Source organism: Somniosus microcephalus, chromosome 7 (assembly GCF_052327205.1).
Source record: "Somniosus microcephalus isolate GS21.2 chromosome 7, FLI_Smic_1.0, whole genome shotgun sequence".
NCBI classification, from domain to species: domain Eukaryota; kingdom Metazoa; phylum Chordata; class Chondrichthyes; order Squaliformes; family Somniosidae; genus Somniosus; species Somniosus microcephalus.
This window is the reverse complement of record NC_140993.1, coordinates 268,438,552-268,571,550: the sequence shown is the minus strand read 5'-3', so window position 1 is coordinate 268,571,550 and position 132,999 is coordinate 268,438,552. Positions and strand designations below refer to the sequence as shown.

The following is a 132,999-nucleotide window of genomic DNA, read 5'->3' as shown; positions in this document are numbered from 1 at the left end:
CTACAAGTTGTGGAAACGTGTATATCCAATGTAACATTAATTGACCAATATCTGCACAAAGGGAACTGAAAATGGATACAAGGTCCATAATAGTTGTTCATAAGCAGCATTTTTATTTTAAGTACAGTGACTTCAAACAATAGCAATAATGTGACTTGTTCCATTTCATCAGCTGCTGACTTCTACTTTCCACCAGGTCTGGTGCATTCGGATGGCCGCAGTAGGAGCGGTATTTAAAGGGATCAACATCCACTTTCATTTCAGTCGCCAATCAATGCTGCCTGCTCAGTTTCACATAGCGAAACAACCGTTTTCAGTGAGTTGAACGTTTGTAACTTTCAGGAGTGTTCTGACCGCTAAAAAATTGTCAGTTTGATTCTGCTAACATTTGGAAGTCCTACACTTGGTTACGTTAACGGGGGCTGTACTGGCACTCGACCTCGCCCTCCAGCATCAACGTCGGAGGCAGAGACAAACATTGGAAAATGTGGCCAGAGGGAGGAGGCCCAACAGGGCTGTCAACAGGAGGCCTTAACCTCCCAGGGTATTCCGGCAGCACATCTCCGACATAAATTTAACTGAGGAGCAGTGTCTTAGAAGGCTCCGCTTCAGCAAGGAGGTGGTCACAGAGCTCTGCCACCTCCTGCAGCCAGACCTCGAGCCTCAGATCAGGACCACCACGGCTCTCTCAGTGGCAGTCAAGGTCACCGTCGCCCTCAATTTCTAAGCCAGCGGATCCTTCCAGTCTGCAACAGGAGTCATATCTAACATCTTGCAGTTCGCTGTTCATTGCTGCATCCGGGAAGTCACAGAAGCTCTCTACAGAAGGAGAAGGGACTATATCTCCTTCCCCATCACCAGAGAGAAGCAGGACGAGCTTGCATGTGGCTTTGCCAAGATAGTGGGCTTCCCCCTGGTGCAGGGTGCCATTGACTGCACTCACGTCACTTTGCAGGCCACCCCGTAACAATCCTGAGGTCTTCTGTAACCACAAAGGCTACCACTCACTTAATGTCCAGTTGGTGTGTGATCACAGACAGCGAATCCTCAATGTGAATGCCCGCTACCCTGGCAGCAGCCATGATGCCTTCATCCTGTGCCAGACCGGTGTGCCAGCATTCTTCCAGCCACCACATCAAGCTCGCGGCTGGCTGGTCAGGGACAAGGGCTATCCGCTTTCCACCTGGCTCATGACTGCCCTCCACAACCCTAACACTCCTGCCCAGCACTCATATAATGAGAGCTATGTTGCAACCAGGAACATCATCGAGAAGACCATCGAAGTGCTCAAGCAACAGTTCAGCTGCCTTGACCGCTCGGGAGGAGCCCTCCAGTACTCGCAGGTGTCCCTTTTCATCATGGTGTGCTGCATGCTGCCATCATGAGGGCCCAGCCATTGCCAGCAGGCATAACTCCACCACCTCAGGGGAGGAGGAGGACGAGGAGGAGGAGCAACAGGAGGAGGAACAGCAGTGAGGGAGGAGGCAGCCACTCAATCGGCCTTCTGGAAGGGCGGTCCGTGACCGCCTCATCAGACTGCAGTTCCAATAAGAACGGGGAGCACGGTGGCATAGTGGTTAGCACTGTTGCCTCACAGCGCCAGGGACCCGGGTTCGAATCCGGCCTCGGGTGACTGTCTGTGTGGAGTTTGCACATTCTCCCCGTGTTTGCGTGGGTTTTCTCCGGGTGCTCCGGTTTCCTCCCACAGTCCAAAAATGTGCAGGTTAGGTTGATTGGCTGTGATAAATTAACCCTTAGTGTTAGGGGGATTAAATACGTGGGGTTACGGGGATAGGGTGGGATATGTGTTGGTGTAGGGGTTACGGGGATCGGGTGGGATATGTGTCGGTGCAGGCTCGATGGGCCGAAATGGCCTCTATCTGCACTGTGGGGTTTCTGTGATAAGAAATAGGAGCAGGAGTCGGTCATTCGGCCCCTCGAGCCTGCCCTGCCATTCAATAAGATCATGGCTGATCTTCTACCTCATCTCCACTTTCCTGCACTATCCCCATATCCCTTGATTCCCTTAATATCCAGAAATCTATCGATCTCTGTCTTGAATATACTCAACGACTGAGCCTCCACAGCCCTCTGGGGTAGAGAATTCCAAAGATTCACCACCCTCCGAGTGAAGAAATTTCTCATCATCTCAGTCCTAAATGGCCGACCCCTTATTCTGCGACTGTGACCCCTGGTTCTAGACTCCCCAGCCAGGGGAAACATCATCACTGTATCGACCCTGTCAAGCCCTGTAAGAATTTTGTATGTTTCATTGAGATCACCTCTCATTCTTCTAAACTCCAGAGAGTATAGGCCTAGTCTACTCAATCTCTCCTCATAGGACAATCCCCCCATCCCAGGAATCAGTCTGGTGAACCTTCGTTGCACTCCCTCTATGGCAAGTATATCCTTCCTTAGGTAAGGAGACCAAAACTGTACACAATACTCCAGGTGTGGTTTAACCAGGGCCCTATATAATTGCAGTAAAACGTCTTTATTCTTACACTCAAATCCTCTTGTAATAAAGGCCAACATACCATTTGCTTTCCTAATTGCTTGCTGTACCTGCATGTTAACTTTCAATGATTCGTGTACAAGGACACCCAGGTCCCTCTGAACACCTACATTTCCCAATCTCTCACCATTTAAAAACTACTCTGCTTTTCTATTTTTCCTACAAAAGTGGATAACAGTAAATTCTACCCCACATCCCGGTTGCTCACCACATCCCCATCATTCCATCTATTTCACATGCCATATCACAGCCAAAGCTGAGATGAGAGACAGCACAAAATCTGCAAAATGACATTAATAAATTTATCAACATTCAGTAAACACATTGATGTGCCTCAATTATTCCGAGACTCGAAGTTAGCAGAACAAAAGTAAGGCTTTTATTAACTCAGAACATAACACGTAAAATAGAGAGATGTCTTCCTTCAGGAGGCTGATGCCCGACTGAACTTAGATTACAAAGGAGCCAGGTATGGGCGGAGCCCTGCACACAACCAGTTCCAGCACATTCCAATACATAATACATGAGGACTGGGGGAAGGGAAAAGACACAGAAAGCAGGCAGTTACAAGACACAGAAAACAGGCAGTGATGAATGGAATATATTTCATCACATTCACCCCTTCTATAGATTTAGTCTGTTCGGGGGTTTGATAGTCCTCTGCGACCGACGTGGCTGTTGTGGTGGCGCGGGTGTCGGCTGGGTGTCCCCGGTAGCCTCCTGGGTCTCTGCCGGGGGTGCCGCCGGGGTTGTTGAAGGGGTAGTTGGTGGGGGTGCCGTTGGTCGATGTTCTTCCGGGGGTGATGAAAGAATAGTGGGTGGGTAAGGGTTGCTGTGATCGTCGTCGCTGCTATTGCCGTGGTTGTTGTCGATGCCGGCTGGGGCGACGTCTTTTATGGACACGGTGTCCTCCCTTCCGTCGGCGTGCCGGACATATGCGTATTGGGGGTTGGCGTGGAGTAGGTGTACTGGCTCCACGAGAGGGTCCGTCTTGTGGCCCCTCACATGCCTTCGCACGAGTACCGGACCTGGGGTGGAGAGCCATGACGGCATGGATACGCCGGAGGTGGATTTCCGAGGAAAGACAAACATTCGTTCATGAGGCGTGGCATTAGTGGCCGTACACAATAGCGACCGTGTCGAATGGAGCACATCCGAGAGGACTTCCTGCCAGCGGGAGATAGGGAGGCCCTTGGTCCTTAGAGCTAGAGTGACTGCTTTCCACACTGTCCCGTTCTCTCGCTCCACCTGGCCGTTACCCCGGGGGTTGTAGCTGGTGGTACGGCTCGTGGCGATCCCCTTGGACAGCATGTACTGGCGTAGCTCTTCACTCATGAAGGACGCCCCCCTATCCGTGTGGATATAGCTCGGCATACCGAACAGGCAGAACAGGCTGTTGAGGCATTTAATGACCGTGGCGCTGGTCATGTCTGGGCAGGGGAAGGCGAATGGGAAACGGGAGTATTCGTCCACAATGTTCAGGAAGTAAACATTGCGGTCGACGGACGGGAGGGGGCCCTTGAAATCTAAGCTGAGCCGCTCGAAGGGCCGTGTAGCTTTGATTAAGTGGGCTCTATCTGGGCGGTAGAACCGAGGCTTGCACTCAGCGCAAGTGCGGCAGTTCCTGGTCAGAGACCGAACTTCCTCAATCGAGTAGGGTAAGTTACGGGACTTTATGAAGTGGAACAGCCGCGTGACCCCTGGGTGGCAGAGGTCGTTGTGGAGGGTCTGTAGCCGATCCTCGGTGGCGCTGGCACACATCCCTCGTGAGAGGGCGTCAGGGGATTCGTTAAGGGCCCCTGGCCGGTAAATGATGTCGTACTCAAAAGTGGAGAGCTCGATCCGCCACCTAAGAATCTTATCATTTTTAATCTTCCCCCTCTGTTTATTGTTGAACATAAACGCTACCGACCGCTGGTCGGTAAGTAGGGTGAAGCGTTTGCCGGCTAGGTAGTGGCGCCAGTGGCGCACTGCCTCCACGATGGCTTGGGCCTCCTTTTCCACGGAGGAGTGTCTGATCTCGGGGCCTTGGAGGATCCTCGAGAAGAAAGCTACGGGCCGCCCCGCCTGGTTGAGGGTGGCCGCCAAGGCGAAGTCGGACGCATCACTTTCCACTTGAAATGGAGTGTTCTCGTCCACTGCCTGTAGCGTGGCCCGCTCAATATCCTGCTTAATGCTTTTGAAGGCGGCGTGGGCCTCAGCAGAGAGCGGAAAAGAGGATGCTTTCAAGAGGGGGCGGGCTTTGTCGGAGTAGTTGGGGACCCATTGGGAATAGTAAGAAAATAACCCCAGGCACCTTTTCAGGGCTTTGGGAGTGTTGGGCAGGGGCAGCTCCCGTAGGGGGCGCAATCGGTCGGGGTCTGGTCCGATTTCCCCATTCTCCACCACGCTGCCCAGTATGCAGAGGCGCGTGGTGTTGAAAACGCACTTGTCCTTGTTATAGGTGAGGTTGAGTTTTTGTGCGGTTTTCAGGAACCTCTCGAGGTTCGAGTCGTGATCCTGCTGGTTGTGACCGCAGATGGTGACGTTGTCGAGGTAGGGGAAGGTTGCCTGCAAGTGGTGGTCATCGACCATGCGATCCATCTTCCTCTGAAAGACCGAGACCCCGTTCGTCACCCCAAAGGGGACTCTGAGGAATTGGTAGAGGCGTCTGTTCGCCTCGAAGGCGGTGTACGGGCGGTCCTCTGGTCTGATAGGGAGCTGGTGGTACGCTGACTTGAGGTCGATGGTGGAGAACACCCGGTATTGGGCGATTTGGTTCACCATTTCTGATATGCGGGGTAGCGGGTAGGCATCTAGTAGGGTGTACCTGTTGATCGTTTGACTATAGTCGATCACCATCCGTTTCTTCTCGCTACCCCTTACCACTACCACTTGGGCGCGCCACGGGCTGTTGCTGTGTTCAATAATGCGCTCTTTCAGGAGCCTGTCTACCTCGGTTGCGATAAACCGCCTGTCCTCCCAGCTGTACCTCCTGCTTTTGGTCGCTATTGGCCGGCAGTTAGGGGTAAGGTTCGCGAATAGCGAAGGCGGCTTTACCTTCAGGGTAGCCAGACCGCACACTGTGAGGGGCGGCTGGGACCCACCGTACTTGAGCGTGATGCTTTGGTGGTTGCACTGGAAATCCAAACCCAAGATCACGCTCGCACATAGATTCTTCATGATTAATACTTTAAAATTATCATACACAGTTCCGTTAACGCACAATTGTACCGTGCAGTAACCCAGAATGGTCGATGTCTGGGTTTTATCGGCCATAGAGATGGTACCCTGAGCAGGGACCACCTTTAGGGAGAGTTGTTGTGCCAGTTCAGGGTGGATAAAATTCTCCGTGCTTCCACTGTCAATTAAGCATTTAACCCGGCACCCGTTTACCTCGATGTCCACCATTGATTTGGATAGCGGATGCGGCCTGGTCTGGTCCACTGTGACCGATGCCACTGTAGGGCCCTGATCGAGACAAGATGGCGTCCACGCTGTCTGCTCATAAGATGGCGGACCCCACGAGGTCGGGCAAGATGGCGTCCAAGATGGCCGCTCCCACGGCGCACACGCGGCGGTGGCGGGTTTTCCGGCGGTTGGTTTTCCGGCGGGGTTCCCTCTGCACACCTTCCCGAAGTGCCCCTTCTTACCGCACTTAAAGCAGGTGGTGCCTTTCGCCGGGCACAGGTTTCTGGTGTGCTTTGGCTGCCCGCAGAAGTAGCAGTTGGGTCCTTGACGCGTCGCGGCTGTCGTAGGGCTTCTGGGGGGAGAGCTGGGCCCCGCCGGTGTCGGGCTGCCGGGCGGGGAAGATGCCTTCCAAGATGGCGGCGCCCTCGGCGCACACGTGGCAGCGTGGGCGGCGCGGGCTGAAGAGTAGGCGTCCGAATTTCTCTGGGCCATCTCCAGGGACCGCGCGGTGTCCGCAGCCTGTTTCAGGTCCAACTCCGTTTTTTCCAGCAGTCTTTGCCGGATGTGAGTGGAGCTGAGGCCTGTGATAAAGGCATCGCGAACAAGCTCGTCGGTGTACACTGCGGCTTTTACATCTCGGCACTTACAGTCCTTGCCAAGCTTTTTCAGGATGCTTAGGAACTCCTCCACCGATTCCCCAGGTCGCTGTGCGCGAGTAGCGAGTAGATGCCTAGCATACACCTCATTCGTAGGCTGCTGGTAATGCGCCTTTAAGGTGTTGCAGGCGGCCAGGTACGTATCGGCGTCTTGGATGAGGGGGTAAACCCGGTGGCTTACCCAATTCCGTAGCATTCCGAGTCTCACCTTCGCAGTGTCCGTAGCGTCTTTGACGGCTGCGGAATTGTCCAGGAAGAATTCCATACAGTCAAACCAGTGTCCGAAGCGTGCTGATGCGTCCGGAGCATGTTGATCCAAATCCAAACGTTCGGGTTTCAGGAGTTGATCCATAGTGTTGAAAATTGAGTTAATAAAATTGATGTGCCTCAATTATTCCGAGACTCGAAGTTAGCAGAACAAAAGTAAGGCTTTTATTAACTCAGAACATAACACGTAAAATAGAGAGATGTCTTCCTTCAGGAGGCTGATGCCCGACTGAACTTAGATTACAAAGGAGCCAGGTATGGGCGGAGCCCTGCACACAACCAGTTCCAGCACATTCCAATACATAATACATGAGGACTGGGGGAAGGGAAAAGACACAGAAAGCAGGCAGTTACAAGACACAGAAAACAGGCAGTGATGAATGGAATATATTTCATCACACACATATATACAGCAACAATATTAACTAATCACCCTTGTGCAAACTCTTACTTCCCCTCTTTACAATCCCTTTTCCTAATCTACTGCTCCTACGTAGTCTGTGCCCAGTGGCTGCAGCAGGGCTGGTGGAAGGCTGCGGAGTGTCGGTGCCAGAGACTACAGATGGCCTTGCAGGACGCCCTCGACCAGCCCTGAGCCTGGAGGGCCCGGCTGTAGACTGCACCACCTCAGCCTGGGCGGCGGCAGTCTGGGCTGGCTAGATGACAGGCAGCGACAAGGGCAATGGCGGAGTGGCAGTGGTGGGAGTAGGAATGCTGTCATCTTGAGAGAGGACAGCAGGTTCCTGCTCGACTGACACACTGCCACTTCCCCAGGGCAGCACCTCAGTATCCCTACCAATCTGCTGGAGCACAGATTGCTGGCCTGCTGTGACACCGTGAGATCCCCGGTGGACTGTGGTGGACCCAGCGACGATGGCAGCATCAGAGCTTGCGTGGCATCAAGCTGAGACTGCATCAGAGCAGTCTGAGACTCGATGGCAGCAACCATTGATTGCATTACAGCACTAAGACGTTGCGTGGCCTCCGTCTGTGCTGCAATGACTGCTACCATATCGCCCATCACACGCAGCATGAGGTCTGGGTCCCCACAGTCTCTCAGGGAGTCCACCATCCTTTGCAGACTGCCAAGGATGGGCTCCATGGTGTGCGCAGAGCTCTGTGCAATGTTGGAGGTGGACTCCTCCACGCTCTTTACCATTGCCGACAGGCTCTCGGGCACCCTTGCCATTGTACCTATTATCTCGGAGTGCATGGTCATCTCCCTTCTTGTGAACGCTACCCCATCGAGGTCCTCATCTGAGTCCTGTGCAGCAGAACTCGCCCTCCAGGGACCTGGCTCCCGAGTCACCCTTTCCCCCTGGCCTTGCTACAGCCCGTTCGTTCCTGGTGAATCACTCAGTGCAGACCCCTTTACTAAACCTGCCTCTAAAGATCGCGTAGTGCCAGTATCGGAGGTGGTGCCTGCGGGTGAGAGGTGCAGTGACGCGGTGCTTTGCTCCTCCTCCTCTTCTCCTTCCTCACTCTCAGTGGGAGGCTCAGGGACAGGCTGGTCAGCTGGTCGCTGATTACCTGAAAGCATAAAGGCACAAGACTCGCATTAAAGTGAGGGCAGGGGGGCAGGAAGGGAGCAAGGAATGCAGACAGTATAATGAGCTGGAAAGTGGGAAAGGCTTGTGGTGTGAGGGGGAAGTGGGATGAGAGAAGGAGAGGGGATGAACATACCGTTGTTGTCTCCAAGGGGGTCGAAGTCACCGACGGCCATGGTGCCCACCACCTGGTGCCCAATGACTCTCAGCAATCACTCCTCCAGGTCTGTAAGCTGTTGGTTGTCCGCTTCACCCCGCCTGTTCGTTCCTGCTCCCTCCTATTGTGGCCCAGCTTGGCCTGCAAGAGAAAGGAAAGTGTGTGAGTGAGTGCGCAGCTGTGTGTTTGGGAGATGTGCCTGCCATAGTTGAATAGCTGTGATTGTAGGCAAGGCGTGAGATGTGGATGTGAGTTTGAGTAGGTGGAGATGCTTGGTGGGTGAGTGGTGGGGGTGTGGTGGTTTGTGCCGTGTGTACAGACTGAGGTTCAGGTGCTGGTATGTGGGACTTGTTGAAGCATGTTCTCACCCTGACCACCCGAGTGAGGTTGTTGAATTTTTACGGCACTGTGTGAGGGTCCTGAGGACCAAACTGCTGGCCGAGACATCCTGGGCCACGTCGCTCCACACTGCCTTGAAGACCTGGGGCAATGGCCTCCTGCCAGTGGCCAGGAACAGCGCTGCCCTCCTTCTTTCGACTGTCGCGACCAATGCCTCCAATGCCTGGTCGCTGAAATGGCGAGCTCTCTCCCTGGGACTGGGATCAGCCATGAGGTTAAGAGGTGTCGCTGTTGAGTTGCTTGGAGGTCGCCGTCAGAGCCAGCAATGTTGAGAATGAGGTTGTGCAGAATGAATGAACCTCCCCTTTAAGAACTGGAAGGAGCCAGTGTGAATGATGGGTCCCGATTGGAGTGCACCTGAAATTGGTTATTGCTCTGTGTGTAACGCCCCGCTCTCTGTGTGTAGACCCCCCCCCCCCGCACTCTGTGTGTAACACCCCGCTCTCTGTGTTTAACGTCGTAAGTTAGCTGATTATCACTTGATTTAGCGCTCCAGCTCTTTCTTGGAGCGCTAACAATCAATTTAGCAGGAGGTCAGAAGGATTAGCACCTGGCGCTAACTCTGCAACTTCTTAAAATTTAGTGTCCCAATCAGGGCGATACCGAATTTCTTAACCACTGGTGATAAAGCAGTCCAAGTTCTAATAAGTCCCTTTGTGAAAACATTTCTTCTAACCTTTAGTGATAATAATCAAGCCCTTGTTATCGATCTATCAGTAAACAATCTTTCACTGTTTACTAGATCTGCTAGTGTTCATCAATATTTACTTTTGGAACTTGTCACCTCCTTAAAGTAACCAGCCCTCCCCAGCAGTGATGGTGCTCCAACACCTCCCCACTCTATCTTCATCTCTCCTTCCTGCCCCTCAGCTGTCCAAAGTTTGGTTTGAAGAACACCCTTCTGCGTATTTTATCTTTCATAATTACAACTGCTCTATCTTCCCATTCCAGCCTTTTTTTAAATTAAAAGTGCATCAGACAAAGCATCGGTACAATATCTCATCTGAAAAGATTGCACCTCTGGCAATGCAGCACTCCCCATTGAGTGTCAGCCTGGGTGAGTGCTTGTCCTGGTGTTGGGCTTGAATCCACAAAGTTCTGACCCAGAGGGAAGTGTTATCAATTGAACAAGGCATTAGTGTACAAGCTGAATAACTTCTTCATTTGTCATTATGAAGTGAAATGCTGAACACTTGCAATAAAATCCATTCAAACTTCCTGCCCATTTTGAGGAGCAGGGTTATCACGACTCACAACACCAACGATAGGGGCTTGGATTGGAAGAAGCAAGCAGCAACCTACAAAGGGCATTAGAAATATCTGTAAATCTGTCGCGCACGGGCCGAATAGCCTCCTTCTGTGCTGTAACTATTCTATGATTCTATGAGCAGAACAGTGCCAGATAAAATGCAAAGCAGGGTATATCGGTAGGAAAAGTAGAGGCCATGCGTGTCCTGTGGGTGGTGGACAATTAGCTAAAGGTGAGGTCCGGAGGGCACTGGGTCCCCCAAGGATCTATCCTTGGCCCCCTCCTATTCCTCATCTACACATTGCCCCTTGGCGACATCATCCGAAAACACTGCATCAGTTTTCACATGTACGCTGACGATACCCAGCTCTACCTCACTACCACTTCTCTCGACCCCTCCACGGTCTCTAAATTGTCAGACTGCTTGTCCAACATCCAGAACTGGCTGAGCAGAAATTTTCTCCCATTAAATATTGGGAAGACTAAAGCCATTGTTTTTGGTCCCCACCACAAACTCCGTTCCCTAGCCACTGACTCCATCCCTCTCCCTAACATCTGTCTGAGGCTGAACCACACTGTTCGCAACCTTGGTGTCATATTTGACCCTGAAATTAGCTTCCGACCACACATCCGTGGCATAACTAAGACTGCCTATTTCCACCTCTGTAACATCGCCATCTCCGCCCTTGCCTCAGTTCATCTGTTGCTGAAACCCTCATCCATGCCTTTGTTACCTCTAGACTTGACTATTCCAACGCACTCCTGGCTGGCCTCCCACATTCCACCCTACGTAAACTTGAGGTCATCCAAAACTCTGCTGCCTGTGCCGTAACTCGCACCAAGTCCTGTTCACCCATCACCCTTCTGCTCGCTGACTTACACTGGCTCCCGGTTAAGCAATGCCTCAATTTTAAAATTCTCATCCTTGTTTTCAAACCCCTCCAGGGCCTGGCCCCTCCTTATCTCTGTAATCTCCTCCAACCCCACATCACCCGAGATATCTGTGATCCTCTAATTCTGCCCTCTTATAGCACTCCTGTGAAGAGCCTAGGAACGTTTTACTATGGTAAAGGCACTGTATAAATACAAGTTGTTGTTGTTGTAGATAGTTAACATGTAAAGCAGCAGTTAAAAAGCAAATCAAATGCTTGCTTCATCATATTGCCAGATCGCTATAAGTTAGAGGATGTCTAAAACTGCCCCCGTCAGGTGACAGCTTGACTTCAGTAAGATAAACAGAAAATGCTAGAAACACTCAACGGATCAGGCAGCATCTGTGGAGAGAGAAACAGAGTTGACGTTTCACATGACTTTTCATCAGAACTGAAAAAGGTTAGTGATTTAACAGTTTTAAGCAAGTACAGAGGCAGGGAAAGGGGGGAAGGGATGAAAATAAAAGGGAAGGTCTGGGATAGAGTGGAAGGCAGGAGAGATTAAATGACAAAAGGGATGATGATGCAAGGCAAAAGAGGATGGTAATGGGACAAGAACAGAAACAAAAGATGGGTCTAGAGGAGGTGTAAATGACAACAGCAGAATAGTAGAGTGGGAGGGAAGCATGGTAAACCTGGCAAACAGAAGGCTTCCATGGAACCCAGGAATGTGGCCCCCATTTATTATCCCTTCTCCATGTATTGCCCTGCCCCATTTATTACCCCTTCCCATTAATTGCCCCTTATCATTTATTGCCCCTTCCCATTAATTGCCACTACCCCATTTATAGCCCCCCTCTATTTATTGCCCCTCCCCAGTTCCTCTATTTATTGCCCCCCATTTGCTTTCCCTCTCAGTGGGCGTGGCCTCCTGTCTGGGGGCGTGGCCGGCGCATGTGACGTGTGGTGGCCCCGCCCCCTGTGAACTCTCACCCCTGAGCAGCGAGTCCACAGCGGCGGTTCCAGCCCGGAGCGATCATCAGGTAATGGCGGGAGGTCGGGGCTCGGGGTGTTGGTGGCTGTTTCCCGGCCTCAGTTCGCGGCTCCGGGCCCGGGGGGGAGGGAGCCGGCCTCAGTCCGCGGCTCCGGGCCCGGGGGGAGGGAGTTGGATAGAGGCCCGGAGCCCAGTCACTGGATCGGGCCGCCCGGGGTGCGGGCTGTGGACTCCGGGCCGGAGCTCTGGATCATTTATAGCGGGGGCTGGGCCGGGCCGGGCAGTGTCGGGTCTGGGGGCCGCTGTGTTTCTCTGTTGCCGGTTGGCGAATTGAAATAGTGACCGGAATATAATTACCGGTTCCTCCGCCGCTTCCTGAAAGCCTCGGATCCCAATCCCGACCTTGACTGATCGCTGGGCGGCCGCAGTCTCTGCCTGTTGGTGAGAACCGGCTGTAACCTGGGCACTCACTCACTCTCTCTCTGGCACACTCACTCACTCTCTGGCACACTCACTCACACACTCTCTGGCACACACACACACACTGGCACACTCACTCACACTCTCTGGCACACTCACTCACACTCTCTGGCACACTCACTCACACTCTCTGGCACACTCACTCACTCTCTGGCACACTCACTCACACTCTCTGGCACACTCACTCACACTCTCTGGCACACTCACTCACTCTCTGGCACACTCACTCACTCACACTCTGGCACACTCACTCACTCACACTCTCTGGCACACACTCACACACTCTCTGGCACACTCACTCACTCTCTGGCACTCTCACACTGTCACACTCACTCACACTCTGGCACACTCTCACACTCACTGGCACACTCACTCACTCTCTAGCACACTCACTCTGGCACACTCACTCACTGGCACACACTCTCTGGCTCACTCACTCACTCACTGGCACACTCACTCACTCTCTGGCACACTCACTCACTCTCTGGCACACTCACTCACACTCTCTGGCACACTCACTCACACTCTCTGGGCAACTAGGGATGGGCAATATATGTTGGCCTTTCCAGCGATGCCCACCTCCCATGAACGAATAAATTTAAAAAAACCACGAAAGTGCTAAAAATGAACCCAGCACGAAAGTGCTAAAAATCACGCCGGCCATTCTGGGAACCAGCAGCCAATATTCATGCAGCTGGTATCGACCCACTATCCAGATTGACGGAATCATGGGACACATGCAACATAGAGAACCAACACCTCCTCACTGACCCAACAGCAGAGTTCCCTGGCTTTGACCTCCCTCACACAGTACACCGCGCTCAACCCAATCCGCACAGGGCATGGATGATGTGGCCACCTGCTTCACAAGTGGAAGATAAGGGATGACCCAAAGTGGGACTGCTGTAGAACCTTGATCGAGCTCTCCTTGCCAGTTCTGTGCATGTATTTTGACAAGTTGGGATAGGGCAACTTTCTGCAGGTTATCCCAAACCTTGCAATAGGTTTATAAATGGGCATCATAAACAAAATGGAAATGTGTGTTTGCCTATAATCTCTATAATCCATCTGTGTCCTGTCCTGGGGCAGGACCTAACTTGAGTCTTGCACGCGAGACTATTGATCCACTCACTAGGGAAGCGGAGCTGAGTTGGTTTCTTGTTACTGTCCTCACAGATTTTACCCTTTTACGGTGGGGGGGAGAACCCCCCCCCCCCCCCCCTTTGATGTGGTAAATGCACAACCGACCTTGCAGATGGAATGGTTTGAGATGGGGGGCTACATCTAGTGAGTGTTTTTTGGTGATTTACATCCTCCCCTTACTGAAGGTGAGTCAGGCAGCACCCATTCTTTCAGAGCTCTATTGTTTAACTCTCTACTCTTTTCACCTGAGTGGAATTTTTGATGTGGGTGATTTGATTGCCGAGGGTGAACAATATGCTGGATTAGTGCAGGATGTACTGACCTTTCTGCTCCCCTGGTTACATATCGGGAAATTTTACATTTAAAACTGTAAATATGTCGAGCAGAAGTGGTGTCTGGAGCCCAATATTTACATAATGTGTTTCTATTACTGGCAGTTTGAGGATTCGATCTTGTGACTCAGTTAAGACGTCTGTAGTTCAATTAACCAAACACGTTACCCAACAGATTAATCTGTAGCTCCAGTTGATTTGTAAGCAGTAAAAAAAATACAGGTTATATTTAAATGCTTTTCAGTGAGACTTTTCAGAATTGTGCCTTTCTTTATTGTAACATTTGGCTATTGTGGAGAACTGCTGTCCCACAGCTGGGGAACACGTGGAATTCTGCAACAGAGCACGAGAGATGACGGACACCACAAACATTCCCCAGCTTTAAATACATTAACCAGTTAAATTGAGAAGGGGGAACGCTGGACTTTATAAAATCGGTGTTATTGAGCATGTGCTTCTCTGCTGTGAGTCGATTCACTTCTGTTAGTATAGCTTTAGTTCTTTACTTCCCATCAAACTCCACCCTAACAAGGTATTGGCTGTGGCTCAGTGGGTAGCACTCTCACCTCTGAGTCAGAAGGTTGTGGGTTCAAGGCCCACTCCAGAGACTTAATCCAAGCTACAGTGCAGTATTGAGAGAGCGCTTCACTATCGGAGGGGCAGTACTGAGAGAGCACTGCACTGTCGGAGGGGCAGTACTGAGAGCACTGCACTGTCGGAGGGGCAGTACTGAGAGCACTGCACTGTCGGAGGGGCAGTACTGAGAGAGCACTGCACTGTCGGAGGGGCAGTACTGAGAGAGCACTGCACTGTCGGAGGGGCAGTACTGAGAGCACTGCACTGTCGGAGGGGCAGTACTGAGAGAGCACTGCACTGTCGGAGGGGCAGTACTGAGAGAGCACTGCACTGTCGGAGGGGCAGTACTGAGAGCACTGCACTGTCGGAGGGGCAGTACTGAGAGAGCACTGCACTGTCGGAGGGGCAGTACTGAGAGAGCACTGCACTGTCGGAGGGGCAGTACTGAGAGAGCACTGCACTGTCGGAGGGGCAGTATTGAGAGAGCACTTCACTATCGGAGGGGCAGTATTGAGAGCACTGCACTGTCGGAGGGGCAGTATAAAAGGGAGCGCTTCACCGTTGGAGGGGCAGTATTGAGAGAGCGCTTCACTGTCGGAGGGGCAGTCATAGTCATAGAGTTTTACAGCACAGAAAGAGGCCCTTCGGCCCATCGTGTCTGCGCCGCCCATCCATCCCTGTCCAGTCTAATCCCATTTTCCAGCATTTGGTCCATAGCCTTGTATGCAATGGCATTTCAAGTGCTCATCCAAATGCTTCTTGAATGTTGTGAGGGTTCCTGCCTCTACCATCCTTTCAGGCATTGAGTTCCACATTCCAACCACCCTCTGGGTGAAAAAGTTCCTCCTCAAATCCCCTCTAAATCTCCTGCCCCTTACCCTGAATCTATGCCCCCTTGTTATTGACCCCCCTACTAAGGGGAAAAGTTCCTCTTTGTCTACCCTATCTATGCCCCTCATCATTTTGTACACCTCAATCAGGTCCCCCCTCAGCCTTCTTTGCTCCAAGGAAAACAACCCCAGCCTGTCCAGCCTCTCTTCATAGCTGAGGCGCTCCATCCCAGGTAACATCCTGGTGAATCTTCTCTGCACCCTCTCCAAAGCAATCACATCCTTCCTATAGTGAGGCGACCAGAACTGCACACAGTACTCCAGCTGTGGCCTCACCAGCGTTTTGTACAGCTCCATCATAACCTCCCTGCTCTTATATTCTATGCCTCGGCTAATGAAGGCAAGTATCCCATATGCCTTTTTAACCACCTTATCTACCTGTTCCGCTGCCTTCAGGGATCTATGTACATGTACACCAAGGTCCCTCTGACCCTCTGTACTTCCTAGGGTCCTACCACTCATTGTGTATTCCCTTGCCTTATTTGTCCGTCCAAAATGCATCACCTCGCACTTTTCAGGGTTAAATTCCATTTGCCACTTTTCCGCCCATCTGACCAACCCGTTTATATCGTCCTGTAGCCTGAGGCTTTCCTCCTCACAATTTACCACCCCACCAATTTTCGTGTCATCTGCGAACTTACTGATCATACCTTTTACATTCTCATCCAAATCATTTATGTAGATCACAAACAACAAGGGACCCAGCACCGATCCCTGAGGTACCCCACTGGACACAGGCTTCCAGTCACAAAAGCAACCTTCGACCATCACCCTCTGCCTCCTGCCACTCAGCCAGTTTAGGATCCAACGCGCCAAGGCACCCTGGATCCCATGGGCTCTTACCTTCTTGACCAGTCTCCTATGCGGGACTTTGTCAAAAGCTTTACTGAAGTCCATGTAAACCACATCCACAGCATTTCCCTCATCCACCTCCTCGAAAAATTCAATCAGATTTGTCAGACATGATTTACCCTTGACAAAGCCATGCTGACTATCCCCGATTAATCCTTGCCTCTCCAAGTGGAGACTAATTTTGTCCCTCAGAATTTTTTCCAATAATTTCCCTACCACAGATGTTAGGCTCACTGGCCTGTAATTCCCTGGTTTATCCCTGCTACCCTTCTTGAATAATGGTACTACGTTAGCTGTTCTCCAGTCCTCTGGTACATCCCCTGTGGCCAGAGAGGTTCTGAAAATTTGTGTCAGAGCCCCTGCAATCTCCTCCTTTGCCTCCCACAGCAGCCTGGGATACATCTCGTCCGGGTCTGGGGATTTATCCACTTTTTGGCCTGCTAAAACCGCTAGCACCTCCTCCCTCTCGATGCTAATATGTTCAAATATGTCACAGCCCCCTTGCCCGATTTCTATGTCTGCATCGTCTTTCTCCATAGTGAACACAGATGCAAAAAATTCATTTAAAACCCCGCCTACATCATCTGGCTCTACACACAGATTGCCACTTTGGTCCCTAATGGGCCCTACACTTTCCCTGGTTATCCTCTTGCCCTTAATATACTTATAAAACATCTTAGGATTTTCCTTTATTTTGCTCGCCAGTGTTATTTCATGGCCCCTCCTCGCCCTCCTAATTTCTTTTTTAAGTATGCCCCTGCATTTTTTATACTCCTCTAGGGCTTCTTCCGTCTTTAGTCTTTTGTAACTGCCAAAAGCCCCCCTTTTATTTCTAATGCATTTTTGTATATCCCTTGTCATCCAAGGTTCCCTTTGCTTGTTGGTCCCACCCTTGACCTTTACAGGAACATGTTGGCGTTGTACTCTCTCTATTTCCCTTCTGAAAGTCTCCCACTGTTTTGATGCGGATTTTCCTATAAGTAGCTGCTCCCAGTCCAATTTGGCCAGATCCTGCCTTATCATATTAAAATCGGCCTTCCCCCAATTTAGAACCCTTATTTCCGGGCCGTCTTTGTCTTTTTCCATGACCACCTTAAATCTCACCGAATTGTGGTCACTGTCGCCAAAATGCTCTCCTACTGACACTTCCACCACTTGCCCGGCTACATTCCCCAGAATTAGGTCCAGTACCGCCCCCTCTCTTGTAGGACTTTCTGCATGTTGGCTCAAAAAGCTCTCCTGGATGCACTTTAAGAATTCTGCACCCTCTAAGCCTTTCACACTCTGACTATCCCAATTTATATTGGGGAAGTTGAAATCCCCCACTATTATTACCCTATTATTTTCGCACTTTTCTGAGATTTGCCTACATATCTGTTCCTCTATCTCCCCCTGACTGTTTGGGGGCCTATAGTACACTCCCAGCAAAGTGCTTGCCCCCTTTTTGTTTTTAAGTTCTACCCATATGGCCTCATTAGAGGAACCCGCTAATATATCATCCCTCCTTACAGCAGTAATTGACTCCTTAATTAATATTGCAACACCCCCTCCCCTTTTACACCCCCCTCTGTCTCGCCTGAAGATTCTATACCCCGGAATATTGAGCTGCCAGTCCTGACCCTCCCTCAACCATGTCTCCGTGATAGCAACAATATCGTACTCCCATGTGTTCAACAACAACTTCAGTTCATCCACCTTATTTGCAAGACTCCTTGCATTAAAATAAATGCCTTCCAGCCCTGCCATGTTCTCTTTTGCCTTCACATATTTGCTTTGCCTTCCCAGCTGACTTGTTTTTCCCTCTGTATTTGGCTGTAAATCACCCCCTACTATAGCTCCACTCTGTACCCCATCCCCCTGCCAAGTTAGTTTAAACCCCCCCAGCAGTGCTAGCAAACCTCCCCGCAAGGATATTGGTTCCCCTCTGGTTCAGGTGTAAACCGTCCGACTTGTACAAGTCCCACCTTTCCCAGAAGCAGACCCAGTGATCCAGGAAACTAAAGCCCTCCCCCCTGCACCATCCCTTTAGCCACGCATTCATCTGTTCTATCTTCCTATTCCTATACTTACTAGCACGTGGCACCGGGAGTAATCCAGAGATTACAACCCTTGAGGTCCTGCTCTTTAATCCTTCACCTAGCTCCCTAAATTCTTGCTGCAGGACCTCATCCCTCTTTTTACCTATGTCGTTGGTACCAATGTGGACCACGACCACTGGCTGTTCACCCTCCCCCTCCAGAATGCCCTGCAGCCACTCAGTGACATCCTTGACCCTGGCACCAGGGAGGCAACAAACCATCCTGGATTCACGTCTACGGCCACAGAAACGCCTATCTGTTCCCCTTACTATAGAATCCCCTACCACTATTGCTCTCCCACTCTTTTTCCCCCCTTCCTGGGCAGCAGGAGCACCGCCAGTGCCAGGAAGTTGGCTGCTGCTGCCTTCCCCTGGTGAGTCATCCCCCTCAACAGTATCCAAAGCGGTATACTTGTTTGAAAGGGGGATGTCCGCAGGGGTTCCCTGCACTACCTGCCTGCCTTTGTTGCTCCGCCTGATGGTCACCCCCTGTGCTGCCCTACCCTGAGGCGTGAACAACTCGCTAAACGTGCTATCCACGAGCCTCTCAGCATCGTGTATGCTCCAAAATTCAGAGGGCAGTATTGAGAGAGCGCTTCACTATCGGAGGGGCAGTATTGAGGGAGCACTGCACTGTCGGAGGGGCAGTATTGAGAGAGCACTTCACTATCGGAGGGGCAGTATTGAGAGCACTGCACTTTCGGAGGGGCAGTACTGAGAGAGCACTGCACTTTCGGAGGGGCAGTACTGAGAGAGCACTGCACTGTCGGAGGGGCAGTATTGAGGGAGCACTGCACTGTCGGAGGTGCTGTCTTTTGGATGAGACGTTAAACTGAGGCTCAGTCTGCCCTCTCGGGTTAATGTAAAAGATTCCACGGCCGCTATTGGAAGAAGTGCCGGAGAGTTCTCCCCAGTGCCCTGGCCAATATTTATCCCTCAACCAATATCACTAAAACCAGAAATAACAACAGAAAATGCTGGAAATACTCAGCAGATTATCTGGTCATTATCTCATCACTGGATCGGCTATTTGCTTTTTATCACATTCAGAAATTGTTCATTTTTTGTCTATTTTCTTTTCTGCACTCTGACATCTGCCTCGAAATAGCACAAGGAAAACACAACGACAGCACTGAGAACTTGTATCTGGTCAGGTCAGGATTTTAAGCAATCTTTTGCTTCGTGTAAACTGGTTTGATGCTGACAAATACAATAAAATGGCAGATGCTGGAAATCTAAAACAAAAATAGGAAATGCTTCAAACACTCGGCGAGTCAGGCAGTGTCTGTGGAGAGAGAAAGATTTAATGTTTGAATGAGGATCCTTTGTCAAAACTGTGTCCACACCTGAAACACCAACTCCCTGTCCTCTGCTGCTTGACCCGCTTGTTTGTTCCATGGTAAATGCACCTTGTCTAATGCTGACAGTGAGGCTCACATTGCTCTTTAGCACTAGAGTGTAGAGCAGAGCGCGAGCCCATAACCTTCAGCTCATCCAAAACTCTGCTGCCTGTATCCAAACTCGCACCAAGTCCCGTTCACCCATCACCTCCGGTTGCTTGCTGACCTACATTGGCTCCCAGTCCGGCAACGGCTCAATTTTAAAATTCTCATCCTTGTTCTCAAATTCCTCCATGACCTCACCCCTCCCTGTGGCACGGCACGGTGGCATAGTGGTTAGCACTGTTGCCTCACAGCGCCAGGGACCCGGGTTCAAATCCGGCCTCGGGTGACTGTCTGTGTGGAGTTTGCACATTCTCCCCGTGTTTGCGTGGGTTTTCTCCGGGTGCTCCGGTTTCCTCCCACAGTCCAAAGATGTGCGGGTTAGGTTGATTGGCCATGATAAAAAATTGGCCCTTAGTGTTAGGGGGGATTAAATACACGGGGTTACGGGGATAGGGCTTGGGTGGGATGGCTGTCGGTGTAGGGACCGGGTGCTAGGGTTTGGATGATCAGCCACGATCTCATTGAATGGCATGGAAAAGGCTCGAAGGGCCGAATGGCCTACTCATGCTCCTATCTTCTATGTTTCCCTATCAGTGTAACTTCCTCCAGTCCTACTACCCTCCAAGATCTGTGTGCTCCTCCAATTCTGGCCTCTTGACCATTCCCGATTTTCATCGCCCCACCGTTGCTGGCCGTGCCTTCAGCTGCCTTGGCCCTAAGCTCTGGAATTCCCTCCCGAAACCTCTCCGACTCTCTACCCATGTTCCCTTTAATTTTTTATTGGTACCCGGTCCCTTTAAATTTGCTGCAGCGCGGCACATGCATGTTCTGTTTTCCAGCGGCAGCAGCTGCTGAACAGCCTGCACGGGACCTCCTGATTGGTGCGCAGCCACGCACCTTAGGGGGAAACATTGCTCGCTACCTCTCCACCTCGCCCTCCTCCTTTTTAAGTCACTCCTTAAAACCTACCCCTTTGACCAAGCTTTTGGTCATCTGCCCTGATATGGCTCGGTTTCAAGTTTTGTTTGATCATCGCTCCTGTGAAGCGCCTTGTGACATTTTACTGCGTCAGAGGTGCTGTACAACATTGCCACAGCGCTAATACCTGCCATCGAGCACTGACCCCCCTGGGGGGACAATGCTGTGTTGAGTGGGGCACGTGTGGGGGAAATGGGGAGTGGAGGGTGGTGCTCCCCTAACGTCCTGCCTGTTTGCCCCATATGATGCTCTGTGCCCAGCACTTCCCACCAAACAGCTGCTGACTGTTGGCTTTGTTCAGGGGAGAGGGCGATTTATTTCAGGAAAGTGGGCCATGCCGTTACTGTTTTAGCTCTCTCCTGCTGCACTCCTGTTCTGAACTCTGATTTTTCTGTTCTTGTGCAGCTACTTGTGGTGATGCTGGAGCTGTTGCTGATTTGTGGCAGACCCGTGCAGGATGAGCAGATTGCCGACTGACCAGGAGAATGCTGGAGTCCTTCGTTTCAGTCCCAGTGCTTCCCTCAGTACCACGCATTCAATGAACACATCTCACCTAGCCACTAGGTTAGAGTCCTACAGATCCAGTGACAAAAGAACTATTTCTGATGTCAGGAGGACTTTCTGCTTATTTGTCACCTTTGACCTTTTATTTGTCGGTTTGCTGTGGATCATAGAATTAAATGTAAGTATTAAACACTCTCACTGTAGTTTGTGATCTAGTGAACGGTTTGTGTGTATCCCTGTAGATGCTGCAAATGACTTGTCAGAGAGAGGGGACAGAATCTCACCGGGAATGGTTGGAGAGGGGGCAGGGTCTCACCGGGAATGGGCGGAGAGAGGGGGCAGGGTCTCACCGGGAATGGGCGGAGAGAGGGGGCAGGGTCTCACCGGGAATGGTTGGAGAGAGGGGACAGGGTCTCACCGGGAATGGGCGGCGAGAGGGGACAGGGTCTCACCGGGAATGGTTGGGGAGAGGGTCTCACCGGGAATGGTTGGAGAGAGGGGACAGGGTCTCACCGGGAATGGTTGGAGAGAGGGGACAGGGTCTCACCGGGAATGGGCGGCGAGAGGGGACAGGGTCTCACCGGGAATGGTTGGAGAGAGGGGACAGGGTCTCACCGGGAATGGGCGGTGAGAGGGGACAGGGTCTCACCGGGAATGGTTGGAGAGAGGGGACAGGGTCTCACCGGGAATGGTTGGAGAGAGGGGACAGGGTCTCACCGGGAATGGGCGGAGAGAGGGGGCAGGGTCTCACCGGGAATGGTTGGAGAGAGGGGACAGGGTCTCACCGGGAATGGTTGGAGAGAGGGGACAGGGTCTCACCGGGAATGGTTGGAGAGAGGGGACAGGGTCTCACCGGGAATGGGCGGAGAGAGGGGGCAGGGTCTCGCCGGGAATGGTTGGAGAGAGGGGAGAGGGTCTCACTGGGAATGGTTGGAGAGGGGACAGGGTCTCACCGGGAATGGTTGGAGAGAGGGGACAGGGTCTCACCGGGAATGGGCGGAGAGAGGGGGCAGGGTCTCACCGGGAATGGTTGGAGAGAGGGGAGAGGGTCTCACTGGGAATGGTTGGAGAGAGGGGACAGGGTCTCACCGGGAATGGTTGGAGAGAGGGGACAGGGTCTCACCGGGAATGGTTGGAGAGAGGGGACAGGGTCTCACCGGGAATGGTTGGAGAGAGGGGACAGGGTCTCACCGGGAATGGTTGGAGAGAGGGGACAGGGTCTCACCGGGAATGGTTGGAGAGAGGGGACAGGGTCTCACCGGGAATGGTTGGAGAGAGGGGACAGGGTCTCACCGGGAATGGGCGGTGAGAGGGGACAGGGTCTCACCGGGAATGGTTGGAGAGAGGGGACAGGGTCTCACCGGGAATGGGCGGTGAGAGGGGACAGGGTCTCACCGGGAATGGGCGGAGAGAGGGGACAGGGTCTCACCGGGAATGGGCGGCGAGAGGGGACAGGGTCTCACCGGGAATGGTTGGCGAGCGGGGACAGGGTCTCACTGGGAATGGTTGGGGAGAGGGTCTCACCGGGAATGGTTGGAGAGAGGGGACAGGGTCTCACCGGGAATGGGCGGAGAGGGGACAGGGTCTCACCGGGAATGGGCGGAGAGAGGGGACAGGGTCTCACCGGGAATGGGCGGCGAGAGGGGACAGGGTCTCGCCGGGAATGGTTGGCGAGCGGGGACAGGGTCTCACCGGGAATGGTTGGAGAGAGGGGACAGGGTCTCACCGGGAATGGTTGGAGAGAGGGGACAGGGTCTCACCGGGAATGGTTGGAGAGAGGGGACAGGGTCTCACCGGGAATGGGCGGCGAGAGGACAGGGTCTCACCGGGAATGGTTGGAGAGAGGGGACAGGGTCCCACCGGGAATGGGCGGCGAGAGGGGACAGGGTCTCACCGGGAATGGTTGGAGAGAGGAGGCAGGGTCTCACCGGGAATGGTTGGAGAGAGGGGGACAGGGTCTCACCGGGAATGGGCAGCGAGAGGGGACGGTCTCACCGGGAATGGGCGGCGAGGGGGGACAGGGTCTCACCGGGAATGGGCGGCGAGGGGGGACAGGGTCTCACCGGGAATGGGCGGCGAGGGGGGACAGGGTCTCACCGGGAATGGTTGGAGAGGGGGGACAGGGTCTCACCGGGAATGGTTGGAGAGAGGGGACAGGGTCTCACCGGGAATGGTCGGGCAATAAAGGGAATAGGGTCTCACCAGGAATAGAGGGGTCAGGGCCTGCGGTTTCCTGATGTTTGTTTTCTGCCATGCGAGGTTTTGTGCTGGGAACGCACATTTTGTTTTTAAGGTGTCGTCCGTGGCTCAGGCAGTATTATTCTCCTCTGAAGTCAGAAGGGTGTAGGATCGAGCCCCACTCCAAAGACTTGAGCACATAATCTAGCCTGACACTCCCAGTGCAGTACTAAGGGAGTGCTGCACTGTTGGAGGTGCCGCCTTTCGGATGAGACGTTAAACCGAGGCCCATCTGCTCCCTCAGGTGGCATAAAAGATCCCACGGCACTATTCGAAAAAGAGCAGGGGCGTTCTCCCCAGTTATCCCTCAACCAACAGCGTTAAAACAGCTTAGCTGGTCATTACCACATTGCTGTTTGTGGGATCTTGCTGTGCGCATGTTGGCTGCTGCGTTTCCTACATTGCAACCGTGACTACACTTCAAAAGTACTTCATTGGCTGTAACGTGCTTTGGGACGTCCCGAGGTCGTGAAAGGCAAGTTGTTTGTTTTCTTGTAAAATCAGCCCCTGAATGGCGTGTTTAGTTGTGGAAGTGACATCACTTGATGAAGCTCAACTGAGTTTGATGGTGTTGGATTAATAATTCTTTATACTGAACCACCCATCTAATGAGACTAATTGGTACCTTTTTGGAAACCACAGGGCAAGACTTTTATTTTCTGTATTTAAAAATAGCTTTTTATTGGGATTCTGCGAACCCCCCCCCCCACCGCGCTCTCACGCTCACTCTCTCGCACACACACACTCACTCTCACACTCTCTCTCGCTCACACTCTCTCGCTCACCCTGTTAGTGGTAAATCATTAACTTTGCGAGTTTGGCTGGCACCTTTGCTCATGGCAGGGGAAGGGTTAAACGGACTAGCTGTGCCTAAAGTGTATTGCTGGTCTGTAATTTGAAATTTCTTACAGTTTTGTCTGACTTTCCTCATAACTTTCAATTCTGGTAAGCCACTATAATCTTCACCTCCATTCCCTCAAGGGCAGCAACATCCTTCCATTGGTTAGATGACCAGAACTGCACGCAGTACTCGTCACGGGATCTGACCACTAACTTGTACAATAGTCAGTAGACCCTCTAGTGTATACTTTGCCCCTCTGTTAATACAGCCCAGTATCCTATATGCCTTTTTTTAACTGCAATTACAATTGTGCTGATGGTTTAATAGATTTAAGTGCCGTACCATCTCTCCACTTCACATGCACTAAGGTACAGTAAAACTGTCCGGGTAATTAGTTATATTGACTTCTAGTCTAAATCGTCCTGCCTAACTGAGATATGGCCCATCACTGCTGCACACCCGGGTTTATCTTAAAAACAGTTCTTTAGTTGTATGTCCAACACCTTCTGAAAGGTACCATCTGGACAATCAATCACTTGCACCCAGACTCTACACAGCACCTATACCAAAGACTAGCGAGAGTCCCCTTTCCTTCCACTTCCAGCCGAGAGCTAGTTTTCAGCATGTTTGACTGACTCTTGCGTTGATCCTCACCCCTATAGCCACCGCCAGCCCATCTTTTCTTCCATGCTCCCAGCCTGCAGGCGTCACTGTTTACCCCAGAAAGAGCTGCCCATATATTGTACCCACTGCCGTTACGACTTCACGCTGTGTGCTGCACAGTGAGGCAGCATAGACTAATTGGATGAGTTCCAGGGAGACCACGTACCGAACATGCGGATGGAAATGTTGTCATGCTGGCCCTGTCCCGTGATCCCTTATTCCTGTTTAAGGCGCCAGGATTTACAGAATTGATACTGATTCATTTGACCTTAAATGAAACTGAAACAAAACAAGTTACTGACATTCACTCCAACTCAGGCTGACAGCAGCTGATTTTTGGGCGCCTTGAATCATGTTAATCTCTTTTTTTTAATTAGTATAACGTGATGTTTATCCTGGAATTTTACAGCACAGTCGGAGGCCATTCGGCCCATCGCGCCTGTACTGGCTCTCTGAAAGAGTTCTACACCCTGACCCATTTCCCTGCTCTTTCCCCATACTCCTTTAAACTTTCCTTTTTCAAAATATGAATCCGCTAAATGCAGATTGACCTGGATCCACGACAAACCTTTGCTGCAGGATGTTTATTGTGGAGTTAATAGTGCCAGAATATCTCTCTCTCTCTGTTCCAGTACTGCGAGTAGCGGCAGAAATCGAACTCCGGGTCTTGCACTTGCACTTGCTGTCAGCAATCTCGTGGCAAACCTGATTAATAGCAGCAGTGTGTTAGAATCCCACAAACCGAGCACAAAGTCATTTTATTGGGATAACTGTTAATAAATTAGGATATTTTTTAAGTGTTTCATTAAAGATTGCTCTGTGTATCTCTGATCCATATTTTGAAATCCAAAATAAATACCAGCTGATATCTGGCTGTTTGAGTATTTCACGCCTGGTTTCAGTGACCACTGCTGACAGAATGATCCCACTTGTGTCTTTTTGTTCTCTAGGTCGATGGTGGTATAATTCATAGTTTAAAAATTGAAGTGGTTCACTATGACTTCCACAAATCTTACTTTGATATATTTGTGAGTAGATTTTCTCATTTTCCTTGAAACGCTTGTTTAATGCAGCATTCTAAACTCGGCCGCCTTTATCTAATCCTCTTTGTCCTTCCCAGTTACTGGCGGTGTTCCGATTCTTGATGCTGATTTTTGCCTACGCCTTGTGTAGGCTGCACCACTGGTGGGTGATCGCGGTGAGTGATCTGATGGTAATATTCTTGCCCCTTGTGTTAAGACAGTGAACATCTACTAAATGTGGGCCAGAATCTGAGCTCTCTGTTCTCTAATCCCCACCTCAAACTAGGCGAGAATTTATTTTTAAAGTTGTGTATATTTGAATTTCTGTAATCTGGGCTATCGATGCAGGGGAAAGGAGCATTTAACCCTCTTGGTGTTGGTGCCCATGTTGAGCCCATAAGGGGAACGTGCAGAGTGAAGCTCCCCGCACTCTGCCCAACAGTGTGCTCTGACTGCATTCTCTGAAAGGTACTTCCTACTGCATCAGGTGATTGTGCACTTTGCACCCCAGAGATCTGATGGACTTTGATTTAAATAAATAACAATCTGATGTATGCAAAAAGTTTATTCAAATTTTGTTTCCCCATCCCATACACTCCTGGACGGCGTGATGCCCGTCGGCCCGGGACGGCGTGATGCCCGTCGGCCCGGGACGGCGTGATGCCCGTCGGCCCGGGACGGCGTGATGCCCGTCGGCCCGGGACGGCGTGATGCCCGTCGGCCCGGGACGGCGTGATGCCCGTCGGCCCGGGACGGCGTGATGCCCGTCGGCCCGGGACGGCGTGATGCCCGTCGGCCCGGGACGGCGTGATGCCCGTCGGCCCGGGACGGCGTGATGCCCGTCGGGACAGTGTCGTTCTGCCTTTCTCAAAACACGCTTCTGATCCAATGAATAATTTGGATAAAGTTTGATAGTTTTCACGAGTGGTCACAACCCCAACTTTAAATGTGGTTAGATTAATCCAAATATCAATGACTGAATCTTTCCTCCTGCTGTGATTATAAATGCCTCTTCTCTTCACTGCTCCAGATTACAACAGCTGTCACCAGTGCCTTTCTAATTGTAAAAGTCATTATTTCCAAGGTATGTAGTGACCCTGACCGTGCAGCTAAACTGAATGAAAGATTTATACTGAAATTGTCTTCCGTCGCTAGCTTTAAGTTGTTAAACACTTCTCGTTTTACTCTAGCTCCTGGTCGAAGGTACGGCCTTTGCCTATTTACTGCCAATCATCTCCTTCATACTGGCCTGGATCGAGACCTGGTTTCTGGATTTTAAGGTGTTGCCACAAGAGGCAAAGGATGAAAACAGTAAGTAATGTACCTTTGTGCTGTCTATCCTGCTGGTACTGCTGTCAAATTAAGTTGCAGGTGGAGCAGATAAAGGGTGATTTGTAACACTGACTTTTACACTGCCTTTTTCAATGAAGCCAATCGAACCCCTTGTTTTATCCACAATCTATTCCCTGTCCATTCTACTATTGCTGTAACATTTTATTTAAAATTAGTAACAAACTGGTTTACAAATTCGGACGGTGTGGCACATGCCGGGTCAGTAAACCAAGTTGCAGCTTCTAAATTGTTAGTTATGGGATGTAAAATGTAATAAATCACGTGTACATTTTGTTGTGCCAGTGTCCCTAATGCTAGTGCCATTCTTCCTGTTCCAGGAGTCTTTACAGTATCTGATGTATCAGAGCATGCACCTCTCATTCTTCCTGGCCCCCTCTCTGATGGCCAGTTTTATTCTCCTCCCGAATCTGTTGTGGGTGAGTATTGCAGGAGATGATGGAGATTATGGGGCAGCTTTAACGTGTGCAGTCACATAGTGCTGACATTGATCAAGTCTGTTTGTGTTGTGCATGTTTGGCCGTTAATTTCCCACAACTTTGTGTTCATCAATGTGCAAATCACATTAAGAATATTGAGGGTCTGATTTAATTCCCACCCAAATATCCCATCGATATTTCGGGCACAAATCTCCATGAATTGGCCATTCACCAATCCGCATAGGGCAGGAGAACTGTGAGATATTGGCGAGGAGCCAATAGGTGCAGCACCAACCAACACCCAAGGCAGCTACCGGGGCACCTGGTAGAGAGTGAGTGGACGCGTTCTCCTACTCTCTCGCACCCTTCCCGTTACCAGTGGTCCCTACATCTTCCCAGTGCCGAAATAAATCACTCTCCCCAGAATTTGCACTGTCGTCCTAATCACCTACCAGCCACTCACTCCTCTTCACTGCACAGGTCATTGCCACAACCTGACTCCACACACTGTAACCCGTGCTGCTGTTACTATACACATGTGAGTGCCTCTGAATGTAGTGCCTGCTACCACAGTGCATCCCCTTCCTAAGCAGCTTTGTTATGCTGTACTACCTAATCCTGTCCTTCGTCTTAGTGGGAGCCACTCACTCAACCTCGCCATCTCCTGAGACCTGCCTCCTCTTGAGATCTGCCTCTTCAATCACTGACAAGCTCAACTGTGACCGCTTCATTTTATCCCTCTGTACCCACATCCTCCTAACCTCCATCTGCTTCTGCATCTACACTGGGGGGCAGGGGTGAAGAGAAGCTTCTCCCCAGGTCACTTACAGCGGCGCTTTCAAACTCCCAACTGCCTAGCCTTTGGCCCTCCATTGATCCGCTCAACCACTCCTCCACCTCCACCTTTAAGGTCCCCAGTAAAACCTTCACTCAGCCGTGATCTAATTGACTGGTGGAGCAGGCACGAGGAGCTGACTGGCCTCCTCCTGTTCCTGTATACTCGCTTCTCCAAGTCCAAGGAACACAGACATGAGCATATCTAGCGTACAACTAGATTAGCCATACTTCACCACACTTGGCTGGACCACTGCAAGCATGATCGGGCCTCGCTCTCCTCTATCAAAATCGCCCACTACTCCAGGATCATCCAGGAGTGTGAAGATAACCCCTGGCTTCTTTCCTGCACCACCAATCATCTCCTTAAAGCCCTCTTCCCCTCGCCCCCCCTCTCCAACAAGTGCAAGGAATTCATGGATTTCTTTCTTTCCAAGATGGAGACCATCCCTTCGCCTGCCTCTGCTGCTCACCCCACTTCCCTTTTCCCACCTCCCTCCTCCTTAAAACCCAGCTCTTTCACCAAGCGTTTTAGTCACTCTCCCAATATCTCTTTCCCTGGCTCGGCCTCCATTTTGTCTGATTGACCTCTGTGTGGTAGCCAGAGATGTTTTTCTATGTTAAAGGTGCGATATAAATACAAGTTGTTGTTGTTTTAACTGTTTTAACATTTTTATATATTTATAAATTGTCATGATATTTCTAACCAGTTCTGAAATCCAAGCAGGCTGGCAATGCCTGGAATGGGGACCAGTCCTTGAGTAAGCCAGTCCTGAATGTTGAGCTTCAGTGGCGGGGCACAGAGGTGGTTTGCCTCTACTGGTTTAAGTGCCGTTGCTCAGGCTGGGACTGTGAGCCAAGAGCCACACTCTGCTTGGAAGGACACGTTATCTATCAGCACAGATAAGCGCCTCCTTGCAACATCACAGAATGAATCTGTACAGAAATATCCAGTTCTTTCATTCCAAGTACAGGAAACTCTCGATTTACCAGCACCTAAATAACCGGAAATCTGTTAACTGGCAAAATTCAGGAGTAGGTTCAGGTAAGTTTTACTTCATATTAGTGGCTGTTCCTGGATCTGTGGCCGTGTAACCGGGGTTCCTGCACCTGTTGCTATGCAACAGGGATGCTTGGTCTGTGGCCGGGGTTCCTGCACCTGTTGCTATGCAACAGGGATGCCTGGATCTGTGGCCGTGTACGGGGCTCTCGTACCTTTTACTATACCTCCTCTGTAATCCGGACTTTTTGATAAACCGGCACCACGCCGGTCCCGTCGGTGCCGGATAAAAGAGTTTCCTGTAGTTGGTTATCATGCTCACATTCTGATTTGTATCGGTATGGATATTTAAAAATAAGTTAATGCAAGGTGTTTGGTAAAGGTTTTGTCACTTTTTTATTACAACACACAATGCACTATTTCAATATGATTTATGTCATCATTCCACATACACCTTGCAGCAAAAAAGCCGCCATAACCCCTCGGTTCCTCACTTTCCTAGGTGATAAAGATTTGCCAAAGAGTTTTTGGAGGCTGTTACTCTGCTCAGAATGTACTTTATTGTGCAATAATGTCTGATTCTAAATGGGGTTTAATATTTATGCCGTAAGCAGTTACTGGACTGTGCTAACACATGGTGTGCCAGTTAAAACCTGCACTTCTGCTTTCTGGTGCGGCTTTTTAAATGTAAATTAAGTTCTGACCAGGACAAGGAAGGCCGCACTGATGCTGATTCTCCGAAGTACCTTTGCTGAATCGCAGACCAGCTGCTGAACAGTGACATGCCCTCCAGTGTAGCCTTGCCGATAATCTGTTGAGTTGCTGGTCAGGGTTGTAAGGGGCCATTTTCCAGTGACGCTGTGGAGAGTGTGCTGACGTGGTTGTCTTTTTGGAAATGGATCACTTGCCTCCCTAAGCTAAAATAAAAACCGAAAATGCTGGAGAAACTCAGCGGGTCAGGCAGCATCTGTGAAGAGAGAAACAGAGTTAACGTTTCAGGTCGATGACCCTTCGTCAGAACTGGAAAAAAGCAAGAAATGGAACCGATTTTTAAGCAAGTGAAAATGCTTAAAAATCTGTTCCATTTCCTGCTTTTTTCCGGTTCTGACGAAAGGTCATCGACCTGAAACGTTAACTCTGTTTCTCTCTCTTCACAGATGCTGCCTGACCTGCTGAGTTTCTCCAGCATTTTCTGTTTTTATTTCAGATTTCCAGCATTTGCAGTATTTTCTTTTTGCCTCCCTAAGCTAGACTGGTGGTGTTGGGGGTGTGTAGATTAATGGGGTTAGGGCTTAGTATGTGGGCTATGCCTATTCTAGCTCTCAGCTCTTTGAGCAGTGTTGCAATACGATAGGAGCCCCATCTCTCCACCACATCCTCTTCTGTTCTGTTATTTTCATATAGAGAGATGGCTTGAAACATGTCTTGGCCTCTTTGTGGGACTGATTCTCTGATACAGGAACCTGCTTCCCAGATCAGTCTGTCACTATAAAGCCGTGAACTTGAACCACAGCAAGTGTTTCCCATGTAGTGTGATTCTCAGCTGTGCTATGTGGATTGAGGTTAAGTTGCTGCAGGTGTTAGCTGTAAAGAAGTTTAACTGTTTTTAGCCACACCACAACCACTTCACCGAACTTGGGGGCAAACCTCACTCTCTGTGCTCTCTTGTTTAGAATTTGCTATAAATAACAAAACTAAAAAAAATGTTTAATTTTATGAGGAAACCCAAAGATCTGCACAGAGTGGCATTAAACAGAGTGCACTTAAACTGCTTTATTTGGGAATTTGGAGAGTGGGAATTCGGAGAAGAGGGGGAAGTAGTTGCTGCTTTTTGCCTACACTACTTGTAGTGCTTTGTGTTACCGGTAGATATTTAATTTTATTACCCATAGCTTAATCTAGATCAAATAAGCAGTCAAGAAATTAAACTGCAAACTAAGTTACAGGAAACTTTGGTTTATCCGGAGGTTAACTGTCCGGAATGCTCGAGCCACCGGCAAAAATCAGGAGCCGTTTCGTTAGGTTTTTTTTCTTTTCGTTGCTTTTTTTTCACCAGTCAGGCTCTGCAAGGTCTCGCTGAAGCTGTTGCTAAGCTAGAGACGCTTGCCAGGTACAGCCAACTGTTTAGAAGCTGGCAACAGGGTTTGTTGCCAGATACGGAGCTCAAAATCTCCGTATGTTTCAACATTAGCGCTGGTTTGTCCGGCAGTTTTGATGGGACGGCAACAGCTCGGTCCCGTCAGGGTCAGGAAGGTGTGACCGCAACTCAGGCAGGTAAGGAGACCCCAGGTAGTGCTGGAGGAGTCTTGGCATTTGTCCTTGTCCAACAGGTATGAGGTTGTTGCTGCCTGTGTGGATGAGGGAAAAGCCTGCAGGATGGATGAGCAAGCTGACCATGGCACCATGGTGCAGGAGACCATTCAAGTGGGGGGAGTGAAAGGGAATGTAGTTGTGTTAGGGGACAGTATAGTCAGGGGGATAGATACTGTTCTCTGCAGCCACGACCGGGAGTTCCGAAGGTTGTGTTGCCTGCCTGGTGCCAGGGTTAAAGACCTCTCCTCGCGGCTGCAGAAGAACTTGGAGTGGGAAGGGGAGGATCCAGTTGTCATGGTCCACGTAGGAACCAATGACATAGCTAGAACTAGGAATGAGGTTCTGCTGAAGGAGTTTGAGGAGTTGGGGTCCAAATTAAAACACAGAACCTCAAAGGTAATAATCTCTGGATTGTTACCTGAGCCACATGCCAATTGGCATAGGGATAAGCAGATTAGAAAGTTAAATGTATGGCTCAGAGTGGTGTGGGAGGCAGGGGTATTGGTTCATGGGGCACTGGCACCAGTACTGGGGAAAGAGGGAGCTGTTCTGTTGGGACGGGCTCCACTTAAACCGGGCTGGGACCAGTGTCCTGGTGAACCGAATAACTAGGGCAATAGACAGGGCTTTAAACTAATGAAGGTTGGGGGGGAGGCGGGAGGATTCAGGAAAGAGTAAATTTAAAAGCAGCAAGACCAATATCAAGGCTCTAGAGCAGAGTTTTGGGTAAAAATAAGCAGAGTGGATCAGGAAGGGACAGAGAGAGTAGCAAAGGTAACGGGGCACCAGTGACTAAGGTGACATCAGGGAAAAATAAAAAAAAGTCAAAGCTAAAGGTACTATCTGAATGTGAAGCATTCGCAACAAAATAGATGAATTAATAGCACAGATAGAAATTAATAGGTTTGATCTAATAGCCATTATGGAGACGTGGTTGCAAACTGACCAAGGTTGGGAACTAAATATTCCAGGGTACTTAACTTTTAGAAGAGATAGGCAAAGTGGAAAAGGAGGAGGGGTAGCCTTGATAATAAAGATTGGATAAAGACAGTAGCGAGAAAGGATCTTGGCTTCGAAAATCAAGAAGTAGAATCAGTTTGGATGGAGCTAAGAAACAGCAGGGGGCAGAAAACATTGGTGGGAGTTGTTTATTGGCCCCCAAACAGTAGTTGTAATGTAGGGCAGAGTATAAATCAGGAAATTAGAGGCACATGTAACAAGGGTAATATAGTAATCATGGGAGACTTTAATCTACATATAGACTGGGCAAATCAAATTTGCAGTATTAGTGTGGAGAATGAATTCATGGAATGTATACAAGATAGTTTTCTGGATCAGTATGTTGAGGAACCAACTAGGGAAAAGGCTATTTTAGATCTAATATTGTGCAATGAGAAAGGGTTAATTAATGACCTTGTAGTAAAGGGGCCTTTAGGGAAGAGTGACCATAATATGATCGAATTTTATATTGCGTTTGAATATGATTTAGTTAAATCTGAAACTAGGCTCTTAAATCTAAACAAAGCAAACTATGTAGGTATGAGGGGCGAGTTGGCTAAGGTAGATTGGGAAACTACATTAAAAGGTATGATGGTAAAGAAGCAATGGCTAGCATTTAAAGAATTAATACATAGTTTACAACAAATATACATTCCTTTTAAAGCACAAAAACCCCACAGGAAAAGTGGTCCAACTGTGGCTAACAAGAAAAGTTAAAGATAGTATCAGATCAAAGGAAGAGGCTTATAATGTTGCCAAAAAGAGTAGTAAGCCTGAGGATTGGGAGAATTTTAGAATTCAGCAAAGGAGGATCAAGAAATTGATAAAGAAAGGGAAAATAGGATATGAGAGTAAACTAGTGAGAGACATAAAACAGACTGTAAAAGCTTCTATAGGTATGTAAAAAGGAAAAGATTAGCGAAAGTAAACATGGGTCCCTTACAGGCTGAAACAGGAGAAACTATAATGGGGAATAAGGAAATGGCAGAGAAATTTAAACAAATACTTTGTGTCTGTCTTCATGAAAGAAGACGCAAAAACCTTCCCGGAAATAGTGGAGAACCAAGGGTCTAGCGAGAACGAGGAACTGAAAGAAATGAGTATTAGTAAAAAAAAAAATAGTACTGGAGAAATAAATGGGACTGAAAGCTGATAAATCCTCTGGACCTGATGGCCTACATCCTAGGGTTTTGAAAGGGGTGGCTATAGAGATAGTGGATGCATTGGTTGTTATCTTCCAAAATTCCATAGATTCTAGAACGGTTCCTGCGGATTGGAAGGTAGAAAATGTAACCCCACTGTTTAAGAAAGGAGGGTGGGAGAAAACGGGGAACTACAGACCAGCTAGCCTGACATCAGTAGTAGGGGAAATGCTAGAATCTATTATTAAGGACGTGGTAACAGGGCACTTAGAAAATAATAATAGGATTGGGCAGCTGCTCAGTGACATCCTTGACCCTGGCACCAGGGAGGCAACATACCATCCTGGAGTCACATCTGCGGCCGCAGAAACGCCTGTCTGCTCCCCTAACTATTGAATCCCCTACCACTATTGACTATTGATGTTCCAGTCTCCCCCCCTCTTCCCCCCCCCCCCCCCCCCCCCCCAGGTGCAGCTGAGCCACCTGTGGTGCTGTGGACTTGACTCTGGTTGCTCTCCCCAGCGGAACCATCACCCTTCACCAGTACTCAGAACACAATACTGGTTGGAGAGTGCAATGCACTCCGAGGATTCCTGCACTACCTGCCTGGTCGTCCTCTTCTGTCTGGCGGTCACCCATTCCCTCTCTGCCTGCACATTCTTAAGCTGCGGGGTGACCACCTTTAGAAATGTGCTATCCACGTAACTCTCAGGCTCGCGAATGCACCGCAGTGACTCCAGCCGCTGCTCAAGCTCTGAAACCTGTAGCTGGCGACACTTCCCGCACATGTGGTCATCCAGGCTACACGAAGCGTCCAGGACTTCCCACATGACACAGGATGTGCACTCCACGGGACTGAGCTGCTCTGCCATGCCTGTATTTAACTAACCCAGCAGAAATAAACTTACACTTAAAACTTAACAAAAAACACTCCCCAACTACTCACCAATCAGCTGTTTCCCTCTATTTAATAGGTTATTAACTAACTTAGCAGAAATAAACTTAAAGAAATACACTCACCAATTAGCTCCTTCCCTTGTGCCGACGTCACTTTTTTTACTCTGACCTCACTTTTTCCAAAAACTGCCTCTGTTGAGTTGCTGCTGCTCGAGTCTGCTCCGCTCTCGCTGTGCTCCCTCCAGGTCCGCTCCTTCCGGTCTCTAAATCATTGAATCACTGAAAGTTCACATGCAGGGACAGCAAGCAATTAGGAAAGCAAATGGTATGTTAGCCTTTATTACAAGAGGATTTGAGTATAAGTGTAAAGACATCTTACTGCAATTATATAGGGCCCTGGTGAGACCACACCTGGAGTATTGTGTACAGTTTTGGTCTCCTTACCTAAGGAAGGATATACTTGCCATAGAGGGAGTGCAACGAAGGTTCACCAGACTGATTCCTGGGATGGGGGGATTGTCCTATGAGGAGAGATTGAGTAGACTAGGCCTATATTCTCTAGAGCTTAGAAGAATGAGAGGGGATCCCAATGAAGCATACAAAATTCTTACAGGGCTTGACAGGGTAGATGCAGGGAGGATGTTTCCCCTGGCTGGGGAGTCTAGAACCAGGGGTCACAGTCTCAGAATAAGGGGTCAGCCATTTAGGACTGAGATGAGGAGAAATTTCTTCACTCAGAGGGTGGTGAATCTTTGGAATTCTCTACCCCAGAGGGCTGTGGATGCTCAGTCGTAGAGTATATTCAAGACAGACATTGATAGATTTTTTGAATATTAAGGGAATCAAGGGATATGGAGATGAGGAAGATCATCAGCCATGATATTGAATGGCAGAGCAGGCTCGAGAGGCCGAAGAGCCTATTCCTGCTCCTATTTATGTTCTTATCTAATGACATGCGCTAGCTCTGGTTGAAGGGATTGCCCACAGCAGCATAAAAAATCTGCTTAGTAAAATTGGAATGTTTAATTTCTGCTGTGAAATGAAAACAGTTCATCTCCAAAACTCTACTCCCCTGACAGAAACAGGTGAGAGGCTGCTGGGGGACAGTAAGACCGCAGTTAAAACATAAGAACATAAGAAGTAGGAGCAGGAGTAGGCCATACGGCCCCTCGGGCCTGCTCCGCCATTCAATAGGATCATGGCTGATCCGAACCTAGACTCGCGTCCACTTCTCTGCCCGCTCCCCGTAACCCCTAATTCCCTTATCTGCTAGGAAACTGTCTATCTCCTTTTTAAATTTATTTAATGTCGCAGCTTCCACAGCCCTCTGAGGTAGCAAATGCCATAGATTTACTACCCTCTGAGTGAAGAAGTTTCTCCTCATCTCAGTTTTGAAATGGCAGCCCCTTATTCTAAGATTATGCCCCCTAGTTCTAGTCTCACCCATCAGTGGAAACATCCTCCCCACATCCACCCGATCAAGCCCCCTCACAAGCTTATGTTTCGATAAGATCGCCTCTCATTCTTCTGAATTCCAATGAGTAGAGGCCAAACCTACTCAACCTTTCCTCATAAGTCAACCCCCTCATCTCCGGAATCAACCGAGTGAACCTTCTCTGAACTGCCTCGAGAGCAAGTATATCTTTTCTTAAATATGGAAACCAAAACTGTATGCAGTATTCCAGGTGTGGCCTCACCAGTACCCTGTATAACTGAAGCAAGACTTCCCTGCTTTTATACTCCATCCCCCTTGCAATAAAAGCCAAGATTCCATTGGCCTTCCTGATCACCTGCTGTACCTGCATACTAACCTTCTGTGTTTCATGCACCAGGACCCCCAGATCCCTTTGTACTGTAGCACTTTGCAGTTTCTTTCCATTTAGATAATAACTTGCTCTTTGATTTTTTTCTGCCAAAGTGCATAACCTCACACTTTCCAACATTATATTCCATCTGCCAAATTTCTGCCCACTCACTTAGCCTGTCTGTCTTTTTGCAGATTTTTTATGTCCTCCTCACTCATTGCTTTCCCTCCCATCTTTGTATCGTCGGCAAACTTGGATACGTTGCACTTGGTCCCTTCCTCCAAATCGTTAATATAGATTGTAAAGAGTTGGGGTCCCAGCACTGACCCCTGCGGAACACCACTAGTTACTGATTGCCAACCCGAGAATGAACCATTTATCCCCACTCTCTGTTTTCTGTTAGATAGCCAATCTTCCACCCATGCCAGTATATTGCCCCCAATCCTGTGATTTTTTTTATCTTGTGCAGTAATCTTTTGTGTGGCACCTTGTCAAATGCCTTTTGGAAGTCCAAATGCACCACATCCACTGGTTCCCCTTTATCCACCCTGTTTGTTACGTCCTCAAAGAATTCGAGCAAATTTGTCAAACATGATTTCCCCTTCATAAAACCATGCTGACTCTGTCCGATTAAATTATGCTTATCCAAATGTCCTGTTACTGCTTCCTTAATAATGGACTCCAACATTTTACCAACCACAGATGTTAGGCTAACTGGTCTATAGTTTCCAGCCTTTTGTCTACCTCCCTTTTTAAATAAGGGCGTTATATTAGCAGTTTTCCAATCTGTTGGGACCTTTCCTGAATCCAGGGAGTTTTGGAAAATTACCACCAATGCATCCGCAATCCCTACCGCTACTTCTCTCAAGACCCTAGGATGTAAGCCATCAGGTCCAGGGGATTTATCTGCCTTAAATCCCATTATCTTACCGAGTACCATCTCCTTAGTGATTTTAATCGTGTTTAGCTTCTCCCCCCCCCCCCCCCACCCCATAGCCCCCCGTTTGTCCAGTGTTGGGATATTTTTAGTGTCCTCTACTGTAAAGACTGAGACAAAATATTTGTTCAGCCTATTTGCTATCTCCATATTCCCCACAACTAATTTCCCGGTCTCGTCCTCTAAGGGACCAACATTCACTTTAGCCACCCTTTTTCTTTTTATATAACTGTAGAAACTCTTGCTATCTGTTTTTATATTTTTTGCTAGTTTACTTTCATAATCTATCTTCCCTTTCTTAATTAATCTTATAGTTATTCTTTGCTGGCTTTTAGATGCTTCCCAATTTTCTATCCTCCCACTAAATTTGGCTACTTTATATGCCCTTGTTTTCAGTCGGATACTGTCCTTTATTACTTTACTTAGCTACAGATGGCTGTCTTTTCTTTTACGCCCCTTTTTCCTCAGTGGAATATATTTTTCTTGAAAGTTGTGAAATATCTCCTTGAATGTACACCACTGCTCATGTACTGTCTTACACCTTAATCTATTTTCCCAGTCCACTCTAGTCAACTCTGCTCTCATACCTTCATAGTCTCCTTTATTTAAGCTTAGTATGCTGGTTTGAGATCCAACTCTCTCACCCTCAAACTGATTTTGGAATTCAACCATGCTATGGTCACTCATTCCAAGGGGATCCTTTACTAGGACATTTTTTATTAGTCCTGTCTCATTACACAGGACCAGATCTAAGATTGCCTGCCCCCTGGTTGGTTCAGTAACATACTGCTCAAGGAACCCATCCCTAATGCACTCTATGAACTCTTCCTCAAGGCTGCCCTGCCCAATTTGATTTGTCCAGTCAATATGAAAGTTAAAATCTCCCATGATTATAGCTGTTCCCTTATTACAAGCCCCAACTATTTCCTGATTTATACTCCGACCAATAGAGTTGGAACTGTTAGGAGGCCTATAGACTATGCCCACTAGTGACTTTTTCCCCTTATTATTCCTTATCTCCACCCAAACTGTGTCACTATCCTGATCCTTTGACCCAATATCATTTCTCACTATTGCAGTGATTCCATCCTTTATTGACATAGCCACCCCACCTCCCTTTCCTTCCTAATAGTCAAATACCCCTGGATGTTTAGTTCTCAGTCATGGTCACCTCGCAGCCATGTTTCTGTAATGACCACCAGATCATACCCATGTGTAGTTATTTGTACCGTCAACGCGTCTATTTTGTTACGAATGCTGCGTGCATTCAGATAAAGAACTTTTAAATATTTTTTGTGACATTTTATTCCTGCTTTTACCCCCTTTACTACTTTACCTTTATCTTTATATATTCTGTCCCTTCCTGACACGCTCTGGTTTTTAATTTCCCCACTGCTACTTTGCTCTATTGCTTTCTCCGCTGACATTTTTATTTTTCGCTCTCTTGAAACCTCCCCCCCCACTAATTAGCTTAAAGCCCTCTCTACAGCCCTAGTTATTCGATTCGCCAGGATTCTAGTCCCAGCACTGGCCAAGTGAAGTCCGTCCCAACGGAACAGCTCTCTCCTGTCCCAGTACTGGTGCCAGTGTCCCAAGAAGCAAAACCCATTTCTCCCACACCAGTCTTTGAGCCACGCATTTAACTCTCTTGATTTTATTTACCCTAGCCAAATTTGCTCGTGGCTCAGGTAGTAATCCAGAGATTATTACCCTTGTGGTTCTGCTTTTTAATTTGGCCCCTAGCTGCTCAAACTCCCTCAGCAGAACCTCTTTCCTTGGCCTATCTATGTCGTTGGTACCAACATGGACCACGACAACTGGATCCTCCCCCTCCCACTCCAAGTTTCTCTCCAGCCCAGAGGAGATGTCCTTAACCCTGGCACCGGGCAGGCAACACAGCCTTCGGGACTCTCGCTCTCGGCTGCAAAGAACACTATCTATCCCCCTAATGATACTATCCCCTACCACTACAACATTTCTTTTTACTCCCCCCACTTGAATGGCCCCTCGTTCCACGGTGCTGTGGCCAGGTTGCTCATCCTCCCTGCAGTCCCTGTTCCCGTCCTCACGGGGAGTAAGAGCCTCGAACCTGTTGGACAAGAGCAAGGGCTGCGGCTCCTCCAACACTACCTCCTGGATCCCCGTACCTGCCTCACTCATAGTCACACCTTCCTGTCCCTGACTGCGGAATACATCTAAATTAGTTAATCTAATTGGTGTGACTACTTCCTGGAACACAGAGTCCAGGTAACTCTCCCCCTCCCTGATGTGTCGCAGTGTTTGAAGCTCGGACTCCAGCTCTTCAACACGGAGCTGGAGTTCCTCGAGCAGCCAGCACTTACTGCAAATGTGATCACCGTGAGCATCAATGGTGTCCACCAGCTCCCACATATTGCAGCAGTAACGCATCACCTGCTCTCCCATTCTATGTAATTAATTAAATTTATTAATATTTTTAAATACCCTCTGCCCTGATTCTAGATGATGAATATCACACCTCTGGTTGGTGAGCATTTCTCTCTTTTTAAACTAATCACTTACCTGCTTTCTGGTGATGTCACACCTCGATTACTTTTTACTTCTCTCCTTCCCTCTGAGTTCCGAGACTGGTAAGCCTACCTGGGTCTCTGGAGCCTTTTATAGCCCCGCTGCTGCCGCTGAAATTCCCGCCGACGCACTGAGGCCTACCTGGGTCTCTGGAGCCTTGGAGCAGTTGGAGACTATGTGCAGTTTTGGGCTCCACACTATAGGGAGGATGTTGTGGCAATGGATAGGGTACAGCACAGATTCACTAGGTCGCTGCGTACTGTGAGGAAATACAAATATGACACAAGACATAAGTTGGGGCTGTGTTCATTAGAACAGAGGAGATTGATGGAGGTAGAATCATAGAATGATACAGCACAGAAAGAGACCATTTGGCCCATCGTGCCTGTGCCGGCTCCCTGAAAGAGCTCTCCAATTAGTCCCACGCCCCCTGCTCTTTCCCCATAGCCCTGCAACTTTCTCCTTTTCAAATGTTTATCCAATTCTCTTTTGAAAGTTACTATTGAACCTGCTTCTACCACCCTTTCAGGCAGTGTATTCCAGATCACAAGAACTCGCTGCGTAAATTGTTATTTTCTCGCCTCACCTCTGGTTCTTTTGCCAATTAGCCTTAAATCTGTGTCCTCTGGTTACCGACCCTTCTGCCACTGGAAACAGTTTCTCCTTATTTACTCTATCAAACTCTTCAAGATTTTGAACAGCTCTATCAAATCTCCCCTTAACCTTCTCTGCTCTAAGGAGAACAACCCCAGGTTCTCTAGTCGCTCCATGTAACTAAAGTTCCGTATCTCCTCTGCAAGGCCTTGACATCCTTCCTAAAGTGTGGTGCACAGGATTGGCCACAATACTCCAGCTGGGGCCTAAACCAGTGTTTTATAAAGGTTTAGCCTAACTCCCTTGCTTTTGTGCTCTATGCCTCTATTTATAAAGCCCAGGCTCCCATATGCCTTTTTAACAGCCTTCTCAGCTTGTCCTGCCGCCTTCAAAGATTTATGCACGTTCACCCCTGGGTGTCTCCCTTACTGCACCTCCTTTAAAATTGTACCATTAAGTTCATATTGCCTCCCCTCGTTCTTCCTACCAAAATGCAACACTGCACACTTCTCCGTGCTAAATTTCATCTGCCATGTGTCTGTCCATTTCACCAGTCTGCCTATGTCCTGAAATCTGTTACCAGCCTCCTCATTGTTTACTACATTTCCAAGTTTCATATCATCTGCAAACTTTGAAATTATGCCCTGTATACCCAAGTCCAGGTCATTAATCTACATCAAAAAGAGCAGTGGTCCTAATACTGACCCCCTAACCTCCAGTCTGAAAAACAACCATTCACCACTACTCTCTGCTTTCTGTCGCTTAGCCAATTTCTTATCCACGCAGTCACTGTCCCTTTTATCCCATGGGCTTCAGTTTTGCTGATAAGTCTATTATGTGGCACTTTATCAGTCGCCTTTTGAAAGTCCATATGCACAACATCAACTGCACTACCCTCATCAACCTCTCCGTTACTTCAAAGAACTCAATGAAGTTGGTGAAACACGATTTGCCTTTAACAAATCCGTGCTGACTTTCATTTATTAGCCCATATTTTTTCCAAATGCCAATTAATTTTGTCTCGGATTATTGCCTCTTAAAATTTCCCCACCGCCGACGTTAGGCTGACTGGCCTGTAGTTGCCGGGTTTATATATATATATCCCTTTTTTTGAACAGCAGTGTAACATTTTCAATCTTCTGCCACCACCCACATATCTAAGGAGAATTGGAAGATTGTGGCCACAGCCTTTACAATTTCCACCCATACTCCCCTCAGTAACCTAGAATGCATCCCATCCAAAACGGGTGACTTTTCTACTTTGAGTGCTGCCAACCGCTTTAGTAACGCCTCTTTATCTAATGTTATCCTGTCCAATATCACTACTGCCTCCTTTCCTGCTCCATTGGCAGCATCCTCTTCTCTAGTGAAGACAGATGTGAAGTGCTCATTTAGTACCCGAGCCATGCCCTCTGCCTCCACAAGATCATCTACTTTTTGGTCCCTAATCCGTCCCACCCTTCCTTTGACTATTTATGTTTACAAAAGACTTTTGGGTTCTCTTTGTTAGCCGCTAATCTATTCTCATAAACTCTCTTACTTCCTTTTTTCAGTTCTCCCTTGTACTTTTCTGTATTCAGCTTGGTTCTCGGCTGAATTATGAGCCTGATATTTATCTCCTTTTTTGGTTTCATTTTAATCTCCATATCTTTAGTCATCCGGAGAGCTCTAGCTTTGGGTGCCCTTCCTTTCCCCCTCACGGGAATGTGTCTACTCTGTAGCCGAACTATCTTCCCTTTGAAGGCCTCTCCTAAGTTATGAAAGGATGGGAGAGAATTGATAGAAACAAAGTGTTTCCAGTGGTGAGGGATGTGAACGAGAGCCCAAAGATATAAGATTAAATGTAAGAGATTTAGGACAGAGAGCAGGAGAAACCTCTTCAGAGGGTTGTGAGGCTGTGGAATTACCACCACAGTTTGTGATTGAAGCAGAGACCATGCCAATATTTACGAACAGGTTCGATAGGTGGTTGAAGGAAAGGGGAATAAAGGGATATGGGAGCAGGGCGGGTACATGGGATTAGGACACTGCTCCTGTGGAGGATAAACACCAGCACGGACTGGTTGAGCCGAACGGCCTGTTTCCCTGTTGTAATTTCTGTGTAATCCTAGAAATAGAGATGTCTGAAAATGAAAGAGACAGATGGGGGTGTTTGGGAAGAACTCCCACAAACAGCTGTTCCTGTGCTGAAGGTGGGCAGTGTTGGAGATCAGGGCACAGGTGTAGGAATGTACGATCGGAGCACAGGTGCAGGAAGGTGCAGTCGGAGCACAGGTGCAGGAAGGTGCAGTCGGAGATCGGAGCACAGGTGTAGGATGGTGCAGTCGGAGATCGGAGCACAGGTGCAGGAAGGTGCAGTCGGAGATCGGAGCACAGGTGTAGGATGGTGCAGTCGGAGATCGGAGCACAGGTGTAGGATGGTGCAGTCGGAGATCGGAGCACAGGTGCAGGAAGGTGCAGTCGGAGATCGGAGCACAGGTGTAGGATGGTGCAGTCGGAGATCGGAGCACAGGTGCAGGGAGGTGCAGTCGGAGATCGGAGCACAGGTGCAGGGAGGTGCAGTCGGAGATCGGAGCACAGGTGTAGGAAGGTGCAGTCGGAGATCGGAGCACAGGTGTAGGATGGTGCAGTCGGAGATCGGAGCACAGGTGTAGGATGGTGCAGTCGGAGATCGGAGCACAGGTGCAGGGAGGTGCAGTCGGAGATCGGAGCACAGGTGTAGGATGGTGCAGTCGGAGATCGGAGCACAGGTGTAAGATGGTGCAGTCGGAGATCGGAGCACAGGTGTAGGATGGTGCAGTCGGAGATCGGAGCACAGGTGTAGGATGGTGCAGTCGGAGATCGGAGCACAGGTGTAGGATGGTGCAGTCGGAGATCGGAGCACAGGTGTAGGATGGTGCAGTCGGCGATCGGAGCACAGGTGTAGGATGGTGCAGTCGGAGATCAGAGCACAGGTGTAGGATGGTGCAGTCGGAGATCAGAGCACAGGTGCAGGAAGGTGCAGTCGGAGATCAGAGCACAGGTGTAGGATGGTGCAGTCGGAGATCAGAGCACAGGTGTAGGATGGTGCAGTCGGAGATCAGAGCACAGGTGCAGGAAGGTGCAGTCGGAGATCAGAGCACAGGTGTAGGATGGTGCAGTCGGAGATCGGAGCACAGGTGTAGGATGGTGCAGTCGGAGATCGGAGCACAGGTGTAGGATGGTGCAGTCGGAGATCGGAGCACAGGTGTAGGATGGTGCAGTCGGAGATCGGAGCACAGGTGTAGGATGGTGCAGTCGGAGATCGGAGCACAGGTGTAGGATGGTGCAGTCGGAGATCGGAGCACAGGTGTAGGATGGTGCAGTCGGAGATCGGAGCACAGGTGTAGGATGGTGCAGTCGGAGATCGGAGCACAGGTGTAGGATGGTGCAGTCGGAGATCAGAGCACAGGTGCAGGAAGGTGCAGTCGGAGATCAGAGCACAGGTGCAGGAAGGTGCAGTCGGAGATCAGAGCACAGGTGCAGGAAGGTGCAGTCGGAGATCGGAGCACAGGTGCAGGATGGTGCAGTCGGAGATCGGAGCACAGGTGCAGGGAGGTGCAGTCGGAGATCGGAGCACAGGTGTAGGATGGTGCAGTCGGAGATCGGAGCACAGGTGTAGGATGGTGCAGTCGGAGATCGGAGCACAGGTGTAGGATGGTGCAGTCGGAGATCGGAGCACAGGTGTAGGATGGTGCAGTCGGAGATCGGAGCACAGGTGCAGGAAGGTGCAGTCGGAGATCAGAGCACAGGTGCAGGAAGGTGCAGTCGGAGATCGGAGCACAGGTGCAGGATGGTGCAGTCGGAGATCGGAGCACAGGTGTAGGATGGTGCAGTCGGAGATCGGAGCACAGGTGTAGGATGGTGCAGTCGGAGATCGGAGCACAGGTGTAGGATGGTGCAGTCGGAGATCGGAGCACAGGTGTAGGATGGTGCAGTCGGAGATCGGAGCACAGGTGTAGGATGGTGCAGTCGGAGATCGGAGCACAGGTGCAGGAAGATGTCAGTGCAGGAGATCGGAGCCTGGCCTTTCCCCAAGGGGAGCAGTTGGAGATATACAAGCTGCTGCCAATTTCTAGCGAAACTTCCCTCGGCCGCAGTTAGCCGCAAGTTGATTTCAGACTGCACCTCCTTACAGCAATTGGACTCTATGGCTGTAAAGGAACAGGCCACATTAAACACAGGTCAGAATAATGCTCTTGTTATACCAGCCTGTCCTCTGACTCCCCATGGTAACTCCGCTGGCCATACGCAAGAATATTTAAAGATCCGACTGAATGTGTAATCTCTGTCTACAAGAGAAGTGACTCCACGGCGGAACACTGCGAACAGGTCCGAGTGCTTACCTAGGAGGCAAGTTATTGGGCATTTCAAGAGAAGATTGCTCTGACTCTAGTTGGGAAGTGCCCTCCCCTCCAGCACTCCCAGTACCATTCCTGATGTTAGGGAAGGTATGTCTGCTGGAGAAATATTGGGAATCCGAGCCAATACTCTGCAGTTATTGGAGTGCTGGAAGAGGCTTCCTGGTAAACATGACAGAAAATAGTCATCGTCAGGAGGGAGCAGAAATTGTCAAAATGTTGAATTGTGAATGTAGAGAATCCATCTAGTAATACCCCTCATGCCCATCCGATCATTGCCGCCTGTGTTTGTTTATTTATAATTTTCAGATAGGATAAAAAATAGCCACCATTGTTGGCTCTAAATGTATCTCTTAAATTTAAGCAATAATTCACTTCCATTGACTGAGGCGCAAGAGATTATCAGGAGGTTGACATTAATTCTGTTTGTTTTTAATTTGTAGATTCTGATGAGGACAATAACACTGAGAATCCAACACATTAGCAGGTGTGTAAAATTGCAGATCTATTGACTCCTGTTTGCACTATCCAAGTCCAGGCTCATGAGTGAGAATGCTGACTGACGACTGCATAGTTTCACAGTTACGTAGGAACATGGAAGCTATTGCTGAAGCGCTCTCTCGGTCTTCCACACCAATTCCAGTAAGGTATCGCATTCTCCAGCCAAGACCAAAGACAGACAGTTTCTTGGCTCACACCAGTGATACTTTGGAGAAATGCAGATGGACTTTCCCTTTAGTTTTGTTCCTTTCCCTCCTTCCCTTTGGGGAATCCTTCGACGCCACTGGAATCATCTCTCCCAAGCAGCAAGTTATCTGCTGCATGCCACTACAGATGTTTAATTCCCTGATACGTCAAACATGCACAATAATTGTGTTGCAATAATTCTTAATACGGAACAAAGATTTTCCATGTGACAGTTTCACACCTGGTGATCAGACTGTTGTAGCCAGTGAATGTGTGAGTAACTGCACTGTTTGTTATCAGAAGGTTCTGGTTTGAGTCCCTGACACTAAACCAGACCTGGTGGGTTGTGTTCTGTTTCGAGTTGTACAAACTGCCTTTATTTCCTGTTGTGGCCCACAGCCCTGACTGAAAATACCTTTATCTTGTAATCTTACGCTTTAGCTTTACATGAAAACTCAACAAGACTTCAAAAGTAATGAATTTTAAACAAACGTTGCAATAACCGGTGTTCAAAGTTGACACAAAGCTGCTACAAATGTTAACCCTTTTGAGGATTGTAGCTGCTCTGTATTATAGGAACAGCAGGAGGCCATTCAGCCCCTCGAGCCTGTTCTGCCATTCAATTTAGATCATGGTTGATCTGTACCTCAACTTCATTTACCTGCCTTTAATCACATGTTACTCGAACCCAAAAAAATCTAGCCGTCGCAGTCCTGAAAGCTCCAATTGGCCCCCAGCATCGACAGCCTTTCGGGGGAGAGAATTCCAGATTTCCACTACCCTTTGTGTGAAGAAGTGCTTCTTGATTTCACCCCTGAACGGCCTGGCTCTAATTTTAAGATTATGTCTCCTTGTTCTGGATTCCCCCTAACCAGAGGAAATAGTTTCTTGCTATCTACCCTATCAAATCCCTTTAACATTTTAAACACCTCAATCAGATCACCCCTCAACCTTCCAAACTCTAGGGAATACAAGCCCAGCCTATGCAACCTATCCTCTTATAATTTAACCCTTTTAGCCCTGGTATCATTCTGCTGAATCTGCGCTGCACCCCCTCCAAGGTCAACATGTCCTTCCTGAGGTGCGGTTCCCAGAACTGAACGTGGTGACTCCAGATGGGGTCTGACCAAGGCTCTGTACAACTGGAGCATAGCTTCCTCCCCTTTGTATTCCAGCATGCTTGGGATTACGATAAATAAGCTTGTCACTTCATCACGAGAGCGTTGGAAGTTTTGTTCTCTTTCTGAAGCTTTTATTAGCTGACAGCTGGGCCAGTTTAGTTTTCACAGTAAACAGTCAATGGTAAAGAATGTGTGGGTTTGTGATTCATAATCAGCATAAAGCAGCAGACAGGAAACCATTGTCACTCTCTACTGACCGAAAGTAGGCTGCTCAGTAATGTTTCATCGTGACTCACTTGCATGCAGTAATCTAACATTGACCTGAAGCTGGTGGGAGCAGTATAGGCTCTGAACTAGAGGTACCAGCTCAACTCACTAGTTATACAAGTTAATTACACTGGTTATACAAGTTAATCACTCACTCACTTGAATGGTTCAGGTAATGTATCGGATATATTCTTAGTTTTTAAAACTTTTTTCCCGCCGGTATGTTGTGTGGCCTATTTTCCACTTTTTAAACCCGTGAGCATTAACTGCCTAGCATGGCTCTAAAAATAAAACTAACCACAGTCTGCGTGAACTAATAGAAATTTAAATTCTATAGAGTAGTGGAACATTTAATGGACCTCCCATGGCCCAACTGATGGTGATGAGCGGAAGGGAGCGGTTCTGGGCCCAGGCCAGGAGGCGTTGTGGGGCACTCCTGGGGCAAGAAGCAACAGGCAGTGTTGTGATAATGTTCCTGGAAATAGACACCGAAAATGCTGAAAACATACAAGTCAGTGTGAAGGGAAGAGATGGGTTAATGAGAGTCTGACTGACTACAGTGTTTCCAGCATTCGCAGTTTTGCAGCTCCCCTCTGGAGCAAGTTAGAACAGGGTAGCCGCTACCCTTTGACCTCAATAGGCTGGGTGCAAGGCAGCACAAGAAGGCTTTTAATGTACTGTACTACACTGAGTTACCCAATTACTCTTAAATCCTGTATTATATTGACAATAAGATTACAATTTATTTATCAGTCTCTCCAGCATCAACTAAAATTGTGTTATACTTTGCATTTGTGTCTAAGAAATAAATTTAAATACAATTCTATCACCCATTGATTGTTCATTTGTGTTTTCAGCTGTGTGGAAGTTTATCTTGCCAGTAACTTGTCTTTTTCTCTGTCCACGTCCTCCCTCACCAGTTAGTTCAGCAGCGGCCATGTGGATGCAGCTCAGTTTGAAAGGGATAATGGAAAGGTTTCTGAGCATAGCGGAGCTGCGGAATTCTCCCAAGGATTCCTTTTGGGGAAGAACGTGATGTGACCGGAAAAACCTTTTTATGATTGACTTTTTGCTCCAGAGGCTTCTGCCTGATGGGAGTTTATCGCTTTACTACCTTACGCCTTCTCTGAAGTGGCTTCAGTATCCTGCCTTCACTGAACTAACGGTATCGATCACAGAATCAGCTGCTGCGCAACATTTCTCAAAATAGCTAATTTTAGGCTCCAAACCAGTCATTTCGGGGATTAATAATTCTACTGAGACAATATTTGAGAATTACTGACCAGTGTGATCAGGTTAACTGACCGCTGTGATGGGTGCTGTTCACTTTAAGCATTATGTTGCACTAAGATTCTCGATTATTTTTGTTTGGTCTTTCATTATTTTAAATGGAATAGGCCAAATGCAGCAAAACATTATAAATTCTGAAGTGTTCCTGGACATTCAAGGTCTTTTTAGATTTATGCCTTATTTGTAAAGGTAAATCTTTGAGATACGCAGAGGGCGAATGGCACGAGTGCACAGCTGGTTGAGTGTCCGCCCACGTGCAGTGTTTATACCCCTGAGCACTAATGCACGTCACAGCTTACAGCTGTTGCTTTCTGCAACACAAGAAATTATTTTTTATAATCTTTTATTTAGTTGACCATAACAACAGGCTCCTTACAGACTAGGCAGAAAAAGTTCATTACATTCTTGACAATGAAACCAAACAAAATGTGTTGTGACTAAGTGAGGAATTAAGGGATATGTTTTCTTTACCAAATAAATCCCCCAGGGGGGATTGCAGAAAATCCCACGTCCCAAAGCAGGTGGCGGGGGTGTGATTCCTGCTGCCATTATCGGCGCGCGATCCAAATCTGTCAGCTGACCGCACTCCCATAGTAATGCTCCCTTCACACTGCGTGCTCCCCGTGACCCGATAGCTCCCCGTGACCCGATAACCCCCCCCACCGTGACCCAGTGCTGTAGGCGTGCCCATATTGTGATGAGAAGCACCAATGAAGATATTTCGATCCTTTGTACAACATTTCTTAAGTTCAATTACATTTCTTACTTTTTAATAATTGAAGCAGTAGACTTATAAATTAATGCAATAAGCAATTATAATAAGCAATTTTGTTGCTTGGAACTTTTTTGTTTAAGTATTAAATAGTGTGTAATAAAATATTGGCCCGGATTTTACAGAGAGCAAAATAAAGATTGAGACATACACATGGGAATAGGCTAGAAGCTGAAATAACATAAATAAACTTTTTTTTTAAATATTAAAAACCTATGGAATTTCTATCATAATGGAGAAATTTGACATTCTGCAAATATAAAATTTGTTTTTCAGGGCCAGAGAGGTTGTTCAGCACTAGTTATGATTCTGTACATCATTTAAAAGCCCAGTTACACCTCATTCAACAAGGCTTAATTTTTTTTGGGGGGTGGTGGGGGAATGTTTACAGCGATGTTACAACGTACAAAGGGAAGTTCAAGTCATTTCCAAAGATTTCCGGCTGCGGGGACTTCAGCGCACTTCATGGAGGAGCAGGGAATCACATAGCATCTTGTGGATTTCCGCGTTTAACTGCGCATGTGTGGACGCCAGAAGTTGCTGTCAGTTTCACACAGTAATTAAGCGAACGCTGATAGATTCGCTGTCATTATAACCGCAAAATCTGGGCCAGTAATTCATTCCAAAAAGGGGAATGTTGCACCTCGGGGCATAACTCCAGCTGTTGGCAGTGCTCACCCGGGCTCCAGCTGCTGGCTGACCCCTGACCCGTAGGAAGACGGCCTGCCCTCCGACCCCTGACCTGCAGGAAGGCAATCTGCCCCATGCTCCCTCTCCTGTAGATCTTCCTCTGCTGTCGAGGTCTTTTACTAGACTGTTGATCACCACGCTCACCGGGTCTCTTGCCTCTTGGGTGGGTTGCAGATAGAAGCAAGTGAGGACTGTCCTTTCCTGAACCTTTGGCTTGCGTCTCCTCATGGCTCCGAATCTTTTGATTGGATGCAAATCAGGAGCTCGGTCTCTGACTGCAACCTGTTGAAGGAGGGAGAGTCTCGGTTAGAACAGAGGCATTAGAAAGGTGCACACCATCCTCCCATGGCTACAGGTGCCAGTGCTAGTTAATTGGTAACACCCCTATTTAATAGAAAATCGTGGACTCTTCCTTTGATTTCACGTAGCTTCTCCCCCCCCACCCCCGGCCATGCCAAATATCGGGGAAGTGGGTGGCAACGCTCCCTATAGGCTGCACAGCTCTCCGCCGGTCCCGCACAGTCCAGGCTACGCACCCACAAAAATAAGAGGGAACAATGGCCAGGGTGAGGGGGGATATTGTGTGTGTCTTAAAAAGCATTACTGCTTCTGTAAAATTAATGGACTGGAAATTTGTGAGAAAATACCGCAATATTACCTTAAATTGGATTGAAGTGGAGTTATACATAATTTGCATTTAATTATGAATCTATCTGCTTTAATGTTTTCAGTAGAAAATCTCCAGTTTACTTATCTACAAGAGGAACTATCCTAACAAGCTCTGTAAATTACTACTGATTTACACAATAGATTAAGCGTCATAGTGAGAAGTGCTGTTGCTACACTGAAATTATTATAATTGCTTATTGCATGTTCCAGGGGTTTTTAACTTGATGCATCATATTTTTATACAACTGGAGTCCACTCAGAATTATTAGAATTTTAATTAAGTTTTAATTCTGTATTTAAATTGCTTAATTCAAATTATTGGATAATCTAATTTTCTTAACACAAACAACTTTTGAATTGTCAAGAGCAGGCTCGATGTGCAGAATTATGGAATTATTTGATTTTCATCTCATTTTAATGCCACACTTTCCTTTTTATGTCTGCAGCCTTGGACTGTTTGGCATTCAGATTATTATGTTTTAAAAGCTACATGTTTCAGCTCACAGCTGATACTCAAAAGCTTGCCCTTCCTTTGTATAGCTAACAGTGGGTCGTGACCGTGTTAACTCCGTCTTTATCCGTCCACAAGTAATTGTTTCTGGAGTTTCCTGTCCCTGGGCTTTAACAAGGTCCTAATGTGGGCGGCCTTTCAAAAACACGTCTCACTTTTGGGAGCAAGACCCAGTGTTGGCAAAATGGAGGCAAAATCTTGCTGCTTTGTGCTTGCATCAATTCCCTGGCCAAACTTTAGACAAAGGAAATTAGAGACCCTAAGTGGTCAAACTGCTGATATTGAACACAAGATCAGTTGCTAAATGACTGCATGAAATGAAAAGAATCAACAATGCAAACCAAGGTGTGCAGAATCAGTCCAGCAGGTTCCAGCTCCTGCCTTTACACTGGTGCATGTGATACTATGTCTAACTTTCAAGTCATGCCTTGTTGTTGTATTAGTGAAATAAATGGATCACTTTATACGTTAACTAAATCACTTGGAATAAATGTAAATAGATTAATGAAAATGGAAGAAAGGTGTTTTCTTTTAGAGATGTCCATTGGCTGCTTTGTGACTTGTGATGTTTTCCTCTGCCCTTGCCTTCTGTTTAATCTGTTGACATTACTGCTGGAACCTGGTGTCCTGACTGCCGATCCTCACTTTAACATGTAAGCCCATCAAATCATGTTATTCTGTTGCTCTCTAACCAGCTGATTATCCTGCACTTTTCCATGAATTTATATTCACCTCTCACTGTGGAGTCTCTCTTTACATTACGGTGGCCTCGTTAGTATAAATAGATGCTTCATTTTCATCCATTTCATAAATGGTTCGGTGCTGGTGCCGGGAAGGTTAAATGGTCCAGTGTTAGGTTTGCTACAGAGTCGATTCCACACTGTAAATCCCAACTTTCTCCTGCAGGAAAGTATTAATTCTTAAGCAAAATACTGCGGATGCTGGAAATCGGAAATAAAAACACAAAATGCTGGAAACATTCAGCAGATCAGGCAACATCTGTGGAGAGAGAGAGACAGAAAGGTCATCGACCTGAAACGTGAACTCTGTTTCTCTCTCTCCACAGATGTTGCCTGACCTGAGTATTTCCAGCATTTTCTGTTTTTATGTCAGGTATTAATTCTTGTCTATTTGAGAGTTCAGCCCATGAAATCTAATCAATTATTAACATGGTAACTGCTCACTATAATTGTCTGACATCAGACGACCTTTGTATATTATAAGTTCTTTTTATTGCTCTGTCTCATATGAAATTTTTGTAAAGCGGCTTCATTATAACTTGTATTTAGGCTCAAGGCCTGAGTTCCTGCAGTTTCATAAGTCACGCTATTAGAATTAAATTTGATTAAAAGGTACTCTGTTCTGCCCAGAAACAGCTGATACAATTTAGCAAAGGAATAAATCACTCATCCATTAGACTCCCCAAAACTTCCTAAATAATTAAAATACATTGTAATCGCAGTAAAGACATTTAAAACCCGTTTCTGTAATTTGTTTTAAGAATCACAATCTAGGTTTTATCAAAAGCAGAGTTTTAAATTGCAGAGATTAACCGTTTGCTTCTGTACAATAAAATGCATTTAAATTCAAGGGGCATTATATTTGAATGCAACTTTCAAAATAAGATCTGGTAATAATGCTTTTTGTAAATTGTTAGCAATTCAATGAGGAAAAACAAGCAAGTTTTCTGATTTTTTACAGATGATTATTTCTCCTCAATACAGGAAACTTTCTGGTATCCGGCACAGACGGGACCGATCTGGTGCCGGTCCATCAACAATGCCGGATAACCGAACGCTATAGTTAAAAGATACGGAGCGCAGAGCTCCGTCTAAAGCAACAAACCCTGTTAGCTTCAAAATAATTGGCACAACTCGCAAGCGTCTGTCGCTTAGCAACAGCTTCAGCTACACGCTTGCACAGCCACAAATGAGTAAAAAAAGTAACTAAAAGTTAAAAAAAAATGTTATCTGAACCGGCTCCTGAATTTTGCCGGTGGATAGAGCGTTCCGGTTAATCGAAAGTTTCCTGTAGTACATTCTGGGCCCCTCAGTGCAGGTTTGTGTGGCTTATTGGCACAGCGTGGGATCAGTGTCAGTTCATTGTAATGATCTACAGCTGCTTTTTCAAATGTAGCGGACTGGGGTTTGCAACAGTTACTGAGACTGTGGGAAATCTATTGTAGGACGGCAACTGAGAGATGGTTGGTAACCAAGCATTCAGAAATCATCCAAAGAGTTCTTTGTATCCTTTTCTGAATTGTACCAGGTTTTACAATCTCGCTAAATCTGTCCTTTCTGTAGTTTATCAAAGTAATACTGAGATCCATATCACTGAGTTATAATATTTCCTAAACTACACTTCAATTCAGTCATTTACAGAATTGTGTAGCAGTATTGACGAATTAAACTCATGTTGGGAAGAAATGTAACTTGTGCTGTTGGTGTTTCACCACCAGAGGGAGCCATTCACTGCTTCCACTGAATTCGGAGAAGACTGATCATCAGATTCTGCAAAATGATCAACTCCTTTTCTATCAATAACAATTGATCTCTTTGGGAGCTGCAAGTGACTTCTTAATAGGATGTTTTTACAAAATCACACGATAATCAGTACAAGGAAGGTTATTTGGAACATTTTATTGTAACCGTCCTGAATCCCTTATATTTGCTGTAGCATCTAGTGACAGGATTTGGATACAGAAAGTAATATTGGTTAGTATGAGATGGACTGGTTGTGAAACACCAGCCAGTAAGAATGGTATCATTGCAACACACGATGCACCGCAAGGAAAACAATAATCCTTTTCAGCCCAGTGATAAAATATAATTTTACAAATTAAATTTCTTCCACTGATAAAATATGTGCTTTGGAGCAGTAGGTGGGAGATTATAAGTGCAATCAAGTATGTCTTAATTTGTTTGAAGGATAAGTTTAAATTGTTGCAAATTATTTAGTAAATAATGTATTAGCTGAAACCAGAATCTGAAAATTATTGGAATTTATGAAATAAACACTTAAGCATGAATACGTAGAATGTGTAAAACACCACGTGATCTGAATTCTGTGTAAATCACTGAATAAATTTGGGTTAATCCCACATTCTGACATGCCTGTGTATGTTGTGTGATTGGCTCAGTATTGTGGGCCAGTGTGTCTGAAGCACAAATCGTGCTCCTTGATCTTTTACCTTCACTAACAAAATTAAGGCACATTTTGCAAAGAAATACACATTCACCACATCCCTGAAAAACATGTTTCCAAGTTGTCACGTTTCACGATTATTTTTGGCCATTTTTCCACTGATGGGACCTAAATATGAGCTATTATACAATGTATTTTGAGTTATAAAATGTATTTTGAGTTAAAGCTGCTGTAAAGAGGAATGTTTCTCAGGACAATCCCATGTTATGAACTAAAGTCAGATGAAAGGTGGTTAATAGGCTAATTGGAAATTTTTCCCAGATATTAAACAATATGCAATTTGGTGGCTCGTGTCCATAAAGGATACACACCTTCCACCCATTGTGTTGGGAGGGTTTGGGGAATAAAGTAGAATCTTGCACACCTGAAAAAGCAGGCTGGTCTTTGGGAACAGAAGTAAACAAGCAATGAAGGGCGTGCAAGATCAGTGACTGCCGGGAGAGTGGTTCTGTCCTGGGCTGCAGGACAGGATGCAGACAGTTTATTCTGTTCAGGTTCATTTAAGACAACCCACTGGTGTGGGGGGTAGTGTTGCATGTTCTTTATTTTGTATCATTATATAAATACAACTTGTAACAAACTAAGTGACTCTAATTATACCCATTGCTCTGTATATTTCACCTTTCTGTAGAATAAAGCAGCCTAACGATCCAAGCCATGCCTCACTGAGTGTTAACTTGGTCCATCTTCAGAGAAATTGAAGAGGTACATGTGCAAAATATCTACCCCAGGGGGAGGATCTAGTGTTCTTGCCCCAAGGGGAGGATTGAATGTTCCTGTCCCAGAGGAGGGGGATCTATTCCTGCCCCAGGGTTACGTTATTGTACAAGCGGATATCGGTTAATCCCTTTAAAGTAAAATGCTCAAGACCAGTTATGGGAGGAATTGACACCACTGAACCCAGGAAAGTATTATCGGCAGATCCAAAAATGGTAATGAACGTCCTTTGAGTGACTGTCAGTTCCTCACCCATCCCCTAAATACATTAACATAGTAAAAATACAACATAGTTAAATAACAATGGGGGGATCACAATGTATTAATATTTACTTCTCAATCAACACCTAAAAAAAATTATATGGTCATTTATTTCATTGCTGTTTGTGGGAGCTTACTGTGTGCAATTTGACTGCCATATTTCCTACATTACAACAGTGACTACACATTAAAAAGCACTTCATTGGCTGTAAAGTGCTTTGGGACTTGTGAAAAACACTATATAAATGCAAGTTCTTTTTTAACTATCTTGTATACCTGTATAAAATCAGCTCTTGGAGCCTCGCTTCCATGCTGAAAAAGCAAAGTTTTGCCATTCTTTTTTCATACCTCAGACTTTTTACACTGGGAAACAAGTTGTGACGCTTCTCTACACTGCCCCCAATGTGCGCAGTGCTCAAAATGCGGTCTGGCCAGAGCCTTGCACAGTCTGATCATTACTTCCTCTGACGTGGGCTATTGTAGGTCAACATCCCATTGACTTTGTTGATTGTTGCTCTGCAGTGGTTGGACATGTTGAGCTTTGAGTTTCCTGAGACTCATGGGCCCTGAAATTCAGCTCCCTTGCGCCTGCCGTTGATGCCTCGGGTGGGGGGGCATAAAGGGCTAATCGCCCAGGGGGGGGGGGCGCCTCCCGGGAACTTCGGCAGGGTGCTACTGAGGCGCTAGCCAATAGCGCCGTGCCCCTGCCGGTAGCGCCCCGGCCACTGCGCACTGACGATGACGTCATCACTGTGCGCCACGACCCATTAGCGCCCCGCGAGGTTACCGTGGGTCGCGAGCCGGGCTGACCTCCGCTCACGGGGCGCTAATTAAAGGGAGGTGCGACCGCGACCCGCGCCACCATTTTCTTTTTTCGGCCGACCTCCAGGTCGGTTCTCCGTGGCAACCCTTGGCGTGCTCCGTGGCCGCCATCGCGCGCAGCCCGGCACCGCGCCGTCCTGGTGGGCTAGTGTGGGCCATCGGAGGCCCTGCAGAGCTCGCAGTGTCCCTCACCTTTAACGGAAGGGGTGGGGCGCTGAAACACGTCAGCGCTCCGCAGAGCGGCCGCGTAGCGCACGGGTGCTACCGCGCTTTGCGCCCCCGACACCGCCCTGAGAGGAAGTGGAGCACAGGAGATAGCGCTCCACTTCCTCGCCAGGGCGGTAAGCTAAATTTAGCGGCTGGGGCGGTACTTCTGCGCCGGGCGCTAAATCTCCGGCAATAATTTGGTTACCGCCGTAACCGAATTTTGCCCCATGGCCTCTTTCTACTTCATCCTCAGATATTTCAGCACTATTCATGGAGTATGTGTAATACTTTGTCTCCCCCACCATCTGTAGTCCTTTGCACTTGTCTGCATTCTAAATGCACATATATATTGCTTTCCTTCTTTTACATTCTATCTGCCATTGCTCTGTCCATGTACATAATTTGTCGCACTCAATTTATCATTCCTGATCTGCCTCCTTCACTTCCACAACCTCCTAGTCTGGTACTTTCTGCAGATTGACTAGTTTGCTTTGAGTTTCTGGCACTATTATTAGATTCCCATAGGTTGCAGGGGAGTGACAACTCAGAGAGACACCCAACACTTGCTTCTCTGCTTGCCACTGGAGATTAGTGATCCAAAGCTGGCACAGCTAAAGCACATCGTAGACATCTGGTCTTATGTGGCGACCCAACCTCAAGTGGAGCTGTTTTTAGACTGAAACTTATTCAGTTGGGATTTCGCAGGACAGGCATCGGTGAATGAGTAAGATCCCAGCATTTACACGGCTAAACACAAGTCCCTTATCATATGACATGGCATCTACAAATCTCCATGGAATTAGGGAGCCTGAAGATGCCTAATCTGAGCAAAATGTGCCCGTTTTATAAAAGCTCTTGTGATACCGTGAGCTCACCAGAGATTGGGAACTATTAATTGGAATTCTGGCAAAATTGGACATACGGGACTGCCTGCTGGGGAATGCCAAGTCTAACATCTGGGACTCTGGGCTCTGGGAATCTGCATTAAAGGAAGGCCAATATAAAAGCAGTTCAATTTGCAGAGTGTTAGTAATGGAGGGAGTAATGGCTGGATTTTGCCCGCCCTGGGGAGGCGGGTTTGGAGGCGGGACTGCTGGGAAAATGGCAGAATTTGGGGGCGGGTGCCCAACCCACCCCGTGCCATCTTCCTAGGGGGCAGGTAGCCGTCCCACGCCGGGTCCCATCTCCTTGGAGGTGGGAAGGGGATTACAGCCACTTAACTGCCTGTTAACAGGTGGTTAACAGGCAGAAAATAGGATTATCCCCATTTTGCCCACACAAGTGCGGGCTTCCTTAAGGCTCCGAAACACGCCAGGGTCACCGAGGCAAGTAGTGGGTCTGCGGGGGTCGGTGGGTCCAAACGTGTGCTGTGGAGGTAAGTGATGGGTGCAAGTGTGGAGAGGTGAGTATCTGAGGTAAGTGCAAAGTGTTAGAAAAAGTTTCTTCCTGCAGGCGTCATTCGGTGGGTATGCGGAGAGTCTTGCACCTTCGCGGCAGAGATGACAGATGGCCGTTGCATTCTCCAGTGCAGCAACCATCTAATTTCTGCAAAAGAAAGAGGTTTGATAAGGTCTTGAATTCAAGAACTCATCAAACTACAGAGAATGTCAGTGTTTGACAGATTCACAGAGCTGTCAATCGATAACAATTCATCTGTCAAAAAATGTTGACAGATGAAACATCATACATTGACGTTCTCTGTAACCGTGGGTTGGCCAGAAGTTGATGGAGGCGGGACTGAAACCCGACAAGTGGGAGTCCCGCCTCCAAAAGCTCCCCATTGAGAAAATCCAGCCCACAGACTCCAAATAAAGAGAGCAATCATTTTCAAAACAGCGGGCAGAAATTTGCCTTAATCATCCAGCAAAAGTTTAAAAAGAGACTGGGGCTAGAAAATTAAAATAGTGTCAGACATTCAACAAGAACTGACATTTATAAAAGCCTTCAATGTAACAAACTGTCCCATTGCGCGAAGGTGCCATGGAGACTGAGCCAAAGGAGGAGATATTTGGAGGGGCAACAAAAAGGTTGATTAAAGTGGTGGGTTTTAAGAGGTGGAGAGGCGGAGAGGTTTAAGGAGGGAATTCCTGAGCTTAGAGCGAAGGCTGCCACTGGTGGGGCAAATGGAGGCGGATGCACAAGAGGCCACAGTTGGAGGACCACAGAATTTGGTGAGGAAAGAGACTGAAGGGCAAGAGGAGAACGTGTTCAAAGAATAATTCACCAAAGGCTGAACTTCCTTTGAGAGGGCTGAGGTCCGATGTCCAGGTCAAAGAGAAAATGAGGAAATGGGATTAGCTTAAATTGGATCGTTCGATGTGGAGTCGGCGCTGAGGAGCTGACATTTCTATATTGGCACGGAATTTGCGATGCATTATAATAGCGAACAAACAACGTTCGCTGTTGTTACCCCTTTGAAACTGGCCGTAACTTCAGGATTTAGCACATAGCGCATCCCAACACGGAAATCCTGAAGTTGCGGTCAGTCATTCTCCGACACTGGCTGTGCTGTGTATCTACCCTATCAAATCCTTTTAACATTTTAAACATCTTGATCAGATCACCCCTCCGTCTCCTAAACCCAAGGGAACACAAGCCAAGTGTAAGCAAGGCTTCAGAAAAATATTTGATACCCGCCAAAGTAAGATTCTATTTCCCAATATTGTTGTACTAATAATGTGTCTTTTAACTTTTCACCACTTGTACCTATATTTTCACCGTTTTTTAAGAGTGTGTTTACAGAGAGTGAAGAGAAGGAGGCAGTAAAGGAGAACTGAACTTCTGTACTTGGTACTTAGGTGAGAAAGATGACAATTCTAGAGGAAATTGAACAGAACAAAGATGACCAGGATGTCACAGGTTTACTCGCTGACGTACCCCAGTTACTAGGCTAAAAACTAGAGATTTAAGATTCTGATTAAATTACTAGTAGATATCCTGTTTTGTCAACTGCAGGAAGTTTGTTAATCTGATATCTGTTTGAGCTCCGGAAGTAGCCACAGTGCTCTGAACAGAGTTAAAGCATGAAATAACCGTTTGTCATTCTGTAGAATATTTAATAGAATAATTTAAAAGATCTGCATGTGTTGCTTACAACACATAAACACATGTGTTTCCCATAGCCCTGCATTTTTTCCTTTTCAAGTATTTATGCAATTTCCTTTTGAAAATTACAATTGAATCTGCTTCCACCGCCCTTACAGACAGCGCGTTCCAGATCATAGCAACTCGCTGCATTTTTTTTTTGCCTCATCTCACCTCTGGTTCTTTTGCCAATTATCTTAAATCTGTGTCCTCTGATTACCGACCCTCCTGATAGTGGAAACTTTATTTACTCCTTATTTACTCTATCAAAACCCCTCATGATTTTGAACACCTCTATCAAATCTCCCCTTAACCTTCTCTGCCCTAAGGAAAACAACCCCAGCATCTCCAGTCTATCCATGTAACTGAAGTCCCTCATCCCCGGTACCATTCTAGTAAATCTCTTCTGCGCCCTCTCCAAGGCCTGGGCATCCTTCCTAAAGTGTGTTGGGGAGAATTGGACACTTCAGCTGAGGCCTGGCCAGTGTTTTATAAATATTTAGCATAACTTCCTTGCTTTTATACTCTATACCTTTATTTATAAAGGGGACCCTCACTGTAACACTCTTAGCATTAGTCTGTGAGCGCTCTCCAGTCTGGGTTTAACATCAGCCCCTGAACTCGCTCCAGTCTGGGTTGAACATCAGTTCTGCAGCTGGCTTATTGCCCGTCCAGCAATAAATAACTAACCACATTTTCCGTGACGACTGCAGCAATGAAAACCTCAACGGTCGCTTTTAACCGCGGAATAACTCTGTATTCAGTGAAGTTATTTAATTCGTATCAATAATTCTTAAAAACCCAGTTATTATAAAGTTTGTTATTTTTGTGGAGTTTTTCGTGTGACGAGGGTTTTACACATTACAGAAATGATTTCACTTCGCCCATTTGCCCCGGTTGGTAAACCCGATCATTTTCTGTTTAAATTGAGATTAATGCCAGCGACTGTGTTTAGAGAGAGCGAAAGGCGAAAGAGAGTAAATGAAGTAAAGTAGGAGGAGAGAATGGTGGAAACTCGCGGTAATCCCTCCTCACTTTACAGACAAGTTCCGGCGTTCTCGCTTTCAGGATCATTTGCATTTTTTATACTAACGAATTCGTTACAAAATGAATCCAAAATCGTTCAACTTCGAACCTGGACGATCACCGTTCGCTTATTTTGGGAGAAGTGGGAAACCCCTGAGTTCCAGTGCAGGGTTCGGGGAATTGCCCAGTTTAAAACCGCTGCCGAGGCTCCTGATGTTGGGAATCTGTGTTCCTCACAAACAGATGTGGTTGATGTGAACGGGAGCCGAGTTTTATGGGAAGTAACTTTAGATTCTTTGTGCAGTTGGAACTAACCAGCCCGTCAGTCAGTTACTGGACCGCAGGTTGGGGGAGAGAGTCTGGGTTCGAATGGCGCTTTCTGCACCATTTCTGACATTTGTGCATGTTGAGCCCCTTTACAAAAACAGAAGGCATCGAAAACGATTTAAACTAACCCACCCGTTGGCAGACTGCCGAGATCGGGTACAACGCTGGAGTCACTGGAGAGGAATATTGGGCGGGGCGTAAAACCGGCGTTCCACCCTGGCCAGTTCAGTTAAAATTACCCCCATTACACACCGCAGTCTCACTCGGACAACACGGAGCCGGGTCTGGGTTCATGTCGGGTCACAGGCGGCCAATTTGATCATGCACTTTATTGAAATATTCATGGCATTTTTGTTATGAATTGAGACTGAACCAGTTACTTGTGTTAAATAACGAATTTAATCTCATTAAGGCGTATTAGGCATAAAAATAACGACACACATAGAATTAAACTCAAACAGATCGAGTCAGCGCTGCACAAAACTTTGCCGAAACTGTTAACAAATAAAAACATTAATTTTAATCCGGTTGTTAATGTGCACATGGGGTATAGCAAAGATTTTAAGAGTTGTGCATGTTTTAAATGGGTAACTTTTTTAAAAATCGAGTCAAAGTGCAACTTTACAGAGTTCTGTTTCCAGATTGATATAGAAAAGCGCCACCTTGTTTAATGTAAATCTATCCTTTAAACCCTGAAACCTAATACAAACATTCCCGGTTCTGTCTGAGCCTGGCTGATCTTTTAAATGTTTCATAAACGATCCGAATTACATCGGTTCTGAGGCGCCAGTCGGGTCCTCCTCACTCGGGTCACTTTCCCCGCAGGATCGCTCGCCGCATCTTGTTTGAATAATGTAGCACTGGCCACAACATAACCCTCAACATAACCAAAAGGGCACAACTGAAACAACGAGATCACGACAAACTCGCGGCTGCAGAATATCTTGCTATCTTGGCAGTCATTGAAAACCAGCATGACTCCGGTATCGAACCGGACACCGCGGGATCGAGGACCTCCAACCCGGCCGCGCCAACACAAGCGGCTGGAACTCGTGTCAAACAGTAACCTGCCTGAACCGAATCTGTTTAAAGCTTAAAGTAACTACAATTAAACTGAATGCTCGCAACATTAACACGAGGCTCTTGTTGCAACCTGTGATAAATGTCCCTTTGAGTTGAAACATTAAGCGGACACTGAGAGGGGGGGTGCCAGTATCAGCAAAGAGTGCCCGGGCCCGGTAAGCCTCGGACTGACGGGCGGACACGGGCTCCCTCTCCCGGGCCGGGCAATACCGCCGAGAGAGGCAGGCGGAGCGACCAGCCCGAGCCTGCTCGGTGGTAAATAAATCTGTCTAACTTGGTGAGAATGATGCTGGGAGTTTGCCCATTGTTTTCACGATAGTTGACAGGCAGACTGAGTTTACAGCGTGTATTTAAACTGTGCGATTTACACGTCCGACTGCTGATGTGCGATTGCGGACACTCGATCTGCGCGCTGTGGATAAAGGGCTCCGAACAGTTTCTTAAATATAAAACGCTGATCAGTTTTTCATCCTTTTGATTTGTGACGGTTCTATACGTGTTTTAAGGGAGGATTTTATCAACACGATTCACTGCAGGGCAAAGTCCATTGGGATATAAGAACTGCCGAGGTAGCACGGTGGCATAGTGTTTAGCAGTGTTGCCTCACAGCGCCAGGGACCCGGGTTCCCGGCCTCTGACTGTCTGTGTGGAGTTTGCACATTCTCCCCGTGTTTGCGTGGGTTTCCTCCCGGTGCTCCGGTTTCCTCCCACAGTCCAAAGATGTGCGGGTTAGGTTGATTGGCTATGATAAATTGACCCTTAGTGTTAGGGGGATTAATTTACAGGGGTAGGGTGGGATATGTGTTGGTGTAGGGGTTACGGGGATCCGGTGGGATATGTGTCGGTGCAGGCTCGATGGGCCAAAATGGCCTCTATCTGCACTGTGGGGTTTCTGTGATTTCTGTGAATAAGAGAACATTACATACTTCCAAAATATGTATTGCACTTTGAATCATGAAATTATCTGCGAAATAACATTAAATGCAGTTCAAATGAGATGTGTAGTGGCGATGGCGTGACTGATGCCAAGTTGGAACATTATTCACTTCAAGAAACTTACTAGAAATCATCTTAAATAAAACGTTCTCAATTCAGAATTAATGGACTGTCTCAGTGCTGCTGAATCTTGTCAGCAATTTTATACCAAGTCCGTAGCAGCACTCTCGGCTAAAGAGAAAGTCATTATTTCTAAAAAAAATAGTAGTTCATTTGGAATTAATGATCCTGATATTTTAGTGAGAGTCAAGCCTGGCTCAGTACCTGTCAATTCTAAGTCAGGCTTACATTTCGGTGCAGTGCTGAGGGAGTGCTGCACTGTCGGAGGTGCCTTGGGATGAGACATAAAACCAGGCTCTGTCTCCCCTGTCAGGTGGATGTAAAAGATCCTCTAGCGCTGTTTGAAGAGCAGGGAGCTCTTCAGGTGGGTCCTGGCCAACATCCCTCCCTGAAACAACACCTAAGACAGATTAGCTGGTCACTTATGTGGGGCTAGTTGTGTGCAAATTGGCTGCCCCTTAAAAAAGTGTGATTAATTTCAAGTGGGCGTCACTGGCAAGGCCGGCATTTATTGCCCATCTCTAGTTGCCCTGAGAAGGTGGTGGTGGGCCTTCTTCTTGAACCGCTGGTAGCGGTTCGATACAACGGAGTGTCTTGCTAATCCGCTTCAGGGGGCAGTTAAGAGTTAACCACATTGGTGTGGGACTGGAGTCACATATAGGGCCAGGCCAGGTAAGGACGGCAGGCTTCCTTCCTTACATTAGCGAACCAGATGGGTTTTTTTACAACAATCCCACAGCTTCAAGGTCCTTTTTAAAGTGATTTTTATTGCCAATTTTTGTTTTAAACTCACCTTCCCTAGATTCTTAGTCCCGGTCTCTGGGTTACTAGGCCTGTAAAATGACCACTACACTACAGTACCCGTACTGGGTGAATTCTGTGATGTGATTTTCTTAGCATCAGATTTTATTGGTTTAAGTCGAGTCCTTACAGGAGTGAGCTGGGGTTGTTTGGGTTGCCTTTTGCTTAAAACAGTGCGAGTCTGTTGGTAATGTATTTTTTAAGCCACGGTTTTTAAATCGCCGATCACTGTCCCGCAGAGAGGAAAGCACAAACAACATATCAAATGAGATTGAAAGATTTTTTTTAATTGTTGTCCGATTTACAGAATGATAAACGTAGAATAAGAGAAATATGAGATAACGAAAGCCAGCAATTTAATTGAAGGCAGCACTCACAAAAGGCAGCACTGGAATGGACAGTAACAAACTCACGCAAAGATCAGCAATTCCCTCTACAAAAATATCGCAGATATTTGATTAAGAAGGTGCTGTTATGTTCAGTTATCTTGCACTAGAGTGTAATCATTTGAAGATACACCTCAGCTCCGATCATTAGCCTCACACACAAGCCTGGAAATAAAACCCACCCTGGATATGTCTACACAGCAATTGTAAGCTGTCGACAACAAGTACAATCTCTCGGGATAAACAGGAAAACATAGCAAAAAGCTTACACCAAAGACAGGTCTGTCATCAAAATTTTACAACACGTGTTTATTGATACCAGTTAAAACGATTTCTTCACATCACGGTACTCCGCCTTGTAAAGGATGAATGAGATGATCCCGCAATACGCCACACTCTTCATCAACAGGAGCGTGTATGTAAATGTCGCCACCTGCAGCGAACTCAAAGGCGGTCCTGTGCAACATGAAGAAACACAAAAGTCGTCAGTTTCTAATTCATTAACGCGCATTAGGGTTTCTGAGGAATGGAGGGTATGCTGGGTGGGAAAATGGGTCGTTTGGAAAAGTAACAAATAACGGGCAATGGTGCAGGTAACATCGCTTGTTAAACCACCCTGGGGCAAAGCATGAATCTCGAAGATTTCACAAAGTGCATGTAACTATGTTAGCATCTCACTGACTGTAAGTCTATTTAACACCGGATTGTCAGTAACCCCATACTTGCCAGTCTTGAGCATTTCAAATTTGAAACCCTGGGGACAAACTACTTCCGGTGGCTAGAAATGAACCCCAGTGCTTTGTTTGCTATTTAATGGCCTCATTAACCTGCATCGCTACTTTTAGTGATTTCTGTATCTGTACCCCCAGATCTCTCAACTCCTCTACCCCATTTAGACACTTATTTTCCGAGGAGTATGTGGCTTCCTTATTCATCCTACAAAATGTACCACCTCACGCTTATCTAAATTGAAGTTTATTTGCCAATTAGATGCCCATTCTGCAAGTTTATTAATGTCTTCCTGTAATGTATCAGAGTCCTCCACTGTATTAACTATACCCCCAATTTGGTGTTGTCTGCATATTTTGAAATTGCACTTCCAATTCCTGAGTCCAAATCGTTTATGTAAATGGTGAACAACAGTGGTCCCAGCACCGATCCTTCTGGAACACTACTTCCCACCTTTTGCCAGTCTGACTAACTACATTTTTTTGTAGCCAGCTTGCTATCCATTCTGCTATTTCTCCCCTGACTCCATATCCTCTGGCCTTAGTCATGAGTCTACTATGCAGTATCTTATTAAAAGCCTTTTGAAATCCAACTATATTACATGTACTGCATTACCCTTGTCTACTATTTCTGTTACTTCTTCAAAAGAATTCAATAAGGTTGACCTTCCCTTTTGAAATCCCTGACTATTATTTATTATATTTTCAGTTTCTAGATATTTTTCTATTACATCTCTGAGTAAAGATTCCAGTAACTTTCCTACTACCGACATTAAGCTGATTGGTCTATAGTTCCCTGGACTTGTTCTATCTCCCTTTATAAATATAGGAATCACATTAGCTGTCAGCCACTCTGGCACTATTGCCTTTTCTAATGAATTTATATATATATATATATAAAACAGTGCCTCTGCTATCTGGCCCCTAACTTATTTTAATATGCACGAGAGCAATCCATCCGGACTAGGGGTCTTATACAACAACAACTTGCATTTATACACCTTTAATGTAGTAAAGCGTCCCAAGGGTTAGGGTCACAGGCGCGTTATCAAAAAAATTGACACCAAGCCACATAATGAGATATTAGGCCAGGTGAGCAAACGCTTGGTCAAAGAGGTAGATTTTAAGGAGCATCTTAAAGGAGGAGAGAGAGAAGTAGAGAGGCGGAGAGGTTTAGGGAGGGAATTCCAGAGCTTATCCTCTCTAAGTTTGATTAGTTTATCAATTATCTCCCCACTTTCTATCTTAAATGTTTTTATATATTTGTTGATCTCTTCTTCTAGTCTCCTGTCCAACTCCCTGGTAAATACCGAGGCAAAGTAATTATTTACTATTTCTGCCATTTCACTGTCATTACCTGTGAGTTTATCGTGTGTATCCCTTTGTGGCCCTATCCCTATCCTGATTATCCTTTTGTTATTTATGTGCCTATAGAATATTTTACTATTTCTTTTTATATTCTTTGATAATTTAATTTTGTAGTTTCTCTTTGCCTTCCTAATTGTTTTTGACTTCTTTCCTAATCTCTTCGTATTCCCTTTTGTTAAAATGTTACTGTTATTTCTTTATTCATCCACTGGCTCGTTTATTCTTGCTTTTGAGTGGAATATATTGGACTCTGTTGATCACTGTTGTAAATGTTTCCCGCAGCCGTTCTATTTCTTTATCAGTAAATTCTTTCAATTTATTTTCTCTAGTTCCATTCTCATCCCCTTAAAATCAGTTTTATTTTGCAATTTATTACTTTGATCACTTTATTTCTTTTTACAACTGAATGTCTCGCGAAGCCACTTCATGAGGTAATGGAAGTCAACCAGTTAGAGTGGGCTGGAGTCGCGTATGGGCCAGAGCGGGTAAGGGCAGCGGGGGCCTTTCCCTGAAGGACATTGCTGGACCGGTTGAGGTTTTATTTTTTTTAAATGCGGCACTTTTCCAGGTCATTTGGCCGGTGCCGACCCACAGATTTAGCAGATTACTGAGTTCGGTTTCACGGTTTGAGGGGATTGGAGGGTTAGTTCCTCCAGGGCCAGAACCACTGTTCTCGGCTGGGGACCGAGTTGTGCACCCGAAGCATATTTTGTTCTTATTGCGGGGAATTACCTTCTTCCTCCGTGCTCTCGGGTGTCTCCGACTCGATGGGCGGACAGGTGGGAGCTGGAGAATCATTGGTTTTGTCGATAGCTGAAGCAGAACAAAGAGAGACAGGAACATAAATTAGAAACAATCCGAAAATTCAGCAATGTGGTGGCTCGTGAGAGCGAGTAAGAAGACAAACCAAACTGTTGGAAAACGCAAAATAACAACAGAAAATGCTGGAAAAACTCAGCAGGTCAGGCAACATCCGTGGAGAGAAATTTGAGTTGACGTTTCGGGTCGAAACCCTTCTTCAAAACTGGAACGAAAAGAAACTGGATCGGAGGCAGGGCTGCGATCGGACAAAAGAATAAAAGAAACAAAAGAAGTAAAAGGGATTAGAAGCTAGACGAGATGGTAATAGGCTGAGATTAGGTGTAAAGTGTACTGTCCCGACAGTTAAATACTAGTTAAATGTGCGGCAGCTTGGAATCTCAGACAGGGGAAGCCGAGCTCCACATGGCTCGGCGCAGTCTTGTTAATTCACTTGGTGTTTTAAAGTGTGTTAAAATAATAATTTTCTGCAGTTGAGCCCTTGGCGGTAACATGTTCCCGCTGCCCTCAGTGAACGCTTCAGTTCCGAGTCCCTGAGCCTGGACACGGCTCTACCCCTTCAGTACAATCTACACTGGGGGCCACTATCAATGCTTTGGTGAGGGTGTTAAAATAAATGCCACGTGCCCGGGTTGGCCATTCGCATTTTTAAACGTTCCGTGCACAAATTCCATTCACCCAGAGAAACGCAGGGACCCGTTTCCTCTTCAGAGAGAGGAAGGAACTGGCGGATACTTATAGTTTACAACTGGCTCCCACCTTTCGGCGTTGCATGGGTTTACGCCGTTTGACCCCGGGATTGCAACGGACCTTCCGCCGAAGTTACGCGGACGATCGGGGAGAACCCCCGCGGGAATTCAAAAGTTTAAGATTTTCTGCTCTGGTGAAAGTTGCTCGAGTTTACACAATGCATTACCGATAGTTATTAATCTCAAGTGTGCGAGCAATTTCTCAGGTCACCCCGCCGATTTATAATATTGGGCACAGGTCAGACACAAGTCACATTTACAACATAAAACACGGAGATTCGTGGATGTCACAAATTGTCCGAAATATGTTGTTGTTACCACAAAGCCCGTTACATTTATATTAACCGGCTTCGGATACAGAGCGTGTCCTCAGTTCTGTAACAGAAACTGATAAAGAACCGTTCCGGCTGTCAGCAATTGATTTCTGTCAGGGACACCGAGTTAGGAAGCGGACTGAGAAAGCGGATCTAATGGACAGGAGCAGGAAGACTTTAATCCCTTCTGTAACACAGGTATAGACTGAGTGCTGCTTTCAACAAAAAAAATGACTGTTTTAACAGAGAAAAGTGAAAATATTACAAGGGTCGAAGTCTAAAATGAGACACTTGCAGGAGAGCTGATTAATAAAATGGGATTTATACAAAATTAGGTTTTCCTGAATCCTTGTGTAATAGTTACTGGGGTTTTTTTTTGATCGAATATATTTTAGTCTAAGATGAGACAATGTGAGTCAGTGAGGACTGTACCGGTTTTGGAGTTCTTATCAATCGTTGCTTTCTCTGTGTCAGACTCGTGCTCCGCTCCACAGGAGAAGCTCTCGGTCCCCCAGTTTATCTTGGAGATTTCTAGACGGCTGATCACCGAGTAAGTCCCGTCCTCCTGTTTCTCCACCGAGCCTGTGAACACTTTCTCGGCGTCTGCAGGCTTTCCCGAGATTTCCCAGTTAACCCTGATAACTTCGGGGAAGAATCCAGTCAGGAGACAGACTAGCAGGGCTTTGCTCCGCGTGTCCAGTTCCACAGCATTCGGGGGGAAAAGGCGAATATTTGGTCCCTTAGGCGGTGTTTCTGATTGCAAAAAAAACAAGAAATATCTGTAAATCTATCCGGTTAGGACAGATATAAATCCTAATATCTGCATTTACAATGTACGATTGCCTACAGATTTGATAATAGCCTCAAATAAATGGCCCCTCAATCTCTGTGTTTACTTACAGATCGAGACGTGTATTTGGCGTTTTACTCGAATCTCTGATGCTTTCGTTGTCAAAGTTTAGAGTAAACAGGAGCGAGGAGAAGGGAGAGGAGAGGGAAGAGGGGAAGAGAGGGTGGGAGAGGGGAGGAGAGGATGGGAGAGGGGAGGGGTGAAGAGGGGAGAGGAGAGGAGTGCAGAGGAGAGGAGGGGAGAGTGGAGGAGAGGAGGGGAGAGGAGAGAAGGGGAGAGAGGAGAAGAGGTGAGGAGTGGATGGGAGAGGGCAGGGGAGGAGAGAGGAGAGGAGAGCAGTACAGAGGAGAGGAGGGGAGAGTGGAGGAGAGGGTGGGAGAGGGGAGGGGAGAAGAGGGGAGAGGAGAGGAGGGGCGAGGAGAGAAGGGAGGAGAGGAGAAGATGTGAGGAGAGGATGGGAGAGGGGAGGGGAGGAGAGGAGAGGGGAGAGGAGAGGAGGGGAGAGGAGAGAGGAGAGGAGAGGAGGGGATAGGAGAGGAGAAGAGGTGAGGAGAGGATGGGAGAGGGGAGGGGAGGAGAGGGGAGAGGAGGGGAGAGGAGAGAGGAGAGGAGGGGATAGGAGAGGAGAAGAGGTGAGGAGAGGATGGGAGAGGGAAGGGGAGAGGAGAGAAGGGAGGAGAGAAGATGTGAGGAGTGGATGGGAGAGGGGAGGGGGGAGAGGAGGGGGAGAGGAGAGGAGGGGAGGGGAGAGGAGAGAGGAGAGGAGGGGATAGGAGAGGAGAAGAGGTGAGGAGAGGATGGGAGAGGGAAGGTTAGGAGAGAGGAGAAGAGATGAGTGCAGTGGAGAGGAGGGGAGAGTGGAGGAGAGGAGAGGAGGGGAGAGTGGAGGAGAGGAGAGGAGGGGAGAGTGGAGGAGAGGAGAGGAGGGGCGAGTGGAGGAGAGGAGAGGAGGGGAGAGTGGAGGAGAGGAGAGGAGGGGAGAGTGGAGGAGAGGAGAGGAGGGGAGAGTGGAGGAGAGGAGAGGAGGGGAGAGTGGAGGAGAGGAGGGGAGAGTGGAGGAGAGGAGGGGAGAGTGGAGGAGAGGAGAGGAGGGGAGAGTGGAGGAGAGGAGAGGAGGGGAGAGGGGAGAAGGGAGGAGAGGAGAAGAAGTGAGGAGAGGATGGGAGAGGGAAGGGGAGAGGAGAGAAGGGAGGAGAGAAGATGTGAGGAGTGGATGGGAGAGGGGAGGGGAGAGGGGACCGTTTGGCCCTTAATGTGATTAGATTAAATGGAGCTGAGCTCAAACCACAGGTCTATCCATTTACAAATTAACAACTTCTGAGGGGCTTCAGTTATGTTGAGAGACTGGCGAAACTGGGATTGTTCTCCTTGGAGCAGAGACAGTTAGGAGGAGATTTAAGAGAGGTGTTCAAAATCATGAATGGCTTTGATAGAGTAAATAGGGAGAAATTGTTTCCACAGTAAACAATGGGGAGGATAGTAACAGACTTCAGGGAGACATAGACAGACTGATGAAATAGGCAGACACTTGGCAGATGAAGTTTAACACAGAGAAGTGTGCAGTGATGCATTTTGGTAGGAGGAATGAGGAGAGGCATTCCCATGGAATAAAAGGGACAGTGGCAGCATGGATAAGGAATTGACTAAGTGACAGGAAACAGAGAGTAGTGATGAATGGTTGGTTTTAGGACTGGAGGAAGGTACACAGTGGTGTTCCCCAGGGGTCGGTTCTAGGACCACTGCATTTTCTTGATATATATTAATGACTTGGACGTGGGTGTACAGGGCACAATTTCAAAATTTGCAGACGACACAAATCTTGGAAATATAGTGAACAGTGAGGAGGATCGTGATAGACTTCAAGAGGACATAGACAGGCTGGTGAAGTGGGCGGACATGTGGCTGATGAAATTTAATGCAGAAAAGTGTAAAGTGATACATTTTGGTAGGAAGAACAAGGAGAGGCAATATAAACTAAAGGGTACAATCCTAAAGGGGGTGCAGGAACAGAGAGACCTGGGGGTATATGTGCACAAATTGTTGAAGGTGGCAGGGCAGGTTGAAAAAGCGGTTTAAAAAGCATACAGGATACTGGGCTTCATAAATAGAGGCATAGAGTACAAAAGCAAGAAAGTTATGATGAACCTTTATAAAACACTGGTTCAGCCTCAACGGGAGTATTGTGTCCAATTCTGGGCACCACACTTTAGGAAGGATGTGAAGGCCTTAGAGAGGGTGCAGAAAAGATTTATGAGGATGATTCCAGGGATGAGGGACTTCAGTTACATGGGTAGACTAGAGAAGCTGGGGTTGTTCTCCTTAGAGCAGAGAAGGTTGAGAGGAGATTTGATAGAGGTGTTCAAAATCATGAGGGGTCTAGACAGAGTAGATAGAGAGAACCTGTTCCCATTGGCGGAAGGGTCGAGAACCAGAGGACACAGAGAGAGGGGGAGTGGGACAGGATGAAGTGCTCTTGCAGAAAGCCAGCGCGGGCTCTATGGGTTGTGCTGTAACCATTCTATGATTCTGTGATTCGAGGCAATATAAACTAAATGGTACAATTTTAAATTCTGAAGGGTTTTGATAGAGTAAATAATCAGAAGCTGTTCCCAGTGGCTCAAGGGCCGGTAACCAGAGGACACAGATTTAAGGTAATTGGCAAAAGCTCCTGAGGGGAGATGAAGAAAAACAAAATTACACAACAAGTTGTTGTGAAGCAGATTCAATAGTAACTTTCAAAAGGGAATTGGATAAATACTTGAAGGAGAAACATTGCAGGGCTATGGGGAAAGTGGGGGGGGGGAGTGTGACTAATTGGGGAGCTCTTTCAAAGAGCCGGCACAGGCACGATGGGCCGAATGGCCTCCTTCTTATGATTCTACACGGTAAAGGTGTCGCTCCAGTTCTCTTACAATGTTGCTACCCTGGGATATTCTTTCTAAAACACGTGTGATAAATACAAAGTCGCCAGTTGTTGTTTGTTAGGCTTGGGGGGGGGGGGGGGGGGTTCAGTAACCAGCAGAAATGTTAATGACAGCAGTAAACTGTCACCGAATGAACATCAGTAACTGCAAGAGCCTCCCTTCGAAATAATCTAATTGAAACTGAACATGAAACTAGATCTCGGCATTCTGTTATTTCAATCGCTCTGCAATGAACGTCCCACAGTCCCCACAGGTCGCCGAAGCTCCGAGCCCGCGGGTCGCCGCATGTCGCCTCTCTGGGGCGGCCCGAGCAGCCGGACAAGACCGGCAGCCGGAGAGACCCGCGGGCTCCGCATATAAGAACATAAGAACATAAGAAATAGGAGCAGGAGTAGGCCAATCGGCCCCTCGAGCCTGCTCCGCCATTCAATAAGATCATGGCTGATCTGATCCTAACCGCCAATCCACTATCACAGAACCATCTCCTGAATCTAACAGAATTAGACACACGAAATAGGAACAAGATCAGGCTACACAGCCCCTGGGCCCGTTCCGCTACCCACAGGGCCATGACCGATCCGAACCTAGACTCATGTCCAAATTCCTGCCCGCTCCCCGTAACCCTTAATTCCCTTTATTTCTAGGAAACTGTCTATTTCTGTTTTAAATTTATGTAATGATGTAGCTTCTACAGCTTTTTGGGGCAGCATATTCCATGGACCTACCACCCTCTGAGTAAAGTAGTTCCTCTTCATCTCAGTTTTGAAAGAGCAGCCCCTTATTCTAAGACTATGCCCCCTAGTTCTAGTTTCACCCATCATCGGGAACATCCTCCCCGCATCCACCCGATCCAACCCCTTCACAATCTTATAGGAGGCTACCAGTTTTTTCACACCAGCTGCTATCTCGATGTTTTACAGAAAGTGACTATTGAGTAGTCCCTAAACTACCGATTTAGACACATTCTGAACCGCTCGGGACCGTAGCTCTTGCACTCAATGCTGTACCAGAATATCTAAAGCTCTCGATATTTTCAGTTGAGATAACGAGGATTTGTAAGGGATTTAACATCACTAATTCACGGCCTGCTCATTTACTCCTGTAAAACGGACTGCTGACTGTAAGTCTTGTCCCAGGGCCGACAATCTCTGTGTGTGGAAGTACAGATTTCCTTATTAATCTTCATGTTACGGTTACATTTCCTGGTTTCTGTACTTACCATTCCCAATGAGCTACAGCAACTGATCCCCCACCAGGGTTATGCTAAGTGCTGCTTTTGATGTTACACAGAACTCCTCTCCCGTGTGTTGTTAAGTGGTGGATTTTAAGACTCACCGGCGACCACCAGCCTTTTCCCAGCGCCGAAAGGAGTCTGTGTTCCTCACTGTGCAAAACCCGCCGGCACAGGGCCGCTCGCAGACACTCGGCCCGCGATGGGCAATGATATCAGACTTACCCGTTACAATGAGTTTGGTCCCAGCGCCGAACTGCACAGCAGTATTAACCACGATGATACAGGCCTGTTCAATATCTCAATGGGAAGCAGCGGTGAGTAATACTGTCTCTCATAAACTATTATTGTCTCTAGAAACTATTGCTGTCTCTATAAACTATTGCTGGCTCTATAAACTATTGCTGGCTCTATAAACTATTACTGCCTCTATAAACTATTGCTGGCTCTATAAACTATTACTGTCTCTATGAACTATTGCTGGCTCTATAAACTATTACTGTCTCTATGAACTATTGCTGGCTCTATAAACTATTACTGTCTCTATGAACTATTGCTGGCTCTATAAACTATTACTGTCTCTATAAACTATTGCTGGCTCTATGAACTATTGCTGTCTCTATAAACTATTGCTGTCTCTATGAACTATTACTGTCTCTATAAACTATTACTGTCTCTATGAACTATTACTACACTACCTAACTGACTTTTGGGTGTTTTCCCCACAATAAATACTACAGATTTATTAGACTAACTGTAATAGTCTGAAAGTTTTGTAATAACGAGGTGAGTGCCAGAGGCACATTAGCTCGGTACATGTGTACACCCTGCGCGGGCTATCATCCCCCGACACGCGGCTTGCCCCTCACACATTAACCTCGCTGTTAACAACCCCGGGGACAATACATTGTGGCCACAATTCCACACGATACACATCTCCCAGTGTTACAGAATGATCACTGCTCGCGTCCCGTGTTATTGAAGCAGTGAGGTGCCCGGGGATCATCCACTCCCCGCCCGTTAGACAGCGGGAGTCAGTGACACCGCCAGACCATGAGCTCCGGAGGAGTCCTGCTGCCTTACAATGTGTTACAGTATCTCTCCTTAACTATTACCGCGCCATACAAAAAACTCCGACCCCGGAGCGTTCTATCAAGTAGAAAATAAACTCACTTGTAACTATCAGTTTAGTCCCGGTCCCGAAGACCTTTACACCCAACCACTGTGACACAGCACCGTACAAAAACCGCGCCACAACCCGTGTCCCGAGCCTGCTCTACTTACAGAAACACTTACCGTGAACAAGGAGTTTGGACACAGTGCCACCGTGCATTTCCTTTGTGTATACTCGGGGCAGACGCGGTGTTACAACCTCCTACAGTAACCCCCCGAACTCACCGTGAATATTGGACAGAATGCCCCAGGCACCCACCCGGTGAACTTTATTTAAATAGATCTCTCGGAGCCCGCGAGTTAAACACAGCGCCGCGCTCACACCAAACTTACTCGAAACAATAAGCCGAGTCCCAGAGCCGAATATTTTTTGCCAAGTACCAGTGGTGGCACTGTGTTACATCACTTTACAATAACCGGCCCGACACCAACAGCTCACTGTGACCCGAAACTATCCCGAGACAGCCAGTTTCGTCCCAGTGCCAAATTCTGCAGGGATTCGCAAAGCGTTACAGCCCTCACACTAACTAACTACCATCACTAGTAACCCGGTTACTCAGCACACTGTAACCTACACCGCTCCTCACACCAAAGCCTCACCTGTGACCACGAGTTTGGTTCCAGTGCCGAAGATTTTCCCAGATGCATAATTAGTATCACCGTGTTACACCGCCTAACAATAACCCATCACCCCTCTGCTTAATCACCAGATGGGTTTACAGCAGCTAGTCCGTTACACGGGTTACGTCAGTTACTGGGAAAGAGTTTAATTCCACTGCCCAAGATCTTCTCCATCTCACCTGATCTGGTTTCAGTGTTACAGTCAGCCCTGATTCATACAGACTCGGATTCACCCAGACCCGGGTCTGCCTGAACTCACTGTGACCCGGATCTGACCCAGACTCACTCAAATAACAGTTAAAACAACCAGCATAAGAATTCCACACCGATCTATTAAGGCGAAGGCATCCCTTGATTTCACCCCAGTGATCTCCCTGCAGTGTTGCCCGGTTCACACTTTCCATATCCAACGGTTGAGGGCTTGTGTCTCCCCAGTCTCACACTTACACCAACTCCAATATCACACTGAACGACCGACTGGTGCTTCACTCTTTGCCCACCACCCCATACAGTTAGGCATAGGATTAGGGTGAGGATGAGGGTGAGGGTTTGGGTGAGGGATAGGGTGAGAATGAGGGTGAGGGTTAGCAATAAGGTTAGGGTTTGGGTGAGGGTTAGCATTAGGGTTAAGGAGAGGGTGAAGGATTGGGTTCAGGTTCGGGTGAGGGATAGAGTTAGTGTTAGGGTTAAGGTGAGGGTAAGGGATAGGGTAAGGGTTAGCGTTAGGATTAGGGTTGGCATTCGGATTAGCTTTAAGGTTAAGGTGAGGGTTAAGGTTAGCGTTTAGGGTTGGGGTTAACGTCAGGGTTAAGGAGAGGGTGAAAGATAGGGTTAGGGTTCGGGTGAGGGATAGAGTTAGTGTTAGGGTTAAGGTGAGGGTTAGGGTTAAGGTGAGGGTTAGGGTTAGCGTTAGGATTAGCTTTAGGGTTAAGATTAAGGTTAAGGTGAGGGTTAGGGTTAGGGTTAGCGTTAGGGTTAGGGCGGAGTACATTTACCTGTCACAACCAGCCTGGTTCCAAAGCTGAAAACATATTCTTCCCCGCTGGTCACAGACCACAGCATTAAACCAGCTCTCAATAACTAGACTGTTTAGTTCAACCTCTTCTCATTCACCGCTTTAACCTCACGGATTCAGGTCTCCGCAGGGTCGCCAGAACACAGATGGAAATTCTCGAAGTGGTGTCTCATGTGCAGCAGTTATCTGGGTTCCTGGAGCTGATACTATCTGCGATTCATTCTAGGGCGCACTCCGATTCCAATCATAGAATCATACAACCTTACAGCACAGAAGGAGGTCATTTGGCCCATCACGCCTGTGTTGACTCTTTGAATGAGTGATCCATTTAAGCCCCTCTGATTGCAATGAACGAAGGATTACCACCATCGATCTGATGCCCATTTAATTTCCATAAAGGAGCCCGCAAGGTTCAGTGGCTTCATGTTTACTCTGTATTCACAGAAAGTTGCAGGAACCCGGCCTGCAACTGGTGGCAGTGCTGAACACGGGGTCCATTTTAATTTAATTTGCCCACCAGGAGACCTACGGGATCAGGTGTAATGCTGGTTTTAAAACCCGCCCGATTTTAGTCTCCAATAAAGTCAGAGGAGAGCAATATTGGGTGGATTTTAAACCGGCGGTCTACCCAATCCCATGGATTTCCTGCCCATTGAGTTAGGTTAAAATTATTCAATAGTTACAGGACTGAGCAATAACCCCACACACCCCTGTATGGAAATCCAGGGACTGGCCAACTATCACACTACAAGTTTTTTTTATGCATTTATGGGATGTGGGCGTCGCCGGTAAGGCCAGCATTTATTACCCATCCCCATCTGCCCTCAAGAAGATGGTGGTGAGCTGCCTTCTTGAGTAAGTGGCTTGCTGGGCCATTTCAGAGGGCAGTTAAGAGTCAACCACATTGCTGTAGATCTGGAATCACATATAGGCCAGACCAGGTAAGGACGGTAGATTTTCTTCCCTAAAGGACATTAGTGAACCAGATGGGTTTTTAGAACAATCCGGTAGTTTCATAGTCACCATTATTGATACTAGCTTTTTTTTTTCCAGATTTAGTTATTTAATTGAATTTAAATTCTTCAGCTGCTATGAGTGGGTTTTAAACTCATGTCTCCCTGATCATTAGTCCAGGCCTCTAGAGTACTAAGGCCAGTAACATAACCACTGTGCTACCGTGCCCAGTACTGTCTGCCAGTGACCACTGGAGCTGACCACCAGTGACCTCTGGAGCTGACCCACCAGTGACCTCTGGAGCTGACCCACCAGTGTATATGGGGTTCAGGGGGAAGTCACCCAATTTAAATCATGGTGTTGGGACCTGTTCCATTCCGGATCCAGTTCCTGTACCTGCCAGAGGGAGGGGCTGAAAAATGCAGCCGGTGTGCCTGTTTTGGGGCTCTAGCACCCCCGCCACGAAACTTCCCAGAATTATGCCCATTGAACACCTTTAATTTTTTTAATTCATTCATAGGTTGTGGGCGTCGCTGGCAAGGCCGGCATTTATTGCCCATTCCTAATTTCCCTTGAGAAGGTGGTGGTGAGCCGCCTCCTTGAATCACTGCAGTCCTTGTGGTGAAGGTACTCCCACAATGCTGTTAGGGAGGGAGTTCCAGGATTTTGACCCAGCGATGATGAAGGATTGGCGATATATTTCCAAGTCAGGGTGGTGTGTGACTTGGAGAGGAACTTGGAGGTGGTGGTGTTCCCATGCGCCTGCTGCCCTTGTCCTTCTAGGTTGTAGTGGTCGCGAGTTTGGGAGGTGCTGCCGAAGAAGCCTTGGCGAGTTGCTGCAATACATCTTGTACACACTGCAGCCACAGTACGCTGGTGGTGGAGGGAGTGAATGGTGGTGGATGGGGTGCCAATCAAGTGGGCTGCATTGTCCTGGATGGTGTTGAGCTTCTTGACTGTTGTTGGTACTACACTCATCCAGGCAATTGGAGAGTATTCCATCACACTCCTGACTTGTGCCTTATAAAAGGGCTAACACAGTTAAACCTTTTAAAAACCTTCAGGGACCCCCAGCACAGACCCAGTCCCAGACACCAGTCCCAGCCCCGACCGCCCAGCCCCAGACCTCTAGTCTCAGGCCAAGGCCCAGACCCCCAGGCCCAGTCCTAGACTCCCAGACCCCAGGCCCAGTCCTAGACCCACAGGCCCAGACCCCCACCCCCAGACCCCCACCCCCAGACCTCCAGGCCCAGTCCTAGACTCCCAGGCCCAGTCCCAGTCCTAGACTCACAAGCCCAGGCCCCCACCCCCAGACACCCATTCCCAGACCCCCAGGTGGATTCCACACCTGCCGGTTGTCAGGTTGAGGCACCTGTTTTCACTCGAGGTATCGACCTGTTGATGGCCAAGGAGCCCCGGTGGCCGGTAATGTTCCCCTTGTTATGCAGGTGTCTGTGCTCGGGCGGGTGGAAGCTCTGTCCCAGGCAGGGTACCCTGGAACCTGGTGGCGAAGGCCAGGCTCCAGTCTCATTTCTGGTCCTTTGGCGCATTCCTGTTGGAAGAGCTGCGGAGTTTGGGCCCCATCGAGTCTTTTTGTCTGATGGTATTACTGACACTAACCAACCCAGTAGGAAATTTCCCGTCAGCACCTGAATTTTCTCGGGTAAAATAGTAACTCAATGTCACGATAGTTGGACTTGGTGCTTGTGCTCTCGAGGAGCTTGGGTTGGGAAACTATGGGCCCATTAAGTTTAATGTGCAGAAAATCATAGACTGTGGGGCTGTAACTTGGTGACCTGGGCTGGCTACAAGCATCACTCCACACCAAGAGTGTCTGATTGCAGTATCAGCCCCACACCGAACTTGTTCAGGTGTTTGATAGGAATCCAGCCAGTCATATTAAAGAACAGACTTCCATTTTACACAGAACCTTTCACGACCTCAGGACATCCCAAAGCCAGTTAAGTGCTTTTTCAAGTGTAGTCACTGTTGTAATCTAGGAAACATAGCAGTCAATTTTCACACAGCAAGATCCCACAAACAGCAATGTGATAATGACCAGATAATCTGCTTCTTGTGATGTTGGTTGAGGGATAAATAATGGCCAAGGCACTGGGGAGAACTCCCCTGCTCTTCTTCGAAATAGTGCCATGGGATCTTTTACGTCCACCTGAGAGAGCAGACAGGGCATCGGTTTAACGTCTCATCTGAAAGATAGCACCTCCCACAGTGCAGCACTCCCTCAGCACTGCACTGGAGTGTCAGCCTAGATTTTGTTATGTGTTCAAATCCCTTGAACCCACAACCTTCTGACTCAGAGGCGAGTGTGCTACCAATTGAGCCACAGCTGACACTGTGGTCTTACAAAGAGTAATCAATCATTACCCTAACATCACAGGGGTGAAAGTGGTAGGATATGGCTGGATAGAGAGGAGTTTGATCCCAATTTCATTCACTGAAATCCTCCACTAACAAATGGCAGATCTCAGTGACATCCCTTCCTACTGAGTCTCATCCTGCCGATGTCCTGCCCCTCTGTCAGCCCCATGTAGCATACTTGATTGTATTGACCTACTGCTGAGGAAGTGCCAGCTTGTCACTGTTGCAAGTCCCACACCTTCTGTGCTCCCAACCCACTAACTCCTTATCCACCACTTTCTGCTGCTCCAACAATCAAAATTCACCCATGATCACTATTTCCTATGCTGTGGATTTATCAATCACTCTCCACCTTACCCTTGTGATACTCTGTTGCCGTGACAGTGACAACATCGGGCTGAAATACCATCATTGGAGCTCAAACCTCCTGCTGCTCTGTTTTCACTTGCAAAGGAGATAAGTACCTGTTATATCAACTGGCCCTTAACAAGTTTTCTAAAAGGTGTCAGGATATTTTCAAAGCACAAAGTAGATGCAGAAAACTCAGAGCAATGCTTAGAATGCAAAATTCCTCAAAGGCACCATTTGAATTGTTCAATATCAAGTAGCTCTTGAATAAAAATGTGCAGTTGATTGTTAGCTGCAATTTTGTTTCTCACATTGTGCATCTGATGTGCATCTGATGTCAGCCATCTCCAACTTGCCTGGAAAACGACCCCCTAACTCTAACACAGGTGTCTTCTCTAACACCCAACTCCCTCTTTTCTGGTTGATCACCCGCACAATGTCCATGCTTCTGCTGATGTGGCCCTTAATTGTCTTGTCCATTTTTGACACCCTTATCTCTACCAGATTCCATTTGGCCTTCCACCTTCAGCTGTACATCGGAACATAGGAACAGGAGGAGGCCATTCAGCCCCTTGAGCCTGTTCCGCCATTCAATGAGATCATGGCTGATCTGCGACTTAACTCCATATACCCGCCTTTGGCCCAGATCCCTTAATACCTTTGGTTAACAAAAAGCTATCAATCTCAGATTTAAAATTAACAATTGACCTAGCATCAATTGCCATTTGCGGAAGAGAGTTCCAAACTTCCACCACTCTTTGTGTGCAGAAGTGTTTCCTAATTTCACTCCTGAAATGTCTGGCTCTAATTTTTAGACTATGCCCCCTAGTCCTAGACTCCCCAACCAGCAGAAATAGTTTCTCTCTATCTACCCTATCTGTTACCCTTAATATCTTGAAAACTTCAATCAGAAGTAAGATTTGGATCACGGGTCAGACACAGATTACCCAAAAGGGTCTTAGGAGTCATGTGTCATTTTATTAAAGAGTGGCAGTTCAAATATAATCAAATATAACATGCAATCAGGATAGACATAGTAGACATTCCGACCCGTAACAGATGAGAACGGTTTACCAGCCTCGGAACGGACGGATGGACGGAGGTTGAGGCAGAACGGTGGCCTCGGATCCCTGCAGCCTGCAGCAGTGGTCTCTTCCTCTTTGGTCATCTCCCGTGGCTGGCGGAGATGTTAAGCCGAAGCTAGCATGGATCCACCCCAGGGAAGCTCTTTCCCTCTCTGCCCATTTTTCCCTTTCGGCTGCCCGTTTATACAGCTTATTTCGGGGGGCTGGTGGATACCTCGCATCAATCATTTGTTACCCATTCAATTGTCCAATTACAGGGGAATAGGTACCTACGGCAAACCCCGCCTGTCCCCATGAGATCATCCCTCCGCTTATCTCTTGTTTGGACCTCTGCTTACCTTCTCTTGGACAGTCTGTTCATCTCAAGGCTCCTTATTCAATCCTCTTACCAGGCCCAGCCATGCCTACATGAAGGCCTGTTTCTGTGTTATGCCCTTGTAAACAGCCTCAGCTCTTTGTGCAACTCCTTATCTGACATGATTGGAATGCTTCTGTGTCATCAGCTTATCCTGGCCGCTGAGCTCGGAAAACCCATTTCTTTTATAAAACCATTATTTTTTTACAATTCACAATTTCTTCCAATTCATGATTTCTTACATAGAACATAAGAACATAAGAAATAGGAGCAGGTGTAGGCCATTCAGCCCCTCGAGCCTGCTCCGCCATTCAACACAATCATGGCTAATCTTCTACCTCAACTCCACCTTCCCGCACTATCCCCATATCCCTTAATTCCCTTCCTTCCCAAAAATCTAGCGATGTCTGTCTTGAATATACTCAACGACTAAGCATCCAGAGCTCTCTGGGGAAGAGAATTCCAAAGATTCACAACCATTTAAGTGAAGAAATTTCTCCTCATCTCAGTCCTAAATGGCCTACTCCTTATTCTGTGACTGTGACCCCGTGTTCTAGATTCCCCAGCCAAGGGAAACATTTTCCCAGCATTAACCCTGTCAAGCCCCTTAATAATTTTATATGTTTCAATTAAATAACCTCTCATTCTTCTAAACTCTAAGGATTATAAGCCTAGTCTACTCAATCTCTCCTCATAGGGCAATTCCCTCATCCCAGGAATCAGTCTAATGAACCGTCGCTGCATTCGCTCTAAGGCAAGTCTGTCTTTCCTTAGGTAAGGAGACCAGAACTGTAAACAGTACTCCAGGTGTGGCCTCACCAATGCCCTGTATAATTGTACTAAGACTTCTTTACTCTTATACGCTAATCCCTTTGCAACAAAGGCTAATATACCATTTGCTTTCCTAATTGCTTGCTGTACCTGCATGTTAACCTTCAGTGATTCATGTACAAGGACACCCAGGTCCCTCTGAGTGCAAACATTTCCCAGTCTCTCACCATTCAAAAAAATTCTGCTTTTTTGGTTTTCCTACCAAAGTGGATAACTTCACACTTCCCCATATTGTATTTCATTTGCCATGTTCTTGCCCACTCAGTCAACCTGTCTATATCTCTCAGCAGCCTCTTTGCATCCTCCTCACAGCTTACTTTCCCACCTAACTTTGTATCATCAGCAAACTTGGATATGTTACACTCAGTCCCTTCATCTAAGTCATTAATATAGATTGTAAATAGCTGAGGCCCAAGCACTGATCCTTGCGGTACCCCGCTAGTTACAGCCTACCAACCTGAAAAAGTTCCATTTAGTCCTACTCTCTGTTTTCTGTCCATTAACCAATCCTCAATCCATGCTAATATATTACCCTCAATACCATGAGTCCTAATTTTGTGTAATAACCTCTTGTGTGGCACCTTATCGAATGCTTTTTGAAAATCCAAATACACTACATCCACTGGTTCTCCCTTATCCATCCTACTAGCTACATCTTCAAAAATATCTTAACAGATTTGTCAAACATGATTTTCCTTTCATAAAACCATGTTGACTTTGCCTAATCATATTATGATTTTCTAAGTGCCCTGTTACCACGTCCCTAATAATAGATTCTAGCATTTTGCCTACTACTGATGTCAGGCTAACTGGCCTATAGTTCCCTGTTTTTTCTCTTCCCCTTTTCTTAAATAGCGGGGTTATGTTTGCTACCTTCCAATCCTTGGGGACTGTTCTAGAATCTAGGGAATTCTGGAAGATTAATACCAATGCATCCACTGTCTCTGCAGCTACCTCTTTTAAAACCCTAGGATGCAGGTTGTCAGGTCCAAGGGATTCGAGGGAATACAACACTAATTCTAGGGAATATAACCTAATTTGTGTAATCTCTCCTCGTAACTTAACCCTTGAAGTCCGGGTGTCATTCTGGTAAACCTACGCTGCACTCCCTCCAAGGCCAGTATATCCTTCCTAAGGTGTGGTGCCCAGAACTGCTCCCAGTGCTCCAGGTGTGGTCTAACCTGGGCTTTGTACAGCTGCAGCATAACTTCTACCCCCTTGTATTCTAGTCCTCTAGATATAAAGGCCAGCATTCCATTTGCCTTTTTGATTATTTTCTGTACCTGTTCATGACATTTTAATGATCTATGTACCTTGACCCCCAAGTCTCTTTGGACAGCCACAGGTTTGAACTTTTCACCATTTAGAAAGTATCCTGTTCTATCCAAAGTGGATGACCTCACACTTGCTTACATTGTACAAGTTACCTTTGTGTGGACTCACATCTATGGGCTGTAGACTAGAGAATGGATGGTATACAACTAGCCTGGCTAAAAAAAACTGTCAGATCTGGATGACCACCTCAAGCAGTACTTCCACTCTCTCTATAGCCAAGTCCTCCAATTAATCAAAACTCATTCTGAAAAGTAAGAACAACTCCAAAGTCTTCTTCCCCATCACAAAACGTTTCCTTCAACCTCCCTCCACCCTTACTTCTGATGCTAAGCATGATGAGTTCACGCATGTTTCCAAAACTGTTCTGCACATCTCATGGTACTTTAAAAAAATGTATTAAAATCATATCCTGGTGATTGAGTGAGTGACTGTAAAACCGGGAAGATGCTGAGCTGGGCAGAGTAGAACGGTGTCAGGTTCAGTCGTGTTCGACCGCTTCAACTGGATGGAAGCTTGAGCACTTGGATCAGCCCCACTGGAGGCTGGAACTGGCGCCTGTCCACAGCTACGGCCGGCTTCATCTGAAGAGGTCGAGGTGGTTGCCATGGAGCTGGTGAAAACCGCTTTGCTCGGGGATCAATGGCCCGTCTCAATGTACAAGGGGCCCGTTTGCTGTGGGAGGTGGTGAGTGTGAGTGCTTCATGGGAAATGGATGATGAGCAAAGGGGTGGGAGGGTTGTCCGAACACATGCCCTTTTACCTCCCCCCTTCCCACTGTCCAGGGCCCCAAACACCCCTTCCAGGTGAAACAGCGATTTACTTGTACTTCTTGCAATTTAATATACTGTATTCGCTGCTCACGATGTGGTCTCCTCTACATTGGGGAGACCAAACGCAGATTGGGTGACCGCTTTGCGGAACACCTCCGTTCAGTCTGTAAGGATGACCCCGAGCTTCCGGTCACCTGTCATTTTAATTCACCGCCCCATTCCCACTCAGACCTCACTGTACTCAGGCTCTTGCATTGTTCCACGGAAGCTCAGCATAAGCTCGAGGAACAGCACCTCATCTTCCGATTAGGCACTTTACAGCCTTCCAGACTCAATATCGAGTTCAACAATTTCAGATCATAACCTCGGCCCCCATTACATTTTTACTTATTTTTTATCCACACCTTTGTTTTGGCCCTCCCCCCTTTTTTTCTCTCCCACATGGCAGCTGTCTCCCATTCTGCCAGCGCATTTCACACCTAATCTAGAACCATCTTTTGTCTCCACTAGTCCTATCACCATCTCGTTTTGAATACCTCTTAATGTCTCTTCACTTCTCTTTTGTTCTCTCCCAGCCTGGCCTCTTAATCTATTTCATTTCCTGTGCTTTTCCAGTATTGACAAAGGGTTTGACCTGAAACGTTGACTCTATTTTCTCTCCACGGATGTTGCCTGGCCTGCTGAGTTTTTCCAGCATTTTCTGTTGTTGCCTGGAATGAAGGAGCGGCGTGTGGCCCCACGGGCTGGAAATCGCGAGGGGAAATACTCTCAGTGTAGTTTCGAGAGCTGCCACTATCTCGCTGCTGTGGTTTTTGGGGGCCGATGGATCGATAAGCTCCAGAAACACCTTTCTACAGCTTTACACAGCAGGAGGTTTTTGTACGAAGAGTCGATCCAACGACACCACCGTGGGACCTCGCGGCACAGTAATACGTGGCTGTGTCGTTCGGCACAATCTTATCGACAATGAGAGTGCAGATGGCAGAATTTTCCATGATTTCGGCATGGAATCGTGAGGTGAAGTCCGGGTGCAGCCAGGTTTTATCCTGGGACAGGTGCTGGAGGATCTCGCGGATGGATGTCTCTTTCTGTTGGTACCAGTATATGGGACGTGTCGCTATATATCCTAACCCTTCGGTCTCGCACAAGAATCGTGCCGTTTTCCCGGCGGCTCTGGTGATGGATAAGACCCCCTGCATTAAGGGCACGAGTGCGACACACGCCGCTGGAGAGAGAAAGAGGGAGAGAGATTGATTATAACCAGAGACCAATGCGGGTAACAGAGTCTCTACAACAACACACGATATTGAACTCTTTCAGAGGGCCAGCACAGGCACGATGGGTCGAATGGCCTCCTTCTGTGCTATATGATTCTGTGATGCTATATCAGAGGTTTTTTTTTTACACTGTATAATTGCCTCGTGGCAAACTTACAAGACAGCAGAGCCAGCACCAGGGCTAAGTAAGGCGACATGTTGTCCTGTCCTGTTCTGTTCTGGGGCTGCTTTCTGTATAAATGCCTGCGCCTGGCCCCATTAAACGGGAAGTGACCTCGGCCGCTCTCACCCAATGTGAGCTGGGCGATCGGCCCCTTGCTGGATCCAGCCAGTACTCTCCGCCCATGAAGGTCCCCGGTACACATCCGGCGCCAGAGGGACGCGCAATGTAAGATTTGATGATCCATTTATAATCTGTCCTTTGTTTCATTGCCCTGGGGGGGGGGAGGACGGCAGGCAGACTGCCAGTTCGGAATTGTGGGCACATTTAAGGCAGATGCAGGTGGGATAATAAAGGATAATAAGAAGGGATAATAAACAAATGGCAGATTTGGCAAACGAGTATTTTGTATCCGTTTTCACAGTAGCAGAGGAGAAAATATGTAAATGAATGAACAGGTACAAGGTAACCTAAAATAAGTCAAGGGGAGGAGCTTGGTAAAAAAAATGATAATTATGAAAGTAATGAAACTTCAGATAAAGAAATCCCCAGGACCTGGTGGTTTCCACCTAGGGTATTAAAAGAAATGGGTGAGGTAATTACAGATGTGTTAGTCACGAATCCACAAAACCTCTAAAGTCAGAAATTGAGGGGAGGTTACTGGAGTCTGTCTTCAGGGAGAGAGTGACTGAGCACTTGGACAAGTATGAGCTGATCAAGGAGATTTAGCATGGATTTATGAAGGGTAGGTCACATCTGGTTGACTTTTTGAAGAGGTCACTAACATGATGGGCAGGGAAGTGTTGCCTATGTGGACTTCCAGAAGGGATTTGATAAAGTTTCACATGAGATTATTATCAAAAATTAAAGCTCAAGGAATTGGAGGTAACATGGGTTGGTAATTGAGTTCTGACGAAAAGTCATCGACCTGAAACATTAACTCTGTTTCTCACTCCACAGATACTGCCTGACCTGGTGAGTATTTCCAACATTTTCAGATTTTATTTCAAATTTCCAGCTTCTGCAGTATTTTGCTTTTGTAATGGGTTGGTAGTTGGTTGGGAGAAAGGAGACAGAGAGCAGGGAGGAGTTTGCCCTTTGGGGTGCTAACCTAGCTAGGGAGCGACTTTGAGCGCCCCGAAAAAGTTAACGTCCCTGCGCCGTAAATTGAGTGACAACACCCCAAGCAGGAGGCAGGGCGCTACTGGACGCGCTCCCCCTCCCTCTTGGGGCGCTACCCTTCAATATCGCGGCACTACGTTGAACAACGTCATGCACGGCGGCACGTATTGCAGGTCTCCGTCCCCTGATTCAAGGGGAGGGGCCTAGTGCAGAGCACACCGGGGCCCTGCTGGACCACCGGGGAGCAGAGTGCCGGGAAAAGAGCCCGGCACTCAAGAGGAGTGCCGCACTGACCGATTGCGGCCAGCATCTGCATGAGGAGATGAAAGGAGGCAGGTGTTGACAGGCAGCCGCCAAAATAAGGCCGCCCAGCACCTGCCCTTTAATTAGTGCCGCCGCAGTCACTAAAACACCACCCTGACCCTGACGGACATATCATCCGGTGGTAGGTCAGGGGGGCGCTATTGAAAGGCACAAAGCAACCCAATTTTTCCCCCGTGGTGTTTACCTGGGAATCTGTACTGGAGCCTCAGATTTTCATCATATATATCAGTGGATGAAGAAATAGAGAGCTGTATATCCAAGTTTGCAGATGACTCAGTAAGTTATGTAGATGGGAGCAGCAAATTATAAATGGACATAGACAGATTAAGTCAGTGGGCGAAACTATAGCAAATGGAGTTCAATGTGGGGAAGTGTGAGATCACTTTGGATCTGAGAAAGAGAAACTAGAATATTTTCTTAATGGTATGAAACTAGGAACTTGGATGAGCAATGGGATCTTGGTGTTCATGTGACTAATAGCTAGGGCACAGGAACAAAGAATAATCAAAATGGCTACTCAAATGTTGGCCTTTGTAGTGAAGAAAGAAAATCTTTTGAAGTGTAGGCACTGTGGTAATGTAGGAAACACGGCAGCCAATTTGTGCAGTGTGGTCCCACAAACAGCAATGAGATCATCTGTTTCTAGTGATGTTGGTTGAAGAATAACTATTGGCCCCAGGACACCAGGGAGAACTCCCCTGCTCATCTTCGAAATAGTGCCATGGGATCTTTTACATCCACCTGAGAGGGCGGATTAATATCTCATTTGAAAGACGGCACCTCAACACGACAGCACTCCCTCAGAACTACATTGAAGTGTCAGCCTAGATTATGTGCTCAAGTCTCTGGCGTGAGACTTGATCCCACAAACTTCTGACTCAGAGAGGTAAGTGTTGCCACTGAGCCCTGTCAAAGGGTTGGAATACAAAAGTGAGGAAGTTATGCTTCAGTTGTACACAGCCTTGGTCAGACCCCATCTGGAGTCACTGCATTCAGTTTTGGACACTGTACCTCATGAAGGATACCTTGGACATGGAGTGGGTGCAGCGCAGATTCACCAGAATGATGGGTTAAATTATGAGGACAGATTGTATAAACTTGGCTTGTATACCCTAGAGTATAGATGATTGAGGAGTGAAGTAATCAATATCTTAAAAATAATAAAAGGATTCGATGATGTAGATACAGAGAAACTATTTTCTCTGGTGGGGCAACCCTGAGTGAGGGGACATAATTTTAAAATTAGAGCCAGGCCATTCAGCGGAGAAATTAGAAAGCACTTCTTCACACAAAGGGTAGTGGAAATCTGGTACTCTCTCCCCCAAAAGGTTGTGGATGCTGGAGGTCAATTGAAATGTTCAAGATCAGGATAGATAGATTTTTGTTAGGTAAAGGTGCCAAGGGATATGGAGCAAAGGTGAGTGAATGGAGTTGAGGTACAGATGAGCCAATATCTAATTGAGTTGCAGAGTAGACTCAAGGGGCTGAATGGCTTTCATTAGAACATAAGAAAGAACGTAAGAAATAGGAGTAGGAGTAGACTATTCAGCCCTTCGAGCCTGCTCCGTCATTCAATGAGATCATGGCTGATCTTCTGCCTCCACTCCATTCACCGGCCCTATTGCCATATCCCTTGATGCCCTTACTGGTCAGAAATCTATCAACTTCTGTTTTGAATATACCCAATGATTGAGCCTCCACAGCCCTCTGGGGTAGAGAATTACAAAGATTCACCACCCTCTGTGTGAAGAAATTTCTTCTCATCTCGGTCCTGAATGGCCTACCCTTTATCCTGAGGCTATGGCCCCTGGTTCTAGACTCCCCAGCCAAGGGAAACATTCTCCCAGCATCCACCCTATCAAGCCCTGTAATAATTTTGTATGCTTCAATGAGATCACCTCTCATTCTTCTAAACTCTAAAGAATATAGGCCTAGTCTACTCAATCTCTCCTCATAGGACAATCCCCCCATCCCAGAACCTTTGTTCCACTCCCTCTATGGCTAGTATATCCTTCCTTAGGTAAGGAGACCAAAACTGTACACAATACTCCAGCTATGGTCTCACGAGGGCCCTATATAATTGTAGTAAGACATCTTTACTCTTATATTCAAATCCTCTTGTAATGAAGGCAAACATACCATTTGCTTTCCTAATTGCTTGCTGTACCTGCATGTTAACTTTCAGTGATTCATGTACAAGGACATCCAGGTCCCTCTGAACACCACATTTCCCAATCACTCACCATTTAAAAAATACTCTGCTTTTCTATTTTTCCTACCAAAGTGGATAATTTCACATTTCTCCACATTATATTCCATTTGCCATGTTCTTGCCCAGTCACTTAGCTTGTCTATATCCCCTTGAAGCCTTTTTGCAACCTCCTCACAACTTACATTCCCACCCAGCTTTGTATCATTAGCAAACTTGGATATATTACATTTGGTCCCCTCATCAAAATCATTGATGTAGATTGTGAATAGCTGAGGCCCAAGCACTGATCCTTGTGGTACCCCATTAGTTACAGCCTGCCAACCCCAAAATGACCCATTTATTCCTACTCTCTGTTTTCTGTCCGTTAACCAATCCTCAATCCATGCCAGCATATTACGCCCAATCCCATGAGCCCTAATTTTGTTTAATAACTTGTGTGACACCTTATCGAATGCCTTCTGAAAATCCAAATACACCACATCCACTGGTTCCCCCTCACCTATTCTGCTAGTTACAACCTCAAAAAACTCTAACAGATTCCTCAAACACGATTTTCCTTTAATAAATCTGTGTTGACTCTGCCCAATCCTATTATTATTTTCTAAGTGCCCTGTTACCATGTCCTTATTAATAGGTTCTAGTATTTTCCCAACTACTGATGTCAGGCTAACTGGCCTGTAGTTCCCTGTTTTCTCTCTCCCTCCTTTCTTAAATAGTGGGGTTACATTTGCAACCTTCCAATCCACAGGAGCCGTTCTAGAATCTATGGAATTTAGGAAAATGACAACCAATGCATCCACTATCTCTATAGCCACCTCTTTCAAAACCCTAGGATGTAGGCCATTGGATCCAGGGGATTTATCAGCTTTCAGTCCCATTAATTTCTCCAGTACTATTATTTTACTAATGCTAATTTATTTCAGTTCCTCATTTTCTTGTTTCTCAACTATTTCTAGGAGTTTTTTGTGTCTTCTTCCATGAAGACAGACACAAAGTATTTGTTTAATTGCTCTGCCATTTCCTTATTCCTCATTCTAATTTCTCCTGTCTCAGTCTGTAAGGGACCCAGATTTACTTTTGCTAATCTTTTCCTTTTTACATGCCTATGGAAGCTTTTACAATCAGTTTTTATGTCTCTCGCTAGTTTACTCTCATTCTATTTTCCCTTTCTTTATCAATTTCTTGGACCTCCTTTGCTCAATTCTAAAATCCTCCCAATCCTCAGGCTTACTACTCTTTTTCGCAACATTATAAGCCTCTTCCTTTGATCTGATACTATCTTTAACTTCTCTTGTTAGCCACATTTGGACCACTTTTCCTGTGGGGTTTTTGTGCCTTAAAGGAATGTATATTTGTTGTAAATTATGTATTAATTCTTTAAATGCTAGCCATTGCTTCTTTACCATCATACCTTTTAATGTAGTTTCCCAAACTACCTTAGCCAACTCGCCCCTCATACCTACATAGCTTGCTTTGTTTAGATTTAAGATCCTAGTTTCAGATTTAAATAAATCACTTTCAAACTCAATATAAAATTCGATCATGTTATGGTCACTCTTCCCTAAAGGCCCCTTTACTACAAGGCTATTAATTAACCCTTTCTCATTGCACAATACTAGATCTAAAATAGCCTGTTCTCTAGCTGGTTCCTCAACATACTGATCTAGAAAACTATCTTGCATACATTCCATGAATTCGTCCTCCACGCTATTACTGCAAATTTGGGTTGCCCAGTCTATAAGTAGATTAAAGTCCCCCCCCCCCCCATGATTACTGTATTACCCTTGTTACATGTGCCTCTAATTTTCTGATTTACACTCTGCCCTACATTACAACTACTGTTTGGGGGTCTATAAACAACTCCCACCAATGTGTTCTGCCCCTTGCTGTTTCTTGATTTTCGGAGCTAAGATCCTTTCTCTCTACTGTCTTTATCCCATCCTTTATTATCAGGGCTACCCCTCCTCCTTTTCCATTTTGCCTATCTCTTCTAAAAGTTAAGTATCCTGGAATGTTTAGTTCCCAACCTTGGCCACATTGCAACCAGGTCTGGGTAATGGCTATTAGATCAAACATAATCATTTCTATCTGCGTTATTAATTCATCTGAAGGAAGATTGTAATGTAAGGCAGTTTTCAGCCGTGAGTTGTCTGTGAGTTGTCGGATGTGGTTTCTGCGATGTTTTGAATTGCTGGGTGTTGAAAGTTTTTGTACGTGCATTGGATTGCTGTTTAGCTCTGTGAGTTTCCAATAGGCGCAGTAATAGGTGGCGGCGTCCTTTGCCTCTATGTTGCCCACATTCAGAAAGTGCTGTTTGTCTCCAGTCTTCCCCGCTACAAACCTTACATCGAACCCAGAATCCCGACGAGTGCTGCCATCGAAATAAAGCACCCTGACGGGCGGCTGTCCTGCTGCCTGTTTGTACCAGTGGATGTAAGCAGAGCCGACAACACCAACCAGTTCACATGTCATTGTACCACTTTTCCCCGTAGGCCTGGTCACCGACAGTAGATTCTGTTTCAAATCTTGAGCAAAACATCCATCTGCGGGGAAAGAAATACCAGATTACACAACTTGGTTTACAGTCTGATGAAACCACATGAAACTTGAATAAAGAAATTAATTAATTTACGTAGAAAAAATGCCACTAAAACAACCGAACGCGGCCACATGGTGTCTGTCTGAGGTGTGAGTCACTTCTATTAATATTTATATCGAATAAAAAGGGCAATGGCTCTAACGTAGCATTCCGTGTGTGACTCGACTTCCTGCCGGTTTATAGAGCGGTTCTGTACAGATTGTTGTCTCTTGCTGTATCTGCAGCTGCCGGACAAGCCACGCCTTTCACTCAGACTTTTAACCTATCATATATTTATTATTTGTACTGCGGAAGATGAAATCTCCATAGCACTTCTTAAGAGGATTTATAAAACCAAAAGTTGGCTCGTTCTTGCCCTGGTAAATGTTACGTTGTGATACAAGGTGATTAAATCGACAGCACATCCCAAATAAGCGACCTCCAACTAGAGGAACAAGGGCAGCAGGTGCATGGGTACACCACCGCCTCCCAGTCACACACCATCCCGTCTTGGAAATATATATTGCCATTGGGTCAGAACCCTAGAACTCCCTGCATAACAGCGCCGCCACCACACCAACTGCAGCGGTTAAAGAAGGCTATTGATCTCTGAGACCGTCTCATCCAGATTCCCAGTTAGCCTCCACATTGCTCTCATTTTGTGCCATTTCTTTGTCCCTGGCTTGCCTGAGGGAGAAAGGAGACGGAGGCCGGTTGCCATCTCAACAACCGCACGGAGGGTCCTTTCCGTTTTGGCTGCAAGAACTCTTGCAGCAGAAGCTCTGTCACTGCCTCGCTGCTGACCCTGGCCCACCGGAGACCGTGCTGTTCACTCATTGTCAGAGAGCTGAGCTTGGGCGGGTCGGAGTCAGGAGCCCCGTCCCAGTGCCATCTGACATCCCCTTGGTGCTCCTGCTCATCTTCATTACATTATGACAGAAAAGCACTGGAGGAACTTCCTAGCCGCGAAGCGTCTGCCAAAACTAACTGATACTGCTGTTGTTAACTCCCCACCGGCGATTTTGAAAGCGCGATTTCAAACCGCACGGTGCATGAAGACAACAATTTTGAACTGCTGGATATTCCAGATCCTCCTCCCTTTGCCCCACCATTGGTGGCCGTGCCTTCAGCCGGCTAGGTCCCATGTTCCAAAATTTCCTCCCCAAACCCTCCAGCTTTCCTCCTCCTCCTTTGAGACCCTCCTTTATCTGTTCCGAGCATGTGTAAAACGTGCACACACACACACAGAAGGGACAACTCGGCAAGTGCCGAGGCAGGTTTTAAAAGTGCTCCAAAACCATAAGATGTGAAATAAAAAGAGAGAATGCTGGAAATACCCAGCAGGTCAGGCAGCCTCTGTGGAGAGAGAAACAGAGTTAACGTTTCAGGTCGATGACCCTTTTTGGTCAGAACTGGTGTGAATGGCATCAGCAGAGGGTCAGGACACTGACGGTTCGGCCAGAAAGTGAAGTGTTCGCAAGTCGCAGTCTGAACATTAAAGGCATCTCTGTAAATTTCATCGATGCTATAGAAGCAGCAACAAGTGCCACTAGTTTGACTTGTTCACGGTATAGTTCATGGGGCCATTCCCATCACAGGCCCAGCTTTCCATTTCCCCCCATTACAGGGTTGAACATTACTCTTCGAGCACATAAATCCATTCCGACAAGGTGGCCAAGAATTGGATTCTAAAGGAAATAATGAGCTGCCTAAGCGGCCAATGTGTCCGGGGTTCAATGGCCGTCCCACTGGGCTATCAGACGCCAAGTTTAATCGTCTCTTAAACTTTAAAAAGTACCGCTTCTCATTTCAGGCACCGGGGCGATTGAGGGCTGACTCGCCTCAGACAGCCGATGTAAGGGATGTGGTGCTATCACCCGGCGGAGGAAGGGGCTCTAAGGTCATGTCTTGCTGTTCGGGGAGATGGTGACACATGCTGACTTAGCGCCCCTTTAACCTGAGTACAGTGTCAGGGTTAGTTGTACAGTTGCTAATTTTAGAGTGTGAAAAAGTGTGTTGTTGCTGAAATCTTCAGCCAGACTTGGCTTTTTTAAAGGCTGCATTCTAATCTACAAGAACCCCCAGCACCTTACGTCCATTTTACACCGCATTTGTGTTGGACAACCTGTGATGGCTATGTGAATGAGCCGACAGAGGAAATTCTCCCAGATTCAGCCCTCTGGAGCATCTGTGGCGGAAATTCCTGATACATTGGCGGAAATCTGCACAACTCTCTGCGTGGAATTTCGGGGTCTCTATCCTTGCCTTGAGACCCAGGTAGGTTTTCAGCAACCTGCTTGAGAAATGAGCAGCAAACCCTACGGCGGATGCTGGAAATCTGACATAACAACAGAAAACGTTGGAAACACTCAGCAGGTCAGGCAGCATCCATGGAGAGAGAAACAGAGTTAACGTTTCAGGTCTGGGACCCTTCATCAGGACTGGAAGATATTACACATGATCAACATTTTAAAAAGGAACAGAATAAGAGAAAGACGGAAAAGGTGGGGGGAAAACACACAGAAAGAGAAATAGAATGATCTCTGAAGTACTTGGGTGGAGAATAGGGGATGTTTAAATGGCAGAAGTGATATTAGTAGGAGACCAAAGGAGGCATAGTGAGAGAAAACACAAACATATACGAGGCACAGAGAGTGTGTGAACAGATAAACGGGGATAGATAGAAGGAGAAGTAACCAGCAAGGATCCAGTAGCCCAGGAGTCTGGTGGAATAAAAAAGCAGGTCAACACCACGCCTCGAGGAGTATAATCTAAATACAACAGCAAAATACTGCGGATGCTGGAAATCTGAAATACCAACAGAAAATGCTGGAAACACTCAGCAGGTCAGGCAGCACCGAGGACAGAGAAACAGAGTCACCGTTTCGAGTTGGGGACCCTTCGTCAGAACTGGAAAAGGTTGGAGAAGAGAATTTTTTAAGCAGGGGCAGGGAGGAGGGGAGGAAAGAACAAAGGGAAGGTCTGTGATAGGATGGAAGGCAGGAGAGATTGACTGACAAAAGGGATGATGGTGCAAGGCAACAGGAGATGGGAATGGGACAAGTTAAGAAACAAAAGATGGCTCTTGATGAGGTGTGAATGGTGATGGCATCAACATTAACAGCTAACATGTGAGAAAACAAGAGAAAAAAATATATAAAGAAATACAGGGGCCGAGGTTATGGTCTGAAATTTCTGAACTCAGTGTTAAGTCCAGAGGGCTGTAAAGTGCCTGATAGAAAGATGAGGTGCGGTTCCTCGAGCTTACGTTGAGCTTCGTTAGAACAGCGTAAGAGGCCGAGGATGGAGAGATCAGAGTGAGAGTGGAGCAGAGAATTAAAGTGACAGGCGACCGGAAGCTCAGGGTCATGCTTGCGGACTGAAAGGAGGTCACCCAATCTGCGTTTGGTCTCCCCAATGTAGAGGAGACCGCATCATGAGCAGCGAATACAGTATATTAACTTGCAAGAAGTACAAGTAAATCGCTGTTTCACCTGGAAGGGGTGTTTGGGGCCCTGGACAGTGGGAAGGTAGGAGGTAAAAGGGCAGGTGTTGCATCTCCTGCGCTTGCATGGGAAGGTGTCGTGTGAAGTGGAAGGGTGTTGGGGTGATAGAGGAGTGGACCAGGGTGTCGTGGAGGGAGCGGTCCCTTTGGAATGCTGAAAGGGGGGGAGGGGAAGATGTGTTTGGTGGTGGGATCACGCTGGAGGTGACGGAAATGGCGCAGGATGATCCATTGAATGTGGAGGCTGGTGGGGTGAAAGGTGAGGACAAGGGGAACCCTATCGTGGTTCTGGGAGGGAGGGGAAGGGGTGAGAGCAGAAGTGCGGGAAATGGAATGGACACGGTCGAGCGCCATGTCAACCATGGTAGAGGGGAATCCTCGGTTGAGGAAAAAGAATGACATACTAGTATGGAAGCACTAATATTGAAGGTGGCATCGGCAGAACAGATGCAGCGGAGACGGAGAAACTGGGAGAATGGAATAGAGTCCTTACAGGAAGTGGGGTGGGAGGAAGTTTAGTCCAGGTAGCTTTGGGAGTCAGTGGGCTTATAGTGGATGTTGGTCAATAGTCTATCCCCAGAAATGGAGACAGAGAAGTCGAGGAAGGGAAGTGTCAGAGATGGACCATGTGAAGGTGAGGGAAGGGTGGAAATTGGAAGCAAAGTGAATGAAATTTTTTAGTTCAGGGTGAGAGCAGGAAACGGCACCAATACAGTCATCAGTGTACCAGAAAAAGAGGTGATGGAGGGGACCTGAGTAGGACTGGAACAAAGAATGTTCCACATATCCCATGAAATGGCAGGCATAGCTAGGGCCATGCGGATGCCCATAGTAACACCTTTAATTTGGAGGAAGTGAGTGGAGTCAAAGGAGAAGTTGTTCAGTGTGAGAACAAGTTCAGCCAGGCGGAGGAGGGTAGTGGTGGATGGGGACTGGTTGGGCCTCTGTTCAAGGAAGAAGCGGAGCGCCCTCAGGCCATCCTGGTGGGGGATGGAGGTGTAGAGGGATTGTACCTCCATGGTGAAAAGGAGATGGTTGGAAACTGGAAACTGTTAAAGTGGCGGAAGGCATCAGAAGAGTCGCAAATGTAGGTGGGAAGGGATTGGAAAAGGGGAAAAAAATAGAGTCGACATAGGAAGAAATCAGTTCTGTGGGGCAAGAACAGGCTGAAACGATGGGTCTACCAGGGTAGTCCTGTTTGTGGATCTTGGGAAGGAGGTAGAAGTGGGCTGTGTGGGATTGGGGGACTATGAGGTTGGCGGCCATGGAGGGAAAATCTCCAGAGGAGATGAGGTCAGTGACAGTCTTGGAAATGATGGCTTGATGTTCAGTAGTGGGGTCATGGTCCAGGGGGAGGTAGGAGGAGGTGTCAGAGAGTTGCTGTTCAGCCTCTGCACTGTAGAGATTGTTTCGCCAAACAACAACAGCACCACCCTTGTCAGCAGGTTTAATGACAATGTTAGGGTTGGATCAGAGAGATGGGAGTGCTGCAAGTTCAGAGGGAGGTGGGTTGAAGTGAGTGAGGGGAGCAAAGAAATGGAGATGGCTAATGTCATGCTGGCAGTTAGCAATGAAAAAAATCTAGAGAAGGTAAGAGGCCAGAGGGAGGGGTCCAGGTAGACCAAGATTTCTGTAAGTTGGGGGAAGACTCCTGGCCAAAGAAGTGGGTATGGAGAAAAAGGCAGCGGAAAAAGAGCACGGCATCATGCCAAGCTCGAAATTCATGGAGATGGGGGCATAAAGGGGTGAAGCTCAAGCCTTTGTGAAGGACTGATCGTTCGGGGTCAGAGAGGGGAAGGTCAGAGGGGGGTAATGAAAACATGGCAGGGGGTGAGATTGGAAAAGAGGATGGGGTCAGAGGAGAGTGAAGGGGAAGAAAGTTATGGAGGGGCGTTTGTGTCTAAGAGTTGTTGAAGCTTATGATCCTTGATATCTGAAAGGAATAAAAAAAGTTTTTTGTTGAAGCTTCGGATGAGTCGAGGATTGAAATGGAACTCTGGACCAGGACAGCTTTGAGATAGAGGGCATCGGTGCTGCTGAAGAGAGAGGCAGAGAGTGTTCATGTGGCGATGCATGGCATTGAGCGTGGATCTCAGGATATGGCGAGAGCAGCAGTTCGAGGAACGTTGAATATCTTGGTGATATCTGTAATCCTGGGTGGATCCGAAAAATGAAGGGTGGAATTTCAGTTGGAATCCACGTGGAGTAAGTCGGAACTGGAGACAATTGCTGAGGAAAGAGATGTGGCTGTGAAAACGAGTGTTGGCAGATATCTGATCAAACATGAGAAGGGAAACAGAAAGCAATGAAGATGAACAAGGTTGAAGAGACGAACCGAAATCCCGTTGGAGAGAAGAGCAGAACTTCTTCAAGGTGGGCATTCCTAGAAGAGAAGTGGCAGTGAACCAAACACTAATATAATAGCAAAATACTGCGGATGCTGGAAATCTGAAATAAGTATGATGTTGCTTTTAACTAATTAATATAAATATAAATAATCATTTGAATAAAAACTTCAACTAATTAAATTAATTCAGGTTATCAGTAAGCAAAAAAAAATAAAATTCTACGGATGGCAGGGCACGGTAATATGTCGGAACAGTAATATGTGGGAGTTTGTGGACAGCGAGACTGTCCCGGATACCCACATCTGCAGGAAATGTCTTCAGTCACTCTGGCTCAGAGTCATTGAGCTGGAGTGCAAGTTAAAGACACTCCAAAACATAAGGGAGGGGGAGGAATTTCTGCACAGTTTTATCCAGAATACAGTCACACCCCAGAGGAAAGCACAGGTTCAGGAAGGGGAAGGTGTGACTGTCAGGGAGCTGGGTAGCGGGGACTTAGGAGAGGTTGAGAAGGAGATCTCGCAGACACTGCTCCTGTCCAACAGGTAGGATGTACTCGCTATCTGTGAGGACAAGGAGAAAGACTGCAGGGAGGACAGCCACAATGTAGAACAAGGCACCATGGCTCAGAAGGCTGTCCAAGGGGAGGAAGAGCAGAATAGATATGTGGTAGTGATAGGGGACTCTATAATTAGGGGGATAGATAGCATCCTCTGCAGCCAAGAACGAGAATCCTAAAGGATGTGTTGGCTACCCGGTGCCAGGGTAAGGGAGATCTCGAGGCAGCTGGAGAGGAATTTGGAAAGGGAGGGAGTAAATCCAGTTGTAGTGGTCCATGTCGGAACAAACAACATAGGTAGGAACAGGGAGAAGGTCCTGCTGAAGGAGTATCAGAAGTTAGAAGCTAATTAAAAAGCAGGACCTAGAGGTTAATAATCTCTGGATTATTGCCCAAGCCACGTGCAAACTGGCATAGAAGCAGACAAATCAGTAGAATTAACACGTGGCTAAAGGGCTGGTGTGGGAAAAAGGGGTTCCTTTTCATGGGACAGTGGCTCCAGTACTGGGACAGGAAGGAACTCCACCTGAACCAGGATAGGACCCGTGTTCTAGCGGAAAGGGTAAATAGGGAGGTGGCAAATGCTTTAAACTAGTAAGATGGAGGGAGGGATCTACAAGAAATGAAACCAGCCTAAATATAAACAAATCAGGAAAGAAGAGCATAGGAAAAAATAAAGTAAGGGAGGACATTGATGGCCAGGGAATAAATAGAGTTATAGAACAGGAGTGTAAAAAGATGGTTAAAAATAAAGCGAGAAGAAATGCTATCAAAAATGAGTTAAACTGCTTGTACAGCAATGCACACAGTGTCCATAATAAAACAGGGGAGCTGGAGGCAATCATGCATTGTGATGAACCAGACATAGTAGGGATTACTGAGACATGGCTACAGAAAAATCAGGACTGGAAATTAAACAATATAACATATTTAGTAAAGATGGAGAGGGAAAAAGAGAAGGTTGAGTAGCTGTACTTATTAGGGATAACATAGTGGCAGCAGAAAAAAGTGACGCATCTATCAGCAAGACAGAAATAGAATCCATGTGGATAGAGATAAAAGATAATAAAGGATCAATCCACCAAATAGTGGAAGGGAGGTGAAGGAAGAAATATGCAAACAAATTAGGGAAATTAGTAAAAAACATAGAATAATAATCATGGGGGATTTCAACTACCCCAATATTAATTGGAGAGAAGAGGTAGGTAAAGGGGATAAGGGAATGGAGTTCCTACAATGTGTACAGGACTCCTTTCTAACCCAATATGTAAAAATCCCAACAAGGGAGGATTCACTATTAGATCTAGTAATAGGGAACCAGAGCAGATAAGAGAAGTAAAAATAGGGGAACTTCTAGGCAATAGTGACCATAATATAATACGCTTTAAGATAATAATTGAGAAGGACTTAAGTATGACGGAGACCAGGGTAATAGATTGGAGAAAAGCTGATTTTGAGGGACTGAGAATAGAACTTCGGAAAATAAAATGGACAACAATATTGGCAAACAATGACATAGAACAGCAATGGGAAACATTTAAAATGGTGTTCAACAGAGTCCAGGAAAAATATATTCCGCTGAAAAAAAACTAAACACTAATGAGACACCATGAATGAATAAAGCCATAAGTGAAAAATTGAGGGTAAGGAAAGAGGCCTAAATTAAATACCTGGACAGCAGGGGAGAGCATGATAAGGGAGAATATGAAGAGATTAGGAGAGAATTCAAAAAAAAATTAGGAAGGCAAAGAGGAACTATGAAATTAAATTATCATGGAACATAAAACAAAATAGTAAAATATTTTACATGCACGTGAATAAAAAATGGAAGATCGGTATGGGAATAGGGCCACTAAGGGATGGACAGGATAGTACCACAGGCAATGATAGAGTAATGGTAGAAATATTAAATAATTACTTTGCTTCAGTATTTACCAGGGAGATAGAACAGGTGGACACGACATTGGATCATGAGATTAGTAATGAGATAACTGCATTTAAAATAAAAAGAGGTGATATATTAAATAAACTAATCAAACTCAAAGAGGATAAAACCCCTGGTCTGGACAGATTACATCTGTTCATTTTAAAAGAATTTAGGAAAGAGATAGCAGAGGCATTTGTAGACATAATTAGTAATTCATTAGAACAAGGTGTAGTGCCAGTGGACTGGCGGATAGCTAACATAATACTTATATTTAAGAAGGGAGATAGAACATATCCAGGGAACTATAGACCAGTCAGCTTAATATCAGTGGTAGGAAAAATAATGGAATCTGTATGAAAGGAGAAAATAGAAGAACATCTAGAAACCAAAAGTATAATAATGAATAGTCAGCATGGATTTCAAAGGGGAAAGTCTTGCTTGACTAACCTCATTGAATTTTTTGAAGAGGTAACAGAGAGAGCAGACAAGGGTAATGTAGTAGATGTAATTTATCTAGCTTTTCAAAAGGCCTTCGATAAGGTACCACATAATAGACTAATGAATAAGATCAGAGAATGCGGAGTCAGGGGACAAGTAGCAGAATGGATAGCTAGCTGGCTTCAAGACAGAAAGTAGAGAGTAGGGGTAAAGGGTAGCTAGTTACAGTGGCAGAAGGTGCGTAGTGGTGTTCCACAAGGATCAGTGCTGGGACCACTGTTGTCCACAATTTATATTAACGATTTAGACTTTGGAATCAAAAACACAATTTCTAAATTTGCAGAGGACACCAAATTGGGGGGGGGGGGGTGGTAATCAATACTGAGGAGGACTGCAACAAATTACAGGAGAACATTAATAAACTTGCAGAATGGGCATATAATTGGCAAATGAATTTCAACACAGTTAAATGTGAAGTATTACATTTTAATAGGAAGAATAAGGAGGTCACTTATTACTTGGAGGGTGTAAGTCTGGGTGGGGTAGAGGAGCAAAGGAATCTCGGAGTACAAATACACAAATCACTAAAAGTTAACAAGACCATAAAAAACAAACCAAGCACTAGGGTTTATTTCTAGAAGGATAGAATTGAAAAGTAGTGAAGTTATGCTAAGCTTGTACCATACCTTGGTTAGACCACACTTGGAGTACTGCATACAATTCTGGTCGCCATATTATGATAAGGATATAGAGGCACTGGAGAGGGTGCAGAGTAGATTTACAAGGATGATACTAGAAATACGAAGGTATACATATCAGGAAAGGATGAACAAGCTGGGTCTCTTATTTCTTGAAAAAAGGCCGAGGGGTGACCTAATAGAGGTCTTTAAAATTATGAAAGGTTTTGATAAAGTGGATACAGAGAGAGTGTTTCCACTTGTGGGGAAGAGCAAAACTAGAGGCCATCAATATAAGATAGTCACCAAGAAATCAAATAGGGAATTCAGAAGAAACTTCTTTACCCAAAGAGTGGTGAGAATGTGGAACTCGCTACCACAGGGAGTGGTTGAAGTGAATAGTATAGATGTATTTAAGGGGAGGCTGGACAAGCATATGAGGGGGAAGGGAATAGAGGGCTATGCTGATAGAGTTAGATGAGGAAAGACGGGAGGAGGCTTGAGTGGAGCATAAACACTGGCATGGACTGGTTGGGTCGAATGGCCTGTTTCTGCGTCATATCTCCTATGTAATCCTATGTATGTAATCTCACCCATCTTCAAAAGCGATAGAGCATGCCACCAGACCTTGTTTTTAAGTTAAAAAGAGTGAATTTAGTTTACAAAAGATGAGCAAGCAAAAAAAGTCACGTAATATAACTGGTTATTTACAGTAGACAACATAGCCCCGTGAGTAGGCAAAATGATAAACAAAGAACACAATGCTAAGAATTGAGTTCATCCTTTATAAGTTACTTTAAATACATCCAGTGGGGCCAATTTTCATCCTTCCCGTGTTGGGTGGGAATGGGATGGCAGCCCATTTAAAATAAGGGTGCTATAAGAACATAAGAAGATAAGAAATAAGAGCAGGAGTAGGCCATTTGGCCCTTCGAGCCTGCTCTGCCATTCAATGAGATCATGGCTGATCTTCGGCCTCAACTCCATTCACAGCGCTTAAGTATAAGTACCGTTCTTAATGGATTCTCTGCACAATAACATGTTGCATTTATATAGGGTGGATGGGTAGGGTAGATGCTGGGAGAATGTTTCCCTTGGCTGGGGAGTCTAGAACCAGGGGCCACAGCCTCAAGATAAAGGGTAAGCCATTCAGGACTGAGATGAAAAGAAATTTCTTCACACAGAGGGTGGTGAATCTTTGGAATTCTCTACCCCAGAGGGCTGTGGAGGCTCAGTCATTGGGTATATTCAAAACAGAAGTCGATAGATTTCTGACTAGTAAGGGCATCAAGGGATATGGCGATATGGCCGGTGAATGGAGTTCAGGCAGAAGATTAGCCATGATCTCATTGAATGGTGGAGCAGGCTCGAAGGGCTGAATGGCCTACTCCTGCTCCTATTTCTTATGTTCTTATGACAGATGCTGTATAGTTAGAATTGATGAATAATAGAGGACTTAAAACTGTAATGGGAGTTGTCTACAGGCCTCCTGATAGCTGCGATGAAGTGGCAGAATGTATTAATTCAGAGATTAGAGAGGCTTGTAGAAAAAGTTTTAATGGGAGACTTTACTTTTCATATAGATTGTAAAGAGCAGAGTTGCTCAAGTTAGAAAGGTAGTGAATTTCTTGAGTGCATTCAAGATAGTTTTCTGGAGCAGTATGTTCTAGAACCAACAAAAGGGCAGACCATACTAGATTTAGTAATGCGTAATGAGTCAGACTTAGTTAATAATCTAGCAGTAAGATAACAGTGATCATAATATGATTTAAATCAATGTTAAGTTTAAAAAGGAGACAATTAACACAGTTACTAAGATTCTAGATTTTGGTAAGGTTAACTTTAACGGGATGAGACAGAGACTGACGACAGCCAAAACTGTTATCAGGTAAAACTACGAGTGAACAGTAGGAAGTGTTCAAACATGAATTTAGTTTAATACAGGACCAAGGAAAGAGCAAGGAAAGAGCTCTACATACCAAATTAAATAGCCATGGTCAACAAAGAGGTGAGAGATAACATAAAACGAAAGGACGAGCATACAAAAGTGCAAAGATTCATGTAGATCCAGGGGACTGGGAGAGATATAAAGAACAGCAAAGGAAGGCAAAAAGATAGGAAGAGTGCAAAAAGGGAATATGAAGGGAAGCTTGTGAGGGCTGTCAAAAATAACACAAAAAGCTTTTACAATTATATTAGCAGAAAAAATCACAGGTGTTCTGAGCCTTTTAAATATAGATGCAGGTAGTATTGCAAATGAAAATAAGGAAATGGCAGACTTGTTGAATAATGATTATGTGACAGTCTTCACAGTAGAGGAAGAGAATAATATAACTGACATTCCATGGTAACTAATGAATCAAGGACTGGAACTCACTAAAGTTAACATAAGTATAAATATAACATAGACAGGCTGGTGGAATGGCCAGACACATGGCAGATGAAATTCAATGCAGAAAAGTGTGAAGTGATATGTTTTGGTAGGAAGAATGAGGAGAGACCATACACACAAAATGGCACAATTTTAAAGGGGGTTCAAGAACAGACAGACCTGGGAGTGCTTGTGCACAGATCTTTGAATGTGGCAGGACAGGTTGACAAAGCAGTTAATAAAAATGGTTTCCTGGTCTTTATAAATAGAGGCATAGAGTACAAAAGCCAGGAAGTTATGCTAAACCTATATAAAACATTAGTTCGGCCCCAGCTGGAGTATTGAGTCCACTTCTGGCCACCACACTTTAGGAAGGACATGAAGGCTTTGGAGAGAGTACAGAAGAGATTTACTAGAATGGTTCCAGGGATGAGGGAATAGAGTTATGTGGATAGACTAGAGAAGATGGGATTGTTCTCCTTGGAGCAGAGAAGACTAAGAGGAGATTTGATAGAGGTGTTTAAAATCATGAAGAATTTAGATAGAGTAAATAAAGAGAAACTGTTTCCAATGGCTGAAGGGTCGATAATGAGAGGGCATGGATTTGAGGTGATTGGCATAAGAATCAGAGGCGATATGAGGGAAAAGTTTTTTACATGAGTGGTTAGGATTTGAAATGCACTGCCTGATAGGGTGGTGGATACAGATTCAATAGTAGCCTTCAAAAGGGAATTGGATAAATACTTGAAGGAGAAAAAATTGCAGGGGTATGGGGAAAGAGCGGGGGAGTGGGACTGACTGGACTGATCTTCGAAAGAGCCGGCGCAGACTTGATGGGCCAAATGGCCTCCTTCTGTGCTGTACTATTCTATGATTCTATGATTCTATAAGCAGGAAAATAGTATTAGAAAAAATAATGACACTAAAGATGTACACATCCCCAGGTCCTGATGGTTTTCAGCCCCGTGTTTTAAAGAAAGTAGGTGAGGAAATTTCAGATGTTTTAGCCATAATCTTCCAAAGCTCTCTCGATTCAGGAATTGTCCCTTTAAATTGGAAAATTGCAAATGCAACTCCATTATTTAAGAAAGCTGAGAGAGAGAAACCAGGAAATTATAGACCTGTTATTGGAATCTATAATTAAGGATAGAGTAACTGAGCACTTGGAGAAATTTGAGCTGATTTGAGAGAGCCAACATGGATTTGTAAAGGGTAGGTCATGCCTAACAAAACTAATTGAATGTTTTGAGGAAGTAATTGGTGTAGTAGACAGGGGAATGTCTATGGATGTAGTTTATATGGACTTCCAGAAGGGATTCGATAAGGTTTCACATAAGAGACTATTAGCTAAAATTAAAGCTCATGTAATTGAAGGCAAATTATTAACCTGGTTAGGTGATTAGTTAGGCGGTAGAAGACAGAGTGTAGGGATAATGGGTATGTACTCGAATTGGAAGGAAGTGACTGGTGGTGTCCCACACGGTTCTGTGCTGGGGCCTCAACTATTCACTATATTTATTAATGACTTAGATAACACAATACAGAGCCATATATCCAAGTTTGCTGATGACACAAAGATTGGTGATACAGTAAGTGGAGTAGACAATGGTAGATTAAGTGAGTGGGCAAAACTGTGGCAGATGAAGTTCAACATAGCTAAGAGTGAGGTCATCCCTTTTGGACTAAAAATGGATTGATCCGAGTATTATTTAAAATGGTGAAAAGCTAGGAATGGCGGAGGTCCAAAGAGAGTTAGAGGTCCATGTACACAGATCACTAACATGTAGTCGTCAGGTACAAAAATAATCAAAAAGGCTAATGGAATGTTAATCTTTATAACTAGAGTGCTAGAATATAAAGGGGAGGAAGTTTTGCTGCAGCTATACAAAGCCCTGGTTAGACCACATCTGGAGCACCGTGTACAATTCTGGGCACCGCACCTTAGACAGGATATATTGGCCTTGGAAGGTGTGCAGTGTAGATTCACCAGAATGTTACCAGGGCACCAAGGGTTAGATTATGAGGAGATATTACATAAACTGGGCTTGTATTCCCTGGAATATAGAAGGCTAACAGGTGATTTGATTGAGGTTTTTAGGATTTTGAAAGGAATTGATTGGGTAGATAGAAAGAAACTTTTGCTGGTGGGGGAGTCTAGGATAAGGGGACATCACCTTAAAATCAGAGCCAGGCCATTCAGGAGTGAAGTTAGGAAATGCTTCTTCATGCAAAGGGTGGTAGAAATGTGGAACTTTCTCCCACAGAAAGCAGTACATGCTAGCTCAATTAACAATTTTAAATCTGTGATGGATAGATTTTTGCTAGCCAAGGGTATTAAGGGATATGGAGCCAAGATGGCTAGATGAAGTTCGGATACAGATCAGCCATGATCTCATTAAATGGGGGAAGTGGCTCGAGGGGCTGAATTGGCCTCCTCCTGTTCCTGTGACAATGGAGTTGGGTTGATGGTTTAGGTAGCATGTTCATTGATGCCCGTGCGACTGCGGGAAGCTTTGAAACTTACCTAGAATATGATGAAGGGAATGGAGCTGTTAGTTTAAACTGTAAGTGATCTGTTATATCCATTTATGGAATATAGAGAGAGAGAGAGAGAGAGCTGTGATAATTATATCGCACGCCTTTAACACAGCAATTTTATTCAGCTCCGATGGATGAGCCACATCGTCCGCTTGCCCGATACGAGACTCCCAAAACAAGTGCTCTACTTGGAGCTCCGACACGGCAAGAGAGCCCCAGGTGGGCAGAGGAAACGCTTCAAGGACACCCTCAAAGCCTCCTTGAAAAAGTGCAACATCCCCATCGACACCTGGGAATCCCTGGCCCAAGACCGCACAAAGTGGAGGAGAAGCATCCGAGAAGGCGCCGAACACCTCAAGTCTCTTCGCCGGGAGCAAGCGGAAGCCAAGCACAGGCAGTGCAAGGAGTGCACGTCAACCCAAGCACCCCACCCACCTGCCCCTTCAACCACCGTCTGCCCCACCTGTGACAGAGACTGTAGGTCCCGCATTGGACTCATCAGTCTCCTGAGAACTCATTTTTAGTGTGGAAGCAAGTCATCCTCGGTTCCGAGGGACTGCCTAAGAAGAAGAATATTATTCATCCCAGTTAAAAAATAATATGCAAATAACATCATGAAAATAACAAACTATCTATCCAGCCCACGGTGGAGTTAAAAAGCAGATGTTAGTGGAACTCTCCAAACGCTACACCTGTGGTTTGTGTGTTCACAGCTTGCACAGCATGAACATGATGGTGTGCGTGCAGGTTCGCTTTTTGTACGGGGTTTCCATCGCTTTCAGTCACTGTGATCCCAACAAGCACAGTAATAGATCCCCGCATCATCCTCCTGGATATTCCTCAGGAGCAGATTGCAGGATTTGGTTGCCGGTACTTTTTCAACGAATAGTAGTTTGTCAGACATATCCTTCCCAGTCTTGGATGGATTCTTAAAATATATCATGCGTTGAAGCCCTTGACCCGCGATCTGCCGGTACCAGTGTATGACGGCATCCTCGAACGTTGTCCCTTCAACTTTACAGTAAAACCGCACAGTTTTCTTCGCAACTCTGGTCATCGATAATGGAGACTGTGTCAAGGTTACAGCAACAGATTCACCTGCAGGAGAAAAGAATACAAATTAATCAAATTATTTCGCAATGCGGAGGCCAGAGATTGATGAGAATGATCAGTTGGAACCTAAAAACTGACCGAGGAAGGTCAGTAAAATCACAATGATGTGGCCCATCATGTTTGTGTCTCACACCGAGCTGATCCAGCTTCACAAATACCTGTCACTGGGCTGCTGAGATAGCGGAAATGACGCCTATCGGTCTCACCCAGTCCTGGATCTCCATGTGGCCTAGAGGGTGTCGTTTCCATTTGGTGGCTGTGACGTTTCATCTTGTTATTCACTGTGATGGGGTTTTAGCGCACTTAAATTAGGCCTTCGGCTCAACCACGGTGTTGCTCACTAGTGGTGGTCAGCCTCCTAATACCGCTCGCGAGTTTCCTTCTATAGTCCTGCGTTCCCTTGTCCTATTCCGACAGTTTAATTAAGAGTAAGTAGCGTTACAGATCTACCGGTTCCATTCCAGTAACAACCTTACACACCTCTAAGAACATCTCTCAGACGCCTCCTGGCCAGAACCAAGAGCCCAAATCTCTTCAATCTTTGCGCACAACTCAACCCCCCAGACAGTAGGACCAGCCTTTTGACTCCTCTCTGCACTGCCTCCAGCAGTTCAATGTCTCCTGTGTGTCTGGGCGACCAGAGCTGGAGACAGTACTCGATGTGATCTGATCAGAGCCTGTACAGTTTGACCATTACCTCCTTTGACTTGTAGTCACTGTTTTGGCCATTGAAGATCAACCTTCTATTGTCTTAGTTGATTGCTGCTCTGCACCTATCGACTCCTGGGTCTCTCTCATCGTCATCGTCAATGATCTAGACGAGGGAACTAGATGTAATATCTCCAAGTTTGCAGACGACACAAAGCTGGGTGGGCGTGTGTGCAGTGAGGAGGATGCCGAGAAACTCCAGTATGATTTGGACAGGTTGGTTGATTGGGCAGATGCATGGCAGATGCAGTATAATGTGGATAAATGCGAGGTTATCCACTTTGGTGGCAAAAGCAGGAAGGCAGATTATTATCTGAATGGCAATAGATTGGGAGAAGGGGAAGTGCAACGAGACCTGGGTGTCCTTGTGCACCAGTCGCTGAAGGTAAGCATGCAGGTGCAGCAGGCGGTTAAGAAGGCAAATGGTATGTTGGCCTTCGTAGCGAGAGGGTTCGAGTACAGGAACAAGGATGTCTTGCTGCAGTTGTACAGGGCCTTGGTGAGACCACATCTTGAGTATTGTGTGCAGTTTTGGTCACCTTATCTGAGGAAGGATGTTCTTGCCATGGAGGGAGTGCAGCGAAGATTCACCAGACTGATACCTGGGATGGCAGGAATGACGTATGTGGAGAGATTGGGTCGATTGGGCTTGTACTCGCTGGAGTTTAGAAGAATGAGAGGGGATCTCATTAAAACTTATAAAATTCTAACAGGACTAGACAGACTAGATAAAGGAAGGATGTTCCTGATGGCCAGGGAGTCCAGAACCAGGGGTCACAGTCTAAGGATAAGGGGTAAGCCATTTAGGACAGAAATGAGGAGGAATTTCTTCACCCAGAGAGTGGTGAACCTGTGGAATTCTCTACCACAGAAGGCAGTGGAGGCCAATTCATTAAATATATTCAAGAAGGAGTTAGATATATTTCTTAAGGCTAAAGGGATCAAGGGATATGGGGAGAAGGCAGGGACAGGGTACTGAATTTGAATGATCAGCCATGATCTCATTGAATGGCGGAGCAGGCTCGAGGGGCCGAATGGCCTACTCCTGCTCCTATCTTCTATGTTTCTGTTTCTATCCTTGGCTATTTCAAAGCCATTCATATAGTAAATGTGTCGCCTATTTTTCCTTCATCAGTGTAGCTCTTTATCTTAATCTTACTTTTTATTTCTTCCTGTTTCTCCCACTCATTCTCTCTCTTTCTCTCTCCCTCTTCTCCCCTTCTCACTTTCTCTTTCTCTCTATCTCTCTCTAACTCCTCTCTCTTTTCTTTCTCTCTTTCTCTTTCTCTCCCTCTTTCACCCTCATCTCTCTCGCTTTCTCTATCTCTTTTGCTCTGACTCTCCTGTTTGCTCTCTCCTGCTCTCTCGCTCGTTCGCTGTCCGTTCCTTGCTCTCTTTCTCACTCTCTCTCCCCATTTTCCTCTTTCTCTATTTCTCTCTTTTTCTTTCTCTCTTTCTCTCTCACTTTCTCTTTCTCTCTAACTCTCTTCTCTCTCTCTTCTCTCTTTCTCTCTTGCTCTTTCCCTCTCGCTTTCTCGCTATCTCTTTTTCTCTCTGCCTTCCTCTCTGCCTTTCTGAGTATCCCTCTCTCTCCCACTCTCTCTCTTCCTTTTTATTTCTCTCTGTCTCTCTTTCATGCTCACTTTCTCTCCCTTTCTCACGTTTTCTCTGCTCTCCTCTCCTTTCTCTCCTTTCCTACTTTCTTTCTTTCAAACTGAGGCCCTGTCAGCCCTCTAACGTAGATGTAAAACAATTCATGGCACTATTCAAAGAAAGCAGGGGAGTTCTCCTGGAATCATAGAATAGAATGGATACAGTCCAAAAATGTGCAGGTTAGGTTGATTGGCTATGATAAATTGACCCTTAGTGTTAGGGGGATTAAAATATGTGGGGTTACGGGGATAGGGTGGGATATGTGTTGGTGTAGGGGTTACGGGGATCGGGTGGGATATGTGTCGGTGCAGGCTCGATGGGCCGAAATGGCCTCTATCTGCACTGTGGGGGTTTCTGTGATTCTGTGAGTACAGAAAGAGGCCATTCGGCCAGTCGAGCCCGTGCCGGCTCTCTGCAGGAGCACCTCAGCTAATCCCACTCCCCCGCCCTTTCCCTGTAGACAGAATCATCCCGGTGTCCTAACCAATAGTTATCCCTCAACCAACGTCACTAAAACAGATATTTAATTTTTTTTAGCTCATTGCTGTGTGAGAGACCTTGCTATGTGCAAATTGGCTGCTGCATATCCATGCATTACAACAATGACAATACTTCATTAACTGTGAAACAGGTTGAGAAGTCCCAAGTTCATGGAAGGTGCTATGTACATGCAAGTTCTTCTTTCTATCCTTTAATATGTCCTGGCTGGCCATACAATATAATTTGCAGTTCCACAAGTGAAACTGACCAGATATCTAATGCGCTTCGAAGTTATAAATGAATCAGGCTCACGTCTGTGAACAGAAGTATAACCCATCTGGCTCATGAAGCCTGATCCTTCACAAAACCATATACAACCTGCTCTGTAATGCGCTCTACCCAGTCTGTCATCTGCTGAGAAAAGGTTCTACAAAGTTTCACCTTGGTCTCCAAAGATAAACTTAGTAAAACTTCAGCAAACCTGCCTAACCTTGTATCCTACCTTGTTCATCCCTGACCCGTTGCCTTTCTTGGTCTAGCAATTCAGAATCCATCTGTTCCAAACAGCAGCTGCTCATCTCCATCCGTGTTTATGCATTTAATTTTAATCTTGCTCCGATTCACTATCGGGCAGTAAAGAGAATGTTTGAAGGTTAATGTGTACAATTACAAAATAATGATATGCAGTGTGTCGCAGCGGCTACACTCCCCACAGAACGGCCACTGGGGCGAGATGGGGGAGAGTTGTCTTCCCCACAATCTTTTCTTGGAATGGGTTATGTTGCCCTTGTATCCCTGGTCCAGATCCCACAATTGCCCCGATGCCCTTCTCATTGGTTTGTAGGCTAATCCCATTTCCCAGACAGAGGTAGTACAGTGACCGATGCAACAAGCTCAATATCACATCAGGCACTCTCTCCACGGGAGGTTAAGTGGGTTAAATGCCCACCAGAATGATTGATGTTCGGTCCACTCCGAGAACTGGAAACATGTCAGACAGTCTGGGGCGCAACCTTGGAGGGAATCGTGACACATCCGGCCTCCCCCTCCCCCCCTTCCAGGACAGTAACTCACCCAGCGAGCATGAAGTGCAATGACCCCAACCAACGTCACTACTAATATGGAGAGTCCTGCCGATGCGCACAGGTCTCACTAATCTCCAGAGACTGAGGGCAAGCGATCTGCCCCAACCCTTGGACAAGCATCGCTGGCAGTGTCGGGCTGAGCCACGCATTACTCCCACAAGCCCCACGCAACTTGGAATGTGCTCTTGGTTCACATGTGATTGTAAATTCCACGAAATATACGTGTGAACGTGGACCTTATACAATGTATAATGTAAAATGTATATGTGAACGTACACTTTTGAGAATTCAATAAAAACGAGAAAATACCGTGGATCAATTATAGGCCGCGTTTTCTTATTAACGCAGGACTTTCCAAAGATAGTTGAAAATAACGAAGGCCATCGCTCCTTTCACTTTGTCCATTTATTCTATTGTAAACTATATGGAGATTAGACCCAGAAAATAAACTAGCTGTCATTAACAATCGGGGAAAGTCATGGAAATCGACGATTTTTTTACTTCTGGTCCAAAATGGAAGAATGATGAATTGTTTGGAAAGTGTGAGCATCGCTTCTCGGTGAGACAAGGGGGCCAATGAAAAATTCAGTGTAAGGAATTAAACCGGGCCATTGCCCTCGTATGTGGGAGTTGTGTTGGAACCGGCGCCTGTCACCAAAAATGCATTGTTAAAGCAAGCACCGACGCTGCGATTAGTGGTTGATTGATTATTGATGAGCATCGATTATATTTGGTGTCCTTGAATGCTTATCTATGTCAGCTGTGGCTCAGTTGGTAACACCCTCTTATGAGTCGGAAGGTCAGTGAGTTCACAGCCCCACTCCAGAGACTTGAGCACAAAAATCCAGGCTGACACTCCAGTGTATTGCTGAGGGAGTGCTGCACTGTCGGAGGTGCCGTCTTTTGGATCAGATGTTAAACAGAGGCCCCTTCTGCTCTCTCAGGTGGACGTAAAAGATCCAATGGCACTATTCGAAGAAGAGCAGGGGAGTTCTCCACCTGTCCTGGGCCAATATTTATTCCTCAACTAACATCACTAAAAACAGATGATCTGGTCATTATCACATTGCTGTGTGTGGGAGCTTGCTGTGCGCAAATTGGCTGCTGCGTTTCCCACATTACAACAGTGACTACACTTCAAAAAGTACTTCATTGGCTGTAAAGCACTTTGGGACGTCCCGTGGTCTGAGAGGGCTATATATAAATGCAAGTCTTTCTTTTAAGTTTTGCTTATTTTGAAAATAAGAATTCGCAGAAACAGATTAAAAAGCATTGGCAGCCTCAAGTAACACGGAGAAAAGGAACCGTTTAAAAAGCCTTTGTCTCCTATTTAAATACTGAAACCAAATAGAAAATATGTCGCAAAGAATCGGAGCTTGATCCATCGTGTAACACAACTCGAAAGAACTAAAAGTGAGCTTCAGTGAATGAAATAACTGATAAACTATTTTAAAAGGTATGGGACATCAGAGAGACGGATCTCCCTTTCCCTTTGTCCACATGAATCCCTGGATTTTAAAACCCCAATTACATTAGTTTCTGCTTGAAATTTTGGAATAAAAGTTACGTTGCAATTTGGAACTCCAAGCAAAAAAATCACCTCTGCCCTGTGAACGTGTGTAACTACGCTGAGCAGCGGGGAGCCCTGTGGGGGTTTTTGTAATGGGTTTCTACCGCTGGTTCGCACTGTGGAGATCCAGTAGGCACAATAATACATGGCAGAATCCGACAGTTCAATGTTATCAATTACAAGAAAGAATGAAGAGTCACTCTTCTCAGCTGAGAACCTGGCTGGGGTTCCCGGCTCCAGCACCATGTCGCTGTTGCTAAAATGGATTATTCTTCTCGGGGCCTGGTTAGGTCGGTGTTGGTACCAGTGGATCGTTTCTGTGTCCTGTGTCACGCATTGTATTTTGATCGTTGTAGTCTCCGGCTTGGTGGTCGATATCGGAAACTGCTGCAAGGCCTCAGCAAAACATCCACCTGCAAAGAAAACACAGAAAAGCCATATATGGTTTTGAAAGGTAGGCAGAAATCACAAACAAACTGATTCCTGACACACTTACTGGGGGCAAGTATCAGCACCACAACTAGACCATGGAACGACATGGTGTAGTAGCGAAGATTAGAATATACTTGCTCCGTTTAACCAGATGGTTAGAGGTTAAAGAGGAAATGACTCGCATCTCGGATCCAGTCGACGTAAAACGGTTCCGTTTCCTGAGGGTACCGCGATCTGTTCACATTCTGGATCATTGCTTCGCCGCTCTTTACACAATGGTTGAGTGCTTTTTCATTGATGTACAGGAGGTGGGAGCCGCAGTGGTTCAAACCTATTGTAAACTGCAGGTGGTGTACGCTTTATTCAATCAAAAGGATTGAAGTAATTAAACTACTGCTTCGCTCTTGCTGTGTATTTACTCTCATGAATGCAGTTTGTAATCACTTTTTGCTCTAATACTTCGCTTTTAATCGCTTCGCTTTCTCGGTATGACTGGGGTTATTACTGTATTGCCCTTTTGACTGTATTTTTCCTGTCATTTCCTCCTTACGCACTTTCCCTGCCTCTATCTCTTTTCTCACTTTCCACCCTTCATATATTTTTGCAACCCCGTCTCTACTACTTTGGAGAAACTCGGCGATTATTTTCACAGTTTCTAGAAGTTCCAATAATCGCCAACTCAGAAATCTCGAGGTGTTTATCCATATTCCCATTGGGATTTCGGGGAAAGCCGTGAAATATGGAAACGTCTAGAAACATAGAAGATGGGAGCAGGAATAGGCCATTCGGCCCCTCGAGCCCGCTCCGCCATTCAATGGCTAATCATCCAAACTCAGGACCCTGTCCCTGCCTTCTCCCCATAGCTCTTGGTCCCTTTAGCCTTAAGAAATATATCTAACTCCTTCTTGAATATATTTAATGAATTGGCCTCAACTGCCTTTTGTGGTAGAGAATTCCACAGGTTCACCACTCTCTGGGTGAAGAAATTCCTCCTCATCTCAGTTCTAAATGGCTTACCCCTTATCCTTAGACTGTGACCCCTGGTTCTGGACTCCCCCGCCATCGGGAACATCCTTCCTGCATCCAGTCTGTCTAGTCCTGTTAGAATTTTATAAGTTTCAATGAGATCCCCTCTCATTCTTCTAAACTCCAGCGAGTATAAGTCCAATCGACCCAATCTCTCCTCATACGTCATTCCTGCCATCCCAGGTATCAGTCTAGTGAATCTTTGCTGCACTCTCTCCATGGCAAGAACATCCTTCCTCAGATAAGGTGACCAAAACTGCACACAATACTCAAGGTGTGGTCTCACCAAGGCCCTGTACAACTGCAGCAAGACATCCTTGCTCCTGTACTCGAATCCTCTCGCTATGAAGGCCAGCATACCATTTGCCTTCTTAACTGCCTGCTGCACCTGCATGCTTACCTTCAGCAACTGGTGCACAAGGACACCCAGGTCTATTCAGATCTCATGGGTTCAAGACTCACTCCTGAGACTTGAGCACATAATCCAGGCTGCCACTCCCAGTGCAGTGCTGAGGGGGTGCTGCACTATTAGAGGTGCCTTCTTTCTGATGAGACATTAAACTGAGGCCCCGTCTGCTGCCTCAGGTAAAAGATCCCATGGCACTATTTCGAAGAAGAGCAGGGGGGTTATCCCCAGTGTCCTGGCCAATATTTATCCCTCAACCAACATCACTAAACCAGATGATCTGGTCATTATCACATTGCTGTTTGTGGGAGCTTGCTGTGGGAAAATTGGCTGCCACGTTTCCTACATTACAACAGTGACTACACTTCAAAAAGTACTTCATTGGCTGTAAAGCACTTTGGGACATCCTGAGGTGCTATATAAGTGCAAGTTCTTTCTTCTTTATCTCTAGGAGGCTGGGCCTCTGCCCTTCGCTCTTCACAATCCAGGGAACAAGTAGGTGTCCCTGGGTGTCATTTTTGTGAATCCCAGCAGATGTACCTATGTGGACCCATGGGTCAAGATCAGGCCTGGGTCTCCAGCTACTTTTGCCTCACAACCTGGGTCTCAAGAGAGCAAGTTTCCTCAGCAAGGATTTGTTAAGGGCAAATCATGTTTAACTAACTTGATTGAAATTTTTGATGAGGTAACAGAGAGGGTTGATGAGGGCAATGTTGATGTGGCGTACATGGATTTCCAAAAGGTATTTGATAAAGTGCCACATAATAGGTTTGCCAGCAAAGTTGAAGTCCATGGAATAAAATGGACAGTGGCAGCATGGATATGAAATTTTCTAAGTGACAGGAAGCAGAGAGTAGTGGTGAATGGTTGTTTTTCGGACTGGAGGAATGTACATAGTAGTATTCCCCAGGAGTCGGGACTAGGACCAGTGCATTTCTTGATATATATTCATGACTTGGACTTGGGTGTACAGGGCACAATTTCAAAATTTGCAGATGACACAAAACTTGGATGTATAGTAAACAGTGAGGAAGATAGTGATAGACTTCAAGAGGACATAGACAGGCTGGTGGAATGGGTGGACACATGGCAGATGAAATTTAATGCAGAAAAGTGCAAAGTGATACATTTTGGTAGAATGTTGAGAGGCAAAATAAACTAAAGGGTACAATTCTAAAGGGGGTGCAGGAACAGAGAGACTTGGGGGTATATGTGTACAAATTGTTGAAGGTGGCAGGGCAGGTTAAAAAAGCATACGGGATCCTGGGCTTTATAAATAGGGGCATAGAGTACAAAAGCAAGGAAGTTATGAGGAAACAGTATAAAACACTGGTTCAGCCACAGCTGGAGTATTATGTCCAATTCTGGGCACCACACTTTAGTAAGGATGTGAAGGCTTTAGAGAGGGTGTAGAAAAGATTTACAAGAATGGTTCCAGGGATGAGGAATTACAGTTACATGGATAGACTGGAGAAGCTGAGGTTGTTCTCCTTGGAGCAGAGAGGTTGAGAGGCGATTTGATAGAGGTGTTCAAAATCATGAGGGGTCTAGACAGAGTAGATAGAGAGAAACTATTGCCATTAGCGGAAGGGTCGAGAACCAGAGGACACAGATTTAAGGTGATTGGCAGAAAATCAAAAGGCAACTTTTTTACGCAGCGAGTGGTTAGGATCTGGAATGCACTGCCTGAAAGGGTGGTGGAGGCAGATTCAATAGTAGCTTTCAAAAGGGAATTGGATAAGTACCTGAAGGGAAAAAAATAATTGCAGGGCTACGAGGAAAGGGCTGGGGAGTGGAACTAGCTGAATTGCTCTTGCAGAGAGCTGGCACGGGCTTGATGGGCCAAATGGCCTCCTACTGTGCTGTAACCATTCTATGATTCTACCCTTCCTTTTTAATGCGAATCTGCTCTTCCTGTAAATGGGCTGACTGTGACATTTCGGAATGTAGGAAGTGGTGATAGAATCACAGAATCTTACAGCACAGAAGGAGGCCATTTGGCCCATCATGTCTGTGTTGGCTCTTTGAAATTAGTTCCACTGCCCTGTTCTTTCCCCAGAACCCTGCTAATGTTTCCTTTTCAAATATTTATCCAATTCTCTTTTTGAAAGTTACTATTGAATTTACTTCCACCACCCTCAGATCACAACAACTCGCTGTGTAAAAAAAATCTCATCTCCCCTCTGGTTCTTTTGCCAATTATCTTAAATCTGTGTCCTCTGGTTACTGACTCTGCTGCCACTGGAAACTGTTTCTCCTTATTTACTCTATCAAAACCCTTCGATATTTGAACACCTATTAAAACCTTCTCTGCTCTAAGGAGAACAATCCCCTCTGCTCCAGTCTCTCCACATAACTGAAGTCCCTCATCTCTGGTACCATTCTAGTAAATCTCCTCTGCACCCTCTCCAAGGCCTTGACCTCCTTCCTAAAGTGTGGTGCTCAGAACTGGACACAATGCTCCAACTGAGGCTTAGCCAGTGATTTATGAAGGTTCACTAGAACTTCCCTGCTTTTGTATTCTATGCCCCTGTTTATCAAGCCCAGGACCCCTTATGCTAGTTCATGGGGAAGTTTGTCGGCGATGGCTAGTTTACTGCTCCAATGGGACCAGAGCTAGCTAAATCACCCGGTGTAAAACACAGCTCCCTCCCCGCGGGTCGATGACAGCCGGCGGGTTTACATTGATTCGGCCGCTGGTGGCCGAATATCCACACCCTGGGAGCCGGTCTCTGAAGGACCACCTGGATAGATAACCCCCCCAGGGGAACCTCAATGCAACACCGACAGAGCAGATCCACCTTTACCAGGGGCCGCGAACTCCCCACTAAGGCAGCTTTCGGTGTTATAACTCCATGTCCGGAAACTTCAGAAGAAGCGAATGGATTAAAATGACAAGAGACTTGGCTCGCATCGCGCGTCACTTGGCATTTCATGGGTTTAGGCAGAAAAAGTTAAGCCACAGATCCAGCTGGGGTGTCGCTGCTGCTTTGTCCGCGGAGACGAGGAGTCTGTGGGTTTCTCTGATCGTTAAAGCTCGAGTGGTTCAGGGTTTTTGCACAGAGGTTGTGCCTCTGTTCCGCACTGTGTGATTCCCAGCACGCACAGTAATAAGTGGCCGCGTCTCCTGTCTTTACGTTGCCGATCGTGAGGTAGAAATCGGTGTTTGTATTCTTCCCGGCTTCAAACGTGTCATCGAATCCCGGATCCCGTATTACTTTATCCCCATAGTAGAGTATTCTGGTGAGCGGCTGGCCGGGTTTGTGCTGATACCAGTGAATGGGATTGCTGCTGCTGATCGTGACATCTTTTACTTCACATTGGAATCTACCGGTTTTACCTTCAGATTTAGTGACCGATGGGATAACCTGTGTCAAGGTTACAGCAAAACATCCGCCTGCAAAAAGAATACATACGAATAAAACAACGGCGTGATAGAGGAGACTGAATAATCTGAATAAACCATCAGAAACACATACAGGGCAAAGCAGTCAGCACAAGGACCCAGTAATGCAGCCACATGTTCACTCCTCTGGATCAGAGACGATTCACTCAACCAGCTGGTTAGAAACTAAAAGGAAATGACTCACTTCTCTCAACCCTATCAGCGAGACTTTGCTGTCCGTGTTGAACCCGCCCCGTCTTCCCGTTTCCCCTTTTCTGGTGACCGGATCGATTATTTGCCATATTCTGTTGGGCACCGTTTCATTCCTGGGGGGGGGGGGGGGGGTGAAGGCGCCTCTGTCTCTGTGTCAATCACACGGGTGCTTGTCTCTTCTTGAGTCAAACTTTCATTCCAGTAGAGAAAGCGAAAGGATGAGATTAGCTGAAACAATTTCTTGTGTATGGTAGGAACAGGAGGAGGCCATTCAGCCCCTCGAGCCTGTTCCGTCGTTCAATCTGATTACTCACCTTTGCTCCTTATCCCTTGATACTCTGACCCAACAAAAATCTATCAACCTCAGTCTTGAAAGCTCCAGTTGTCCCCCAGCATCCACGGCCTTTTGTGGGAGAGAGTTCCAGGTTTCACAGAATCACAGAAACCCCACAATGCAGATAGAGGCCATTTCGGCCCATCGAGCCTGCACCGACACATATCCCACCCGATCCCCGTAACCCCTACACCAACACATATCCCACCCTATCCCCGTAACCCCACGTATTTAATCCCCCCTAACACTAAGGGTCAATTTATCATAGCCAATCAACCTAACCCGCACATCTTTGGACTGTGGGAGGAAACCGGAGCACCCGGAGGAAACCCACGCAAACACGGGGAGAATGTGCAAACTCCACACACACCTGAGGCCGGATTCGAACCCAGGTCCCTGGCGCTGTGAGGCAACAGTGTTAACCTTTCCACTACCCTTTGTGTGAAGAAGTGCTTCCTGACATCACCCCTGAACGGCCTGACTCTAATTTTAAGGTTCTGAACTTTCCCACCAGAGGAAATAGTTTCCCTGTGTCTACCCTATCCAATTCCTTAATCGTGTTAAATATCTCGATTAGGTCGCCTCTCAACCTTCTTAACTCGGGAATACAAGCCAACTTTATGCAACTTGTCCTCATATGTTAACCCTTTAAGCCCTGGACAAATATGAAACTCTGCCAGAATTTCTGTTTTACATTTGAAACATAAAAGTTTGATTAAAGTCTGGCTCGGTGTCAAATGTTGTTTGATAATCGCTCCTGTGGGACGTTTTACTATGTTAAAGGCGCTATTTGGTTCTAGTTTTTTTGTGTGGTAACTGAAAGAGGAGAGAACCAAAGCGCCGGGTTTTTGTCGAGGGTTTCTGCCTCGGTTGAGCACTGTGCTGTCCCAAACGGCGCAGTAATAAGTGGCAGCGTCACTATCCGCGATGTCATTAATGATTAAAATGTACACATTGCCGCTCTTATCTGCTTTGAACCGGGAGTTGAATTCCGGATCCCGAATGGTGCTGGTTTCATAGTAGAGTATTCTGGCGGGCGCCTGACCCGGTATGTGCTGGTACCAGTGGATTAAGCTGCTCCCTCTGCTGATCGTACACCTAAATCTGACACTTTTAGTGGGCGCCCTTGTAATCGACCTTGGAGTCTGTGTCAAAGTCTGAGCAAAACACCCACCTGGAAAAAAATGTACAAAATGACCTATTTGAAAATGCTGAACATCTGCTGCACAATGATGGACATAAATAACATAAAAAAATAGAAACACGTACAGGGTAAAAATAGCGCCAGAATCACCCAGAACATCGTGCAGTGACTAAGCCTCCCTCGTTACTGGGTTAATCCCCACTGATAACAATGGGAAGGACCCGAGTCCCCTCCCCTATCAGGCCGAGACTGCGAATTTCCTGTCGGCACAAAACCCGCCCAGTTTACAGTCCCCCACCTCCTTCATTATAAAACGTGAGACCGTTAGTTACTCTCTGTGCGATAGTCTCCTTGCACATTTCTTTCCAATGGTTTTACACTCGCGGAAATTGAGAAATTCAATTTAGGATTGCTCACTTTTAAAATTAGAAACGAATTGCTCCGAGTTATGGTTGCAGCAGCTGGGAGATGTGTGCAGTCAGACAGGGGAGACGAGGAAAAACTTTCTCCCAAGACTGGATCAAACTTCACCGTGAATTTGTTTCACTCTCCCCAGTGTTAGATCCCTGACATATTTGAATTTACATTTGACAAGGAAATAGATGCTCTGAACCCGCATTTATCTGAATTAAAGGTATTTTTGTTGTGATTTTTAGTTTCCCACCGAACCTTTCCCTCCTCCACAGTGCCCCAGTGTAAAAGCTCTGTCTGGGTGTGTGGTGTGTGTGTGTGTGGGGTCCTGCTAAGCTGACCAGGGTCTGTTCGGGCCGGTAACTTCTGCCCGAGCTCCCATTCCATGTTCTTGGGCACGGTGTGTGTGGGTTTCTGTGTTAAGAACCTGGCCGCTGAAAGTTGCCGCTCCCGCTCTATGCTGCTCCATCGCCGCGCCCTCCTCCCCGCTCTGAGACCCGCTGCTCCGGGTAGGAAACGCTGCAGCAAGTGACCAGATCCACCTCGCTGAACTATGGCGAGCACCCGCCACCAAGGATCGTGCTCAGGGCGAGTGCGTGCTCTGAACAGTTGGGGGAGAGGCGGTTCAGGGGAGAGAGAACCCTTGATGGGGAGAGGTGGTTAAGGGAAGAGCTGCCCTTGTGAATTGGGGAGGGAGAAGCCAACTTAGCCAAGATCCCACACCAATGGGCAATGATGTTGTCTAATTGATTAAGACTGGCAGGTGTATAATAACGCTCCTCTGAAGCAACTTGGTTCGTTTTTCCTGCTAAAGGAGCAATATAAATGCAAGTTGTTGTTTTTGATCGGTATTTGGACACGTGACACTTTCTAAACACTTTGACGGTAACTTCCTGTTTGCATTCCCATTCACTTTGGGAAACCATGGGCAGCCCGGACAGGATTGCCAGCTAGGAGCTTCCAACTGGTGAGGCTCTGCACCAGGAGTGAACAAAAGGAATGCTTTCCAAAAGTCCATATACACAACCTTGGTCAACCGTCTCTGTTACCTCATCAAAGAATTCAATCAAGTTATTCAGACACAATTTACGTTTTAAAATCGTTGATTAACCCATGCCTTTCCAAATGAAAGTTTATTTTTGTTCCCGATAATATGTTGCTTACAGATTCATCTGGGGATCCAGAGCTACTCACTGTCTTGAAAATAGTCCAATTAGTGGGAGTTCTGGTGAGTGCCCTCTGTGGCTCTGCAAAGCTCAAGAGGAGAGACTGTGATATGCATGGTACATCTGTTCCAATTGTTGATGCATCATAGAATCTTACAGCACAGATATATGCAATTCGGCCTATCATGCCTGTGCTGGCTCTTTGAAAGAGCTATCCAATTAGTCCCACTCCTCCGTTCTTTCCCCATAGCCCTGTAGATTTTTCCCCTTCAAGTATTTATCCAATTCAGTTTTGAAAATTATTGACTCTGCTTCCACCATCCTTTCAGGCAGTGCATTCCAGATCACAACAACATGCTGTGTAATATTTTTTCCCTCCTGGTTCTTTTGCCAATTACCTTAAATCCGTGTCCTTTGGCTACAGACCCTTATGCCAGTAGAAACAATTCCTTCTTATTTGATCGAAGCCCTTCATGATTTTGAACATCTCTATTAAATCTCCCTCTAACCTTCTCTGCTCGAAGGAGAACAGCCCAGCTTCTCCAGTCTCTCCACATAACTGAAGTCCCTCATCCCTATTTCTGTTCTAGTAAATCTCCTTTGCACCTTCTTTAAGGCCTTGACATCCTTCTTAAAGTGTGGAGCCCAGAATTGGCCACAATAATTTGGGGCCTATGCTGTGTTTTATAAAAGTTTAGTATAACACCCTTTCTGTTGTACACAATACCTCTATTTATAGCATCAAGGATCCCGTATGCTTTTTTAACAGCCTTCTCAACTTGTCCTGCCATCTTCAAAGATGTGTGTACGTACACCCCAGGTCTCTCTGTTCCCCCCTTTAAAATTGTACCATTTAGTTCATATTGCCTCTCCTCATTCTTGCTACCAAAATGAATCACTTCACACTTCTCTGCATTAAATTTCATCTGCCTTGTGTCTGCCCATTTCACCAGTCTGTCACTGTCCTCCTGAAGTCTGTTACTATCCTCCTCACTGTTTACTACATTTCTGAGTTTTTTGTCATCTGAAAATTTTGTAATTATGGCACAATCCAGTTCATTAAGATATATATCAAAAAGAGCAGTGGTCCTAATACTGAACCCTGGGGAACACCTTCATTAAGATGGAAAGTGAAGTAATCCAATCCAAAACTAGGGTGCTAAATCTAAACAAAGGAAACTACGAAGGTATGAGGAGAGAATTGGCTATGATAGATTGGGAAGCTTCATTACAAGGCATGATGGTGGATAGGCAATGGCTAACATTTAAGGAATGAATGCATGAATTGCAACAGTTATACATTCCTTTCTGGTGCAAAAACACAAAAGGAAAAATGGCCCAACCATGGCTAACAAAAGAAATTAAGGATAGAATTAGATCCAAAGAGGAGTCCTATCAAGTTACGAGAAAAAGTAGCAAGCCTGAGGATTGGGAGCAGTTTAGAGTTCAGCAAAAAAGGACCAAGGGATTGATTAAGAGGGGAAAGTCGTGTATGAGAGTAAACTTGCAAGGAACATAAAAGTGGACTGTAAAATCTTCTACAAGTATGTAAAAATAAAAAGATTAGTGAAGACAAATGTAGGTCTCTTACAATCAGAAACAGGGGAATTTATAATGGGGAACAAGGAAATGGCTGAGCAATTAAACAAATACATTGGTTCTGTCTTCACAGAAGAAGACACAAATAACTTCCCAGAAATGCTAAGGAACCAAGGGTCTAGTGAGAAGGAGAAATTAAAGGAAATTAGCATTAGTAAAAAAAGTGCTGGAGAAATTAACGGGACTGAAAGCCGATAAATCCCTAGGCCCTGATAATCTGCATCCCAGAGTACTAAAAGAGGTAGTTATGGAAATAATGGATGTATTGGTTGTCATCTTCCAAAATTCTATAGATTATGGAACAGTTCCTGCAGATTGGAGGGTGGTAAATGTAACCCCACTATTTAAAAAAGGAGGGAGAGAGAAAACAGGGAACTAAAGACCAGTTAGCCCAACATCAGTAGTAGGGAAAATGCTAGAGTCTATTATAACGGATGTGATAACAGGACACTTAGAAAATATCAACGGGATTAGACAAAGTCAACATGGATTTATGAAAGGGAAATTGTGTTTGACAAACCTACTGGAGTTTTTTGAGGATGTAACTGGTAGAATTGATAAGGGAGACCCAATGGATGTGGTGTAATTGGATTTTCAGAAGGCCTTTGATAAAGTCCCACATAAGAGGTTAATGTGCAAAATTAAAGCACATGGGATTGCGGGTAATATTCTGGCATGGATTGATAATTGGATAACAGACAGGAAACAGAGAGTAGGAATAAATGGGTCTTTTTCGGGGTAGCAAGTGGTGACTAGTGGAGTACTGCAGGGATCAGTGCTTGGGCCCCAGCTATTCACAATATATATCAATGATTTGGATGAGGGAACCAAATGTAATATTTCCAAATTTGCTGACGACACAAAACTAGGTGGGCGCTGTAAGTTGTGATTTAGACAAGTTGAGTGAGTGGGCAAATACATGGCAGATGCAGTATAACGTGGATAAATGTGAAGTTATCCACTTCAGTAGGAAAAGCAGAAATGCAGAGTATTATTTAAATGGTGATAGATTGGGAAATGTTGATGTACAGAGGGACCTGGGTGTCCTTGTACACCAGTCACTGAAAGCAAACATGCAGGTGCAGCAAGCAGTTAGGAAGGCAAATGGTATGTTGGCCTTCATTGCAAGAGGATTTGAGTACAGGAGCAAGAATGTCTTACTACAGTTATACAGGGCCTTGGTGGGACCACACCTGGAGTACTGTGTGCAGTTTTGGTCTCCTTACCTAAGAAAGAATATACTAGCAGTCGGAGCACGGAGCCTGGGAGGTGAGGAGCCCGGTATAAAAACCGGAGAGCAGCGAGGCCCGAGAGCAGTCGGAGCACGGAGCCTGGGAGGTGAGGAGCCCGGTATAAAAACCGGAGAGCAGCGAGGCCCGAGAGCAGTCGGAGCACGGAGCCTGGGAGGTGAGAAGCCCGGTATAAAAACCGGAGAGCAGTGAGGCCCGAGAGCAGTCGGAGCACGGAGCTTGGGAGGTGAGGAGCCCGGTATAAAAACCGGAGAGCAGCGAGGCCCGAGAGCAGTCGGAGCACGGAGCCTGGGAGGTGAGGAGCCCGGTATAAAAACCGGAGAGCAGCGAGGCCCGAGAGCAGTCGGAGCACGGAGCCTGGGAGGTGAGGAGCCCGGTATAAAAACCGGAGAGCAGCGAGGCCCGAGAGCAGTCGGAGCACGGAGCCTGGGAGGTGAGGAGCCCGGTATAAAAACCGGAGAGCAGCGAAGCCCGAGAGCAGTCGGAGCACGGAGCCTGGGAGGTGAGGAGCCCGGTATAAAAACCGGAGAGCAGCGAGGCCCGAGAGCAGTCGGAGCACAGAGCCTGGGAGGTGAGGAGCCCGGTATAAAAACCGGAGAGCACCGAGGCCCGAGAGCAGTCGGAGCACGGAGCCTGGGAGGTGAGGAGCCCGGTATAAAAACCGGAGAGCACCGAGGCCCGAGAGCAGTCGGAGCACAGAGCCTGGGAGGTGAGGAGCCCGGTATAAAAACCGGAGAGCACCGAGGCCCGAGAGCAGTCAGAGCACGGAGCCTGGGAGGTGAGGAGCCCGGTATAAAAACCGGAGAGCACCGAGGCCCGAGAGCAGTCGGAGCACGGAGCCTGGGAGGTGAGGAGCCCGGTATAAAAACCGGAGAGCAGCGAAGCCCGAGAGCAGTCGGAGCACGGAGCCTGGGAGGTGAGGAGCCCGGTATAAAAACCGGAGAGCAGCGAGGCCCGAGAGCAGTCGGAGCACGGAGCCTGGGAGGTGAGGAGCCCGGTATAAAAACCGGAGAGCAGCGAGGCCCGAGAGCAGTCGGAGCACGGAGCCTGGGAGGTGAGGAGCCCGGTATAAAAACCGGAGAGCAGCGAGGCCCGAGAGCAGTCGGAGCACGGAGCCTGGGAGGTGAGGAGCCCGGTATAAAAACCGGAGAGCAGCGAGGCCCGAGAGCAGTCGGAGCACGGAGCCTGGGAGGTGAGGAGCCCGGTATAAAAACCGGAGAGCAGCGAGGCCCGAGAGCAGTCGGAGCACAGAGCCTGGGAGGTGAGGAGCCCGGTATAAAAACCGGAGAGCAGCGAGGCCCGAGAGCAGTCGGAGCACGGAGCCTGGGAGGTGAGGAGCCCGGTATAAAAACCGGAGAGCACCGAGGCCCGAGAGCAGTCGGAGCACGGAGCCTGGGAGGTGAGGAGCCCGGTATAAAAACCGGAGAGCAGCGAGGCCCGAGAGCAGTCGGAGCACGGAGCCTGGGAGGTGAGGAGCCCGGTATAAAAACCGGAGAGCAGCGAGGCCCGAGAGCAGTCGGAGCACGGAGCCTGGGAGGTGAGGAGCCCGGTATAAAAACCGGAGAGCAGCGAGGCCCGAGAGCAGTCAGAGCACGGAGCCTGGGAGGTGAGGAGCCCGGTATAAAAACCGGAGAGCAGCGAGGCCCGAGAGCAGTCGGAGCACGGAGCCTGGGAGGTGAGGAGCCCGGTATAAAAACCGGAGAGCACCGAGGCATACCAACTCAGCAGCGGGGAGAGAGGTAAAAAGTAATCAGAGTGTGACGTCACCAGGGAGCAGGTAAGTGATTGGTTGGTGAGTATTTCTCTCTTTTCAATACAAGCTTGACTTCTGTGGTGTTAAATTTCTAGGGTCTCTGGTCTAGTGGGGACAGTTGGTAAATAAAGCGCCCTAGAGTATACCTGTAACTGGGGTATTGAATAAATTTTTTAATTAATTAAAGGAGTAAGTCATGGCAGGAGAGTTCAGACCCATGTTCTGCTCCTCTTGCTCCATGTGGGAAGTCAGGGATGCTGCCAGTGTCCCTGAAGACCATGTGTGCGGGAAATGCATCCAGCTGCAGCTACTTGTAGACCGCATTGCAGCGCTCGAGCTGCGGGTGGATGAATTTTGGAGCATGCGCGATGCTGGGAGGGTCGTGGATAGCACGTTTAGCGAGTTGTTCACGCCTCAGGGTAGGGCTGCACAGGGGGTGACCATCAGGCAGAGCAACAGAGGCAGGCAGGAAGTGCAGGGAACCCCTGCGGACATCCCCCTTTCAAACAGGTATACCAAGTTGGATACTGTTGAGGGGGATGACTCACCAGGGGAAGGCAGCAGCAGCCAGCTTCCTGGCACCAGGGATGCTTCTGCTGCTCAGGAAGGGAGGAAAAAGAGTGGGAGAGCAATAGTGGTAGGGGATTCTATCATAAGGGGAACAGATAGGCGTTTCTGTGGCCGCAAACGTGACTCCAGGATGGTTTGTTGCCTCCCTGGGGCCAGGGTCTGGGATGTCACTGAGCGGCTACAGGGCATTCTTAAGGGGGAGGGGGAGCAGGCAGAGGTCGTGGTCCACATTGGGACCAACGACATAGGAAGGAAGGGGGATGAGGTCCTGCATCAAGAATTTAGGGAGCTAGGTAACAGATTAAAGAGCAGGACCTCGAAGGTTGTAATCTCTGGATTACTCCCAGTGCCACGTGCTAGTAAGTATAGGAATGGGAGGATAGAGCAGATGAATGCGTGGCTAAAGAGTTGGTGTAGGGGGGAGGGTTTTACTTTCCTGGATCACTGGGCCTGCTTCTGGGAAAGGTGGGACTTGTACAAGTCGGACGGGTTGCACCTGAACCAGAGCGGGACAAATATCCTTGCGGGGAGGTTTGCTAGCACTGTTGGGGGGGGGTTTAAACTAACTTGGCAGGGGGATGGGATACAGAGGGGAGCTGAAATAGGGGGTGATGTGCTGCCAATTATAGAGAAAAAAACAAGTCAGCTTGGTAGACAGGGCAAATATATAAGGGCAAGGCTGGATGGCATCTATTTTAATGCAAGGAGTCTTGCAAATAAGGTGGATGAACTGAAGGTGTTGATAAACACATGGGAGTATGATATTGTTGCTATCACGGAGACATGGTTGAGGGAGGGGCAAGACTGGCAGCTCAATATTCCGGGGTACAGAATCTTCAGGCGAGACAGAGGGGGAGGTATAAGAGGAGGGGCTGTCGCAATATTAATTAAGGAGTCAATTACTGCAGTAAGGAGGGATGATATATTAGCAGGTTCCTCTAATGAGGCCATATGGGTGGAGCTTAAAAACAAAAAGGGGGCAAGCACTTTGCTGGGAGTGTACTATAGGCCTCCAAACAGTCAGGGGGAGATAGAGGAAAAGATATGTAGGCAAATCTCAGAGAAATGTGCAAATAATAGGGTAATAATAATGGGGGATTTCAACTTCCCCAATATTAACTGGGATAGTCAGAGTGTGAAAGGCTCAGAGGGTGTAGAATTCTTAAAGTGCATCCAGGAGAGCTTTTTGAGCCAGCATGTAGAAAGTCCTACAAGAGAGGGGGCGGTACTGGACCTAATTCTAGGGAATGTGGCCGGCCAAGTGGAAAAAGTGCTAGTAGGTGAGCACTTTGGTGATAGTGACCATAATATGGTAAGATTTAAGGTGGTCATGGAAAAGGACAGGGATGGGCCGGAAATAAAGGTTCTAAATTGGGGGAAGGCCGATTTTAATAGGATAAGGCAGGATCTGACCAAAATGGACTGGGATCAGCTACTTGCAGGAAAATCCGCATCGGAGCAATGGGAGGCTTTCAGAAGGGAGATTGAGATCATACAATGGCAACATGTTCCCGTAAAGGTCAAGGGTGGTTCCAAAAACCACAGGGAACCTTGGATGTCAGGGGATATACGAGAATGGATTAGGAAAAAAAGGAGGGCTTTTGGTAGATACAAAAGCCTAAAGACGGAGGAAGCCCTAGAGGAGTACAAAAAGTGCAGGGGGATACTTAAAAAAGAAATTAGGAGATCAAGGAGGGGCCATGAAATAACACTGGCGAGCAAAATAAAGGAAAATCCTAAGATGTTTTATAAGTATATTAAGGGTAAGAGGATAACTAGGGAAAAAATAGGGCCCATTAGGGACAAAAGTGGCAATCTGTGTGTGGAGCCGGAAGACGTAGGAGGGGTTCTAAATGAATTTTTTGCATCTGTTTTCACTATGGAGAAGGACGATGCAGACATAGAAATAGGGCGGGGGGACTGTGATATGCTCGAACATATTAACATCGAGAGGGAGGAGGTATTGGCGGTTTTAGCTGGCCTAAAAATGGATAAATCCCCAGGCCCGGATGAAATGTATCCCAGGCTGCTGTGCGAGGCAAAGGACGAGATTGCGGGGGCTCTAACACATATATTCAGGACCTCTCTGGCCACAGGGGATGTGCCAAAGGACTGGAGAACCGCTAATGTAGTACCATTATTCAAGAAGGGTAGTAGGGAAAAACCGGGGAACTACAGGCCAGTGAGCCTAACATCAGTGGTAGGAAAATTATTGGAAAAAATTCTGAGGGACAAAATTTGTCTCCACTTGGAGAGGCAAGGATTAATCAGGGATAGTCAACATGGCTTTGTCAAGGGAAGATCATGTCTGACTAATTTGATTGAATTTTTTGAGGGGGGTAACGCAGTGGATGTGGTATACATGGATTTCAGTAAGGCCTTCGATAAAGTCCCGCACAGGAGACTGGTCAAGAAGGTAAGAGCCCATGGAATCCAGGGTGCCTTGGCACATTGGATACAAAACTGGCTTAGTGGCAGAAGGCAGAGGGTGATGGTCGAAGGTTGTTTTTGTGACTGGAAGCCTGTGGCCAGTGGGGTACCACAGGGATCGGTGCTGGGTCCCTTGCTGTTTGTGGTCTACATTAATGACTTGGATATGAATGTAAAAGGTATGATCAGTAAGTTCGCAGATGATACAAAAATTGGTAGGGTGGTAAATAGCGAGGAGGGTAGCCTCAGTCTGCAGGACGATATAGATGGGTTGGTCAGATGGGCGGAACAGTGGCAGATGGAATTTAACCCGGAAAAGTGCGAGGTGATGCACTTTGGGGGGACTAACAAGGCAAGGGAATACACAATGAATGGAAAGACCCTAGGCAAGACGGAGGGTCAGAGGGATCTGGGTGTGCAAGTACACAGATCCCTGAAGGCGGCGGAACAGGTGGATAAGGTGGTAAAAAAGGCATATGGGATACTTGCCTTCATTAGCCGAGGCATTGAATATAAGAGCAAGGAGGTTATGATGGAGCTGTATAAAACACTGGTTAGGCCACAGCTGGAATACTGTGTGCAGTTCTGGTCGCCACACTACAGGAAGGATGTGATCGCGTTAGAGAGGGTGCAGAGGAGGTTCACCAGGATGTTACCAGGGCTGGAGCGCTTCAGCTATGAAGAGAGACTGGGCAGATTGGGTTTGTTTTCCTTGGAGCAGAGGAGGCTGAGGGAGGACATGATTGAGGTGTACAAAATTATGAGGGGCATAGATAGGATGGATGCTGAGGAGCTTTTTCCCTTAGTAGAGGGGTCAATAACTAGGGAGCATAGATTCAAGGTAAAGGGCGGGAGGTTTAGAGGGGATTTGAGAAAGAACTTTTTCACCCAGAGGGTGGTTGGAGTCTGGAACTCACTGCCTGAAAGGGTTGTGGAGGCAGGAACCCTCACAACATTTAAGAAGCATTTGGATGAGCACTTGAAATGCCATAGCATACAAAGCTACGGACCAAATGCAGGAATATGGGATTAGATTAGACAGGGCTTGATGGCCGGCGCGGACACGATGGGGCGAAGGGCCTCTATCCGTGCTGTATAACTCTATGACTCTATGACTAGCCATAGAGGGAGTGCAGTGAATGTTCACCAGACTGATTCCTGGGATGGCAGGACTGTCGTATGAGGAGAGATTGGGTTGAATAGGCCTGTATTCACTAGAGTTTAGAAGAATGAGAGGGGATCTCATTGAAACATATAAAATTCTGACAGGGCTAGACAGACTGGATGCAGGGAAGATGTTTCCTCTGGCTGGGGGGTCTAGAACGAGGGGTCACAGTCTCAGGATACAGGGTAGGACATTTAACACTGAGATGAGGAGAAATTTCTTCACTCAGAGGGTGGTGAACCTGTGGAATTCTCTACCACAGAAGGCTGTGGATGCCAAGTCACTGAATATATTTAAGAAGGAGAGGGATAGATTTCTAGATGCAAAAGGCATCAAGGGGTATGGGGAGAGAGCAGGAATATGGTATTGAGATAGAGGATCAGTCATGGTCCTATTGAATGGCGGATCAGGCTCGAATGGCCAAATGGCCTACTCCTGCTCCTATTTTTCTATGTTTCTATGTTTCTACCACTGCACACCTCCCTCCAGTCTGAAAAACAACCATTCACCATCAGTTCTGATGAATGGTCATCGACCTGAAACATTAACTCTGTTTCTCTCTCCACAGATGCTGCCTGACCTGCTGAGTATTTCCACCGTTTTCTGTTTTCATTCACCACTGCTTTCCGTCCCTTAGCCAATTTCTTATCCACGCAGTCACTATCCCTTTAATCCCATGGGCTTAAATTTTGCTAACAAACCTATTGTGTGGTACTTTATCAAACACCTTTTGAAAGCCGATATATACATCAACCGCACCACCCTGGTCAATTCTCTATGTTACTTCATCAAGGAACTCAATCAAGTTAGTTACACACAATTTGACATTAACAAATCGTGCTGGGATTCTCATTTATTCGCCCATATATTTCAAGTGTCAATTAATTTTGACCTGGATTAGTGTTGTAAGAAATCGTGAATTGCAAGAAATTATGAATTGTCAAAGAAATAATGGTTTTATAAAAGAAATGGTTTTGCCTAGCTCAGCAGCCAGGATAAGCTGATGACACAGAAGAAACCAATCATATCAGATAAGGAGTTGCACAAAGAACAGAGGTCGTTTACATAGAAACATAGAAGATAGGAGCAGGAGTAGGCCATTTGGTCCCTCGAGCCTGTTCCGCCACTTAATGAGATCATGGCTGATCATCATTCAGTAACCCGTCCCTGCTTTCTCCCCTGCTTTCTCCCCATATCCCTTGATCCCTTTAGCCTTAAGAAATATATCTAACTCCTTCTTGAATATATTTAATGAATTGGCCTCAACTGCCTTCTGTGGTAGAAAATTCCACAGGTTCACCACTCTCTGGGTGAAGAAATTCCTCCTCAACTCAGTCCTAAATGGCTTACCCCTTATCCTTAGACTGTGACCCCTGGTTCTGGACTCCCCCGCCATTGGGAACATCCTTCTTGCATCTAGTCCTGTTAGAATTTTATAAGTTTCAATGAGATCCCCTCTCATTCTTCTAAACTCCAGCGAATATAAGCCCAATCGACCCAATCTCTCCTCATACGTCATTTCTGCCATCCCAAGTATCAGTCTGGTGGATCTTCGCTGCACTCCCTCCATGGCAAGAACATCCTTCCTCAGATAAGGCGACCAAAACTGCACACAATACTCAATGTGTGGTCGCACCAAGGCCCTGTACATCCTTGCTCCTGTACTTGAATCCTCTCGCTATGAAGGCCAGCATACCATTTGCCTTCTTAACCGCCTGCTGCACCTGCATGCTTACCTTCAGCGACTGGTGCACAAGGACACCCAGGTCTCATTGCACTTCCCCTTTTCCCAATCTATTGCTGTTCAGTTAATAATCTGCCTTCCTGTTTTTGCCACCAAAGTGGATAACCTCGCATTTATCCACATTATACTGCATCTGCCATGCATCTGCCCAATCACCCAACCTGTCTGAATCATACTGGAGTTTCTCGGCATCCTCCTCACAGCACACACGCCCACCCAGCTTTGTGTCATCTGCAATCTTGGAGACCTTACATCTAGTTCCCTCGTCTAGATCATTAATATATATTGTGAATAGCTGGGGTCCTAGCAATGATCCCTGCGTTACCTCGCTAGACACTGCCTGCCACTCGGAAAAAGACCCGTTTATTCCAACTCTTTGCTTCCTGTCTGCCAACCAGTTCTCTATCCAAGTCAATACCTTGCCCCCAATCCCATGTGCTTTAACTTTACACGCTAATCTCTTATGTGGGACCTTATCAAAAGCCTTCTGAAAGTCCAAATACACCACATCCACTGGTTCTCCCTTATCTATTCTACCAGTTACATCCTCAAAAAATTCCAGTAGATTAGTCAAGCGTGATTTACCTTTTGTAAATCCATGTTGATTTTGTCCGATCCTGTCACTGTTCTCCAAGTGCTCTGCTATTACATCTTTTATAATGGACTCTAGCATTTTCCCCACTACCCATGTCAGGCTATAATTCCCCATTTTTTCTCTACCACCTTTTTTAAATAGTGGGGTTACATTAGCTACCCTCCAATCCATGAGGACTGTTCCAGAGTCTATAGAATATTGGAAGATGACCAGCAATGCATCTACTATTTCTAGGGCCACTTCCTTAAGTACCCTCGGATGTAGATTATCAGGCCCTGGGGATTTGTCCAGTAGGGAAAGTAAAAGGATGAGATTAGCCAAAACAATTTCTTGTGTATCATAGGAACAGGAGGAGGTCATTCAGCCCCTCGAGCCTGTTCCGTCGTTCAATCTGATTACTCACCTTTGCTCCTTATCCATTGATACTCTGACCCAACAAAAATCGACCAATCTCAGTCTTGAAAGCTCCAGTTGTCCCCCAGCATCCACGGCCTTTTGAGGGAGAGAGTTCCAGGTTTCCACTACCCTTTGTGTGAAGAAGTGCTTCCTGACATCACCCCTGAACGGCCTGACTCTAATTTTAAGGTTCTGAACTTTCCCA

At 46.7% G+C, this 132,999-nt stretch overlaps 2 protein-coding genes and 1 gene segment (V, D, J or C); 1 reads left to right on the top strand and 2 right to left on the bottom strand.

The window, feature by feature from the left end:
• The first annotated feature begins 11,976 nt into the window (after nucleotides 1-11,976).
• Nucleotides 11,977-54,420, top strand: LOC147115321 (STARD3 N-terminal-like protein). Of its 4 annotated transcripts, XR_015079114.1 has the most exons (10): nucleotides 11,979-12,095; nucleotides 21,225-21,501; nucleotides 26,016-26,093; nucleotides 26,186-26,263; nucleotides 27,118-27,171; nucleotides 27,278-27,398; nucleotides 27,758-27,856; nucleotides 45,747-45,790; nucleotides 48,299-51,963; nucleotides 53,769-54,420. XR_015079114.1 is itself a non-coding variant. In XM_085993761.1 (9 exons), the coding sequence occupies exons 2-8, from the start codon at nucleotides 21,277-21,279 to the stop codon at nucleotides 45,785-45,787; spliced, it is 696 nt and encodes a 231-aa protein (XP_085849887.1). In that variant the 5' UTR covers nucleotides 11,977-12,095; nucleotides 21,225-21,276; the 3' UTR covers nucleotides 45,788-45,790; nucleotides 53,769-54,420. The 4 variants fall into 4 exon arrangements, 3 of the variants coding, with proteins under 3 accessions (XP_085849887.1, XP_085849885.1, XP_085849886.1); XM_085993761.1 differs by lacking the exon at nucleotides 48,299-51,963 and having other exon boundaries at nucleotides 11,977-12,095; XM_085993759.1 differs by having other exon boundaries at nucleotides 48,299-54,420.
• Nucleotides 54,421-64,164: 9,744 nt separating this feature from the next.
• LOC147115320 (immunoglobulin lambda-1 light chain-like) lies at nucleotides 64,165-114,523 on the bottom strand. Its single transcript, XM_085993758.1, has 6 exons — nucleotides 113,272-114,523; nucleotides 112,900-113,188; nucleotides 74,774-74,826; nucleotides 68,695-69,015; nucleotides 67,113-67,193; nucleotides 64,165-64,740 (listed from the first exon to the last, which is right to left on the bottom strand). The coding sequence occupies exons 1-6, from the start codon at nucleotides 113,312-113,314 to the stop codon at nucleotides 64,607-64,609; spliced, it is 921 nt and encodes a 306-aa protein (XP_085849884.1). The 5' UTR covers nucleotides 113,315-114,523; the 3' UTR covers nucleotides 64,165-64,606.
• Nucleotides 114,524-117,593: 3,070 nt separating this feature from the next.
• Nucleotides 117,594-118,161, bottom strand: LOC147115319 (Ig kappa chain V region 3381-like). The segment is given in 2 exon segments: nucleotides 117,594-118,036; nucleotides 118,119-118,161. Coding segments are annotated over 2 exon segments (486 nt in total).
• Nucleotides 118,162-132,999: the final 14,838 nt, after the last annotated feature.

Coding starts and splice junctions, on each gene's coding strand:
- LOC147115320 (XM_085993758.1), bottom strand. CDS start 113,314: ATGTCGTTCCATGGTCTAGTTGTGGTGCTGATACTTGCCCCCA. Junction 113,189..113,271: donor GGTGCTGATACTTGCCCCCA/GTAAGTGTGTCA, acceptor TTTTCTTTGCAG/GTGGATGTTTTGCTGAGGCC. Junction 64,741..67,112: donor CGAGAGCACGGAGGAAGAAG/GTAATTCCCCGC, acceptor CATGTTGCACAG/GACCGCCTTTGAGTTCGCTG.
- LOC147115321 (XM_085993761.1), top strand. CDS start 21,277: ATGAGCAGATTGCCGACTGACCAGGAGAATGCTGGAGTCCTTCGTTTC. Junction 26,094..26,185: donor AATCTTACTTTGATATATTT/GTGAGTAGATTT, acceptor TGTCCTTCCCAG/TTACTGGCGGTGTTCCGATT. Junction 27,172..27,277: donor TAAAAGTCATTATTTCCAAG/GTATGTAGTGAC, acceptor GTTTTACTCTAG/CTCCTGGTCGAAGGTACGGC.